At 38.2% G+C, this 144,179-nt stretch overlaps 1 protein-coding gene across 1 annotated transcript; it reads left to right on the top strand.

Moving 5' to 3' along the window:
- Positions 1-309: 309 nt before the first annotated feature.
- Positions 310-51,702, top strand: LOC127452248 (MICAL-like protein 2). Its single transcript, XM_051717596.1, has 19 exons — positions 310-585; positions 2,135-2,183; positions 6,508-6,649; positions 8,167-8,492; positions 9,735-9,865; positions 10,685-11,197; positions 12,361-12,569; positions 13,606-13,678; positions 14,190-14,389; positions 14,515-14,619; positions 14,702-14,803; positions 15,192-15,253; positions 15,361-15,484; positions 17,575-17,677; positions 18,063-18,151; positions 20,882-20,981; positions 21,109-21,155; positions 21,273-21,453; positions 51,212-51,702. Exons 1-18 carry the CDS (start codon positions 443-445, stop codon positions 21,356-21,358), a joined length of 2,604 nt encoding a protein of 867 aa, XP_051573556.1. The 5' UTR covers positions 310-442; the 3' UTR covers positions 21,359-21,453; positions 51,212-51,702.
- Positions 51,703-144,179: the final 92,477 nt, after the last annotated feature.

A 144,179-nucleotide genomic window follows, 5' to 3' on the forward strand; every position in this document is an offset into this window, starting at 1 on the left:
AGAATAACAACAACTTTTATAAGGTTACTGATATGACTGGAGTCTTCATCTCATGTGTGTGACCATGATTTTATACCTATATTTTAAAATTACTATTAATTTCTGTCTTGATGAGGACAAATTTGACTGTATCTTTAATGTTATCACATCATCTTTCTACAAGGCACTTGCTTGTTATTTTAGAGAAAAACCAAAAGAACAAAACACAATCAGCGTTTCATTATTGATAATTTCAGGCTCCTCCTCCGTTATTTCCTCTATTCCGCAGGTGTCGGCTGCTTTGCCGAACAACAGTGAGGACACCAGTTTACACAGCTCAGATCTCTGGCAATTCCCGAAGTTTCTCCACCGTCATTTCTTCCAAGCTCTGTTATTTTGACAAGCTGACGACTTGTTTCTCTTTCTATCCTTCTTAAGAACACTTTGAGTGCAGTGTTAGAGAATGGCCGCTGTCAAAGCGCTGCAGAAGTGGTGTAAGATTCAATGCGATGGATACAGAGATGTGGGCATCAGCAACATGACCACATCTTTCAGAGATGGACTGGCCTTCTGCGCTCTTATCCACAAATTCAGACCGGACCTCATGTAAGAGTCGCTTATGTATAAATTGTCCTTAATTAGAATGCAGCAATTGTTAGCTATTTAATGTTTACGTTAGAGGGTACTATACAGGTCTTATAAGAATGCCATAGTGTAACAAAAAAAAAAAAAAAAAAAAAAAAAAAAAAAAATTTGTCCAATTGCAAAACAAAATATCAAACCAAGGTTTTTAAAGAAAGAACTGTTTTAATTTTAATTTAAACAAAAATGCTATTTATTAAACAACATAATTTGTGAGAAAATAAATAATAACGGAATGTTGTTTTGATTAAAACTCAAATAAATTAAAAAAAAAGTAAAAAAAAAAAAAAAAAATTGGCAAGGGAGCCTTTTACCCCACACTTGGTGTTAACAATTTTCTGTTAATTTCTATCATATTTGGCATTTCTTAACATCTCAAGTATTTTATAAACAAATTAATATGTATTGTGATTGGATATGATCCCAATATGATCATTTTTCCAAACAAATCCATTTGAGGGGGGCACTTAAGAAAAACTATGTGTTTTATGGGGGCCTTTAGCACCTCCAACAGGACTTTTTTCCCCAAATACTATCCTTTCACTTATTGGACAGTTATTAAAAACAACTTTTGATTTAATCACCTTGTACAAAACTGAAAATGGAAAAATATGTATTTTGTCTAAAAATAAATGTGATAATTTAGGGATTTTTATTAGCAACATAAATTTGCAACATTTTCAAAATGCAAATCAAACTTTAGACATTGCACACAATGATCTCATGGATCGGGAATATTTTGCAGTGCATTGTGACAAACAGGTGTTAAGGAGAGTATTATGGTAGTTTTTGTTGCTGTTTGGTGTTTTGGGAGAAAATAAAATCAAAAGTACCTTTCACCCTTTAGCCCCGCTGTATTTGGACATATTCTGGTTTTCAAACTTGGAACATATCCATAATTAATGTGGTCAGCTACACTAGTTACTCTGCTAGGACACCTGTGTGAAAACTGACTTTAGCCCTTGAGACCAGCTGGTTAATAGTCATTGCAAGAAAAAGTGAAATTCTGAGAAAATGTCTAGTGTTATTTGTTTGCAGATGCCACTTGGTTTGATATTTTGTCATATAATGAAATTCATAAATTGAAGTGTGGCTTAAGTGTCCAAATACTTTCTAAGATCACTGTTCATCATTGGAATAAAATTATGATAGATATATATACGCTCAGAGGTGTTAACTGTTATCACTCCTCTTTTGGCACAGAGTTGCAACCTTTCATAACCTTGTGTTATTTACATAAACCTAATACAACAGAATTTGTATAAACCTCAGTCTTATGTTAAATTGGTTTAATTATTGTATTTGCTTGTGACCTTTAAAATGTAGCCCTATATATTATATCCATTTTATTGGCATAGTGCCATATTATCTGCCATATTGATGCAGATAAATGTAGAAACTAGAACTTTATTTCTGTATACTTATGCTCAGCTAATTTAGTATCAGTGTTGTCATTCTTATCTCAAGACTTCTATATGTCTGCCTGGTGACTCATGTCCTTGTTTTCTTTCAGAAACTTTGAGTCTCTCTCCAAAGACAATGTGTATTACAACAACCATTTGGTAAGTCGTGCTGTTTGGCCTTGGTCATAGGAAACTACAAAAAACACTGTCTGATGCAGAGTGACCCATTTTGCGTGTTTTATGGCCAAATTTAGCTGTATCCTGTACAAATGTGTGTTTGGTACAGTACATTGGTGATGCACACACTAGTTGAATGTTCTTTGTTAGATTTACTGTTTTTTTTATTTTTATGTTGGATGTATAATATACAGTATTCCACACAGCCTCCCCTTGTTGTCTTGGGACTGACATTGTTTTGCTCTTTTTCAATTGTAGAGACACTTATTCATTTGCAGCATAGTCTTTAACAATCATTGGTTACATTTTCATTGTGATATTCCCATTTTTAAAAGGTCGCCTTTCTAAGGGACATGTCAGTGTATAAATGCATTGTTTTTCTGTTACTGGCATGAATAAGAGAGCTCGTGAGATCCTTTCACAGAGCTTGAGAGATGTGATCTAATTTTGCAGCATTCTTCAATAAATGGGACTTGTTGCTTAGCAAAATAATCAGTTTATAGTTCATGTGTCACAGCCATAGCTGTTGGCATAGTCAAGATATCTTTAGACATTTAAGTTTGGAAGACATTGTCATGCAGACAAACTTCCTTTGTGAGAAAAAGAAAAAATATTAGAAAACAATAAGAATCTTTTCTAAATAGTCATTTTTTTTTACCTATAATCAGGCCATAGAGACTATTGTATTACTTGGGGACTACAAGCGGTTCAAGGAACGAAAACTGGAAATGAACAAATGCTTGAAAACAGGAATGAAGACCCTTTCAATTGTTCTGGAGTGAAAACGTAATTTTTTAAATGCTGGTAACTGGCTAATTTTGTTCTAAAAAATGTTTCAAATGAAACAAAGGGTTTATCACAGTAAAGTTTCGGAATTACACCACTTCCTGTTGCCTTAAAAAATAGGCTTTTCTTTTTTAGTAGAACATGATAAGCATGTGCTTTAATCCTGAAGGAAACCACTGCATCACACTTTTTGCAAGTTGTGGATGTAGCTTTCCATGACATGCTGAAGACCTTTTACAACAATATATAATTAGTAATTACGGCATATACATACACGGTTAATCCAGATACAAGGAAAAATATTAGAGGTAAAAAGTACATTTCTCAGTCTTCACTTAATTATCGTTTGATATAGTATAATGCATTATTACAGATTTGATGCTGCTGGGTTTTGACTGAGAAGCAAATGTGTTATTAAAATGTAATGATCCATACAGATTTTTATTTAGGCCTTACTTTGTGAAAATGTTTTATTTTTTATGGCTTTTTACAGCTTTAGAGCCAAGAGCAATGAGTGTGTGCTCCCTTCTGTTTTACCCCAGTGTTGGTTATTAAATCAGTTTAAAGTTGATTTAGGATTTTATGAAAGGCCAGATGTATATTTGAAATGTTTTAGGCTACTGTAACCTCCTGAGATCCGAGCATGACTGCTGTGTGCATTTTCCATTTCCCTTTTTGATTTGTAACTAGTAGCACCTTATAAAGATGCAAAAAAAAAAAAAAAAAAAAAGAAAAAAAATTTCTAGAGCAAATAGTTTCCCCTTAATATTGATGTCCACATATGTGGACAGCGGGACTATGTTGTGAAATTCTAAATAATACCAAGCTCAAATATCAAATTGTTTATTATGTTTGCAGGAGTGTTGTTTATTCATATTTTTGAGATGTTACTGACTTCACAGCTGATTTTCTGTAAAGCTGCTTTGGAACAATGTGTATTGGTAAAAGTACAAATAAAAAAACTATAAAAATAAAAATTATTTGACTTGTTTTTTTGTTTGTTTTTTTACTTTGGCAATAAAATCTTAATGTTCTCTCTTTGCACTGTCAAAGAAACAAGTGATAGCCAGTGCTGAAGCATTTTACCAATCAGATATTAGCATAATTAACCACTGCCAACCATGTCAAAATAAATTTATATATTATAAATTCTGAATCTTAAGTACTGACAACCATTGTCCCATGTCTTCCAACCATGTTGAGTGGTCCAAACATCATCTGCAGCCTGAAACTGAACATTTGATAGGAAGTTTGGATTGAATGCACTTTGTTTCATAGGAAAGATATAGGATGCTCCTTTGCTCCCTTGCTCCCCATTAAGTGAATGACTTAACCTCCAGTGTGCTGTCTGTCTGCACTGGTCTCAGAACAGTTCGGAATGCACTGTATTTTCATCCTAACTCCATATAAAGCAATTTTTTATAAAGTAAATAAAGGATTTCTAATGAAAATCTTGTGCTATTGTACACATTGTGATTAGCAGCGTGGCGTTTTGCGATAAATCACTCATTTTAAAAATGCCATATCAGATTAAACTAGAGACTCAAACAGGTTTCAATGTAAAAACTTAATTAGGTTATTACCAGATGTAGTTTTCTTGGCTATTCTCCCGAAGGAAAACTCCACTGTGATCAGCGGCAATTTTTTTGTTACGTGACTCCGTACGTCAAATGTTTAACCCTTTACTGACCTCCCAGAATCTCCTGAACCGAGATCAGTCGGTTTAAATTAAATGATGCGTTGCGTATAGCAAAGCCGAAATACAAAGTCCCACATGTGTATGCGGGGTCGCATGAGAGTATCCTATGCTTGTTATGATTTCTATGATGATAATTCCCCCAAATGGAAAAAAGTTGAATTGCTTATTTTGGTGAGGCAAGTCCATTATTTTGAGCTTGTTTTTCCAGACCAGTTCACTTGTTTCTCTTGCGAGATCTGGCAACACCGCAACTGGTATTTCACCTACCCTTAGCACGGCGTACTGTCATTTTAAAAAGAACATTATTAACTGTTCTGTTATTTCATTCTAATTGGTTACCATTTGGAAATGAGGCTGCAGAACACCTGAATGGAAAAATATGGTTTCTGCTCTGAATGGAAAGAGTATTCGATACTCGACTCGAATTTGATTAAAATTAACTTTATGCTTTATGCTTTGACCATTTAATCTGTCTTAGGCACACATATATAGTGTAAAACTTCTTAAGGTTGACCATCAGAATTAAGAATACTTGCCTATGGTGTATTTCAGTTTAAAATGAGAGAATATATGGTATGCATCTAATGTGTATTTGTTACGCTGTCTGATGATGCCATCCCCTTTTTGTGAGATTTTGGCACTTTTCATTTTTCATTCTAGAGTTACCTAGGAACTGACCATGCATATCAGACATCCTTCAGTTTGATAGTATATGCATTTCAAATGCATAATTTAATTTGCAAAATATGTAGTGGGACACTGCCAGACCAGACTTAGTGACCTGATTAATTGTTTCGGCCCACCAATTCTTGTCAGGAAGTGCTGAGAATGAGGTGGTGAGACATGCCACAATCAGGACTTTTTCATGATGATGAGCTCTTTCTCTTTTCTTCCTCAGAGACCCCAGATTATAGGCCCCACACTCTGAGATCTGTTACAAAACCTTACCACTTCTTTCAATAGCACTCAATTGTAGTTGGAACCCAATCCATACAGCGTCTTTTCAGTCCATGCATTATAAAGAAGGGTGACAGTCATCTACAGGGCACCTGATCCTCTCCATCAAGATTAACTTACCTCTGTTCTACTACTGTCCTTACAAAAACTTGTGTTCATTTAAACACCAAAGAATAACTATTTTGATGCCAGTGTTGGCACCTTTTGTTGTCTAGTGTACTTTGATTAAACCCAGATGATATTTTACATGAAACCTGTTTTTTTTTTTCATAACGTAAAATAGTCAATGCGTAAATGGCAGCTGCTCGGCTGTGTAGGACAAAAGAGAAACAGTAAGTCACAGCTGCGGTTGCAGTGTGGAGGATATGCAGCCTCCTAAGTTGTCCTGTAAAATTTAATGAGTGTGTCCAGGTCAGTCCTAAACAATGTCCTGGTATCCTCCTCTTCTGTCCTCTTTCCCAGGCCCACAGTGCACACAGGAAATGTGCTATTCATTATGCACTCCCTACGCAGAACCTCTTGATGTGGTGCCAGATCTCACTGGATACTGTCCTTTTCTATTTTTGATGACTCCGTTCTTTTTGCCTTGTCTGTATTTACAGTTAATTGGCCAAGTGCCTTTGGCCTAGAAAACCATTGCCACAGCATGATACTGGCACCCGGCAACAATCATAAGAGGTCTTGTTGATTGAGTATTTTCAATAGAACACAGGGTTCCTTGTAATTAGGTTCTGTAATTATGGTGGTCTTATTTCTTATTCTTGTCTAGACAATTTCTTCTGTTTTGGATGCATCCTCTTAAGATGTGGTGGTCTAGTTGTTAGTGATGTAATCTTTGATGTCTGGTTTTGTGATGTGCTTCAGGCATTCCGTGTGGCCGAGGAACATCTGGGAATCCCAGCTCTTCTGGATGCAGAGGACATGGTGGCTTTGCCGGTCCCAGACAGACTCAGCATCCTCACATATGTCTCACAGTACTATAACTACTTCAACGGCCGCTCACCAAGTAAGAGTTTATCCACCATCAGTGTTTTTATGCTTTACTAAGTTAGTAAAGTAAGAAGTACTATTTTGTGAGCTTTCTGATGCAACAGGATATACTGTCTTATCTGAATGTTAGGCTATGTTTGGAATGGAATACTATTTTACTACTTATTGCATACTACGCTGTTCAGTGTTTCCCCTATATGGATTTAGCAGCAGTGCACCGGTAATGGAAGGTCAAGAGTGTATTGCCTTTTGAGGTACAGTGTTTCTCATAATCAGCTCCGGTTGTACAGTATATTTAGAAAAATGTAGGTCATGCTTGTATTCTATGCATATGAAGCTTTCATACAGTGCAAATTTACATACTATATGCTGCAGAAATAGTATTAGTATGCTATACTGAAGGTTGCCACCTGGGATTTCAAAAGGGCCGATTCTTCGTTATCAAGTCTCGATACTAAAATAAGAAATGATACCAGTTCTTCTACTGTACTAGTACTACCAACTAGAGGTGCCCGATATTTCGGTGGTCGATATAATCTTGTCAGATAACTGAGAAGATTATCGTGCTGATAGTATTTTTGCTGATAATTAATTATGGTATATTTGCTTGCTCCGGAGAATCTCATTCTGACTGCTTGTGGCTTCATTCTCTCCTTGTCACAACGTATCAAGCATCAGTGCGCATTGTCAAACTGTCTGTGTGTGACATGGATAGAAAGTTTTTTTGGCCAAGTTAGCATGTCACGTCGCTCTGTGAGGATTATTTCAAAATCTAAGCACCATGCTATGCTGTTTTTTTTTTGTCTCGTTTTGTTCAGTATCATCTGCTGTGAATAGTTTTTAATTTAAGTTTTAAATCTTTATAAAAGTAGCTCCATTTTATAAAGGGTTAAAACTGAAAAGTGTCGGCCACAAGAGCTGTGAATTATCGGTTCTCGGTATCGGCCCAGAAATTCCATATTGGTGTATCCCTAGTACCAGCCAATTCGGTACCCATCTGATACGTATGTTCTATGTGTGCTATTAATGTTCGTGTTCTGTGAAAAGCACTCACTGTAATGCGGATATGCACCTGAATGTTCAAATACACTTCCAATATTTGGTGAAAAATGCTCATCTTTGCGAGCTACACAGTCGATACATTGTCTTAAGTCAATGTAAAGAGGCGGGGAGGAAAAACTGGATATGTCAAAATATCAGTTTTGATGCAGTTTAATAGACCTGCCACTGTTGTCAATATTAATCTAACAACAACATTGACAAGAATAAAGAACCACTCATTGTATTTCCTATTTTAAATGTTATGTTTAATTTTTAATTTTGGAATGTTTTAATACTTGATACTGCTCTTAGATACCTAAAAAATGTAATTTTTCATACTTCACAAAATGTAATACTTTTGCTGTGGTATCAAAATTGCTTCTGAGAATTGTGAAATTTTACTGGTATTGATGTTGATGAATGAAATTTTGTATTCTGACAATCCTTGTTGCCTTTTCAATGGCCTTTCTTCTTAATGGTCTCTTTTCTCAGTAGGGGGAATAGGAGGTATCAAATGCCATGCTGAGATCTCAAAGGGTATGCCATTAGAGAAGAAGAATCAACCTGTGGTTGCCAAAAATCACAATCTCAAAACAAATACAGAGAACTGTCCTCCACACACGGACATGCTAAAAAATATCAGAGACAGCCATCCTCCATCTCTTAATGTCCAGAAAACAATTCCAGAGAAGCATGTTCTAACCACTACACAGCAAACTGGCACAGACTGGCAGAAATCTGCAGGGGCAAAACGAGTGCAAGCACCCGTCACCCCACATAGAGCGAGATCTCCACAGCCACACAGAGATGTTGAGAAGGTATCAAGCCAGATCGTCTTTCCCGATTATCACGTAATGACCAAATTATTGTTCTAATATTAACCATAGTCCAATCTGATAAAAAAAGATAAAGTATAAAACATTATCTCATGTTCGAGCCATGGCACAGTGGTAGCACAGGCTCAAAACATACAGTATAGTGTCGAAGATGTAGTGCTCCTGCGGGAATGCAGGTTGAATCTGGCATGCATTGTCACAATCCCAATTTTTTTCCCAAGTAAAAATCTCAAGAGAATAATTGCATTCATGATTTGGTGAATAGTGAAGAATTTTAAAATGTGTTTTTACGATCTGTTTTCATCTGGGTAGGGTTGCACCAGCTGTGCATAAGGTCTCACTTAAGTTGAGACGTAAAGTTCACACTAAGGGCTTAGTAACTACTAGTTAGTTTGTAACTAAGTCAGTGCTTAATTTGGTTGCACCACCTGCTCATTAGGCAAGACTTAACTAGTAGGTCCTTAGCTCTCCATAAAGTAATGCATAGTCACATAATATGATGTTTACTTGTACTGATCCAGTAAGCAGCTTTCATATTTGTGCACAGAAGTGTTAAAAAGCCATCAATTTCAGTTTGATCTTGTTACGGTTGATGTTCAAACCTTGTTTGCTCACATAACTGTCAGCTGTAATAAATTATATCCCCATTGAAATACTATACATAATAAAACAAGATTTCATTAATGGTATATTTAGCCTGTGTAAATAACAATATTTAATACCTGTATCTAAAATTAATAAGGATAATAAATAAATAAATACTAATACAACAGGCTGGAAAAATAGACATTTATTCATTTTAATATCTTATATATTTCGTATATGTTGAAACTTGACACCGGGCAGAGTACACAGGAAAGTGCACCATTAGATCGGTTTCATGCTGAAGAAGTACGTTTTTTACATAATGTTTTCTCCCGTAAATTTAAATGCATGTTATGCAACATCATCATATATGTCGAAAGGACTGAAGCCTGTTAACCAAAACATGAGCTCATTTATGTCATTAAATGAGTCTGCTTTTTTATTCCATCCAATACTCCTGGTCTGAGACTTCCGTAAATATTTAGTTTATACGTAGGGTTACATTCTACCTAAGTTTAATGGTGCAATGCTCACATATTTTGTAGTGCGTAAATTGTGGCTTAGTGCCCATTTACGCCACAACTTGGCTAAATTGTTACTTACGTATAGCCGGTGCAACCGGCCCCTGGTCTTTTACAGAGAACTGCTTTGGTGGAAAGCTCAAATAAAACAGGTACACTGAACAGTGAATGTGCAGTATGTGGAAATCATGTGCATCTGGTCCAGAGACACCTGGTGGATGGAAAACTCTATCACCGGAGCTGCTTTAAGTGAGTTTTCTACTAATGACCAATAATTATAGCAAGTACCACTAATATTATTGCTCATAATCATTGGTCCAAACATAAATATTAAACTTTATAGTAAAACTTGACCTGTACCATTTGTGCTACAGACATGAATGATACCTGAAATAGAGGTGTATTAGAAATTATTGGGCTTAATATTTTCACCAGGTGGACAATGGACCCTTAACACAGACCGTGATGCCAGTTTCTGCCTTATTTAGCAGCATAAACAAAGTTTTCTAGATTTCAAAATTTTGTTAATTTATAACATTGTTCTTTGTGGTATTATTACCCTGGCATTAATTAAAAATAATTTTAAAAATCAACACGGCTGATGGGCTTTCAAATACAGCTGCTTTTTTCCTCTTTTGGAAAGCTGCAGAAATATAATGGATTTTTTTTTTATTTGCTGTTGGAGCAAAAATTATGTTTGCTGTGGTGTCCCATTGACCCCTATAGAAGCTACCCCACAATAGTTTACTTCCGGAAATGTGGAAAGGGTCCATAAAACTGCCCAAAAATCCCATAGACTTACAGTGAAAGAGAGACCACCTGAGCCATATCTAGGGACCAGAATGTTGTAAAGCCCGTATCGTAAGCACCTTTGCAGCCATATAGCAACGTCCTGGATACCCCCACCTTACCCTAGCATTGTGGTGGCGAGTTTTATATGGGCAAGCGCCACTCACATTTTCTTCTGCGAATGCATAAAGTAATTTTTTTTGCCATGTTGAGTTTGATATTGGAGACTTATATGTAAATAAAGAACTATAACTCTTTGTTATTGTTCTTGTGCAATAGGTGTACTGTATGCTATGGCACTCTGAAACCTGGGACATATAAATTTGGAATGGACACTGGCTCACTGGTCTGCACCATTCACCAACAGACCCAGAGTGGCTTCAAGCCTACTGTTAGGCCATTTAAGAGTAGTGGCTTTACACTTGCTGAACTGGGATCCAAGTCTGACAATGGAGGTCCGCTAACTTCCCAGCGCTACACCTCAGTATTGTCTATGCCCATCAAGGCTTTTGCCAGAACGGTTGACTTGAGTCCAGTCCCACAGTCATGGACTGCCTCTGCTCAGAGGACTCAGGCAGCAAGACATAAGTTCTTCCAGTCCTGTACCCCAGCAGCAGAGCTTCACCCAAGTACAAGGCCACAACCATGCCCCTCAGAGCCCTCCATAAATCAGAATACGAGTCTGAAGATGGAGGAGAAAGATGAGACCAATGTACTGATCAATAGGAAACTACCTGAAGGAAACTGCAATAATAACAACTCACTGAATTCTCACCCAGGAACAGAGAGGCAGTAAGTGATTAAATGTTAAAATTGCATTTTTTTATTCAAGTGACTGAATACGGTCATTTGATCCATTATTAGTGTTGCCTTGTATCTACTGACCAGACGTGGTTCAGTAGGGCTTTGCTGCAAACTTTGTTGCAACACAATATCAGGTTATCATGTTCCATGTTTCACACAGTTCATACACTATTTTGGAATAGTCATTGGGTTAGTCATTAAAACAGGTTTCGATATTTGACACTATATTTGTAAACCCGGGGATAGCGTTCTTATTTTCCTATTTATGAGGTGCATAGCATTGATTTGACAAATACAGCATTCCAGTTAACACATTTGCTGTCACTGTTTGACTTTCACCTTGCTGTCAAATTTCCCTCACATACTGAAACTAAACAGTGTGACTTTCTGCATCTGTAAAAAGCAAATTAATATGAAATAAGGTTATTGCACTTAATCGTGCCCCTTGACCGTACTCTATTTCCGCAATAGGGAATTTTCCTACCAACGGAGCAATTCAAGCTTGAAGTACCGCCTTAGTTTTTTTGCAACTCTCAATCAGTAGGGGCTAGTCAGTGCAGCTCTTGAATTACAGGAATCAAACTAACAGCTGTTCAAAGATGGCTGGATGAAGCAGAGTACATGGGTCTCGAGATGAGTTTTTTCAAGTTTATCAAGTTTCCAGCTAAATTTAACTTGTCACAGCTTCATGTGAACTCAGCATTTATGGCTACAGATGCTGAAAACCAGTAAAACACAACATAACCACAGTGAGACACTCCAAATCATCCGTCTGACATGTGTACAGACGGAACGCAAGAACACGTCTTGTGAGAACAGACCAAGTCTACAGACTGACAAATTCAGTTGCAAAATGAGTTGCTAAGGCCAGTGATAGGCTTATGTTCAATGATATGGAAATAAACCAAGCAATATATTGACTTCTAAAGGCACTTTTTTTTATTGTCTAATAAATGCTTTATTCGTCTGCCACAATAATGTAATGTATTTAAATTATCTGAATTATTATATTAGAGCAAAGAAGCCTTAATAAATGTTTGGGGAGAAACTGAGCTTTAAATGGCTCAAAAGTGATTTAGATCATTCTTAGCCTACTTGACCAAAATGAATGTAATTTTACATCAGTTCTCTAAATATATTTTCTCTTTCAGGCTAAAAATCAAATGCCATTCTGCTGATGTCTCCAGCTGGAGGCAGGAGTTAAATAGCCGTGATGCAGTTGGAAGGAACTCAATTCAGGTCACTCCATTCACCCCTGCTATCAGCAGTAGCAGCTTGAACACCAAGGAATCCCTCTACCTTAGTGCCATCAGCAAGAAGCAATGCAGACCTCCATCCTTGCTGCTTTCTACTGCCAAAGGTTGCAATCACTTGTTGATGACCTTTTGCTTGTGTGGATTGTGGTCTTATTTTAAAATGTTTTTTAAAGGTCACATGGGAAATATTACCATAAACACACGCAATAAGTTGGAGACAAGAATAGAGGCAGGAAAACTGTAAAATTAAGACGCTTGACTCAGGCTGGCATTGATTGTGACAGCCTTAGTAATCACGTTATCCATATAGTCCACTAGAATGACAAAGTCTTAAAGGGGTCATATATGGAGGAATTAAATTTTTCTCGATCTTTTGGGATAAAATAGTTTGATTATATTAAGAAAACATGCTGTAATTGCTGTAAAAAGAGCATTTATTGAACACCATTTTGATGTCACAGATAAATACATCAGCACATTCGCACCATGTAATACTTGGGGGGGGGGGGAGCCCTTACAGTGGCCGCCATCTTAGATTTTTTAATTATTTTTTTGCTGCTACTCTTTCAGACTTTGTCTGATTTGCACAAAAACTGCACACATGATCGTCAGACGGAGCTGCGCAGAAGTGACATTAAAGAATTGATTTTGGCCATTGTTGAAAAGTTACACTTGCGTGAAGTTAATGGTGTAAATCAGGAAGTCTGGCTGTATCTCAGCAATGGTTTCTCCTATCAAAACGAAACTTGGTATGCTTCATTATGGCAATGATCTAAGGGTACATTCAAAGTTCTACAACATAAATTACACACTTCATACCTTGTATTGAATTGCATACTTAAAAAAAAAAAGAAGAAAAAACATGGTGGCTTCAAAATTGACGTTTGAGGTATGGAAGTGTGAAATTTATGTTGTAAAACAAAACCACATCCACATATCGTCAAGTAATGTTAACCTAAGCCCTTATTGTACTCATATGTTGAAAAACCACATTGTAAAAACCCATAGGAAATTAATTGCTGCTTGCAGCTATATTTTTTTTACGTTTTTTGATCAGATGGCCTCAATTAGCTTAATTTGATTATTGTGAATTCTGCTTCTTGTTTGCCATAATTTTGCCCTCTTCTCTTGGCTTCAAAGATTCTCAGAGCAAAGAAGCCTCGGCCGACTGCAGATCAAAGCCAAAGGCAGCTCCAAATGTACCAGGACTAAAGTAAGTTCGATCTGCCTAGTTATCTCTAATGCTTTCTAATCCACATGTGGGGAAGCAGGCAGAGTCACTCGGGTGTGAGCTGCAATGACACTTCAGAGCTGGAGTACTGACAGTGGGGCCTTTCATGTATCCACCCTCTAGCCTGTGGATTCCTCTCACTTCCCCCATAGTGTTTGACTGGCTCAGAGTACATCCACTCACTCTATCCCCAATTCTCAACAGTCCCAAGGAGTGCTGCGCCTAAACAAGCCCCCACTGAAACTCTATGCCCTTACTTTGATTTCCTCTGATCATTCTTTTTGTTTTCTTTGCATCTGCTATACCTTAAGGTGAGACACTGAATTACTAATTGGTTAAGTTTAGTTTTCTTTTAGGTAAAAGGCCATTTTTGTAAATTGTTTAAATTGTCAAAGGTGTTTTTGCATGGTTAAATAGGTTACTATTATTAATACTCATGTTGGCTAAAATATAAGTCTTTATCAATTTACAGCAAGGCTAATTTTTCTTTTAGATCTCAACATTCTGCCAAGGAGATCATGTTAACTCCCGGGAAAAATAAAAGTGACTTTACCTCCAGACATTATGAGTTCACAATCCAAAATGCTTCACAAGCTCCAATCTCACCCATATTAAACAGCCATTGCTCTAACCATATTGCTCAGCAATCTGTAGTTGAGAAAGAGCCAGAGTTGGAAACATGGGTTACCTGGGGTAAGTCTGGAGTGTTTGAAAACCTGAAATGGCAAGCATGCCAATTAAATACCAAATGCTGATGTAACCTGGAAATTGTTTAAAGTTTATTTCCCTTTTTTTTAATTTCTCACATACACCACCAGGTTGTCCTTTAAATGGAGTGTGGTCTATGACCTCTTGCCCCAATCAACAACTCAGTCCTGTTATCTCATGTTTGGGTCAGACCTCTGATGGGTCTGCTGGACAGGGTATGTCCAGTCCACATCATTACATCACTATCAGTTGCAGCATGATGAAATTTGGGTAAATAATCATAACATTTTACCACAGGTTCTAAAAGTGAATGTCTCATGTCCTCATGTGTCTCACCCTCTCATTCTCATCACAAACCTTCATCTCCAAAACAACCTCGCCACAGGTCGGCGAACTCAAGTAAGCATGTTATGAAAATGGAAATATTATCAAAGCTTTTCAGTCTGTCAGTGTCTATTGGGCATAATTTGTATCCTATAAAATCTTTAATTGAAACCTAAAGAAACTTGCCATTTCAAAACACAAGTTGCCAATGTGACCAATGTTAGCCTTACTAAACTCTGTGGAAGCATCCTTTCATGGAAAAGAGCTTAAGTATAGCCCAGCAATTTTGAACATATCAATTATGTACATGGGTAGGTGCCTGCAGTCATTTATGTGCTTTAGTAACCCATCTTTAAGAAGTTAAAGCGTCTTCTGAGAGCCTAAAAGAAATGTTTTTTTTCTTGAAATAAATCAATCTTAAAAAGATAAGTAATTAAAGGCAAAAGCTTTGTTTTATATTTAGGTTATGAAAATGGAAAATTTACAGCTAAAAATGGCTTGAAGGATGAGACAATATCACCCACTGTAAGTTCACAAAACTTCTCTCTCATTCAACCGTTGAATGTTCCTACATGAGCACAGAACTTTCAAAACCGCTGTTTTCAGTTTACACTATATCTGTCTTTGCTCAGATAAAGCCTTGCCAAATCCCAGCAGACCAAATCACAGAAGGATTGCAGGAAATTGAGAACAATCTTAATGTTTTGGAGAATAAGGGAGCAGAATTGGAGAGAAGACTTCGAATATATGAAGAAGGTATGTGATCAGAAGCTGTCCTGTATTTTGTAATAAGAGTGACAACATTTACATGCACTTAAGAAAACGGTTTATTCCAGGGTTTCTGAAGAAAGCGGCATTCTGAAACATGTAAAAGAGAATGCTACTAAAATAAGAGAATTACACTACTTAAGGGACTAAGAAAGCGGTTTAACACAACCGCAGGTTTCTCCCGGAGAATGCGGCTTATGTGGCCATGTAAACACAAGCGCCATTCTGGTGTTTGAAGAGTGTGCATGGACGTGAACAGACTGAAAAACAAAAGTCATAGGATGGAGCCCTATCAACACAGCGGAAATAATTCAACATTTCTGGGAGTACAGTGGGAAAAGCACATACACTATAAACTATACCCATTTATTCACACCAGTGTAAAATATTGACTGTCCCTTACGTTCGCGTACAGTATATGCGCTGGGGCAATTTCAGAGTTTTCCGTAAGAGGAAAACCCCACTATTGCAGTGCAATTCCGCTGCAGGTTGCGACAAAGTTAAGAAAACAAACACCGCAACAACTCTGGAATATCTGAAAATAAAGTGAAGCAAAATAGAATAAAAGTCTTCCTCAGATACCATTTTTGTTATTTACACAAACATCGTGGGGAAATTACGTTGCTGTGTAGAAAGCTACTTACTGAAAATAAAAGCGAGACACAGCACAACAGTCAAAGACATCTGTCTAGCGCGTGCTTGCATAGAAAAAATATGCATTTGGAGGGAGTAGCTTGTGTCTTCAGTATGCTTTGGCTTGCTCTTATGAGCGTCTCACTGCAAAAGCATTAGGTACGTACAAACAGCTGTATTTAAATTAAAAACACTGTTGTACCACAAATATTATGAAGATTATGAAGCCTGTTACAATACTCTGGCACTGGTATAGGCTACTGTTCAACACTAAGTTAACACATATATTGTAGCATTTCTTGTTTTACCTTTTTAAATAAGATTTGAGAATATGGATTGGCTAAATCTTTATCATTTATCAACTTTTGTTAACAGCCAGAGATGTTTTTTTGCAATAAACAATATCTATAACACTGTGCTGATTGGTTAATATTGATTCGTTGTGCCCTCTTGTGTACATTGAAGACATCGTCCGTTTAAAAATCAGATGTCTTGTAGATTTTTTTTTCCCCCTACCTGAAATTATGTCTTTAAAATTAGAATATAATTCCAATTTTGGTAATATTTCAGTGAAAAAAATCAAATTTAGTTTCTCAGCCCTCTGTATAGCCCCAGTACTTTGAAATTATTCTGAAGGGCTTGAGTACTTTCAAGGTTGTTTTGGTCCAAATTAGCTGGTTGGTACAGCAGATGTTCCTTTTTGTGCAATACCAGACTAATCATTCAGTATGCTTTAGACAGCGTGGAGTAGCTCCGTTGGTGTATATGTGTGTGTGTGTGTTTCATGGTGTTTTGAGAGTCGTGCACTCATTCCAAACCTGTTAGCTGAGCCCGTCCACCTGGGAGACGGAATTTCGATGTTGCCTTTAGGGGAAGGCTGTGGCCAATAAAGGGCTCTCGTTTCCAGCAGCCAGGGCCAAATTGGGCGAGGCGGAGGGGAAGCTCCCTCTCCTCCTGTGGGATGACGGGATGGAAATGGAGAAGAGGCGGTAGGCTGCAATGAGAGGCTGGTGACTGAAGGAAAGGGTACCTGATTGGCTCTTTTCAAGGTCACCATGGTCTTGGCACAGTAATATCATCTCCAGACTCACAGCTATAGTCACCTGTCCTGCTGCTAGCAGCCAGTGGGATTTGATAGAGCCCGACTGCCTCACAGTCCCACAAAAGACCACCACTTGATCAAATTACGCAAGTGTGTGTGCTGTATGATTGTACTTGTATGTTTTTGTACCACCTCAAAGCAATGTCAGTGGAAAACTTGCTTTTTAGACAGCATTACAGTGCTCTATTACGAGACCAATAGAAACCATTCATAGCTCAAATAGAAGTTAAAAGTATTTCAAGATGCCCATCTTCTGAGCACTTTAAATTGTGGCTTGAGGTGGAGTGTCTCATATGTGGCTAGATATGGACAGTGTCCTTGGTTACATTAGCCTGTTTTACAGAGGGTCATGGGGACCTTCTGATGGATCCCTTGATGGTGGACTGGTTTAACCTGATTCGGAAAAAACAAAGCTACAAACGGAAGGAGTCGGAGTTAATGTATATGTAAGTGATCCTTTTTAATTTAATCCCCAAAATGTTGAACTCTGGGTAGAAATGGTTCAAAACCTTTCCCTCAGACCAATAAATATTCTGGATGGTCCCAAAAATGAAAACTGTAATCTACTCCCCCTCATTTGTTCCAGTATGTCCCATATGAGTGTCTTCCGTGAAACACAAAAGATGTTAGGCAGAGTGTTCAACTCTGTCACCATTCAATTTCATTATATGGAAAATCAACGCAATAAAAAGTGAATGGTGACTGAGGCTAACATTCTTCCTAACATCTTTTTGTTGTATGGGGAAAAATAAATTTTAACATGTTTGGAACAACATAACAAAAATTGTATTTTTGGGAGAACTAACCTACACACATTAATCTTTTTAAAAGAGCAAGAACACAGGATCTGGAGGAGCAGCAGCCAGGTGTGGAGGGAGAACTCAGGAGACTGATCAATAAACCAAGTAAGTGTGAACCAGGTAACCAGTGTGTAAAGTAGAGATGAGGCCTCACCTTCTCTGTTCTCACACTCACCAGCAAGCACTCAGATGGGCACCATAACATATTTTTTGGAAGATTGAAACCAGTCTGTTTTATTTTTTGCATGAAGTACTTTCATCATGCACTCTTTCATTTGGCTGTTTTATACACTTTAACATTTGAGGGCTCATTGTAAAATATGCACTAATTTACCTTGGCAAATTGTGATCTACTTACAAGCAAAGTGCTGTATTGATACAGTATATTGCCTTGCAATTTTGCCTTATTGGGGCATCATTTCAGCATTTACGGTACATGTTCTAGTTCTAAATTTAGAATTCTTTCTAGCACTAATTATAAATGTGAAGACATGTAAATCTCTTATGACACATGGAGGCACTTCTAAGACACTTCAGTGCTTCAAATCATACCAATAATTGTTTTTATAATTGTTCTGCTTTGGAATAAAATGTGTGGGGAAAACTGCTATGCAAATACATTGAAATTATGTCTAGTATGAAACTATTTCATTAAACTGGTCCCAGAAGTTGGCAGAATCTGACAAAACCTCTCTTTATGTGTAAAAGTGATTAATAACCTGGGCTAGTTGTCACACTTTTTACTTCAGTAAGTATTTCTCAGGGTAGCTTTATTTTTTTAAGTTAATTTCTGCACAGCCACATACTGTAGTACTGTACCTTATAGTCTTTGCTACAGAAAAGCCATTTAACATTTCCATCAATATTAGCCAGCAAAAACCTGTAATATTTTGTCATACTCGATGGGGTAAGTTGGCACAAAACGATTAATGAAACGATAAAAATATAAAAACTTTGTTTGTCCAATAAATATTGTAATTGATAAATTGTATACATTTATGCCATTTAAAACATGTGTGACAACATGCCCCAACCTGAAATTTATTAAAGGGTTAGTTCACCCAAAAGTGAAAAAAATGATCTAATTTACCCACCCTCAAGATGTGTGACTATTTTTCTTCTGTAGAAAGATTTTTAGAAGAATATTTCAGCTCTGTAGGTCCATACAATGTAAGTTAATGGTGGCCAGAACTTTGAAGGTCTGAAAAGCATATAAAGGCAGCAAAAAAGTAATCCATACGACTCCAGTGGTTGAATCCATATCTTAAGAAGTAAGATTACAGGTGTGGGTGAGAAACAGATCAATATTTAAGTTATTTTTTACTAGAAATTCTCCTCCCTGACCAGTAGGTGGCGATACGCACAAAGAATGCACATCACCAAAAAAAAAAAAAAAGAATGTGAAAGTGGAGATTTATAGTAATAAATGGGGGTGAGTGAATGATGAAAGCATTTCCATTTATGGGTGAACTATCCCTTTTAAAAATACATTTTGTCCTAAGAACACATTCAAACCTCTCGGTAAAAATCTGCCTTCATTATATTATTTAACACTTGCCGTAATGTGCTGTATGCCAGTGTGGTTTGATTGTTCACTTGTTTACCCAAGAGCTATAAAAAAAATATAATGATAGTGAACATTTACTATGGATAGAAGGGTTTAATTCACAAAAAAATAATCTTAAAATCTTAATTTAAAAGGGTTTTAATGGTTTGAAAACAACATTCAAAAACTCTGCTAGAGCAAACATACATTTGTGCAATTGGACTTTTGACTTCAAATCTTAATGATAATGAAATATAGCCCCTGTGACAACTGGGTTTGTTTGTAGTAATTATTAGCTTTGTATACAAAAAATAGATGTCTACGACGGTACAACGGGGTAAAAGGCTCCTTTTGATTTTAATTTCTCCCAAAACACTAAATAGCATCAAAAACTACCTCAGTACATTTCTAAACACCTGTTTGTCAGTATGAACTACAAATTTTCCTCTTCCATGAGATCATTGCGTGTCATGTCTAAAGTTTGATTTTGATGCAATATGATTTAATATTTTATATTTTTTAAATTGTTGTAAATTAATGTAGCTGATGAATATCCTGGAAATGATCACATTTGTTTTGAGGCAAATACTTGTTTATCATTTTCAATTTTGTTCAAGGTGATTATATAAAAAACATTTCAATAACTGTACAATAAGGGAAAGGATAGCATTTGGGGTAAAAAGTCCCCCTGTTGCAGGTGCTAAAGGCCCCTATTAAACACATTGTTTTTCTTAAGTGGGCGGAATAGATTTGATATGGAAAATGTTGGGTTCACATTGACTGATCCAATCACAGTGGAGATTAATTTGTTTATAAATTTAGGATGCTTAAGATGTAATACAATGTCAAATGTGATTGAAATGAACAAGAAATTATGCACCCATTTCTGAAGTGGTCATCTTAATATATTGTTAAAAAAAAAGCATCTTGATGTCTCAAAAGTATTTGCATAAGTTGAAAAATTGTGCACTAAAACTTTTGCCCCGGTATGTACACTATATCACTATAACCCCCCTTGGGGCCTTTTACCCCAAGTGAGAGAGCCAGGTGTGGGGTAAAAGGCTCCCTCGCCACCTTTAAAAAAAAAAAAATTGTATTCAAAACAACATTCTGTTGTTATTTCTTTTCACTCAAATTATGTTGCTCTATCAATATTCAATCAAAATAAATGTATTTCTTAAATCTTGAGATACATTGACCTGAAAAAAAAAATAGCAAATTTTCCTTAAGATGTGCCTTTTGCCCCTTTGTACCCTATTCATTTACAGTAGATAACAGATTTATCATGTTTGTGTGTCTGTTAGAACAAGAGAAGAAGAGGGAAACTGAGCTGTTGAACAGACTGATGGAGATTGTGAATGACAGGAATGCCATTGTTGAGGGACTGGAAGAGGACAGGATAAGGTCATTCCTGAAAAACCTAAACTTAAGCTCTCACACTGCAAGTGAAAATACCTTTTGAATGCATGTTGTCCAAACAAGGTTATATATTAACCACTTTGCAAAGTAAATATATTTGTTTAATTTGAAGGGAGGAGGAGGAAGATCAACAGTTGAATGAGATGATGCAAAGACTGGGTGAGCACTTTGCTCTCGTTATAGTGTTTGGTTTTATCTTGAAAAATCCACTTGGAGCTCGCAGCAGAGGAGAACGTTAAATAAAAGTGATTCTTTATTTCCTCTGTTCGGCTGCAGGTGTCCAGAAGTTTAAAAACAAACACAAGTCGTCCTTCTCAATGTTATTTAGATGGAGAAGTAAAAAAGCATCAGTGGGGGAGTGATCTTCAGAGGAACACGTGAAGTTGTCCCGATGCTCAACTTGATTCAGTTGAAGTTCAGACTTTGGACTTCACGTTCCGAGATGGTTTAAAACAAGGTAGGACTAGAATCACGACTCTGTGTTAGGTAACTCAGTGAGTTTGACCAGATATTTCTTGGAGAAAAATGATTGTCTGGTTATCTTTGACACACATTATTTGCTTTCTGGTCATGTTCTCATAGTTTTTCACTTAAGTTTGGTCATTTAGGAAATTCTTGTTCTAATCATCCTTTGTTTTATGCAATTAAAATTCTGGTCCTATATGCTCTTTAGTCTTTTGCTTGAAATGTGTGGGCTAGTTTGAATAATTACAGGGTTCAAAATATTATTTATTTTGTTAGTTTCCTGTTTTTCCACCCCCTCACTCATTCAGACATTATTGGTTACTTAATGTATAAACAGATTAGTTAACATATGCCCAAAAATGGCTCAAACACATTATTTGATTGTGATCTCTAGAATTAAATTGAAGCATCGCACTCCTCCATTCGATTTTATAATAAAGCTGCACTTCCTGCAGTGACCTGAAGGGGGCACTATGAGCTCGCATGCATCTGCATGAGTATTCCAATTTCTAATTTTATATTCTCCAGAATGCTAAATCAAGCTGGAGATTAGGCAGCAGAGAAGCTTGTGTGCTGGAAAGGCTTGGATTATTGGTTTTATTTTATTTTTAAGTCCTTTAACCTAGTTCAATTAAAATAGTACCTAATTTAACTGATTTAAGACATACTCTGTCCAAAGATGTTTCTGTTTAAATACCAGTATAGGTCTTTACTATTTGAAAAACCTACTAAAAAAACTTTTGTAAGACGCGTTTTAAAAAGTTTTAAGAGAGAGATGGATTGTAATTTGGATGTGCTTGTATGTATTTATTAATTGTATATTTAACTTTTAAATGAGTTATCGAATAAATCCCAATGAAGTTTCTTATTGTATTGTACCAAAAACTGATTCTGAGCTTTATTATTGTTCAAAAACTAATGTGTTATACATCAGCAGTTTCACATATCGGCATGCAAATTGCGTGGCCCAAAAATGTTCCATGGAGAAGCCTATCCATGCTAACCATTGGGGAAGTAGCCAATCCATGCAGAAATAGTTGAAGTAGAGTTGCACAGTAACCCAAAATCTTGGTTTATCCCGAATTGCAGTTGTATCCCTTCTCATTCCAAATTCAAATTTACACCATGCTGGCTGCAGCAACTTTAATTGTTGTCCCTATCATTGCTCATGCTTTAAAACGGCCATTTACGCAGCCATCATTTAATATGGATTTTAGTAAAATGCATTATGATAATTTACTCACATTTAATATCACGCTGCTGCTTACAGGCCATCCATCCCCAATTTAAGATGCATGAAATTGTGATCATGAACTTGGAACACCATCTCTGTAGCCGAGAGGAGCTGGGGATGATATCGGTGCAGAACGCCACACGGGTGATGTGGGTGACAGTCGAGACTGAATACGTGTGATATTAGAGTTAATTAAAGCTTTGCGCCCCATCTCCCGCAAATGCTCGCACTCCTGCAATTAAGAATCAAAGGCGAGGGCTTAGTGTCAGGGGGGTGTCTAATACATGGTTTTAACAGAAATGGGACCTGATTTGCCAAGCTCCTAGCGACAAGCATTAACAACAGACTCAAATTAGGTGGACATTAATATTCATAAGTAAAACAATTCATCCTGTGAATGGCTGATGAAATGAAATTCTCAGAGGTGAGCTCTCACGTCCATGCTGCCCGTGTCCATCAAAAGATGCCATTACTGATCAAGTGCTTAATGCGCCTGATGAAATTGAAGGAATAAAGGATGCCGCCTTTGACTTGTTTGTCACAAGCCTGGTATTTCTAAATCAGCCTGCCAGCTCAAATGTACCCTTCCTAACCTCTGGCACATGCGCGCACACTATCTATCTCTGGGTACATAGCTGAATGACATTTACATATTTGCTTGATCCAGGCCAGCTAAGTGCGGGTCAGTAATTAACACCGAATGGATTTGAAAATGGAGTACTGTGTACTTGAGTGTTTTTGTATATTTTCTGAGTTCTGTTTTGATTAAATGAGGAAAGTGCTTTAATGTGGAGAACGAATGTCGGATGTGCTGAATTTCAAGCATTCAGTGTAATGTGATGCTTTTAATTGTTTAATTAAAAGCATACATTATGCACTTATCAAATGTACAGCATATTATATAGGTCAAACTCTGCTTATCCTGTATGTTCTAAGCTGTTTGTTCTTTTCCTGTTAGGTGTGTGTGTGTGTGTGTTTCAGTTATGGTGCGGGTGCTTCTAGCCCCATAATTATGATCCTCAAGGTAATTTTATCAGCCTCATTAGCTCTGATGAGTAAACGAGAAGTGTGCTTCTAATTTATTAGCCATCCAGACTGGAGCCCTGGCTCTCGTCAGACAGATCATAATATTTGTATAGAGCGGCTGATGTATTCAGTGTATCATCAGGCTGGAAGAGCTGGAGGAAAGACTTTGTTCCTGGAATCATTAATTGCATTGCGAACGATGGACTGGAAGAAAACCCACTCTGATAGCTTTGCATGATTACAGTCATTTGGTGTACTGTTTGATCTAGAGCTAAAAACTTAAAACAGATTTTTCATCTCGGTAAATGTACTTTATTAATACTTGCTTAACTGCAAATGCCCCTTTTGAAAATGTGTATACATAAAAAGACGTTCTTATGATCACTCAGTAAACTTCCATTTATCAACCTCTTCGGCTTGTGCGATGAATTATTTTTCTCTGTGAAAATTCATTTAATCTCTGTGTCATTTGGTGTGTTTAAAGAGAGAGGGTAATGTGCTCACAATTTCATAGTGCACACATTTGCATTGACGGAAAACATACACGTTGGCTACTGGGAATGAGATGGAATGTGCATGACTGGGGAGACTTGACAAGTGCAGTTTTTCATCCATTTCAAATGAATAATTTTCCCTTCCCTTAAACATCCCTAATCCAACCATGTTATCAGCGCCAATGCAGGATTCTGCCCGACTCTGCTCAGCAGCAAGGCAACTTTTCCTTCCTTACACTGGCACAGAGACTTCCCACTTTATCCTTTCTGCTGGTTTTGTGGATCAGTGGAATGCCCCCCACAACAGAAGTGATACATATGGAAACTCTTCACAAATGCCAATGTCTCTTTTCACCCAAAATCTGAGCTGGCTCACTTGATGTCCTGCACTGGCACACAACTACTGACAGAGATATCACAGCACTGTGCTTAACAGAATAGTGTCATTTCATCTAGTATCACATGTTCAGAAAATGTTTGTATTCAAAATGTTGAAATGTGGACTGGGGAAGATTATTTTTATTTCCTCTGAATATTTCAAAGGAATATTTTCAGCTTTCTAATAAGCAGCTGGAATCCTGAGGCATGAATCCGTTGAAATGTATTAAGTTTAAATTCTCAGCATGGGAGGTCTTTCCTGTGTCACTTTGCAGTTTTACCACTGTGATGGTGTACAATTGAATTAATAATTGCTGTTTAGATCTCACAGCAAGATCTGTGATGGGTAATGAAAAGGTCAACATTTTCAATAATCACAAAACTCGCTGCACGTTTAGTTTGTGAAATTCTAACCTTGATTTCAGGTAACTTCGAGTGCAACAACATCTTGTATTAAACGTTAGAGGAAGCTTTTAATTTGTCATTTAGTGACATTTTAAGCCTTTTAACTGAACTCAGACAGGGATTTACAGTTCCCTCCCATGAAAAAATATTTTGTCCTCTTCACAGGAAAATCAGAGTAGAGATTAAACATGCTGTGCTAGAAGTAAGAGAAGTTTTACACACACTTTAGTGCTTTAGGTGTATAATTTTGGTAGGCACATTCTAGAAGCCTGTGTGGTGTAGCTTTATGAAGGAAACCATACACAATCCTACCAAATAGAGTAGCTTGTATGAATGTCTATCTTTTCATTGTTATTGCAAAAGTGTTCTGATTTTATATGAAATAAATACCCTTTTCATAAACACATTCATAGAAATCATGAACTTATTTTAATGTAAATAGGTAAATTATCACAGAAAATGACCCCTCAGATTGTAAAAGTCCTTGACCACTACAGATGTTCAAAATGATAAAAGTAAACATCTTTTAAACAATTTAGAGCACCAGTGAAAAGTTCTTTGAAACTGAATCTCTTTATACACACTTAAAAAAATATTTTTGTGCTTGTTCAATTTACTTAATTAAAATGAAATAAAGCAACATAATTTTAGAATATTTAGTCACAACTTGATTTTATTGAGTTCTATCCATTTAAATTTTGGAAGGTAAGCTAATCCATTTGAGTTGGGTCTACATGAATACATTTTGTGGGATTAATGTAGCATTGATGAAACTGGACAGGGTATTTCCATTTCCCAGCATGCTTTGCATGGGACTCGATAGCGAGAGTAAATGTTAATGTTAAGTGTTATTTTATGTGTTTAACAAATATCCCCCTTTATATTCATCTTGCACAGTGTTTAATGTTTTGTTGAGATTTAGAAGAGTTTCTGTTATGTTGGAGTTTTGGGGGTTACCATTATGTGAAGAGTGGAGCTTGAGCTAATGATGAGGATAGGTATTGTGGATGTTGCTCATGATATTGATTGTGTTCTTCGTTGAGGAAATGCTGTGCTAACCGTGCTTCCAACCAGCATGTATTAGCATGCTAACGTTCACTTTCACTATTTAGTACATAAAGAAATAAGAGATTTATTTGAGTTACATTGACATGCCTAATTTAGTTGAGTTTACCCAATTCAACTAGGTTCTTTCTACACAGTGTTTGTGTTGAGATTACATAGTAATTTTAAATTAAGAAAACTCATTTTAAACACGTGGAACCACTGTCCACGATTAAATCAAGTTCAGCCAAAGAGCTATTTCTAGAGCATGTTGGTTTCATGTATTTTTCAGAAACATATTGTTTAAAAAAACATGTTTAATCTAAAAATGCCAAGTGATTTAACACAGTAAAATGGAATATTTTCCTTACAACTTAAATACTTTCACCTTAACACTTTAGTGTTTACTTAGTATATGATCATAATCATTATTTCCAAAAAGTGTTATGATTATTATAGTTTTATTTTAATTACTAACAATTATTTTTCAAGATTATAAATTGATTATCATTAAAGAATCTTTAAAAACTTTTATAATCTTTAATTATTTCTTTAAAAAGAGTTTTATATAATCTAATAAAAATATAAATGTATATATATATATGTATATATATATATATATATATATATATATATATATATATATATATATATATATATATATATATATATATATATAATACTGTGCAAAAGTTTTAGGCACACAAATGTTGCATAGTGAGGATGTCTTCAAAAATAATGACATAAATAGTTTATCTCTTAATGTCATACAAAGTCCAGTAAACATAAAAAAGCTAAATCAATATTTGGTGTGACCACCTTTGCCTTTAAAACAGCCCCAGTTCTCCTAGGTACACCTGGAAAAGTTTTTCTTGGTTGTTGGCGGATAGGATGTTCCAAGCTTCTTGGAGAATTCACCACAGTTCTTCTATCTATTTAGGCTGTCTCAATTACTTCTGTCTCTTTATGTAATCTCAGACTGACACAATGTTCAGTGGGGGGCTTTGTGGGGGCCATGCCATCTGTTGCAGGGCTCCCTGTTCTACTGTTCTATTCTTTTCTTTTTGCAAAAGTAATGTTTGGGAGTCTAACATTTATATTTCCTATTGAAGCTGAAGATATAAATAACCATCTTAAGACAAATGCTTTTGTGAAACATCTTATGTACAGTATATATAAGTTATACAAATAAATGTTTTATCCCTGCTTATTTTTTTTTAAAGCAAAATAATTTTTTTCTGTATTACAATCTCCATAAAGTAAAAACACCTATACATATTCTTGACTTTAATATATGACAATGAGTTTTAATTCAGAAATTGAAAACATGTCAATCATAGAAGACAAGTGTTCAAATCATTGTGTGTATGAATTGTATTTATAAAGACATTGATGGTTATGTGCTTCTAATAGAAGTATATGGGGCAAATAACAGTTACCGCAGACTTAAATTGTTTGTGCATCTCTTTCAAGGCATTTTTGTTATAAATATATAAAAACAGATCAAAACTTAACTTGAAGATGACCTGGAATATTCCTTACATACTTTAATAAATGTGTGAATCAAGACCACAAAGACCTTTTCAGTGCAAAACTAACTATATAGATTCCCTATATTTTTAACACAAAGTGCCTGGTTCTGGTGCTAATACTGACTGTCTCGAGAGAGCACAATTAGTATTTTTCATGGGATACTGTGATTGTGTATGGCCGTGCTTATGTCTGTTTGATGGCTGCTGTGCAGTGGAAACTGTGCTCTCTTGTCTCTGTAGGCTGGCTGCTTTTATGCTCTGCCTCTCTTATCTTGGTCTTGGTAAGGTTAATGAAGTGCTAGCACTCTTGGAGGAAGTAAAAATGAACTGACTTGCGGAGACCAGAGGAAGCTTGGAGATGAGACGCACATCTTGGAGCGGCTCTGAGTGGCAATTTTGGTGAATTACTGAGACAATGAGAGGAGGAATGTCATCATCTTAGACACAACTGCACTGGGTATCAGGAATGGTCGATTGGATCTCTTTAAACCCAGCTCGTGTGGAATTACATTAGCATTTTAGCCTTGCTTGTAATATGATCTGTCACACCTCTCCGCCAGCCAGTGGTGGTTTGGCCAAATGCTGTTTTTTTGTTTTGTTTTGTTTTTTGGTAAAATGGTTTTACGTGGTTTCCAACATGTACCGTGGCAGTTCCAAGGTAACATGTCCTGTGCTAAAAGCGAGTTACATTTTCTCCCAAACAGAACTCGAGTTTTAAATCAACAAAACCTAGGTCTCACTTAACCATAACAGATGTATTAGAAAAGGCAAATGTGACATGAAAAATGCAATTGCCAAAGCAACAATGTCACATTGTGGTGCTTCTATGACACTTTTGACTCATGTGTCAACTCAGGATTCATACCCCAGTCCCTTTGCTTCACAAGTGCATCGCTCTATCAGTTGCACTATCAGGAAGATCTACACATTTGTTGACTTTGCCGCCATGTGTTCCTCAAAGTCAGTTCAGGAATATGGTCATTTACTCTATGACTCCATGCTTGGCTATTGGGTGCTGTTTAAATAAAACCAAAATGGCTCATAATATGAGATTAATAGAAGGAAACATTTTGCTAATAGTTTGTTGCCCACAGATCCCCATCCCTCTCATTTCCAATATTCTAATGTCCCTTTGCATCTATTTGAACTAATAGGTAAACATGAATCTGGAAGGTCTACATTCCAATGAATTAGCATATAAATTACTTCATCTTATACAAATAGAGCTCTTTTGCCCGTAAGTCCCAGCGCTAAGCAAAAGATTGTGTATGTAAAATATGTCAGGGGAAAATGTAAATTAATCTGCCCTACTCATCGTTCAGTCTAATGAGAAAATGGTTTTACCTTTAACCCGACTTTTCTGTTTCCAACAGCTCACTTTCACAGATATGCAGCATAATTGTTTCAACCAAGCGCGGAGCAGCTGTGAATAACAAGCAGTCTCTTACAGTATAACAAAGCCTAAACAAAAACAAATGCTTTACATACTGTTTCATACTTTAGAACCCAATAAGTCATTCCATTCTTCTGCGTATAAATAAATGGATGTTAATAGTCTCAGACACAATAACGTTCATACTGCATTGGCCGTCTCATTTAGGCTTTCACACTCACGGTTGTAATTAAACCCGTACTTTTTACACACATTCAAGCTATTTGTTACATAGCTAGAGTTAATATGTTAGAAGAGGCTTATCGAATTGGGTCAGCTAATTAAGCAATTAGCTTATTTCAGCTCAGTACTGACACTTTGTTAATCTAGGCCATTGTGCTCACTGATATGCCAACACTGTGGCAGTGTTCTTGTCTGCCACAGCAGGGCTCTCTCTCCCTTTTCTCTGGATAGGGTTTTTGAAAGCCTTCCTCCACCATCAACTCACACTTTGAATGACTACACACATCCTTCCACGTTAATACTCCCATTTCTCATGCAAATCCCTGGAATTGAATAGGTTGTTTATTGTGCAGTTAATATATTGAGACATTCATGCGGTGCTGTTGGAGTGTTTGCTTTCTACATTTTTAGCTATGTTAACACACATGGAATCCCAGACAGATTACAGTGTGAAAGTGTTAAAACCCTGATGAACGTCTGCTAGCATTTGTGCCCTTTTGCATGGTGTTCAAGACAACTGTAGGCATCGGTGCTCTCCAAAGTGTTTTGCTTTTAATTATAAAAATCTACATGAGGAAACCCTGCCTAGCTGATTTTACTCTGGTGAATATTTCATGCTGGGTTTCTTTTTTGAAACCAGTTTCCACATAAGCACATAGCTTAAAGGCTTAGCTGCAAAAAAAGCTATTTAACATATACAGCAATATTGCCCAGTAAAACGTATACAGTTAAACACACTTTGACCCTAAAAATATCAAAACATTGTATTGGCCAACTGATATTGTAATTAATAAATTTTTTTAAATTACAACATAAAACTAGGTAAGCAACGATATGAAAATTTTGGGCTGATACCGTTTTTTACAAAAAACTACTGGCCGAAACCAATATTTTGTCACATACCTTATTTTGTCAGCAGATCACTGTTTTGCACAGGAATTATGTTTTAAAAATGTACAAAGAAGTACAACATCTTTCTATTGTTTTAAAAATTAATTTAGGTTTTTCCTCATAAAATGTGAGAACGAGAATTATTAAAAATTAAATATTACATGTTCTTAGGAGTGCCAACTTTTCTATATTCATTGGCTATCATTATTTCTGGATTGTGCATTTGAATTCAGAGTTTTTACAAAGTGTGTTGATAATTATAAATGAACCACCAGTTTTTCATATTGGTGTTTTCATGCTTGAAACCAATTTGCCAGTGGTTTTAATTTAGTCAGTAACTGGCCGATAAATATCGGTGGCTGATACATCTGTGCATCTATTCATTAAAAACATGAGACAACCTACCCCAATTATATGTGTCAACCTGACCTGACAATTTATTAAAAAAAATATCATCTTGATCACAGTTCAAACTTTTGGTTAAAATCTACCGTCATTAAATAGTTGACTCATGGTTGAATGTACAATATCCCAGTGTGGTTTTATTGTGTTCACATGTTTATCAAAAAGCTACTAAAAATAGAAAAAAAAAAAGAACATTTGTTTTGAACTAGTTGTTTGAAACCAACAAAGCCACTGCCAGAGAAAACAAGCATTTGTTTAATTTGACTTTTTCTCAAAATCTTATAACTACTGAGATACTGAGATATAACCCTTCCCAGATAGCGCACGTCAAAGATGTCTGTTTTAGATCTTTTCATCTGGAAAGCATCGCAATCTAATTAACATCTGCTAAACATCTTAAAAAGATCATATTTACAAAAACTCTTAAATCATAAACATCCCAAAGACATCTGATGAATATCCAAGACATACTTATGGCAGGTGAGCAAATAACATAAAAAAATATATCTTCCAGAAGTAAACACATCAGATAGACATCTGGGTGATGAACGTGTGCTATCAGTGTTGTGACAGCTTCCCTGTGAGTCAACTAGCCCCAGTCTCCCTTACATATTTAAGTAGAAAATCATCTTTACAGTCACTTCTCTGAATGGTCTGCTTTGAAAACCTCAGAGTTGTGTGGCTTTTATAAGCATTAGTAGAGCAAACAAACAGTTGGAATATGTGTTAAAAAGATTTGCAACATGCTTCCAAAACTGGCTGTCCAAATAGTTTGATCTAAATCTGATACACAGCACACTGTATTGTCGTACATTAACTTTAATTGGCTATGGCACACTGAGAAATGTTTTCTGTTCAGATGTCTATCAGAAAAAGAATGATGTGAAGCGTGTTTGTTTAATAAATTAAAAGATTTGCAATTAGGGCCTATAGGCTAAGGAATGTGGGTCGAGGCTTGGAAAGCCCATAATTATATCACAATAAGCATCTCCTAGCTGCATTCTTGTGTGAATGTGCAAAATTGCATTTGATATGAGAAATAATTGCACTTTCAAGTTCAAAGCACACTAATACACCTTTATCAATTGGATTTACTTATTGCATGTAATGTTCCTCGTGATGGCTCATGTTTATTTCTTGTGTTTGTTTTTCTTTGTCATTCTATATGTAAACACATAAAGGCAGGTTAATACACTGTGGAATAGTTATTTTAGTATAAAAGTGTATTCCTGAAGAGGTCAACCAGCCTGTCTTGTTCACAAAGGCCATTAAGTTCTAGCATATATAAGAGTATCCACTAATTGCAAAAGAGCTTAGCCTCTTTATGGAGGAGGATAATGTTTGCTTGCAAGAGGAGAATGTATAAGACATGTGTAGTCCATCTGAAGCACCTGTCCTCGCTTAACAGGTCATCTTAAATTTAGAAAAAACATAGGACCCTAAAACATGGCTAGTTGGGCATCTTTGACCATTGCGCCGCATTTCACTTTTTCTTTTCAGCATCTCATGCAGGAACACTGTATTTGTTTTTTTTTAGATGCTGAGACAGGTTAAAAATAATGGCAATTGGTTTGTCATCCCAAAACAAGGAGCTCAAAAATACCTGAAGAAAGCTACCCATTAGCATTCCCATTTATTTCAATGATGTCAGCTCAGCTAGCACAGAGTTCCTCAGAAATAGGCAAAATGGAGGCTGATGTCTTTGCTCATGGGTGCTCAATTCGAGGATGGGCTGTCAAGTGTCTTTGATAAATATATGTCCATTTTACGCTTCTGAGAGCTATTCAAAAACAGTCTGTCACTAGGAAAAGATGTACTTTAATGTAATGAAATAATTGCGATTTAAATATTGCTTGTAAAACATTTTTTTTTTTGTCAGAAAACATCTTATGAAATTTATTTGACAATTGCAACATTTTTGCATCATAGGGTGTAGTTTAAACATCTACCAGCAAGGGCTAATGGGGACCTATTAACCAGCCAATTCCAGATCCCCTGGTTCCAAATGACTCTGAATGTTTCTTCTGTGGAACTCTTAAAAGAGATTCTAAGCAGAATACTCACATGGCACTTTTTCCTACAATGAAAATTAAAAGGGACAGACTGTGAAGCTCCAAAATGACAAAAATCATCATGAAAGCAACATAAATGCAGTCAGCCATATGATAGCTTTGTGTGAGAAACAGACTGAAAGTTAAGTCATTTTTCACTGAAAATGTTTCCCTCCACTGTTGCTCGCATATCTCATGCACACTTCCATCTAATCAAACTAGTACATCGTGATCAGATATGACAAAAAACAATATCCAAAAATTGTTTTGCATCATTGGCGCAATGCATCTTCGCAGGAATTCTGGGCCCCTTGAATGTATATTGGTCACAGCCCCTTTTAATATTAAAAAATACAGTTTAAAATGTGTAGGCCCCTAGAATTGTTACCACCTTTCACCCCATTAGCTTCAGTCCTGCATCTGTGTGCCATATTTGAATATTCACAAACCCAAATGACAACTTAGAGCTTTGGTGCAGATTTGCAGTGCATTACGATTTAAAGGAATAGTTCACCCAAAAATAGAAAATCTCTCATTATTCACTTACCCTGATGCCATCCCAGATGTGTATGACTGTCTTTCTTCAGCAGAACACAAATGAAGATTTTTAGAAGAAGATAGAGCTCTGTCAGGACCTTTTAATGGAAGTACACGGGTGCCAGCGCTTTGACAGTCCAAAAGTCATATTTAGGCAGCATAAAATGAATCCATGTGACTCCAGTCGATCAATGAATGTCTTCTGAAGAAAATCAATCGCTTCCATCCAGGGCTCTGATGCTGTTTGAAAAGGCTGAATTCTCGCATGACGTTCGTTCTTCTGTTGTAAATAAGCGCTGCTTCCAAATTCTCACGTGAACTCACCGATGCGCTTACGTCACGCTTCGCATCAGCTGCTGGCAGGAAATGCTTTTTAAAAGTTAATAACGTTTTAAATACTGATTTATTTTTCACAGAAACGTATCGATTTGCTTCAGAAGACATTCACTGATCGACTGGAGTCGTGTGGATTACTTTATTGCAGCCTAAATGTGACTTTTGGACTGTCAAAGTGCTGGGACCCATATACTTCCATTATAAGGACCTGACAGAGCTCCATCTTCTTCTAAAAATCTTCATTTGTGTTCTGCTGAAGAAAAACAGTCATACACATCTGGGATGGCATCAGGGTAAGTGAATAATGAGAGAATTTTCATTTTTGGATGTCAGGGTATCATGGGTGGTTACTAGGCCGAGCATAGCTAGGGTGTTACTGGGGCATTACAAAATTGTTTCTTATTAACCCAAGTCAAGAGACCATCCCCAAGTCTCGATAATGTCCTGATCCCTAGAAATGTGTGGGGACCTTTTCAATGGAAGTCTATGGGATTTTTAATTTTAAAACAAAAATCTTTTAGAATATAAACCATAATTCTGTATTTGTTTCAAACAGAAACAATGTGTAAGTATTCCAATTATAAGCTTTTTCTTACTCAAAATTAGGATTTACTGTATATCTACTGTAAAAGTATATTCCACCAGTAACATACAGATGATGCAGTTTTCAGATGAAATGCTACTATATAAGTTTGTGTTCAGTGTTAAAAATAAGCCAATTTCAATGTTCATGTTTTTTAATCAAAAGGGAGGTGTGCTGTAAATCTGCTGTACCCTACCGGGTCTTTTTTTTTTTTTTTTGCCGAACAGAATGGTTGTTAAGAACTTACAAACAGTAGGGTTACATTTTTCCTGTTATGTTCAACAGAAGAAAAATATTATAATGAGTGTAAGAAAATTATGCCAGGATTTTCATTTTTGGCTGAACTTTTCCTTTAAATGTCGGCTATTTGGTTGCCAAAAATGTCTAAATTCTGAAAGATAAAAAATACTCCAGTCTTCTTTTATATTTATAATGCATGCACTTTCATTTTTTGAGTGTCAGGGGTTTGATTTTCCATATAGACAGTTGGAGGCACCCTATGTGGGGGGTAAGTAGCCACAGCTGATCACAGAGGTGCAGGAGGATGCCTGCAGCAGGACTAATACATAATGCGGGTCATTGCTCTGAGGTGACATTTATCACATGCTGTGCAATGATCTCCTTTTTGAATATGAGAGAGTTGAGCGCCTCAGTCACACAAGTATGGTAATGCATCCAATATGATCCACTTATTTCCCAAAGCAGAACCGAATCCAACATGGCTGACTCGTGCTTCCCTTGAAAGCATTGATTTGACATGGCAGTGCAGTGCAAACCCTGGTGAATGGATCATGCTTAAATACTCGTCTGGCAGCTCTGTTTGGCTATGCAGAAAAATTAGCGTACAGCATTTTCTTTTGTGGCTGTCTGGGATTGGTTGTTTCTGTACATGCCTGCTACTGTACAATGCCCAGAGCAGCGTCTGTGTTCTCTTTCTTAGCTTACAGCATTTGATTTCTTTAAAGAAGCAACCAGATTTGTCAAAGTTTACAAATTGGTTGTGATGGATTATATTGTTCGAGGCGGAACCGACACCATTTAGCACTTGAAAATGCGTAACGGTCATTTTGATGAACGCAGGAGAATGTGAACTCTGAGAAACCAGAGATATTCTAGCAATGACTTATGACAGATCACACATTTAACACCTATCATTAAAACTCTCCTTTTCCACTCTTGTGGCACCCACTTGTGGTGTATGAGCAACCCGGGCCTGCATTGTTAATATTGTAATGCTAAAACTGATCCATTTTTACTATATATATATGAGGCCACTGTACCCCGAAGTCTAAGTGATAATAAGATTTTACCGACTAACCTGTGCATTGTAGATATGAGATGTTCAATCATCTTGAAGTTGCTCTATTTAATAATCCATCTGCCAATTAAGCCAGTCAGTGGTGTTCAGGCCCACAAAAGGTTAATAAGCCTCAGCTGCAGTGTGGTTATCCTGGGTAAATGTCACTTAGATGAGGGGCACATGGGGTCAAGATCTCCCTCCAGATCTAAATTTAATCACACCGCGTGTCCACTGGCCTCCTCTTCACCCTAATTAGTGGCTGGCCTGAGCCAGAGTGTGATCGGTCCTGCTCGCCCCCCCCACATCTTGCACATGTGACCGGCTAACAAACCAGCGTCCACAAAGCCACTGGTGCCTTAATTGCCTGTTCAGGCCGAAGGTTTCAGTATCATCGTGGAGGTCGTGAGATCATCAGCTGGATTTGGAAGCCATATGAGGTGGTAAATCTTGTAAGTCGTTGTGTTAGTGGTTTGTTTAGTTTGAAATTTGTGGTTGGATTTGCTCGGCTAACTTTAATAAAGACTTTGTCAGAGTAGTTAATGCAGGGAGCAGGGGTTAATGCTGCCATATTGTTTGTTTGTGAAGAGGATAATGTTGCATGTATGGCTCACTGCAAGTACGTGCTTTCTATATGCAATGATGCAATGCGTCCAAAACAGATGGACCGTATTGCAGAGTTATTTAATTCTGAATATTAATATAAATTAGACGCAAAATGGGTAATCATTCTCCTGCCCTACAGAAATTATTAACATAATTTGGATAAATAACAGATGGCAGAATCACAGAATTGAGGTAGATTTATCTTAATTAATATCTTAAATCTACTTGGAGAAAGGTAAATGACTCCACTGGGGTCTGAGATGTGTGTTTATCTATGAAACTCTCTTAAAGCAAACCATATAGCGGCAGCAAGGAGAAACGAACACTCTCTCTAGGTATACATCAAACTAGCTCACTTGTCACACACAGACACAAACGCTCAACGGTTTTCTCTCTCTCGCTCTCTCACTCTCTCTCTCAATCTCCGCCTCCCACCTCAGTTTTATAAGCCACACAACAGTTGAATCATTTCAGCCGAATGGAAAGGAGATTTACTGTAGGAAAAGTACCCTGGAAACTTGCCCAATAATAGCTGGATTGTCCGTACAGGTATATTAAATGGTAAAGCTCTTTTCGGGGCTTAAATTACACAAATGTCTTTATCCTTTCAGATATTCTCTTCTAACTCGTATAAAACAACTTTTTACATTCCCAGGCTAAAGCTATATGGAATTCCTTTACTCTGTCTCAGTGAAGCTCATTATATAAAATGTTAATTATCTTTCATTAAAACTAGACAATAGAGCCTAAATAAACTGACGTATTGGCATTTTTTTATTTTTATTAATTCATTTAGTTTCCTACTGTGTTGCATAATTATGGTTAAGTGCTTAATTACATATTTAAATGGTCCCTTCAATTACTCTGGCTATAAAATATCATTAGCATGTGTCACAAGTTTGAGAGACATATATTAGTCTAGCAGCCTCAAAAATATTCGATTATGGACAGACAGGGCTTTTGGCAATATCCCAGGTCCAATCTACAGTGAATCTCTGTTAACATAGGAGCCGCTGCTCATTGCTCACATCAAAAATTTACATCGGAGTTAACAAACAATGTGAAATTTACATATTAATTAGCACTGGGCACTGTGGGCTGAATTTAAATATCCGCTCTCAGTCTCTGTGTGACATGTCTGTGTGCAATCGCACTGCCGCCCTGTGGAGGTGAGTTCTGGATTTTCTGCCAATACTCCACCTTCACTTACACTATCATTATTCAACGTGTCACAGTCCACTGTATTCAAAATATCCCACCTTTTCAACCACTTCTATGATGTTGTGACTCTCATTAGCTGCAGCTGAGAACACTGCAGGTGATATAATTAGGTGGTCTTTGTAAATAGTCATTGTTTACATCTTTATTTTTTCACTTATAAAATGAAAAATTCCAATATTTCCACAAAAAAACTTTCATTCTCTAGTTCTTGGAAAACCATCTCTACCAAAAAAGTTCCCAGACTAGCTAAAAAGGATATTAATTGATAAAATATTATACAAGTAATCTATTATATATAATATAATAGCTAGTGTAATCTATCTCACTGACAAAAAGGTAATAATGTACTATACCATTTAAACCATTATCATAAAATCACTAAGATACACAATTTTTTTTTAATAAAAAATGTATTAACCTCACCATAGCGAACTTTGCCAGCAACCTACAAACGAGTTACCATGGCATTGGCAAATTGACAATCGTTAGCTGTCACGTACTGAAGCCATTTCACCAACACGGTTGAGCACGGTAAGCTAACCATGGCGAGAAATCTGAGCCGAAAATGGTTTGTAATCGTGCCTTGCCAAACCGTGCTCAAGTTGAAATGCTACTATAGCCATTCCTTACTGTGCTCAGAACCGTTCGAAAAGTGGAAAAGCGGCTTTGGACTTATCATGAAACCTGGTCCATATTGTAGTTTATTCTGGTCAAAAAACTGTCCTCTTGCACAAAAAGATACAGACTGGACGAAATGTAAAATGACCAACTAAAGTGCATTTTGTTGTTACATACAATTTAGGGATGGGTTTATCTGATATTATACTTTTACTAAAAGTATTTTGACATTTTTTATTTTTGAACAGCATATTCATTATACACATTGATTCAGAGTGCATATAGTTTTACAGTGTATCGCACTTTGGGGTCGCGTGCATTGCAGCATTTCTGGTGCATGCAAAATAATGTGCATATGGTGTGGATAGAAATGATAAAAAAATGGCACAGTGAAAGGTTTTACAAATAATAGGGGAAAATATGTTTCGAAGTTGTCCATCCAAAAGTAATTAGAACTGATTATTTCTCAGACATGTCTCAGAAAACATAATGCAACATATACAATAGTTTTGGTCTTGGATGTCTAGTTATATTGCTCCTAAGTGTTCGTGAGGGGCATATTTCTTTGTTGAGCACTTCAAACGTGTTTGACACCCATAGACTCGCACGGTGGCAGTGATGAATGAAAGAGACATAGGGGCGAAAAATACTATGCAAGTTTGTGAAGCAGCAAGTATGTGAAATCGAGCTGTGCTACTTGTGTTGTTGCGTTCTGAAATGTGTTAGACTGCAATTAATAACACAACGCAACTATGCGTTGCATTTTGCTATTGCGAGATATTGTGAACTGTCCACTTCTACTGTGAGTTTTCTATTTAAACTCAACTACTGTCAATGTACCACTCCCACCACTATGCTGAGTGATGACTACTAACGGCAGCCTGTGCCAGCCAGACATCACTTCAATCTACTACGATGGACTTCACAGAGGATGAACTGCTGCCAACCATAAGACATGGGATACTTCACTTGCCACTGCCTGAACCTCTGATTTAAGATGGACTTCACCAGAAAAGAACTGCCACAAGCATCCAGCCGGACTGCAGTGCACCTCACTGACTTCTGCCTGCATCATCTTGGTCAAAGGATGGACTACACTCTTAAATTGGAATACAAAGACAATACACTTCAATTGCCAAATAACAAAGGACAATGCATCTTTGTGCACTTCTGCATTTAATTCAGTATGGACTGAAGAGATATTTAGTCATTTATCTTAAAGTTCATACAAAATCCTTTTGTTTTAACATTGGCCACAAACATCTACTCAGTTTACTAATTTAAACAATGACTTGTTTTATGCATAGTTAACTAATACTGGCATTCTATTCATGCTGTTCAGCCAGAGGGGAACATTTTACAGCTTCAGTTTATGTTACAGCATAATTTTCTGTAAAGCTGCTTTGAAACGATGTGTGTTGTGAAAAGTGCTATACAAATAAAATGACTTAAATTAAACTTTGATTATCTTTCAAATATTTTATGTTATTAACTTGTCAAACTTTAACAAATCCAGTGATTAGTTATTTCTCAAAAACACTCATTGTTTAAACCCAGTACCTTGTAACACGACTTGGTTTCCAGGTTAACGGATAAAATAAAATAAAATAAAATAAAATAAAACTGTTAGCCTTTGCTCCTGAAAATTGTATTAAGCCAGCCAATCAAATTAGAGCTTGCCAAATCAAGAAACTGCTTTCCAGTTTTGTGTAAAATATACATCAGACAGTCAGTGAATGGAATGTAGATTACCGTATATCTCCAATATAGCCACAGAAACATTTAGACAAAGAAAGGTGCTGTAAAGAACCATTGAATAGCCTTTATTTTTTAAAAGTTATTGCTTATTTTATCTCATTGATTAATAGTGTTCAATGGTTGTTACGACCTATATCCAATATAAAATACTCCTGATTTGTTAACTAGTGTTGTAAAGCTATCACTGTACCAACAATTCATCTGTTTCATGCATATAATAGTTGATGATGGGCTCACAAAATTCAGGTAATGTCATTCAGGCTGTATTGTGCATCATTCAATCATGACAGTAACCAGGGAGAAAGACCTTGCCTTCTGCTCGCTTAATATTCACTAATATGTATTTAATTTATCACCCTCAAAGGTGCACAACACTGTTGATTGATTTCCTCCAGTTATGCTGCAGAATGCAAATTAAACTGATAACACACATCTACATGTCTTTTTGTATGTTTAACATCTACTTGTAGAAGACAGTGAGGTTCTAGCAATGGCTTTGAGGCAAATAGTTATAATTAGAATACAGATCAATTGGGAAGCAGGTAATTTACCTTTAGGGGAGGAAGTCTAATTATTGCCTTTGAAAACCTAATTTAGCATCAAACACTTCAGGTGTCTTTTCTCCTCTCTTTGGAAGAGGGGAAAACCTGTCCTGGAGCAATCGTAGAAGCCCTCCTCTCTCCTTTGTCTCTACTCTCTCCTGTTTGATGTTTACATGATCAAGGAAATCTGAGAACCCTACTGGAGAACATGGCTAACTTCAAAGCGACACATGTTCTTGTTCATATCCCTTCGCATCTAGCTGTGAACAGGATCTGAGAGAGGAGCAGAACTCTTCGCCTCTCAGTTAAACGCTCCTAGCAGATAAGGCTGTATCTGACAGATAGCGTTTGTGATGCCTGTTCCCAGTTGATCCCAGGAAATGTTGGAGGAACTGTCTCCACAGAGTGCCCCTTGCAGCCCCATGGTATATGCTCTGCAGTGGCCTACACTTGCTGAAGGATGGCGCTCACACCCACGTCCCTGGGTGGCCCAGCCATGCCGGGGTGTTAATCACAGCTCAGCCCCTCGCTCACACACTCCTCAGACTAGTAAATAAACTGAGTATATTGTGACGGGCGGGGCTGCCACCTGCACTAGGCGTTGGGAAACATCTGTGTGAGGTCTGCTTTTCTCACATTGAACGCAAACGCTTAATTCTTCAGAGTTGTTAAATTCATCAGTCTGCGAATTGGAAGGTCACCAAGATGTTCTCAGCTGAAACAGTGAAGGATGCTCCAACTGTCTGTGGTTAGCCATGTCCAACTGGAAAGCGTTGAGATGACAACACGGAAAGTGGCGATTAGGTCCTGCTTGTCTGAGTCCAAGCCAATTCGGCAGTCTATAAAACCTAAGGCTCAGGAGTGCGATCTGGCACTCAGTCCTAGGCTGATACGTGCTGTTTCCAGCTCCAAACCTTCTCCATCTCAGCAGATCTTGGCCGTCTTCAGTCCCTGTGGGCCACTGGAAATATAATATGTTTTGTCTCTGTGTGTGTGTGTGTGTTTTGTGAATTTCCCAAAGACAAATACAGCCTGCCTTCATGCTATAACAGCCATTACTTAATTGTGCTGGATTCTCCGAGCAGAGAGTTGCTTTAATTAAGCAGCTAATTGCAATGTAGTTCTTGATTAGCTTTGGGGGATGGGAACGTTCAAGCAGGCTGATATGTTGTGCACACTTCAGAATCATTTACAGAAATTGAAGCTAGTTTCGCTCTCTGTGTCTATTGCTGCATTAATTTAATTTGGGTTGCTTTTAGCTCATTAACACTTCTAATTAATACGTTGACATCACCATTAAGATGTCTCTTTGAAATTGGAGTCTCCAGATAATCAGGATGGAGGAGGCTGACGGATAGCATGAGAGCCTGGGTGGAGAAAGCCAGAAGATAGAGGGAAAGGAGATTTGAAGAATCAGGGAAAAGGAGAGGGACTCCCCTATGCTCATTTGGAAATCACCAGCAGAGTATGATCATGGACACTAATAGGGTTTTTGTGGCAGGCTGCTAAATTGGAAATGAAAGGGAAGTTGATTGTTTTAGATTTGACAGAGTGTGTGGAGGTGTGCGTACGCTCGCTTTTGCATTGGAAAAGGCTGGTGCTGGGGTTGCTGGTTCAGGCCAGATGCTGTACACAGCTGAATCTCATGCTTGACTGGCTTTGTGTTTGGGTTTGTCACTTTAATGAGCAGAATTTAGTGACTGTGGGAGAATAATCCTCAGGGTGAGGCTGCTATCCTGTTCATCACACTGTCATCACTCTTGGCTCACTCTGCACGCTACGCTCATTTCCACAGCTTCGGATCAAATAAATTTAGCTATGTATTTGTATTTAATTTTCAATGCTCAAATATCTGTAAATGTTTGCTCTGTAAAGAGGCCCCTTTTAGCTGCAAGGAAAATCCATTCATTTTTCTACTCTCAAGGTGGCCTGGCCTTTTGAGGATTTATATAAATTTTGCAATGACTATTTAATTAAAAAACAGGCAGAGAGTGGGCCTGGGTATGTCAGTGGTAAAAGACGCTGGCTACCACCCCTGGAGTTCGCTAGTTCGAATCCCAGGGTGTGCTGAGTGACTCCAGCCAGGTCTCCTAAGCAACCAAACTGGCCCGGTTGCTAGGGAGGGTAGAGTCACATGGGGTAACCTCCTTGTGGTCGCTATAATGTGATTCGTTCTCGGTGGGGCGCATGGTGAGTTGAGCGTGGATGCCGCGGTGGATGGCATGAAGCCTCCACACATGCTATGTCTCCGTGGCAACGCACTCAACAAGCCACGTGTCTGACGGTCTCAGACGCGGAGGCAGCTGGGATTCGTCCTCTGCCACCCGGACTGAGGCGAATCACTATGTGACCACGAGGACTTAAAAGTGCATTGGGAATTGGGCATTCCAAATTGGGTGAAAAAGGGAAAAAATCCAAAACAAAAACAAACAAAAAACAGGCGGAGATTATAATATAAAAAGTGAACTTGTCACCCTCAAACCTCCTGATGTGAAATTAAATAGCTGTCAGACACAGAGGTCCGTGACTGAGAATGGTAGGCTTTCCTTTTAGAAACAAAGAGTGGTAAAGTTAGTGTTGCTTACAAGTCATGTTTCTGCACAGTCCATATAGAGTATGTTTAATTGTATGTTTTTTTTTTTTTTTTTTTTTTTTTTGTATGTGTTGACAGCTGGAGTGATAATCTTATACTATGGATCATAGGCTTTTAGCTGCTAACAGATGTGCATAAAACATTTCGATTTCAAATATCAGTCAGCCTGAACTGAGTATATGCATTAAATAAAAACAATATATCTTTGTGTATTTACATCACTGAATCTAACTGAATACATTAGGATACACCAACAAAAATAAGTTAAAGATTAGATTGTGTATAAAAAACTCCTTATGGTAACAATTTCAGGTGACCAGGTTATGATTGTCATGTTTTGAGCGTGCTATATGAAGTAGTACTTCAACTAGATAGCGAAAGATAGTGTGTGATTGACTTTCTGTTTCCCCTAGAAACCCCATCAGGAGCTGCAAATCAACAAATGTGGAGGTGTGGTAAAAAAGCTCTTATTTAACACATAAATCAATGGTCATCCAGTTGTTTCCTAAAAAGCTGTTCTTTAACTTTGTTTTGAAGCATTCTCTAAGATACAAACCTACTGTAAAAAGCCTTCTGTCTAACACTTCATTAAAAAGTGCCTTGGAATAAGAGTCACAGGGGAGATGATCCCTGAGTCATGTGTAAAAGCTATCAACAGCTGCATCAATTAACCTTCCGGCCCCATGGGGCCCATTAGCAGGAGAAACACCCTTTAAAATTGCATATGCTTCAGATTACACAGGAGCAACTTAGCCCCATAAATGGCCTTATTTGCTTTTCCTATAGACCTTGGTTTGTAAAACAATTCTGCACCAAGAAGAGATCTTTATTACCAGTTGGTGTATGGGTGTGTGTGTGTATAGGTTGGATGTGTAAATTATCATGTCTTGCTCTTAACTTGTTATGAAGGAAAGGGAACTATTTTACCAAGAGAGAAAAGGAAACCAAAGACCAGAGATGAGCACTGAACTTGTGACTCTTTTGTACTATCACCGCTGTTAAGACAGTTCTTTGCATTTACAGAAGTATGTAAAAGCCACTGTTTTGGTTTTATTGTAATTCTACTTTTACTCACTGCTATTTAGGTTAGTTTTTTGAGGTTTCATAAAAGTCTGAAAATGGTTATTTTATGATTTAGAAGATTTTTGCTCATACTTGAACAAACCCCTATTAAAGTGTCAATGTGCACATGACTGAAACTTTAAAGGAATATTCCGTGATTAATACAAGTTACCGTATAAGCTCACTTGACAGCATTTGTGGCATAATGTTGATGACTACAAAAAATAATTTTGACTCGTCCCTCCTTTTCTTTTAAAAAAGCAGAAATCGAGGTTACAGTGAGACACTTATAATGGAAGTGAATAGTGACATTTTTTGGAGGGTTTAAAGGCAGAAATGTGAAGCTTATCATTTTATAAAAGCACTTACATTAACTCTTCTGTTAAAACTTATGTTTTTGAGCTGTAAAGTTGTTTAAATCGTTTTTAAAGTAATTTAAGGGTTTAAAACATTATACTGTTATGGCAACAAAGTTGTAAAATTGGATATAACTAGACAGAAAAGGTTAGTAAGTGATTTTTATCACACATCATGTTAACACGCATATTGTTTATGTTTTGTGGCTATACTATACTGAACAGTGAGTATTTTAACATTTAAGGATTGGCCCCATTCACTTCCATTGTAAGTGCCTCACTGTAACCCAGATATTTGCTTTTTTAAAGAAAAGGAGAGACATGTCGAAATAAATGTTTGTGGTAATCAACATTATGCCACAAACGCTATTGATTGAGCTTAACTTGTATTTAACCCGGAATATTCCTTTAAATGTATGTCTTATTGCTGAGTTTTTTTTTTTTGTTTTTTTGTTTTTTAACTTTTCTAAGCAATTGAAAAGTACAATTAACGATTTTCACCTAGCGTGCGATAAAATGGGCAAAATTCTTGCAAAATGCTATCACATGGTACCTTACACGCATCATGGCAGCTCCAAGATTAAATGTCCCCTGTGTGGCACTAAATTTGCCCAAACAAATTAGGTTTTTAAGATTAATGCTCTATCAAGTTATAAATCAACAAAACCAACCTCCCTACCCTTAACCTTAAACCTAACCGATAGTGTCCTAAAAAGCAAATATGACATGAAATTGCTGAAGCAACCATGCTATTTTTTGGTGCTTCTTTGAAACTTTCGACAATTCGTGTGCTCTTCTGAACTCGTATCCTGGTCCTATGCATTACAAGTGCAACAGTCTATCAGTTTAGCTACCGCGCAATTTGTTCGCATCCAAACAAGCTTGTAAATGTAGTTTCTTTATGCATATGATGTATTGCCTTACAAGTCATTTACTATATTAAAATATTAAGATGTCATAAGATAGCATTGTGTGAGGAACAGTGCGAAAAATGTTTATGAACTTCTAATATGCCATGTTTTGTTTGAATAAAAGTATTGCTGTTGTCACGCTTCTTGTGTTCATTTCTCTGGGAAAGTACCTCGATATGTACAATGAGTCAGGTAAAAACCATTTTGCAAAAATGTATGTAGAGAAAAGCAATGAGTAAAACTCATGTAAGTAAAACCACCTGGCAACCATTCATAACACCTTAGCAACTGCATAGCAATGCCCTGGCAACCGCCCTAAACACACTAGCATAATGGTGGTGACTTTTGTAAGACTGTGTCTAGAAGGTAACCATCCGGATGTCAAAGTTTTGCAAAAGTCACATTTGCTGTTACTAAGTTTAGGTTTAGGGTTAGATTTAGGGGTAGGGTTGGGGTTAGATTTAGAGGTGATGGTAGATATAAGTGTAAGGCTTCTGTGGGACTCAAATAAACATAATAAACACCATTTATGTTAGATTAGGGTTAGACAAAACTCTTTCTCACTAACAAGCACCACTTACATTTTCTTCATAAAATGTAGAAATCTAGTTCTCTGTGTTCTCTTTGTTGAAAAGACTATATGATACAACTAATAAAAAGAATCTTCTAAAGGAGTGATCGCAATGAGGTAAGTTCATCGCGACCACTGGTAAGACCTAAGAGAGGTTGTGTTGTTAAGAGTTATAACAGGTTTAATCCAGTGATTGGCCGATCTTCTAGAATGTTATTGAAATAGTAAATACCATGGAGCAGTGTGTCAGCTCTGTGGGGAGTTGAGAATTTACTCTACTGTTTGCGTTCCCCTGCCTCTCTGCATTCCACAGCACAATTCAGGGTGGAAAATCTGCAACTTGATTATCTGAATAGTTTTTTTTAAATGCTTGTGGTGTTTTTTGACCTAAAAACGCTGAATAACCTGCTATATAAAAATCCACATTATGAAAACTGGCAGATGTCCCTTTGATCCTTAAGCTTAAATATTCTTGATATTTTGGATGTAATTAATAGTCAGTTATTCTTTGTAATCCAAGGTGAAGCTCATTAATTCAACATTTTTTTATTTTTTTATTTTTGCCTTGTAAAGTGATTTCTAAAGAAGAGATTTTTTTTATGTTAATACTGTGACTTGCTTTAATGCAACAAGACGTTTTGAGGACACCTTGGTGTTTCTAGGGTAGGGTAGAAACTCAAAAACCTTCGACATTTTTAAACGAGGCATTAAAATGACACGCCTCCATCTCAACGTTATAATCCAGAGTATTTTGTTTCTGCTGCATATTTGCGGTATAATTCCGGCAAGTTTTTAATGATTGTGCGTCTAAATCCACGGCTATATCATCCATGCTATTCTCCACCAGCTCTAGTGCTCTGTCAATTAAAGTGTATTTTTAGAGATGAGCAACACATTTGTCTGTTTTGTTTGAATATTTCCTGACTATGACTTCATACCCGAAGAGAAGAAGGGGTGAAAATAAACAACCCACCCCCCTGCAGTCATCTACACAGTGTATCCAATGGCAATGTTTATCCCTCAATTCACAGACCGACGATACTACCAAATGCATTAGCAAACCCCAGACCAAATCAAGAGTAATAAAATCATTCATTTTGGTTAATGAGGATATTAACAGCAGCAGTTGTTTAAGCACAAACAAGAACAACAACATTAATAATTGCAACTCTCTAGCGCTTGGCTGATGTAAGCGTTTAATAATTAACAACTGTGTCTTATCCCCCAAAGGTTTGCCTCTTATTATCCAACTGAGTTATGAACGGGTAATTACTCTGCCACTGTATGGTCAAAACACTCGTCTGAAATGTCTTTAGGTCTGTGCTTTCAAACTCTTCATTCAATCAGTTCTCTGTTCATATAACGTTTATCGTTATAAAGTAGAAAATGTGCCAGTTTGATTTATTTATCTCGTTTTTTTTGTTTTGTTTTTTGCTTTCACTAGAGGATTACTTTTTTTTTTTTTTTACCTCCTGTGTTTACATATTAGTGCTAATCCAATTGAGTTAACAAGGGCATTTAGCATTGACTGAGGAACTGAAGGGCGGAGGAGTGGTTATTAATTTAATACGTATTCCAGATTTTAAGCTTTCGGGGAAATAGTTCTGAAACATCTGTTACGACAATTCCGGTAAATGGTGAGTTTTCTGGGTTAATGACTCAGCCGTGTCAGGGCCGTGTTTCAAGGCGCAATTTCGCAGTCGGCCTGCAGAGGGCGCAAGTGAGTCCACTCACCCCTGGAGAAATAACATCAACTGTTGTTTTGACATTAGCACTGGGGGCATCGGGAATAAAGAACGGACAAACAAGCAGCGATGAAAGAGAAGATCTCTGGGAAAGGCTCTGTGTGTATGACAAACACAGGGGTGTGTGAGACACAGTGGATGTCTGCACACTGTTGCCAGGTTGATTTAAGGGCAAACATATCGCTTTAATGAGGATTGTGATCCCTGAGTTCTGCCAGGACCCTTCTCCCAACCATCATCCCCCTACAGCTGGTCCTGACCTTTGCCCTGAAGGACACACCCTGTCAGCTGAAACTAATTAGAGTTTGATGACGTGTGACCGAAACACTGTCTAATGACAAAATTTGCAGTCTCACAGGACTTGTGAAAGATACAAAGACATAAATGAAAATAAGGAAAGTGTCAAATGCTGTGAAATAATAAAAGGACAACTTAAATAGGTGAATACAGGTTTATACGATTATTAAAAAAATCATAATTGTCGATTATTTCTCTTGATAATGTAATTGCGATTAATTCTGATTAATTGAACTTGCATGAAAATACTTATTTTGACTGGAGCATCTGCATGTCATTCTTTATGTAAGCTACACATTGAAAACAAGCTGAGAACTGTTTCTGAATTACTTCATTGCTATTTTATACATCTGTAAATCAAGACAGTGCCATAAATGGTCAACTTCACATTGTCCCTCTTAGCAGCATGATAAACAAAGCTGTTTTTTAAATTTTGCATGTTGTTAATAGAGATTTATTAATATTTTTTTTTAAAGAATGGAAGAAGATCTGAACTGAATGCTGTAATTGACACTTTTCATGATTAGTTGATTGTGGCAGCTGTTATTGTAATCTCGATTATGTATTCGATTAATTGTGTAGCCCTAGAATAGTTAACCCAGAAATGAAAATTTTTGCTGTTGTTTCAACATTGTTTCAAGCCTGTATGACTTTCATTTTTTGAACACAAAATGAGGTGTTAGGCAGAATGTTAACCTCAGTCACCATTCACTTCCATTGCATCTTTTTCCCCCTCCATACAATGGAAGTGGATGGTGACTGACAGTAACATTCTGCCTAACACTTCATTTTCTGCAGGGGCGGATCTAGAAATTTTTAAAGGAGGGGGCCACAGAGGGGCCACAGTGTGCAGAGAGGGGCCAAATTAATAACGTGTTAACATGAGTCTATGCTCTTGAAATCTGAACACATTACCTAATACACAAGGAATGTAAAAACAAACTTATCAGTACTTGAAACTGCGCTGTGTCCGACCAGTCTGTGAAACATGGCTGTTTAAACGTGTCTCCTGTGATCACATGTTTGCATTTTGAGGGGAGTTTTCATGAGGACATACAGTACATCAATCACTAAGCCAGTGTTTTACTGCATGATAATAAACCATAATAAAGTGTTCAAAGAAAGGATGTGTGCTATTTCTCCAAAATACAGTTGATATTTAATCTAAGCACAAGCGCAACATTTTAGTGCAGTACCTGTTTAACTGTGCTTCAGATGTGTGCTTCTCTTCTGTGTCACTTCATGTTGATGCTTTTGCTTGCGGTGAGAAACTGCAATACACAGAGGTCTCGAGACGTATTTTGAGATGTATAAGTTGAACTTCCTTTAAAGTAGCGCTCCTGGCATGTTTTTTGACAAATGCTTTACCAGGACAGGGGCACTGAAGGGGCCAATCTGTTTTCACCTGAGGCCATTGCCCCTGTGGCCCCTCTCCTAGATCCGCCCCTGATTTTCTGTTCCACATAACTCTTTAAGTTAGGCCAGCTCTAGTTTAGGATGAACTTAATGCTGATTTTAAGTAATGGAAGAGTATACACATTATACACAATATCCCACACTGTTAAAAATTTTCTTGTAAAAAAACAGTAAAGAACTGGCAGCAGGGTTGCCAGCATGTTACTGTAAAATTAACGGTGTCTTGCTGGTGCTGAAATTAACAGCTAGATGCTGTTTTTACAGCTACAGTATACAACTGTAATTAGCAGCATATAGCTGTCAAATTACATACTATCTACTGTTGTTGAAATTAACAGCTATGTTCCCAGCATGCACTGCGGCATGAAGAAATTACTTCGATTTTTTACTATTTGCTGGTTTATTTTGACGTTGTTTTTGTTGTAGTCTAAGTTACTTGTATTTTAATGTTCAGCTTTTACTCTTTTACGTAAAAGTATGTTTGTTAATTGTCACCATTGTTGCGTTTTGTATGCCGAGAGTTGATTTCTGTGTGTCTTGATAACAACTTGAGGTATGCTGCAAGTTCATCAAAAACATCAAACATTCATTTTGCTAATATCATTTTGCTGAAATATCCTTTACTGTTTTTGCTTTTATGTTTTATGTGTAATGCATCACCATTGCCACATATAGTGCCATTTGCAAGGTAGGATCAGATATTCAGTCTGACCTTAGGTTTTGTCTTCCAAGTAGCACAGTGCAACAACTTGTGTTTTATTTAAACATAAATTGACTGGCTGGAAGAACATAGTATAATAATAAAGAAGGTCCAAGGTGCCAACTCAAGAGAACACTAATCACCATAATGATGACTCTAAACAAAACAACTATTGATAACAAAACAACAACACTAATTAAACTAATACCTCTATTAAGTCTGGATAAAAACTTTTGTATGTTTTTTGTTTTTGTTTTTGTTTTTTTACAATTTTTGTAGCCCCAATGCATTGCCAAAGCATACATACTTATTCAAGCGCAAAGGCTTATGGGTATGTCACCATTATAACCCACAATGCAGTGCTATACTGTTAACCTGTTTACTGTGTACAGGTTGTTGTGGTGTTTTTTTTTTTTCTTTTCATAAAAGTACACTGTTCAATCCTGGCAAAACTGTACATTTAATATGTACATTGCTTCAAAGGTTGATTTATTTTTTATTTTTTATTTGACTTCTCATTAGACAGAGAAGTGAAGGCTGATGTGAGATGATAAAGAACAGTGGAGTTGGTCAGAAACATCATGAACACTAACCATGTGGTGTGGTGGGGGGATGGGTGTTAAAATATAAGTTTCAATATGTCACTACAGCTTTCACCAAGATGATATCATGATTTTAAATGTTCATTTTCCCCTAATGCCTTGCATAGAACAGCTATTTACCATAAAACTAGTCACTTCACAGTGAGACTGCTCTTGATCTCCCAGAATGCAACATTTTTAACAGCAAACTACTGTATTTAAGAATCACAGTAGATTGCTGTAGGAATTTGGCTGTAAATTTACAGCAATTTTTTACAGTGCACTTAACCATTTGTCCCACTTATATTAACCTACTGCATGCTGAATCCATCACTGTTACACAAATGCAAGTCTTAACAATCATCATATGCAGAATGTTGATGCATCTTGAATAAATACACTCAATTAAACTGACTAGTAACAAATGGCATTCTCATTTCACACGATGCCATATAAATCTCTCTCATGAAAGGTTCCAGAAAATCAAGTACATTCTCAATGAGAGCATTTAGTTGACTGATAACTTCATTTAATTTAGTTAAGTGCAGTCACTAACAAGTCTTGAAAATGCATATCTGACACCTCTCTATCTATTGCTGAATTTATGCTTCTTGCAGTCTATTGGCTCATCAGTGGACCAATATTTGTGTACTTCAACCATTTATCCTGGCCTAATTAGTCCCAGATCAATAGACCAATTGATTTAGCAATACACTTAGAGCTTTAGAAGAAGTGTCATATACCAGAGTGGTGTGCAGACCCACCATTAGAGGCTTAATGCAGTGAAATAGGACGCAACATTAAAAAGAAGTAATCCTCACTGTACAAGTGTGGACTCTGCTGAGCACCCCATGACATGTAGTGTTGTGTCAGCGGTTGTACTCAAATAGAGTTTTATCATTAATCATTAGTCTTTCTCTCTCTGTCTCTCTCTTTCTCCTACAGGGCTGGGCTGACTCTGGCTAATTAAGCAGTAGCGGGTGTCAGCAAGGCTGTGTGACTTCCTTATCATAGCTGTGAAGCCTCCCCAGCAAACATGGCTATAAACAGAGTGGGCGTTTATCATCTCTTTTTCTCCACAGGGCCGTGCTGGACAACCACAACACATAATGCTGCTTTAACAACAGCAATCAAAGCCACATTTACTCACCCTGAACTACCCCCAATAAAGTTGTTCCATGATAGTGCAAAATAAGTATGGAAAACAGTATTACCCACAAGGGATGTGCACAACTACATATTTCCAAAATCAACTAGTTTGGTTGCCTGAACAACTAGTCGACTAACCAGTCTTAAAAAAGCCCTATAAAATTAGACTGGTTTAAGCTGACCAAGGATCTGCAAAGCTGTCATTGCTGCACGTGGAGGATTTTTTGATGAGAACTCTTTGAAGTAGTATATTTTTCATATAGTAGTATTATTTTTCATGTTATTAATGTCCTGACTATACATTGCAATCAGCTGAATGCCACTTTGGTGAATAAAAGTTTCAAATTCTTTCTGGATGTTTTTTGTTTTTGTCACCATTCTGAGTAAACTAGAGACTACTGTGCATGAAAATCCCAGGAGGTCAGCAGTTACAGAAATACTCAAACCAGCCCGTCTGGCACCAACAATCACTGAGATAAATTTTTTTTCCCCATTCTGATGGTTGATGTGAACATTAACTGAAGCTTCTGACCTGTATCTGCATGATGTTATGCACTGCACTGCTGTCACATGTTTGGCTGATTAGATAATTGCATGAATATGTAGGTTTACAGGTGTTTCTAATAAAGTGATAAGTGAGTTTATTTATAAAAGAAACAATCTCATAATCTAGTTAACCTCACAATTCGACTAGTCAACTGTTGGACTATTTGACTATTCAGCCATTGTGACCTACTTCTATTACCCAAAATCATGAGCAGGACTGTTCTGCACTCAGCTGCATTAGGACGATGAAGTTATAAGAGAATAAAACACTATAAATGTAATCAAAACCTTTTGGGAGAAAATGGGCTGTATCCCACGGAAAGCCCAAATAGGTGATCTTATTCCAGTGAGTATGAACATGACCTTATTTAGCACTTTATTGGAGTGCTTTTGTGATTGCAACCCACAATTACTTACTTGAACAAAATTGTGAGGGTGGTGGTGGTGCATAAAATGCCTTTTGTGTGAGGTAGAACCACACTTGCAGAGTAACACCCATTAAAAGCTCATTTGCACGGGTAGGCAGTTCTTTAATGCAAAGGATAGTGAAATCACACCAATAGAGCCAAGTGTAACCCCAGGGCACTGGCAGAGGCTGAGGTTCAGTGTGCCAGCTCACTCACCATCATACCTCATTTACACTGGGAATCACATCTAGCCAGGGTATTTGTTTTACTGTTTGCTCACATGTGAGCTGCTTCAGTTGGAGACATTAGTCATTATTTTTCACACACAATTTGCATGATAACTTTGTTGACATTCTGACAGTTTTGTGGTGGGTGAGTGAAATCACATGAGATTTTCCACCACTTAGCCTACAGGAATGAACAGAGACCTAGAATAGAGTAGAGAGGGGCTAACATATAAAAAAAAAATACTTTACAGGATGAACAGCATTAATGTGTTTTTTTTATTAAGTAAAATATATAATTAAAAATATCCTTTAAATGTTCATATAATATAATTAAATATATAATGATAACAAAATATTCTTTTAATCGTTGTTATAATAATTATACTGTAATAACAGTGTAATAATAATGAAGTAGTAATGTAATTAATGTTATATAATTAAATGTCACCTTGTTATTGTTAATAATAATAATACATTGTTTTACATATTTAAAAAATAATAAAATATTATTGAAACAGTTTTTTGATGACATAACAGAAGACATGCCTCCCAGATTTCAGGTTGCAGTTCAGTTATCGTCCAGCAGATGCCAGATTCTCTCTCCAAGGCCCTTCTCTCCCTAGCGGACCAGTCTGTCTCTGGTCTCAATGAATTTCCCTTTCTTTTCATCACTCTCTGATGTCCAGCTGCTCCTGTCAACACCTTCTTACAGCAGGCAATTCATCGCTACACACTGGCAGCTGAGACCCCCGTTATGAACTTCAATCTGCTCTCCGCAGAGGGGGCTGCACCCCGAGTTGGGCTAATCAAGGGAAACACCCCTTCAGGGGTGGGTTGGGGGGGGTCACATAGACAGATTGAGCCCAAGTTACCCCCGTAATTATCTTCTCATTGCCCCCGCGCCGCAAGCTGGTGCCTATGAATGTGGTGAGCATTTACCCAACACCCCACACCATTGTTGTGTTTCCATCCCATTCACATGGATTGCAATGCTAGTTTATGTGTTTCAGATTCAGCCTCCTTTGGTAGGAAACGGCCATGCAGCAATTTTATTTATATTTTTAAAGGGCTCTAATATGGTGAGGCATTTACTACGCTCTCTATGATAACGCACAGCAAATGTCTCTTGCCGCGGGCTTTGATTATTTTCAAGTTGGTAGAAAACACCCCCGGGGCCAGTTCTCGGGGCCCTCCGAATTTTATTAAACCCTTTCTACAGCTGATTACTTGCAGCGAGGTGCACAGGTTGCCGCATTTTAGGAGTGGAGTGCAGGCCTGACAGGGTCATGTTTAACATGTCCACAGGCAATCAATTCACCTTAACCCCTTATGGTACTTCAGCCTTCTCCACCTAAGCTGTCCTTAATAACCAAGCAATGGTGAATTTCTGATAAGGCGTAAGGGTCTCTGACCTATATATCTGTCTTTCTATTATTGAAAAAATCCATCCAAGAGAGAAATTTTCCTTTTTAAATGCATATCCTGAAATTAAATAATTTTACACAATGAAAGTGTGTGTGTGTTTGGCATTTATGTCACAGTTTCCTCAGTGTGTTAGTTCAGTGCACAGTTGAATGAAAGCACAAACCAAGTTAATGTGTTAAAATGTTAGCCTTTTTGATGTGTTAAGTCATACTTTCATGTTATTTTAGCTTTGCATTTTATCATATTTTTACATAAAAAAGAAATAACCATATCTGCTTATACTGCTTATATACAGCCAAACAATTGAGAAATTTCTGCAGATACACTGTAAAACTTGTTAATTTGAAATGGTTACTGATCTAACCCTTAACAATAGTTTTGTTGATGTAACCTAATGTATTCAAGTTGACTTAGTTATGTTAAATAACATTTTGGACCTGAATAAAACCAGTTAATTAGATGCTACCACATGAAGCATGTTTTTAGTTAACAATTGTTTTCAGCGTGCACTAAAAAAAAAAAAAAATAGAAAAAAGGTAACCTACAATTGAAGCTATTTTTAACTGATCAATCCCTTATAATTACTTTTGTTGGTGTAACCCAGTTTGACAGATTGATTTAGTCTAATTAACATTTTTGACTTAAATAGAACCAGTTAATTTAGATGTTTCCATATGAATTAAAACATTTTGACAGTATTATATATGCAACATCAATGAATTTAAATACTGTTAGATTATAGCTCACTCATAACAAATACAGAATAAAACAGTTGTGTAAGCGAGAGCTTGTCAGATACCAAAATGTAGACACTCTGAGGTTCTTTGTAGGTAATTGAAAAATCTATATTTCAAAGTGAGCAGAGCTGCATTGCAAGAGGCAGTGACATTTATTTTTGACTGGTGTATTAGTGAAGTGTTTGATTTTCAGAACAGAGATAGAAAATATGTGGAAATAAGTCCTTGTTTTCACCTGTGTGTTCTTAAAGGGTCACGACAGCGAACGATATTAAATGGGAGATTTAGATAATTTGTAAGACACCACTTCATCCCTTTGCCTTTGTACAACAAAGTCAAGAGATAAAGTGATATTTCAAATGTCTCAAACTGCATAATACAATATCTCCTTCAGTTTAAAACACTTATTTGACTGTTAAAGCATATGTGCTATACAATACAAATTTCCTCCTATATATCCTAAGACTAATTATTGCAACACTCCCTTTCTTCCCATGATTCCAGAGGGATATAATCCATAAGACTTCAGAACTAATGTTCATTGGTTTCTCTGTGCTATCTTTCACGAGAACTAGAACATTTTGGCTATAAAAAAGACTGTGTATTGTTCCACCAATGAATCGGTGGGTAACGCTGTATTTTCCTTAGTGTCACTGACCTCTGTGTAGATTTTTACCTAACAAGCATGTAGAGAGTGCTACATTTGCCCCTATTTGACAGTGACTAATTGCTCAAAGAATGCATAGCGCTTGTTAGGCCAGTGGAAGTTTCACAGACTCCACAGCCAAGCTAAATTCATTATCCCCTCTTCGCTATTCACTTCGCCCTGTCAACCTACAACTACCAAACCAGCCTAATTTGAATAAATCTACCAATTCCATTACAGTAAAACCGAGTTACTGATTCAGTTTGGAAAACATCAGATATGTGATGGGTCCTTTTTTGTTATTGTATCGCAATTATGAGAGCCACAATGGCAGTGGCACTTACAGTAAATGGCAGTAACCAACACTGAGTGTAATAAGTTTTCAAGCTGGTCTTGATGGTTTGTTCACTTGCAGCCTGTCCTTTCTAACCTGGTCTCATAGAATCACATTACAACGTTTTTGCAAAATAATTTTTTTAATTCCTCATTGTATGTATTGCAGCAGTTTTACGTGGTAAAATCAACACTTGAGGTGCTACAACAACAATTACTTTTATTCCTTCTCACACAAATCACAAATAAAATGGCAGATTATCAGTTCATAAACACTTACTGTACTTTTTGCCCTGTTTCTCATATAATGCTATCTGATGACATCTAAACACTTTTATAATAGGCAGTATCGGTGTTAACCACCATCATCTCGGAGCAGTTTACAGTGCACTGTGATGACAAGTGCTGCAGGTTCAAACAATTGCACAATTACAAACATTTCAACCCGCTTAAAGTTATTATACAAATCTAAAATGCAACACAATATCACAGAAATGTAGGAGGTGACAGCGTTTCACCAGATCTGTAGTGATAAACATTGTAAACTGTCAAATAGAGTTTGACACTGCAGTGTACCATCAACATTCTTCAAAATAAAAGCTCCAGGTGAAGTAAATACGACATAAATATATATATATGAAACTTAAAATTTCAAGCAATTTGCAGAAGAACAATTTACATCAGTCGTGTTTCGGCACTGCTCATGATTTGAGCTTACCTGGACATCGCGTGTGTGAGTTAATGACTAGGAGTCATATTCATGTTGATATTATGTTACACGATTAAACATGTAAAACTTAAATATTACTTACTTTGATGAAGATAAACAACACTCTTATTTACATATTGTGAATTAATTAATTTGACACTTATAGTGCTTTTTTGACACTGCCCTCGAAGCACTTTTACATAGAGAACAGGGAACTCAATCACCTCAATCACCACCAGTATATTTCAATATGATTATTCAAGTTTTTTATTGTTTGTATTGTACTACACTTATTATTTTAAGAGGTTAAACTCGTGATATGGCTGATACGAGTTCAATGGAAGACTTTATTTTTTAGTTTATAATGCAAGTGAACCATAATACTACAATAGTATGTCTGTGCAATGCACACAATAACACCGTAAACTAATAACATAAAATGAGCATTCAGTAATGATGGGGATAAAATATACTTTATTAAACATTAAAATAATATGGTTAAATGTGCAATATAACAATTACAAGAAGTCAATTTCATGAGTCATAAATATTAGTAAACATGTCACAGCAACTTCCCCCGACAACGTAGATACATTGTGATCGGTTAACACACGAGTAATGTCCTCTTCATGCAAGCATGACAAGCAATATTAGCCTCAATGACCCTACCAGACAACATATCTAAGCATTATAGCAGTTAAACAACTCCAGATGGAACATGAGACAGCTGGTACTTCTTTTCTATGTTTACGGACATGACGTAATGACATAAGGATGAATGACAGAAGCCAGCGATTTCGCGCCAAATCCGACACGACAGATCAAAATACAAATAATTTTTATAGGCTTACCGTAGTGAATCGGGGTAAGGTAAGAACACTGTTTTGAACAGTGATTGTTTACATACTCCATCGATAATGGCAATTTGTTATTTTTAACACAAAAATCTTAGTGCAGCTTTAAATACAATTTCTCCTTGTGTTAATTTTATTGGAAAAAAACAGTGGAAAACATTCATTCATTATCTTTATCTAGATTTTTTATTTCATTAAATATTTTGAATGTACTTGGCTACAATGGAGGTTGGAAATTATATTAAAATTAAGATGTTTTTTAAGGTTAACTCGCTTTTAGAGCCACACAGAGAACATTTCACCTCGGAAGTGCCGCGATATGTGTAAGGTACCACGTAATATCCTTTGCAAAAATGCTGCCATAGTGACATAATTTTCATGAAATCAAGTTGGTTTTTTCAGTTGTCTTGGTATTTTCTAAATGAAAGATTCTTTTTTAAACTGAATTACCTGTGCAGCTGTCAAAGTTAGGCCCATTTTGCCAGTATGGGGCAAGCAAGACAGGTCAGAGAGGATGCTCCCCTCATCAATCTATTCTTTTGTCCCACCCTCTTATTACCTGCCTGCTGTTTGCTTATTTATGTCCTCTGTTTAGCCAAAACACACATAGGGGGTACACCAATTAAATCAGGGTGGGATCCAAGCTGTGGATCATTGCTAGTGAGTTTAGCAGTGATGCTACGCTTTTTGACCCAGAAGAGTCAATGAGGTGACGTAGCAGACAGATGGTAGTCTAAGAGAGGGTGGGAATGGAGTCTCTGCCAGACTGTACCTGACAGGAGTGTCATAATGCATGATGGGTGCCAACATACACCCTCCAAAAAACAAAAGCCTTCTCTCTTCTCATTTCTGTCTGTTTACTCGCTCACTTAGCTCTCAACGGCGTGTCCCCCCCCCCCAAACCTGCAGCCCTAGTGCATCCCTGGACAGATTTCAGCGTTTAAATTTGAAAATGATTTGTCCTGCCCCCTTAATAATAGATGAGGGCACAGAGTTGGGGTCCCTTCAATAAACTCCCTCCTCGCTTTAATTAGTGAACAAAAAGCCCAGCCTGCTGAGGACTTGGGCTCGGGCGCTGTGTTGGTAATTAAAACTGAAATCACCAAAAGGAGTGGAGGGGAAAGGCTCTATTTTTATCGCGCAGGCTGTTTGGTGCTGAGTGCCCATGGAAGGTTCTGCAATAAAGAGTGATAATGAAGGTGTGAGACCTCTGGGGGCCAGCCGGGCGCTCGCTACAATGGTTGCTCTCACACCAGACTGAAATACAGGGAGCAATTAGTGAAGGCAGCACACAGACTAGTCACTGGAGATTAGTTAACACCTCAGGAGCCACGCTTTAGGACAGGCACATGCTTGTTTTCCCTGCACTTATTTTGCTTTTTAAGAATAAACTAACAGAGTGTAATTTTCGCTTTGAAACAGTATTTTGTGAGAAAAACTCACCGGGGTCAATGAGGTAACATTGCTCTGTGATGCTGTTGTCAGTAGCTATATAGCCATGTTGTAATGGCATTGGGTTCGGAGATTGCTATCTCGAGTGTTCAAGTTTGCAATCAATCTTTTAGGATTACAGTACTGATTTTTAAAGGCCTTGTGCCCCTAAAATCTAAGATGGGCTATACAGCTCAGTGCAAGGAACATTCAACCCAGTCGCTAATCCAAAGGACATTGTTAATAGAGGCCACATACGAGCTGCTAAGCCTGTATGTTCATAATGTTATATAATTGAAGTCATAAAAAGCCAATTAACTTCACCCCCAGTCGCACACATGCTCACACACTTACAAACACATTCAAATGAGGGGCACAAAGCTAGCGCACATTTAGCCATTGAAATTCGCTTGTTCCGCCCCACTGAACATTATCGTTCAAATACTGTCTTGGTTTGATGGACATAGAGGACTCTTCATTTCCACTACAAACCGGGCAAAAAAAAAAAAAATGGTGTTGCCCAGATGCCTGTGGTGGAAAATGAATAAATAGACAAAAATGTACACAAAAAGACACATGCTTTCTCTCTCCCTGTCATCGTGCTGTTTGCCCCACCACCTCGTAATTTTCTCACAAGAAAGGAATTTTGCCAGAATATTTGCTTTAAGCAAAATAACAACAGTCAAACGCAGTATTGGATCAGTCAAATTTGAGCCATTTAAATTTGAATGCGAGTAAAGTGGAGGAGGCAGACGCTGTTAAATATGATGCTTGAATGAAAATCTAAACATTCCAATACCTCTACGCAATGCACCTCAATGAGATGAATTAACTGTAAATGGCTCCCTCTCTGTATGAGTGTCTTCCAATTTAAAATCTCATTATTCGCAGAAGATCCAGAACAAGGTGACTCTTAGGACAGATCGAATAAGTGAAGATAATCTTACCGGCCAGTTTTATGCAAATAGGAGATGTATTGAATCAACTAAAAGAAGAATGGCCAATCAAATAAGCTAATAAAGCAAGGCTAGGTTAAAAACTCAGCATGAATTGCAGTTCTGATGGCGAGCACCTCGGCTCTTGGCTTTGTGCCATTGTGTGCGAAGTTGCAAAGTGTATTACGCCTGTCGCCAAAGTTAGACTTCCTGTAGTCCTGCATTTAAAGTATTAAGGAAATCTCTGCCAGGAGCCATGGGTGGATTTGAGTGAGTTTCGGTGCTAGAATCAGGTTGCATTGGGTTGTTCAAACATTCATTGAACATGTTTGGGATGGAAGGGTACATAATGTCCAATGCAATATACTGATGATGGGTCGTTCATGAACGATTCGTTCATTTTGACTCAGAGGAGCGAATAGTCTCAAAGAGTGATTCATTCATTTTGTGTTGGCTACGCATGCACATTGCACAACCTCCGTTTGTTTGTTACGTGAAAACTGCATAGGCGCTGAACAGGAAAGAGTAATGATTAGTTCACCTTTCAACTCTTTTGGTCTGAGTCATTCATTCTTTTGTCACGTGACAGCGGTATACACTATGCATTGCACACACAGGAAACAGAAATTATTAGTTCACGTCTCGAGTCATCTGGTCCGAGTCGTTTGTTCTTTTGTCACGTAACAGCATCCGTATACGCTATGCACTGCATAAATTAATTTTCATTTAATTCTGCTCATATGAATGAAATTACTTGAATAAAGATTCATTCATTTTGCTGAACGAGACTCAAAGATCCAAGTCAGTGAACTGATCCGATCTTCCCATCATTACACTATACCATCCAATGACTATATTAATGAACATGCAGGTAGAGATGTGCACCAACTTGGAAAGATGTGGAGGGGCTCAGATAGCCTACACATATGAGGGTTGAAGTATTTTCACCATTCATGCCATTAATAATGCAAGATTAATTACACAGAAATGTGAATTCGCTCAGCCTGAATATAAAGCTAAAATATCAAATTAATCAATTTGTTCTTGACCCAAAGCATGAACTGAAATGACAAATACAATCTTACACCATAACCTTCCCATATGCACAGCATATACCCCGCAGACAAGGGAAATCATACAAAGCCACACATGTTATGATGAAGTAAGGACATTTTTGTATTTATTAACCTGTGGAATTAACCTTGTCTGGTAAGCACACCACATGCTGGGTATTTAATTTGATTATTCATAGTTTTTTTTCAGTTTATTTACTGCTCACTTGAATCTTGTGGGTATAGCTTTTGTCTGTTAGGTCATTTGGATTTTCAGTTTTGGCAGTCCGTTGACCGCAACTGTAAGTGGCCAATTTACATAGCCCTACTTCATACTAATTATCAATTTACTTCCGCAGAGATTAACCAAAGAGGAAAGTATGAGTCGTACAGCATTTTTAAGTTTCAGCTAGGTGTTCAGAGCTTTGGTAATAACACACAAAAAAGCCTGTTTTTTTACTTTGTCTTTTTTGTACTGTGGATTTACAAGATTTATTGCAAAGACAGCTGTGTGTCAACCACTCTGAGCTCCGGCATGCCCCCCATCATTCCATATTACAACTCCTTTGAACATCAGTGTACTTCACTCTGAGCTGCTGACATGCCGTGTGAATCTGACAATGTAAAATTATTCACATTTAAGCACAACTGCTCAGCATTAGGGCGAGATGAGAGGCTGCAAAGGTGCATTGTGGAGTTTGCTGAATATCAAGAGCTGTGTGATTCACCACGGTGTTGAATGTGCTATGCCAGTACGTCCTCTTCATTGATATGCCAGAAACTTTTGATCTCTTACCAAGCAAACTCATGTCAAAGCACTGACTAAGAGAAGAATGACATGATTTGTTAAAGTGATCTTTGGTGAATTAATTAACACTTCAGCATTACACTCTCATATCAGAGATCTCATATCATATCAAACAGGTCCCAAAATTAGTGTGAGGGAACTTTAAAATAACATTTCCAAAAAGGGTTTTACAGCAAGATGCTATACATTCTCTAAAATGACAACATGTTACGTTAAGAAGGCATTTCTGTCTGATCTGACTCTTTAAAATTACTTTCGTTGGTGTAGCCAAATCTAGTCAGGTTGATTCAGTCATTAAATAATATTTTTAATAAAAAAAATAAAATAAAAAAAAAATAAAATAAAAAAAACAGTTAATTTAGATGTTACCACATGTAAGCCTATTTTTAGGGTTACCTGATGAAAAACCCAGGACAGCTTTCCTTTTTACTCTCTATTAGGCCACCTCCACACTAATATGTTTTCATTTGAAAACGCATCTTTTTCTCTACGTTTTTTCCTTCCGTCCACAATGAGATGTGTTTTTGACAGCAAAAATTGAGCTGTTTGAAAATGCTCTCCCAAGTGGATACATTTGAAAATGGCATATTCACATGTGGACAGAGGAAATGGAGATTTCTGAAAATTCAAGGACTTTTCAAGCACATTTTTATTTGTTTTGAAGGACTATGCTTGAAAAAAACAAATCTTTATTTGTTAATTTTAAATACAAATGTTTTATTTATCCAGTTAATTTAGTTTTTAAAAGTACAACATATCTCAATGTGCATCTTTAACTACACATTCTCACAGTAACAATTCTTGGTTCATTCATGACAAAATTGATGTGCAATTGTTGTGTGCTCCCTTAAAACACACTTCAACAAAAGTGAATAACTAGGTCCGTAAACAGTAGTCCATATGACTCATGTGCTGTGTCCCATGATTTCTAAAGTCACACAACAGATTTATGTGAGGAACTGACCAAAATTGCAAATGGGTCATTCTCAAAAAATTTTGACTTTCCACCTTACAAAATATATAAACGCTGAGGGTAAACATTTTGTAACATGTTGACATTTATTTTTATTCACAAAGGAAACTTGGCTGTTGTTCTTTCTTTTATTATTTAATTTTGTTCCATGAATGTAGCAAGTTAACACTAAGTTAACACTAATGAATGTTAAATTGATTACAACACCACATTTTGAGGGTTAAATGGGGTACAACAAGGTATTTTTGTGTGAAAATATTAGTTAAAATGTGAATTAATAATTTTTTTTAACATGCTGGGAAAAATCACTACATGCATATTTAAGCAGCCTCTGACCTTTGACCTTAAAAGTTATTTTTCACAACTTTTGTATTACATTTTTTTTTTTTAAACATAAACAAAAAAAGTTTGTAACATTGATAACATCAATGCCATGAAATCAAGGGACAAACATTTTTTACAATTATTTGAATTATTAATAATACATTTGTTTTGCTTTTGTGTACACTTTTTTGGCCTTGCACTAATGCTTTTATTAAATATAAGTACAAAATAAATACACAAATAATTTTACATGTCATAGAAGTGGTGTACCAGATGAAGGGGACAAGTTGTTTTTTTTTTTTTTTTTTTCTTCTTCAGGCAATTGACCATTTAAAATATATTTTCAATACAGTTTGCAAAACAGAGTCAAACCATTTCATATCATTAAACGTTAGGTTATAGAATGATACCTTTTATTTATATATTTTTCGCTATTTGAAAGCTTTTTCATGACTAAAAATTCAAGGGACATGTTTGTCAACATATTTTGATATTGACCCAAATGTTGTCAGAAATAACCTATTTCGTGAGTGTCAAAGCTTTCTTTACACAAAAGTAACAGGTGCCATGTGACAGCGGCGTCTATGTGCTGCCTGCTTCAGCAGTGGTCTAGTGGTCTGTCGTCGTGTTTTTCCGAAAATAAATAAATACATTTCATTGATTAAATGATTTAAGCAACGTTTTTCTATAATTCAAGCACTTTTTAAGCAACTCTTGGAACAAATGGCTATTTTCAACCTTGTACGAACCCTGAATCAAGATGGCGGCCCATGTTGTAGTGTCGTTGTTGTGCCTGCTATTCACTTTGACAGCACTGTTAAAGATAAATGTTACTTTGTACAACCTTCACATTGCATTCCTTCAAAGGCAGCTGAAAGTTTACTCGGAATTGCTGTCCGGCAACGGAACACGAGGACAATTGCATTTCAGACCGTACATGGACCGGTGATTTTTCACATGCATACTAAGGGGATTTAAGAGGGTTTTTTTTTATATGTTTAAGTGTGGATGAGCAGCTTTTGGAAAACACTTGAAAAGCAGTGTGGACGGAGAGCTGTTGTTGTTGATTTTGAGGAGAGCGTGTCTGATTTTGTATGGACATACATCAATCACTATATCAGTGTGTTACTGAATGATAATAAACTGCAAAAAAGTCATAAAGACAAAGAAAGTGCTGTTTCTCCCAGATGCAGTTGAGATTTAATCCAAGCACAAACGCAACATTTCGAGCAAAATTATTGGTTGTTCTGTTGAGTACCTGTGTTAGTTCAGCTTCAGATGTGTGTGTTTGTCATCTTGTCATCCTGCATGTTCAAATCATACAGACACACTGAGGAAGAGCTGGGAAGTTCTCATACTTGGGGATGTTATTGCTTTGTCAAGTTTTCCGATTGGACAGTTATATCCTTTTAAATCTGCATGTAAGTTTAAACTTTTGTTCGGCAGGTGATTGACAGTTGAGAGGTAGTGCTTTGCTGCTGTCCAGGATGCATCAGGATGCCGTTTTAAACCTCAAATGTGATGTAGTTTTTGACTACATCTCTATGTGTTTTTTGTGACCCAATAACAAAACATTTTGCACACCATTTACAACTATACTTGTTGCTAACCATCTGCAAAAGGATAATCAGAAATGCGTCTTATAACCAACTGTAAACAGGGTCTAAAATGACTGCAGCCATAGCTAGGGAATACTATAGAATGACTTCTGGCGGAAGTTCCAACCACATTCAATTCCCCAGTAAGACCCCCAGGAAAAGGTTGATAATGTAGCCAGTTATTTGTTTGTTTATATTGCACCTACAGTTAGAGCTGTAGGTATAAAGTGATGCCATGTTATATAGACACTGTGGCCACAGTTTTGGATTATACTTTTTCATTTTCGGATTAGCTTGTTGTTTTGGAAATTATGGAATGCAAGCCACAGAAAAAAAGTATGAAAAAGACATTGAAAGCACATTGTGATTGGACATTTGGACATCGGTCGACGCATTGTTCTTAATGAGACGAGAGTTCTTTGCTCAACCAACACTGTGTAAATTGATAATCTGAAATTGTTACCTTAAAAGTGCTGAAAGTGATTTTAGCTGTTCTACTTCCACAAGCTGAGCTGTTGAATTAGCCACACCCCCTCTTTCCAAAACCCAGCGCTCCAAAGATACCAAATGAGCTTTATTGAGACCGACACCGAGCAGAAGCGGTTGTCAAAAACAACAGCAGCAAAATAGTACCCTCAACTGACAACTGTTATGAACAGGATGCCACAAAAATGTAGTTAAGCCTCAATAATTCGCTACAACTACAATACTATGAGAATGTGCAAAATGATTAACAGGCAGAAAGTGTCAGAGACCGCGGTCTGTGGATACATTTTGTTTAGAGAGTCTGTTGGTGTAACCTAATATAAGTTGATTCTGTTATGTTAAAGGCCAAGTGTATTATTTCTGCAACATAGTATCACCAAATGGAATTTAGAAAATAATCACTGTTTTCAAACACATTCCAGAAAACTCCCACTCTCTTCCAGTGATTGCGCAAACTAATAGTCCCACCCCAAACTCGTACCATTGGTCGAGCAAATGTTGTTTTTCAAACAAACAGTGGAATGTTTGATAGCACCACAAAGCCACAGTGTTACACTTTTAGATGAAACCAACATCAACATATGGTTTAGCTAACTCTGCAAATTTAGATGGGATATGAAATATTTTAACACTGAAAAAAATAAAATAAAATAAAAAATACACACATGAGCTTTAGAAGATATCTTAGGCTTAAATAAAACAAGTTAATTTAGATGCCACCACATGACTGACACCAATTTTTTTTTTTTTTTTTTTCAGTATAAAGTGCTGCAAAGATCCATTGAGGAACCTTTTTTTTTTATTTTTATTTTTTTTTTTTTTAAGAGTACAGAGTATACTGGAGCAGAGAGAGGAAGAGGAGAAGAACCAGCAATAAGATTGATTCTTCAAGCCTGTCAGCATATCAGTGAGGATGAAAACAAATCCAGGGTCAGAGTTGCATGGTGGGCCGTGAAGAATCTTCTCTTCCTCTTCCTACTGCGGTTCCTGCCATGGAGGGGATCAAAGCTGGAGCTGCAGCTCCATGACTGCGCCGTCCTCCATCAGCCGAGAAGATGTGTCAGCCGTGATGAAAAGTCATGATTTTATGGGTGAAAATGAGATTTATGTATCTGTTCAGTGCGAAATACATTCCAGTGCATTTGTGAGTTACAGTAGCTGTGTATTTGATAGGATGGTGTGCAATCTGTGAGTAGATGCCAAAAAACAATGATATTTATATGGAAGGAATTGGATTAGGGTAATCCTTTATGTTTATGTTTTATTTTTTTATCTGGCTGTTGGGTTCTTAAAAACTGAAACAGATTATGAAATGTTCTGTGTGTGAGCACAACACTCTGCCCTTCTGCCTGGCTACTCTGTTTGATTTGGCAGGATATTAATCATTTGTGTCAATAAAAACCGTAGTGAATGCAAATATCCTTGCTAGCCGTCAATAAGTAACCATGAAACCAGTGCAAATTAACCTCTAAATGTCATGGGAAAACCCAATACCAAATCCATTATCCACTGATAGGTAGAAAATGCTCATATTACTGTTGCTTCACAGACTGAGGGGGAAAACAAGACCTTAGAGACTTGTTCAGATTCCTATCTCTGATGCTCCTCCACTCACTGCAGTCTTATAAACGTAACCAAAACTTGCTGTTTTAATTATTTACATGATGAAACCGTAAGCAAGTGTAAAAACCAGCAACCCAATATCACTTTGGTTCATCACCAACCATTTTGCTTTATATGAGCTTAAAACTTTAACACATTCAGAGGACTTCCTGTCATGGACATGTACAATTCCTGTAGAGTTATTCTGCATAAAATGTGTGCGAACTTTGCTGTTATCCTCTACTTTTAGCCTGTTACTCAGGCAGACGCCTCTCTAGTGTGGTGTCTATTTACGAGCGCACACCTCTAATCCATTAAAAGGGATTCATGTGCAAACTAATGTTTCTCTGCATAATTTTAATGGCACAAAGCTCTTCAGTGTTAACCTCACTACCCAAGCTTTGTTAAAAAGCAGGTTAGAGCTTTATCCCATCAAGTACATTTTATGGAAATTGCATAATTTAGAAATCCAGCTAATGTTAAAAGTAATGTCACACACCAAGGTCCTAATATTCATAAGCGCTCGTTTCATGTGTCTCATTAAGTGTTTATATTGTGTACTGTTGCTGAACTGAATGATTTCAAAGACTTTGATAAGGTCACTGCGTTTTAACAGTGTTTGCACTGTTACAGTTGTTCTGTTGAGTCAAAAAAGAGCTCTGAAATTTTTTTGAAAGCTGAAATAAGTCAGACAATGATAGGGCATCTTAAAAAAGCCATTAAAATGTTGATGATAAGCCTTGGAAGGAAAGCACAAATCCATGTCACTCCAATTCCCTTCCATGATAATATTAACACAAATGTCAACAGTGTGGGGTTAGCATGAGCCTGGGTGGGCCAGAATACATCTGAGCAGTGAGGTGCGGTATGAAGGAGTAAAATGTGACATGGGCAGGCTGTCATTGGCACTTGGTTTTATTATAATTCAGCTGTTTTTTTTTTTAGAGACCACTCTATCGACTATTTAGACTATAGAGGTTTCATGTACACATACACTTTGTTTGGATGTGTAGCCCAGACCAAAATGTAATTAATTTGTATATAATTTAAGAATATGATATCAAATGTTACAGACCACAAAGGGTTAAAACATTTGGCTGCAGTGTACTTGGGTTTACATGTGCTCATCACAAACTAACTTACTGACACAAAAGTTTTGCTCTCTTTAGTTTAATGTGTGTTAATTGGTCATCTATCCATCAATTAGCCTTTTTTTACATGAACCGAAAACTACGTCACCACAGGGTAAGGCTACTTCTGCTACGGCTTTGTGGCTATTACTTTAGTAAACATAAGGAACTGTGCAATAAACAATGTATTTTATACTGATTATAACAACATTAACATGTGCAAAGTGGAGTTAGCACTACATCGGATATTACAGTGTGGATTTACATAGTAAGAACATTAGCTACATACATTTCTAAAACATTATTAAAAACAGTCTCACGAAAGGGATATTTTTCTGAACATTTCACAGCCATGACTCCAATCTTTTATTTATAGGGTAATAAAATGACTATGAAAAAAAAATCTTATTTTAAACTTTTGTGTAAAAGGCAGATGAATATCTGAGTTGGTTTGGCTTCATTGTGTAAAATACACAGAGTTTAATGAATATTATCCTGAATGACAAACATTAACTTTACTACACTCAGTTTATAATGATGTCAGGAGCATGTGAATGAGATGAAACATCAGATAGAGAGATGACAGAAGTGTCTCCAAACAGACATGTATATATGTGTATAATGATAAGAGTTTATTATCTTATTTATCTTATTATAGTTATTTATTACGGGTGTAGTCTATGACCAGTAGCAGCTTGAATATCTCAGTGAATATGCTGGATTCTATCGCATTATGCCTTTCTTAAATTTGTCAGAATGTTAATTAGAGCTCTGTAGAGTTGGCAACAAAACATAAAGTCAGATCAAACATTCTTGCTCACATTTCAATGGCCATTGTTGATACCTTCTGGGATGTTTTTTGAACCCTAAAAAGCTATTATATTTCTGTTTCCTTGTGTAATGTTGTAAAATCGCCTTGTTAAATCAATATGGTGTAAAAACAGAGATTATCACATTAGCATATCTACACCCTCTATATATATGAAATGCTATCATATTTCATGTAATCTGTATTTACAATGTGAAATTGGTGTTATATTTTGGGTGTAAGTAGTAATTATAACCTCTTACACAGGAAAACGGACAGTTGTTTCTTGGTTGAGAGATTAAATACCAGGATACTCTCCTTGCCTAGTGAGGAAAGATATTTCTCCTGTCTTCTCTTGGTATGTGAGTTTCTTTGTGGTGTGAGGCCTTCTGATTTGTCTTGTGATCAAACTGTTAGCAATTTGCTTGCTTTATCTTCATCTTATAAGTGCATTTACCATCCCATCTCAATACTTCAAACATCTCAAGTTATGAGTACACTAAATGCAGGTGCACATCAGTTTATTTTGTTTGCTTTATAAGTGAAGAGGCCAGTTTACCATTTTTCCAGCCACGCCGCACTCAAGCAATGACACAGGCCTGCAACGTTGGGTTTTATAAAAAACTGTGTATGTGTGAGAGAGAAAGAGTGTGTGTCTGGGCTCAGTTTACTTATGATTTATATTGATTTAATTCAAGTATTGGTCATGAAGGTGTAAATGCAGGTGTTATTGGAGTTGAAACTGATTTTAACCAGAGCCCAAAAAGTTAAGCCAAATTGTTTAATTGGAAATACTTTATTTTATTCTTGCTGAACAAATTCCATTGAAGTAGTGGATTGTTATTTGACTTTATTCTTATTCATTTTTGTTGTTATTGTTATCTTCATATATATATATATATATATATATATATATATATATATATATATATATATATATATATATATATATATATATATATATATATAAATTTTATCTCACATTTAAATACAAAAACCTTTTTGGTTAAAGACATTTGACTTTGCCTACGTTATTATTAAGTAAACAAGTTATTTCTTTACATGTACTATATACAGTGAATATATTAAGTTATAATAGTTATAATTATATTAAATCTAAATATTCTTAGTAGGGGAAATCAACATAGTTTATACTACTAAGTGGAGGCACCGCCAATAAATGGAAGCAATTCATACAGCACAATTAATACAAAAAGTCTATTTTACATAACGAAACATCTAATACCTGAGTTGGTGCCAAAGTAACTTTATTTATACCAGGAACCCCCTCCCTTGTTACATAAGTCTGATTCTCTGTGGCACACATAATATTGGGACAGGGGTTACAGATGCATACTCAATATTCACCACTGTTTTTGCAACTGTGCTTATATGCGTAGCTTTGCGCTGCAGGGCTGCTTCAAACTTCCAAATTTAATTCTCGGTGACATTTCAAGATTGATTCCTTGTTTCGTCTCAGTATGTCTCTTCCAGAGTTATTAAAGACATATGAGTCTCTATTTAAAATGAAGAGGCTGTGTTATGCTCTTTGGAATTATATTTCATTATAGTCCATATGAGAAATTTAGTGTTTGTTTGCAGAGATGGTGAAGCTCTTGAGCAATACAGAATCCTTTTGCATATATTACACAAGGGTATTACCCACCACGCCAAAATATACTTTCTCACCATTCAAACTGGCTTACTCTCACTCAGCCACTTAAAGGAATTATGACAGATGAGCTTTTCCAGAACAACATAATTTGTGTGTTCATACGTCTAATGTCTTGGCAAATTGTTTGCTTTTCATGGGTGGAAAAAAGCCTTCCAATGCTTGTGTTTTAAATGCCTTGCCTGGATTGTGTCGTAACCATGATCTCTTTGGCTAATGCTCATACATTTTGCTTGTATAGATAATATTGACAAACTTGTTTGCCTTCTCATTATAAGATTTTATTTTAGAGTATTTGACAAATACTCATAAATGTATATTTGAAGTTTTCCAACAAGCTCAACCAAGCAAAATGTAGCTCAGCATCTCAGTGGCAAGCTTTTCATATTACTTGCTAAAGCTTAAGTAAAGAGTATATTATTAGAGCAGATCCATTAATTTCTGCATGTAGACACAGGGCTTGTGTAGAAAACATTGCTGGGCTCATTTGTGCCATCTCTCTTATTTTACATTCAGGTCTCTCTGCAAAATTGTCTTTGGTACTGCAGTGAAATACATCCTGACATTTCACAAATATATTTGATATGGGAGGTTATTTAGTTTCCTTTTTATGCTGCTCATTGAACCACACAGGGGCCACATGCTCAAACCAGACGAGTGTTGTCTAACCAGCTCACAAGCTTTTCATATTCCTATTGGTTACATTGAGATGGCTGGTTGATACAGTATGTACAAAAACACTGGCCATTGTATTGTACTCTAGAAATAAAAACTCTGTCATAACTACTTACCCTCATGTCATTCCTGTTCTTATACAGAACACAAAAAGAGAAATATTAATGAATATTCATGTCTTTCTTTTCAAAACAATGGCAGTTGATAGTGCCTCACTTATAAGCTTAAAAAAGCACCAAAATGTATCATAAAATTAGCCTATGCAACTCGTGCATCATATTCCAAGTCATCTGAAGACATTCTGTTGGTTTTGATGAGAAACATCTCACAAATTAAGTACATTTTCTTTGAAAATCTTGATGTCTGTTGCATGTTCATGAGTGCATGTGAGAAGCTGGTACACAGTGGCACGCGTGTTCACATGAGAAGTTGCATTATTATTAGCTCTGAACAATGCAAGTTCTCGCTTGAACACACGAGTCACTGTGAACAAGCTTTTCTCATAGCGCTTATAGACTAGCTCATCCGAGTCCAAGTCCAGGCCGAGACCAAAATAGGGTCAAATCCAAGTCAAGACCAAGACTGGAGATGGCTGAATCCAAGTCGAGACCGAGACCAGAAAAGGCAGAGTCTAAGACAAGACAGTTTATGAATGTATTAAATGTATAGTTTAAAGACTATTGACTCTAGACTCATATATCAAATATACCTAATTAATTATTTATCCCTGGGCCTGGTATGCCATAGCGTAGGTCTTCCGCATCCCGTCCAAGGGTCCCATCACGTGGAGGTTACAGAGGTCTGGGCGTGGGTGCCAGATGGTGCCCCATCCCTGAGAAAGAAGGTCCTTCCTCAGGGGAATTCGCCAGGGAGGGGCTGTCACGAGGAGCGTGAGGTCTGAGAATCAAGTCTGGGTGGGCCAATACGGGGCCACAAGTGTGACCTGCTCCTTGTCCTCCCTGACCTTGCACAGGGTATGTGCAAGTAGGCTCACTGGGGGGAACGCATACTTGTGCAGCCCCTTGGGCCAGCTGTGTGCCAGCGCGTCTGGGCTGAGGGGAGCCCCCGTCGGAGAATACCAGAGCGGGCAGTGGGAGGTTTCTCGGGAGGCAAATAGGTCTACTTGTGCTTTGCTGAACCGACTCCAAATCAGCTGGACCACCTGGGGGTGGAGTCTCCACTCTCCCCTAAGTGTCACCTGCCGCGCGAGGTTGCCCGGGATGTGAGTGGCACAAGTGGCGACATGCAACGTGAGCGTAAGCCACCTTGCTGATTTATATACACTACTGTAGCTGTGTTGTCTGTCCGGACCAACACATGCTTGCCCTGGATCAACGGCAAAAGCCTCTGCAGGGCGAGCAATACTGCCAGCAATTCGTGGCATTTGATGTGCCAACAAAGTTGCGGTCCTGTCCAGGAGCCAGTGGCTGCATGCCCGTTGCACATGGTGCCCCAGCCTTGCTTGGAGGCATCTGTCATAATGATGACATGCTTGGACACTTGCTGTAGGGGAACTCCTGCCCATAGAAATGCAAGGTCTGTCCAAGGGCTAAACAAGTGGAGGCAGATCGGCGTGATGGCCACGCAATGTGTGCCGCGGCGCCATGCCCATCTCGGGCCTCGAGTCTGAAGCCAGTGCTGAAGTGGTCTCATATGCATCAACCCTAGTGGTGTGACCGGCTCCGAGGATGCCATATGCCCCAGGAGCCTCTGAAAGCGTTTCAGTTTAACCGCTGTTCTCTGCTTGAATGTGCGCGCTCACTCGTGAGGCACGCTATCATCGAGACTGAGTCTAACTCCATGCCGAGAAAAGAGATGCTCTGAACTGGGGAGAGCTTGCTCTTTTCCCAGTTGACCCGAAGCCCTAGCCAGCTGAGGTGCCTGAGCACGAGGTCTCTGTGTGCACACAGCTACTCTCGAGAGTGAGCTAGAATCAGCCAGTCGTCGAGGTAGTTGAGTATGTGGAAGCCCACTTCCCTTAACAAGGCAAGAGCTGCCTCTGTGACTTTTGTGAAGACGCAAGGGGACAGGGACAGGCTGAATGGGAGGACATTGTAATGATACGCCCGGCCGTCGAAAGCAAACCGTAGGAAGGGTCTGTGTCGAGGTAGAACTGAGACGTGAAATTACGCGTCCTTCAGGTCTACCGCCACAAACCAATCTTGATGCCGGACACACGCCAAAATGTGCTTTGGCATCAGCATCTTGAATGGGAGTCTGTGCAAGGCCCGGTTCAGAACTAGCAGGTCCAAGATTGGCCGCAACCCACCACCTTTCTTCGGTACGATGAAGTAAGGGCTGTAAAACCCTTTCTTCATCTCGGCTGGAGGGACAGGCTCTATCACGCCCTTGCGCAGAAGGTTCGTGATCTCCGCACGCAAGGTGGCGGCATTCTCGCCCTTCACCGAAGTGAAGCAGAGACCGCTGAACCGGGGCGGGCACCTGGCGAACTGAATTGTGTAGCCGAGTCGGATGGTCCTGGCCAACCACCGCGACGGGTTGGAAAGCGCTAGCCATGCTTCCAAGCTCCGGGCGAGGGGCACTAAGGGGACGATTGTTAACGTACCTGTGGGTGGGGCCTCGCGGCAGGAGGGAGCAGGGGATGCCACGTCGAGGAGCCTCGCTTCGTCTCGAACTCGTGGCTGCGCTAAGGGGTCCCTCGAAGCACTTAACTTGCTCCCGGCATCAGGGGGGTCGGCGACGGGGAAGAGGGACTTTTTGACCATCCTCCTAGTCCGTCACAACCACCTGGCTGTGGGTGTGAGTGTGGTGCGACCGGAGGCGCGAAGGAGGGGGCCCGCATTCACGGCGTCTAAGTCGCAGGTGCTCAGTGCCCGGTTGTCATGATAACGGTGGTCGTAAACACTGGCTATGTGACCCAGGGAGTGAGGAAACTGCTCTTTTATTGAGAATGTGGGTACCGCAGCCCGTTCGGGGTGCAACGAACATAAAAGAAAAGGAAACCAAGGATTTACCTCCCGGCCCTCCACCGGGGGATGGAGTGGTCTGGATACCACAGTGAGTGACAGAAAGGGAACTACAATTAAAGGTCCCTATGTGGCTTAGCATGGCAAAACAAGCTACCAGCTTCTGTGTACTATTATATTCCATCCAAGTAAACATTTCTGCTATACAAAATACAGTATTACTGTACTATAACTAAAATGGGCCTTAAAACCTAACGCAAAGTATTAAATATGACAATGTTTACGCAGAAAGGAAATATCAAGCTTTACATTCAATTTGTTTACAATTTCCTCAATTGCACTTCTTTATTCCATTCACTGTAAGTCAAGAATTTCTGCCGACCTCCACCTGCAGGATTTCATGTCGGCGTATGCACAGAAACCTCTTTTCATTTTTTCTTTTTGTTGAAAAAGTAGTTCTGATACTACACAGCCGACTGAAATACGGGACACACATCAAGATTGCTAATATTGTCAGTCAAAACATGTTTATCAGATAAGTCAAAGATTTCATGGTGTATTTTGGAGAAGGGACTGGTCACGAGGATAAGTCAGAGTCCACACTTGTTCAAGTCAGAGTCAAGACCAAGTTCAAATGCTCATGAGTCCATGACAAGACCAAGACCATGAAAACATGGTCTCGGGTACTACAACACTGTTCAAAAGACTTGGAATATGAAGCACAAGTCTCATGGACTTTAAAACATTTGGGTTCTTTTTTATGCTTTAAAGTAAGGCACTTTCAGCTACGACTGGATTTGTTACCTTAAGGAACTATTTCTGCCTAAACTAACCCACAAAAATTGTTTTGTTGATGTAACCTTATGTATTCAGGTTGATTCAGTGATGTTAGTTGTATTTTTTTTACTTTAATCAAACCAGTAAATTTAGATTTTACCACATAAAGCACATTTTTAGGTTAACATTTTAGACTAACATTTTACATTCAGTGCATTGTATTGAACTAGAATATTAATTAAAATATCTCCTCACATGGTTTTGGAACAACATGAGGATTATTAAATTATGACAGAATTAAAAATTTTGGGTTAACGTTTCCTTTAACTCATCTGATTGCAAAGTTTCTAATATTACTGCAAAATAAGTTTTTTATTTCTGGATATGTTATCATGGAGCCCCTGAAGTGGAAATGGTCAAAGGTGGGAATATTTAACACAGGGAGGGATTTCTCCCTTTGAGAGTGCTAATTACTAACTGAGGACAACTCTGTCCCCATCACTCACTCTGTCACTCAATATTAATACGGTCACTCATTGATGTCTGGCGAGCTGTCTAGACATCACTTGAGCCATTAATCAGAGTTGTGTTAAAGCAGAGGCACATCTACTGTAGCTACAGCAATGGATAACAGCTACCTATAGATAACTAGAATGAGTCTCCATAGCACAACCAGTGACTGACTAATACTGCCCTGATCAGCCCGCTTAAAGTCCTGTGTTAACATTTAAAATCTACGGGCTCATATAAGGTGAGAGCAAGGAAACGTTGCACTAGCATTTGTCCCCAAATCACACACTTCTTGATTTGCAATTCCAAAAATCGGGAACATAAATAAAGCTTCACAGAAATCAACTAAAAAACCTTGAATAGATTGTGAATTTTAAAGTCAAGATCAAATGAAAATCATACAAAGGAGGCAGCAAGTGGAACTGAACATGTGATACAGAAGAGGGGTGTGTGGATAAATACAGGATTAGACCCCACAGGCCTGGTTTCCACAGATTGCCTCAAACGTGTGTTACAGATTTAAAGCAGGTACCAGATGTTGACAGGTTCAGTTGCGCAAAGGCATTCCCCCCCATTTTCTGCATGTCTTACATATTAAAGCAGACCCATGTCAAAACCTGTTTACATGTAATCAAAAGGACTGTAACATGTTCTAGTCTGGTATGCCATACATAGGGGAACTTGGATGATGTGACAGTTCGACTCTTTGTTTCTGGGTTGACTGACAATGCTGACAGAGCTTATTTTGTTCTCATTTTATCAAACCCATCTATACAAATCCAGGCTTTTGTTTTTAGTTTACACTTTGCTCCTTTTTTACTCCTTTTTTACTTTTGCCTTAAATTCTTTACATACAAACAGGTAATGGGTTGCTTTCCTGTGTGTCAGCAGTTTAGCAGCTCCATGTTTAATGGGATAAGGAGGGACATGTGGCTCACTTCAATCCCAGACCAATTGAGTGTTTTTAATGCAATTTGGGGACTCCCTCTGCTAGTGGGATTTGTTCCATACTGTTAGATGTGGAGTCAGTTACACAGTATATCTGGAGTAAAGTTGGAGGAATTGCTCACCTAGCTATAAAGATACTTATGATTAGTATTGAATATGTGAGCTTAGCATGTCAGTTTGAAGTCCCCACTTCAGACTATATGTACTACTATGGGGTGTTTCTTCAACTATGGGCACTTTTTGCCCTGTGGACTAAGACTAATTTCATAGCTAAAATTTTATGTTTCCAGCATACAAACAATTAAGTAATATTTGTACACTTTTTGCATCATATGACAAAATTACAGCTTAATTGTTTTCTGAAACACATCTTTTATTTCATCTCAAGCTGTAATTTTACTGTAATCAAATTACTTTTTATTAAAAAAAGTAGTGTAACGCATTACATTTCACTTCTTGTAAACAGTTGCTGACTTTCAATTATTTACTTTTAAGTATTTTACTTGGGGTACACATAATAATTTTATTTATGTAGAATACATTTAAATCATGAATTATGTTCTACAGTAAGTCTGTTTGCATTTCAGTCATGACAACTATCAGAAAGATTTAGCATGCTGATGTGGGTATGACATATAGGATATTTGTCTTGGAGGACTAGATCTGCTAAGCTGCTCCTTCTGCTGCTTTTGCATAGCAAGTACGGAGACTTGCTACAGCTACAACATAAACAGACATACTGAGTAAAGCATGTGGACACGTGGCTGTTACACTATTAGAAAAACACAAGAAATGGAGCATCAAGCATGTATGACATGCTTACTTGCTGGCTTACTTGCAACCGAGCTAAATGAAATGTTAGGCAAAGAGAGATTATGCAAGTTGATTGGCTACCCGATTACACGTCAAAGGACCTATTATCTTACACCATATGAGCCGATTGGCTTGACAATATCATATGTGAGCGAGCTGACTGGCTAACAGATGACGTTCAAAGAGCCTTTCAGCTTGCGCCATTCAGAGTTTCCTGCCTGAACTTAGTCCTTTCAGTTATGTCAATTCTCTGAAAGATTTAGCATGTTAATGTGTGTATGACATATTGATAGGATACTGGTCTTGGTGGACTAGTTCTGCTATGCTGCTGCAGAGACTTGTTACTGCTCGCATACATCGAAATACTGAGTCAAGTATGTGGACATACTGCTGCAACAATTAGAAAAACACAAGACATGCTGCATCAAGCATAAGCATAGACATAAATACAATCCCCCAAACAAGCAGATCTACCACCAAGACTTGTGTACTGCTGCTGCTCTGAAGAGCCATGTGAGCCGAATGTTTGCTAGCTAAGTATGCCTTGACCTGCTTAGCCGAATGACATAACGAAAATTATCTAAACCTCTATGTGTGGCTGGGCCAGCTTGGCTGAGAGGCTTGAACGTCTAGTGACCTGATTCATAATGTGAATCTGGACCAGAAAAGCCCAGAGCTTATTTAACTATTGACTTTACCTAGCTATGTATGGATTTATTTAAACTAATGACCTAAGATAGTGATGTGTGCCAGTGCCTGATTTTGCTAAAGATTACCTTGATAAACATGTGCCCCTATGTGTTATGGCCAAAAGCAGACCTTACTGTTCAAGCTGATAGAAGAAAAAGCCCCAGCAACTAATTGAGCAAATAGCATTTTCAGTGAAACTCTCGCTGCAGGCTGCAGTGACACTGGCTTACTTGCAAACCAAGCAAATTTCATTGTTAGGCAAAGAGAGAGTATGCAAGTTGATTGACTACCCGATTACACGTCAAAGGACCTAACAGCTTACACCATGTGAGCCGATTGGCTTGACATATCACATGTGAGTGAGCTGATTGTCTTATAGAAAACAAGTTCAAAGAACCTATATATCAGCTTGACCTATTCAGGGTTCCCTATCTGTCACTCACTCGATGTTGTGTCGATGTAGTGACACTAGGGGTCACTCTTGGGAGCCCGAAACACCTCTGGTCTTTGATAAAAGGCCAATGAAAATTGGCGAGTGGTATTTGCATACCACTCCCCCAAACATACGGGTATAAAAGGAGCTGGTATGCAACCACTCATTCAGATTTTCTCTTCAGAGCAGAACGGTCGATGCTCACTGAGCTGAATTCCCACGGCTGTTCATTCACCTCTGCTAGATCCGACGGCGCATTTCAGCAGATTCTCCCCCCTCTGCACTGGTGCACTGCAGAGAACGCCCATGGGTGCTTCGAGTATATTCTAAAAAAGAGAATATTTCTCTAAAGGAGCGGCACACTCAGAACGTCTTTTTAAAGATGTGTCTTTTTAAAGATGACTTTCCATTTGTGTGTTATTACTAGTTGTGCTCGTTATCTCTCGCCTTCTGATGGTCACAATCACTGTCTTTCGTGTCTGGGCGTTGCCCACATGGAGACAGCTTTCGTGGATGGGTCATGTACTCATTGCGAGAACATGTCCATGGCAATGATGCGGTCGCGGCTTACCTTTGTAAGAAAGCAAGCCACCCCAGCGGCTCCCCGCCCTGGTCCTTCTACCCACGGGTATGAGGCCAGCGCGGCTAGCGCTGGGGGTGATTTGGGGACCCCAATGGGACCACCTCCACCGGGTATCCTCCCACGGACCTCCCATTCCCCAGCACGCTCGTCTGCCCCCATCGGGCTTCCTGATGTGTCCGCCGGCTCGTCTCACGGCAAAATTGACCTCTTATTCGGAGCCAGCGTAGGAGATGAGCTCTCGAGCGCAGCATCGGAGAGCGGGCTCGTCCAGTCGGACGCGGATGCCTCAGCTGGGCTCCTCCCCTCACGAGGAGTTGACAAGGTCATGGGAGGCACCTTTTACTGCCCGCTCCCGATCTTTCAGCTCCCCCGCCCTCACTACCCTCGATGGTGGGGCAGCCAAGGGCTATTCGGCGATTCCCCCCAGTGGATAAGGTGCTCGCGGTGCACCTATGCCCGCAGAGCGCCGCCACCTTGTGTGGGCATCCAAAGCTCCCGTCCAAGGCCTGTAGGTTTACGTCGTCCCTGACAGCCAAAGCCTATGGTGCCACTGGACAAGCCGCCTCCGCCCTGCACGCCATGGCTCTCCTGCAAGTCCACCAAGCCAAGGCACTAAAGGAACTGCACGAGGATAGTTCCGCCCCGGGATTGATGCAGGAGCTGCGCTCGGCGACCGACCTTGCTCTCCGGGCGATGAAGGTCATCTCTCGGGCGGGCGATGTCCACCTTGGTGGTCCAGGAGCGCCACCTTTGGCTCAACCTGGTCGGGATGGGAGATGCCGACAATGCACAGATCCTTGGCGCCCCCATTTCTCAGGTTGGCCTGTTCGGCGACACCGTCGAGGAATTTGTCCAGCAGTTCTCGGCAGTGAAGCAGCAGACGGAGGCTATCCGGCACTTCCTGCGCCGGTGCAGCTCAAGATCCCGCACCCTGTCTGCTCATCGCCAAGGGCGCCCCTGCGGCTCGGCCCTGACGTGGAGCCCACCGCAGGAAGCAGACGCCACCCGTCTCACAGCCGGCTGCCAGGAACCCACGAAAGGCTTCAAAGCACCCCTGAGACGGGTGACCCATGGACGATGAAACCCGCTGCTCTGGAGCTGGTAAGCAGACCACTCCATCCCCCGGTGGAGGGCCGGGAGGAGAATCTTTTGTTACCTTTTCATTTAATTTCACCGCATGCCCAAGTGGCTGCGGTACCCAAGAGTTCAGAAAGAGCAGTTTCCTTGTTCCCTGGGTCACATACCCGGTGCGCGATGGCTGGTCCGGACCGTCCAACACGGCTATGCGATTCAGTTCGTCAGGTGTCCGCCCAGGTTCAGCGGCATCAACTTCACCTCGGTGAAGGGCAAGAACGCCGCTACCTTGCACGCGGAAATCGCTATCCTCCTACGGAAGGGTGCGATAGAGCCTGTCCCTCCGGCCGAGATGAAGAAGGGGTTTTACAGCCCCTACTTCATTGTACCGAAGAAATGCGGTGGGATTAGGCCAATCTTGGACTTGCGAGTACTGAACCGGGACTCCCATTCAAGATGCTGATGCAAAAACGTATTCTAGCGAGCGTCCGGCATCAAGATTGGTTCGTGGTGGTAGATCTGAAGGACGCGTACTTCCATGTCTTGATTCTACCTCGACACAGACCCTTCCTGCAGTTTGCATTTGAGGGTCGGGCATATCAGTACAAGGTTCTTCCTTTCGGCCTATCCTTGTCCCCTCGCGTCTTCACGAAGGTCACAGAGGCAGCCCTTGCCCCGTTAAGGGAAGTGGGCATTCGCATCCTCAACTATCTCGACGATTGGCTAATCCTAGCTCACTCTCGGGATATGTTGTGTGCACACAGGGACCTGGTGCTCTCGCACCTCAGCCGACTAGGGCTTCGGGTTGACTGGGGAAAGAGCAAGCTCCTCCCGGTTCAGAGCATCTCTTTTCTCGGCTTGAAGTTGGACTCAGTCTCGATGACAGCGCGCCTCACGAACGAGCGCGCACAGTGGGTGCTGACCTGTTTGAAGGCGTTCAGACAGAAGACAGCGGTTCCACTGAAACTGTTTCAGAGGCTCCTGGGGCATATGGCATCCTCAGCGGTGGCCACTCCGCTTGGGTTGATGCATATAAAACTGCTTCAGCACTGGCTCCAGACTCGAGTCCCGAGATGGGCATGATGCCGCAGGACACATCGCGTGGCCATCATGCCGGTCTGTCACCGCCTCTTCAGCCCTTGGACCGACCTCACATTTCTACGGGCTGGCGTTCCCCTAGAGCAGGTCTCCAGGCACGTCGTGGTTACGACAGACGCTTTCAAAATGGGCTTAGGTGCTGTATGCAATGGGCACACAGCCGCCGGCTCCTGGACAGGCCTGCGGCTGTGTTGGCACATCAACAGCCTCGAATTGTTGGCAATTCTGCTCACCCTGTGGAAGTTTCGGCCGTTGATCCAGGGCAAGCATGTGTTAGTTCGGACAGGCAACACAGCAACGGTGGCATACATCAACCGTCAAGGCAGTTTACGCTCCCGTTGTATGTCACAACTCACCTGCCATCTCCTCCTCTGGAGTCAGCAGCACCTCAAGTCGCTGCAAGTCACTCACATCCCAGGTGACCTCAACACTGCAGCGGACGTGCTGTCATGACAGGTTACCCTCAGGGGAGAGTGGAGACTCCACCCTCAGGTGGTCCAGCTGATTTGGAGTCGATTCGGGCAGGCACAGATAGACCTGTTCGCTTCCCAAGAATCCTCCCACTGCCCGCTCTGGTGCGCCCTGACCGAGGCACCTCTTGGTATAGACGTGCTGGCACACAGCTGGCCCCCTGGACTATGCAAATATGTGTTTCCCCCAGTGAGCCTACTTGCACAGACCCTGTGCAAGGTCAGGGAGGACGAGGAGCAGGTCATCCTGGTAGCACCCTACTGGCCCACCCAGACGTGGTTCTCAGACCTCACGATCCTTGTGACAGCCGCCCTCCCGGCGAATTCCCCTGAAGAAGGACCTTCTTTCTCAGGGATGGGGCACCATCTGGCACCCGCGTCCAGACCTCTGGAATCTCCATGTCTGGCCCCTGGATGGGACGCGGAAGACTTAAGTGGCCTACCACCCACGGTGGTAGACACAATCACTCAGTCTAGGGCCCCCTCTATGAGGCGCCTGTATGCCTTGAAGTGGCGTCTGTTCGCTAAGTGATGTTCTTCCCAACGCAAAGGAGGACCTGTCTCCTGCAGGAGAGGTTGGAAGGGTGGCTGTCCCCCTCCACCTTGAAGGTGTATGTAGCCGCTATAATGGCACACCACGACACAGTGGAAGGTAAGTCCTTAGGGAAGCACGACCTGATCATCAGGTTCCTGAGAGGCACCAGGAGGCTGAATCCCTTCAGACCGTGCCTCATTCCCTCATGGGACCTTTCTGTAGTTCTTCAGGGTCTACAGAGAGCCACCTTTGAGCCCCTGCAGTCAGCTGAACTTTAGGCACTCTCTTTGAAGACTAACCTCCTGACTGCGCTCACTTCCGTCAAGAGGGTAGGAGACCTGCAAGCGTTCTCTGTCAGCAAAATGTGCCTGGAGTTCGGTCCGGGCTTCTCTCACGTGATCCTGAGACCCCGACTGGGCTGTGTGCCCAAGGTTCCCACAACCCCTTTTAGGGATCAGGTGGTGAACCTGCAAGCGCTGCCCCAGGAGGCTGTGTCCGGTGCGCGCTTTACGCATCTATTTGGATCGCACGCAAAGCTTTAGAGTCTCTGAGCAGCTCTTTGTCTGCTTTGGTGGACAGTGGAAAGGAAGCGCTGTCTCCAAGCAAAGGATCGCCCACTGGGTCATTGATGCAATAACAATGGCATATCACGCCCAGGACGTGCCTCCTCCAGTAGGGCTACGAGCCCATTCTACCAGGAGTATGGCGGCCTCCTGGGCCTTGACCAGTGGCACCTCTCTAAGAGATATTTGCAGAGTAGTGGGCTGGGCAACACCCAACACCTTTGCGATGTTCTACAATCTCCGGGTGGAACCAGTTTCTTCCCGTTTAGTGGCAGTCACAAGCAGGTAAGTCCGGGACAGCTGGCCGTGTGTATCGCTTGCGCATAGCGCCTTTCACCTCCCCTGAGCTGAAGACGTGCTCTGTTGACTCCCAGTAGTGTTCACAAACTGTGTTCCTGGATGATTTCCTCTGAGCCCTGTGGCATATGAGTTTGCGGAGAAACTTGCTGCCGGCTCAGTACATGTGCTAACTAAGCCCTGTACTGGGGTAGGTGCTCCGCATGTGTTGGTTCCCCATAGGTAACCCTGTGCGACGTATATCTTACACTAATTAGTTTCCCTGTTGGTAAACTGCATCTTCCTTGGGCAGAGGCCCCTCTGCCCCAGTCACCATGTTTGTAGAAACTCCTCACCCATAGGGCAGGACCTACCGTGGGACTTCTCCACATGACATACTTCCGACAAAGCTCAGCAAGACCATGTGATGTATTTCCACTCAAATAACCCCCCCCCTCTCTCTGGGGCAGGATGTGGTCTCCGTGGTGTCTTCCCCTTGGGAGGGACACCCCCCTGACGTAGACCTGGTGGCCCCAGTCGGTTAACTCTTTTTTGGGGGAGAGGAAAAAAAGAGGATAAGAGACCACGACTGGGCTAGCCCGTCTCTATCTTTTGGGCAGTGACTTGTCCCCGAAGGGCCATTCAACACTCATAACAGCACTGGGGGAGGTTACTTGTCGGCCTGGTGCGCTGGCTACGAGGCACACAGTGGTCTGCCTGTCACACACCGCCAGTTCACGTAACACAGTTCAGCCAGTTGTGGCATTTCATATAGGGACCCCTAGTGTCACTACATCGACACAACGTCGAGTGAGTGACAGATAGGGAACGTCCTGGTTACTTGCGTAACCTCCGTTTTGTCCCTCCTGTCAGACATTGTGTCCCTCCTGTCACAACGCTGGAATACCCACTGAAATGGCCGGGACCTTGTCTCGGCTCTTCAGCACAAAACCTGAATGAGTGGTTGCATACCAGCTCCTTTTATACCCGTATGTTCGGGGGAGTGGTATGCAAATACCACTTGCCAATTTTCATTGGCCTTTTATCAAAGACCAGAGGTGTTTCGGGCTCCCAAGAGTGATCCCTAGTGTCACTACATCGACACAATGTCTTGTTCCCTCCATCAGGGAATGGAGGTTACGCAAGTAAACAGGACGTTTCCTGCCTAAACTTTCTGAGACAGCTGAAGGGTGTGCACTAACTAATGAGTCATTGTAAGGGAGAAATGTGTGATACTGATTGTATGACTTGCACGTGACAATAAACAAGGAAATAAACACATTATTTTGAATTTGTTGAGCGGAAAACAAAACCTTTATTGTAAAAAGCAACTTTAAAGTAATAAGTAAAGTGATTACTTTTTGTTTGTAATCATTAAGTAATCAGCAAGGTAATCGTATTTCAATTTTAAAGAAGTAATTTGTCATTTGTATTGGATTACTTTTTGAGTAACTTACCCAACACTGCTCATTGTAACCAAGTACACCAACTTTGGGGAATAAAATAAAGAAACTTTATTAGTGGAAAATTGTGTTGGAAGTGGAAATGACTTAATTATAATAAAATATATAAATGATATATTATGTATTTATTATATAAACCATTTAAGGTCTTTGATATAAATTTGAAAAAAGTTTGTTTATTTCACCCTTTGTTAAGATTATCACAGCTTTAAAAATGTAATAATATTTAATGTTAGATTGTCATATTTTAAGATTGAAGGTCTGGGATAAAGGTAAAACATTAAAATCTAAAAATCTTCAAGTAGCAAAAATAAATGATGATGGCATGGTTAAAAGTTTCCAAGACAGTTTGAATGTGACCTTCAAATACCAAACAGAAAAAAAAGTTTACAGCTTTTCAACCTGGCAACGCAAGTGCACGTATTTGAAGAAACACTCTAAAATGTGTTCATCATCCTTTAGTGTTTAGGTTACACATATTTCACACAAATATGATTAATTACAGTAGCAATAACAACAACAATGCATACTTGCAAGCTGTTCCACAACGTAATTACATATTAGATATATGTTGTTCATTAATATTACTCAGTACATATTTAATTACACTTTAAAATAAACTGTAAACTGTGATTATTTTTTCTTTCTTTCTATCTTTTTTCTTTCTTTTTTTTTCTTTTTTTTTTTTTTTTGCCTTTTGATTGTGCTCTTTATCTTCTCAGCAAGTGCATGGCCTGTAAAATGTTCTGCCTGTGTGTTTGTGTTCTTGAGAAGAGGTTCCCCAGTGCCCTAAATGTTATATCACACACATTTCACAAACCCAGCTGGAGCTCCATACATTAATGTATAAATTTCTTGTGCAGACTCAGCTATTGTTTGTAAGCTGGAGGCCATATCAGTGGGGAGCACTATAAGCATGCAGGCCCATGTTCAGTCGGAGGTGTATACCATGCATTTTGTGATATTATACCATCCTTGTTGTGTCCATATTTTCACTACAAATAGTGTGTATTGTTGTTCCATGCATCATGCTTTATGCAGCATTCTAGCTGTATCTTGATTGTTCAAAATATAAATGTAAATGTATGTTTTGAATTTTACAGATTATTAGATTTCTGCAAACCAAGCAGGGAAAGATCCGTGAAAACCTACCATTTGAGTTCAGTCCAGAGAGATAATGAGCCTGAGGAATGTGCATGAAGCACCATCAGAATCAAGGCACTTATTCAATGCTTGATGGTCTACTTTGTTTAGACCGAGCAGTAAATAGAAAGCCTTCGCTCCATAATATCGTTATTATTGAAAATGTTCTATATGATTAATCATAGATTTGAAGCTCCCCCAATGACTTACTGGATAATGTTAACAAATAATTCTCCCTCGAGGGCTTCTATTAATAATTTTCATATTCTTTCCAAATATTATTCCACCCACCTGCTGGGCGAGATTAATTTTTTTCTTTCGTTTTGTGATCATACATTATTTAGTCCCGTGCCACATCTAATAAATGATGTTGACATATGCTCTAGGAGGGAGCAGAGCCTGGAAATGTTGGATGATAAGCTTCTTTGCATTCACACTGGATCCAATTTTGTCCTATCAGTGAGTGTGTGTAGGGCTGCAAGCATAGTCCACTAGGCCCCAAGATGTCCTGGGGCTTGTGATTATTGAAAGCAAAGCAGAAAAAAATAATAAAAAAAATAACATGAGACGAAATCGGCAAGGGAGCCAACAAAACTGTCACAACTGCTATCAGCTGTCACAGTAATGGTCCACCATTGCTGTCGAGTGCTTGATTTCCAGTTTCATTTCAATATCTGTGTATATTTTTATATTTCATCATGCTGTCTCCTATGTTGTGTTTCTGTTTTTACCCATGGGAGGTTATTGCATTGATCTGCTATTTCTGCTGTTTGTGTTCGATTGATTCAAACATGCTAAGAAATAATCATTATTTTTGTATGTAATTACTGTCTTGTTTTTTTTTTTTTTTTAAATAAAGGTTATACTCCATTGTTTAAATTGTAATATAAATACTAGCTTGAAGTATGCTGAATTGTGGTGTCCTTATTGAATGCATAGAAATGAATGGAACAGAGCAGGTTTAACAATTTGTTGGTTTAAAAATTTAACCCTTCTGTATGGAGTAAATTCCTGTTCGGGTCAAGAAAGACCCGATAGAGTATATACAGCACACCTCCCTTTTCATTATTTACATGAACATTGACAAAGGCTTTTTTTTTTAGCATTTCATCTGGGACAAGCAAAATAAATCCTTTATTTTGAATGCAAAAAGCTTAAAATTGGAATATTTACACATTGTATCTGTCTAAAACAAATACAGAATTATGAGGTTTATAATCAAAAATGTTTTTATTTCTGAATTTAAATGTCCACCCGGCAGATTAAAATGAGTGAAAAATTCCATAGACTTCCATCCCCAGACATATCTCGTGATCAGGATGTCACAGAGACTTGGGAATGGTCTCTTTTGACTTGGGCCAGTAAGTAACCATCTTGTAACCATTTAGTAGTGCCCTAGCAAACACCTAGCAACTATCCTAAAACATACCCTGACATTACATAAATATAAACAAGTCATAGAAATGTAATATATTTTTAAATTATTTATTTATTTAATGTTGTGGAGAATCCAAAGGCATTTTGAACAAATATTAAGATTAGTTTTTTCATTGTTTCTAACTCTAAGCTCGGATGAAAAATTAATAAATAAATAAATAAATAAATAAGAAAACAAATAGTCAAAATATTAATAACTACAGTCTTGACCAACACGAAAAAGGTATTGTTTGAAAACTTAGAAGCTCTGCTTTCCAAAGCATGTAGGCATTATGACCAAAACTGAACAAGTGCTTTGAAATTTGCAGACAAATCAGAAGTGTTCAGTTTTGATCATTCATAAACAAATGTGCATTGTACATATAATTGCAATCAGTAATATGTTGTTGGAAAGCTCTCAAAGAGTAGAATACATCCAGCCAATTTGTTTTACTCAGACAAAAATATAGCGAGTAATAGCTAAGTACTTGTCTTTGACAATTATGTTAGTGTTGCTTGTATGCCGCATTTTCGCTTATAACTTCACAGAAAATAAATGGAACATAAAATATCAAATACCATTACTTAAATGAGGTGATTATCTTTCAAAAGAGCCCAAACACAAGGTAATAGGATTCACAGATCATTAGATAATCCACATAAAGCACAATGATACATATGGCCACCAGGAGATGGCGCCATGTAAATGACACAGACTCAATGATGCAGCCTGACTGAGACAAATGGCTCTCATTCTGTGAAATCTCATTATTAAAATCATGTCTGATTGCTATGCATACCTTTACTTATTGTTGTGTTTGTATGTGTAATTAGGTCTTATGTACAGTTATTATGTTTTATTTGTTTGGAGAGGCTTCTGGACACTTGGGGACGTTTTTGTACACTAGGATAAATTATTTTTGATTGCTTTGTTGTATCAACTCAAATTTTTTACTCAGATACAGTTGACTTGTTTGGAAACCACTTCGATTCAGAGCAACCTTCTATACACCCAGAGATATATAATGTCAAATAAAAAAAAAAAAGAAAATTTGGCTCAATTATTTTTTTGATTTTTCAGCAGTTTCTTAGGTTGAGAGTCTCAGAATGTATCATAATATATATCATTAAAAAAATGAAAAGTTTTCTTTACAATTATACCAAACACTTGACCCTTCTTGTTTTTTTTTTTTTTTTTTTGTTTTTGTTTTTTTTGTCCAGTTATAAGCCTTTAATTTTGTGTATGCCACAGGAAATCTTTAAAAACACCCTCAGAGCTTAAAGGGTTTAAACTGGTCAAAAATGACCCGAACATAACAGGAGTGCAAAAAAGGCATATACCCCCAAGTTAATAAATAATAATACACAGAATAGGGTCTTAAATCTTGTTTGTCACTCTGTCTTATTTCATTCACAGAGCTTCCATACTTTCAGGTATACAGTACTTTCATAATGTAAAATAATGTAACAGGCTAATAGGTTCTATAAGACTGTGATCAGAAATTCTTTCTATCCGGAAATGCGTAACAGTTTTTTTTTTCTTTCTTTTTTTTCTTTCTTTGTAGTCTTAAGAAACCCGATAAATGGGTGTTAACTTATTTTTATGTCTCAATTTAATGAACCTTTGTTGATTTCAGTTTAAAGTTGTTCAAAAGAATCTTGCTGCGTTTCCCTTGAATGTGCAAATGTTTTCAAAGATGTTCAGGGAATTTGGTTTCAAAAGCCTCGCTGGCAAATCAATTCAATCAATTCCTCTCTACCAATTGTTTGTTATTTTTCTGCTGACCACACTGCAAGGATTAATATTTGATTAGCCTTTAGGAGAAGTGGAAAGTACTTATTAACCTTATTTGTCAATCTGTCAGTGCCACTCTGTGTATTGGCCCTTGCTGCAGGCAGAGGGGAAGGGAACGGGGGAGGAGCGTTTTAATTTTCTTAGATGCCTCACAGGGTAGCTTGCAAGAATCTCACAAGGCAGCGGTCTCGTAATTAGCCACTTGGGCTCGAACATGCATGCATTTGCTATCAGTTTCCCATGACTAATCTGATCTTTTAAAGCAGCTTGCCTGCTGTGGTGTTTCAGATCAACAACTTAGATGTACACATAATTATGTAGCACTAACAGACTTGAGCGTACACATGGCGATTGATGTAACGCTATAGGGGTTTTTGGACATAACTAATGAAGACAACTGACATATAATATTATAAAGCAAATATATGAAGACAACAGAATTTGGTTTTTGTATATTGATGGTATAGTAACAGTCAGTTTTACAACAAATGAGCTCTGTCTAGGGACTTGATCCCTAACAGTTTTTCAGAGTTGTTGTGTGGTGTACACACCATTTCTTCCACACTGGATCAAAGTGATGTGGAGTGAATACACATTGATCCTCACTAATGAAGAAATCCTCAGCCCACACATGGATCTAACAGCCTGTGAGACCCGAGCACTCCACTGTCTCAAAGAGTAGTAATATTCCACTACAACTTTATTCCAGTATCTTATCATACATTAAACAGTATTGAGCTTGTACTGGGTATTATAAAATGGTGCAGAGTGTCATATCACTGTAAAATTGAGAGGTAAAGAAAGACTAGGAAAAATCACTGAATATTGTTAAGGTTAGAGCTCTATAAAAACCTCTTACAGTATGAGGGAATTTGTGTAGCATAATGAATAATAGCTATTATTTTCATCCATTATACATTTCTGATATATTAAAATTGGGCTTCTGGGTTCTATAATGAATAATACCTTTAATGTTCCCATTTATTTGTAAATAAATCATGCTTTATTGCAAGTAAGGTCAGTTTCATTACCTTGCTAAAGTAGGAAAGCAAAACATTTCAATTCCCTTATTTGAAAATTGATAAGTGTGGCTCCATGCAAAGACTCGCTCATTTTTCATTACTAATTTTAATTAAGTCGTCTGCACAACATTGAAATTGGCTGTTTGTATAATTGTTCATTATGGGTCTTGTTTTCCCTCAATGGATACTGTAGATTAAAATTTTCCTAAATAGAAGAATTTAAGGAATGATTAGTCTTTTCATCCCAGTTATATAATTGCCTGCTCCAAGAGCAAAGGCATTGTGAAAGAGTAAATTAAAGATATTGATAGCTGTGGCTAGACAAAACTAAAAATGAAATCTGATATAGCAAAATATGAATTCTGCAAATTGCTTCTCCACACTTAAAATGAGACAATGTTCCCTATTAGTGACAAAGACATTTCACCAATAAGTATTCAGCACTACAGAGAGTTTTGCGATTTAACTCTCTAATTATACCTTTGTAAAGGTATATTTCAATTTAAAAAAATAAAGGTTAGAGATCAAAATACTTTTACGGTGTCCACTCATTGCCAGTCTATGATACACAATGTCCCATGTGCTTTTATTTATCTGAATCCTGGAATATGCACTTCTTCACATCATGATTAGCTTTTCTCACTTCCCCTGATCTCACTGGAGGCCTCATCTGCTCAGCCGAGTTTTATCAGGAATCATCCACCCCCATGCCATAGCGTCAGGCTAAAGACCGTCCCACAGTTAGCTGTCTTAATTACAGATCCTTTGATGTGATAGAGCGCAGCCCTGTTGAAATTGATTACTGTTTGAGCAAAGTTGTCTACCATTTACTAAGACAATTAGCCAACTAATTAAAATACTTACTGAGTGCATTTGAAAAGGAAGAGGAGTGACACTATGAGAAGCACCCCTGACAGATGAGCTGCCTGCGATTCTCAGTAAGTCAAAAGAGGGCTAAGAAGAGTTTACACGTGCTACTCACCACATGGCAGCTAGCACTAGCAAGTTAGCAAGAAAGATACAGTCATAGACCTGTCAAATGCTGCACCTCATCTGAAATAAGACCTTCTGTGGTTGACAGTTTGTCAAACATTATTGTGCTGAGATTTTTGTTGAAGTTGGGGAACATGTGTACAGGTTAAATAACACTGATCATTTGAGGACAGTAAGACCACTGTGTTCCAACACACATATTGGGGTGCATCCGCTAACATTGTCCACATAATCCTCATGTTTGAATATTCATGGTTGATTTTTTTAAATTATTATTATTATTGCCATTTTTGCCATGTTTATTTATAGGTAGCGGAGACCGGTGACAACATGTTCCCCATGTTGTCACATGGGGAACATGTCACAAGGGCTATATCTCAGTGACTATGAAGTTTTTAGTCCAATTAAACAAATGTGTTTTCACTAGCAGTGGTTTTGTATGTTGATTTCAAACACCTAGTTCAAAACCCTCTGAAATTGAAATATTTTTATGAATTATATCATCCAAAAATTTCTATAACATCAATCAAACAATATTTTTGTAGTAGCTGTTCATGTAAAAAAAGTGAACACAATAAAACCGCACTGGTATACATCAAGTTAACTATAACAGTCAACTTACAATTAAGGAAGATTTTAAACAAAAGTTTGAAGTTTGAACTATGTTCTCAGGACAAGGTTATTTTTCATAAATGTCAGGTCAGTTGTCAAGTTTTTATTGGGGCAGATTGTCACATGTGTTTCAAATGTCATAAATTACAATATTTTTTAGGCTGAAACAATGGTTTGATATTTTTGTATGTAACCTCTTCTATTTTTGCTGTTAATGCTGGCCATATAGTGTGAGCATTGGGGCATGTTGTCACAAAATGTCAATGTGTAAAAACAAATCCTGAGCAATAATGCCGGACATGTTAAAATATGTTTTATTAGGGGTCAAGCTCCGAAGGGGCAAAGACCCCTATTGTTTTCGTTAGTTTACTTCTTCTTATTATCCTTCCGCTCTTGATTCTACGGCAGCCCATAGAACCGCTTGGGGAAAAGTTATGAAATTTGGCTCACAGATAGAGGACAGTCTGATCTGTTACCACAGCAAATTTGGTGTCTCTACCTCAAACCCTCTTGTGCCAGCAACTGCCCAAATTTGCACTCACGTTTATGTTAATAACTTTTGAACCGTGAGCCCTAGAAACAAAATAATTTTTTCCTCTAATTCCTTGGCTCAAGATGATTGCACACTATGACGTCATTTTCCATCATGCAACTTTTTCCGCCATTTTGAATTTTCTGAAAAACCTACATTTTCGAACTCGTCCTAGGTCGTTTGTCCGATTTACACGAAAATTGGCCTGCATCATCTAGAGGCACTCACGACAAAAAGTTATTCACGGAATTTTGAATCCACACGTACTACGTCTACGCGGTAACGCGCTCAACAAGCCATGTGATAAGATTCGCAGATTGATGGTCTCAGACGCGGAGGCAACTGAAATTCATCCTCCGCCACCCAGATTGAGGCGAGTCACTACGCCGCCACAAGGACTTAGGGCGCACTGGGAATTGGGCATTCCAAACTGGGAAGAAAAGAAAAAAATGTGATAAGCTCTGGTCTCCCCTGTATTATTGAGAGAAAATAAAAAAATATGTGGGGAAGTAGGGGATGAAAATGGAGGTTGTGTGTGAACATCAAAAACAAATAAGGGCAGGCGCACGATCAATAAAAGATTACAATTCATAGTAAAAAAGGAACCATCAACATGTTATTTAATAGATTAAACAGCAACGTTTTGATTGCTAATGTTTTAAAGTGTTGAAAAAGTTATTAATGAACAGTAAATACTCACACCTGACTATGAGTGTGGGCACGAAACAAGCCAACCAATGAATGGGCAACAAACAAGCAAAATAATATCCAAAAGGAGACACCAAAATATAAGTCAATTATCCTATCATGAAAATCACAAAAATGTACAGTGTATATAAGACAAAAACAACAACAATAATTTTTACACGCACACACACACACACACACATATATACAGTATATATATATATATATATATATATATATATATATATATGCTAAACATTCAACATTTACGTGGGTGTATGCAGTTTCAACATTAGCGCCCCCTTGACGTTTCCCCTTAGGGTTGATTCGGTATGTGTTGTGCGCATCAAAACATGTCTAACCTGGTCTCGTAATGAAAACCTGACTCTATATACACTTTTGCAAAACTTGTTATAAATGTCTCCAGGTACAATTAATTCCTTGCAGTTTCCAGGTGCTCCATCCATGGTTGATTATGACTTTATAAACACTTATTTTTCTCTCTATTACTCAAACCCTGCTATGTTATGATATTAAGACACTTTTACTCTAACGCATTTTTTGAAAAATTATACATTTTAACGCTTGTATTACAGACCCACCTACATATATACACTTATTCCAATATGATAAGCTTGCGCGGTAGCGCACCTCATAGAGATTTGGACTATGGACTCGGAGGACCAGAGAACTCAAGCTGACACGTGACACGACAGAGACAAAGAGGCGACACGAATTGATATAGTTGCTTCAGAAAATGTGCTTTTACATTTTGCTTCTGCATTTTAAAACATTATTGGTAAGGTTAAGTGTAAGGATGCCTGTTTTGTAAAACTCTCATTTCTCTTTTCAGACACTATTGGTTAAGTTTTGGGTAAAGGTTTAGGTTAGGGAGGTACGTTTTATGAAAACCTTCATCAAAAATTCACCTTAAAAACCTTGTCTGAATACAACCTCATTTCGCTCGGTTTTGGTGCTCCCTGCTGGACATTTAACTTGAAAAGTGCAGCCAAATGTCTTCTGAAGCACGTCATTTCAGTTTTGCAAAACCTTTTTTTCTCTTTTCTCCACAATTTGGAATGCCCAATTCCCAATGAGCTCTAGGTCCTCGTGGTGGCATAGTGACTCGCCTCATTCTGGGTGGTGGAAGACGTATCTCAGTTGCCTCCGTGTCTGAGACTGTCAATCCGCGCATCTTATCACGTGACTTGTTGAGCACATTACCGCGGAGAGTAGCACGTATGGAGGCCCATGCTATTCTCCACGGCATCCATGCACAACTCTCCACACGCCCCACTGAGAGCAAGAACCACACATTATAGTGACCACGAGGAAGCTACCCCATGTGACTCTACCCTCCCTAGCATCCGGGCCAATTTGGTTGCTTAGGAGACCTGGCTGGAGTCACTCAGCACAACCTGGATTCGAGATCGCGACTCCAGGGGTGGTAGTCAGTGTCAATATTCGCTGAGCTACACAGGCCCCACTAACTGTTAATTTTTATAAGGTTCATATGATTTTATGGTTAGGTTTGATGAGGCCCACGTTTATTAACCTGGAATGCTTCCAGTCTTGTTTTGTGGAATATTCTGCTGTTTGAAATCTCTTTAAAATATTCCTAAAATATTTGATCTTCTTGATAACAAAAGCAACAAAAACTCTTCCTCAAGTATACAAGATCCAAGTCAGTTCTTCATCAATGGCAATTTTGTTCAGTGAATCTATAATATAGCATACATATGCACAAGGATGGATTAACCACCAGGCCGATTGGGCCGTTGCTGAGCTCTAAATCAGTTATTTATTTATTTATTTTGAGATTTCTATTATAAATCCATGTAAATGTCAGCCTTATGTGAAATACCATTTTTTCATTTTCGTTTTCATTGTTGATGGGTTTTCGAGTGGGGGGATCACCGAACTGGATTCGCAACCTTAAGGCCAGCCCCCCCCACTCCGGGCAGTCAAGGGCCCCTGGGCACTGGCCCCATTGGCCCGGTTGGTAATTCATCCCTGCTCACAGGTGCAGCGCGTTTATTTGAAGGACTACAGTGGACAGCGTCTAATTTACAAAATGCTTCCAAAAACAAAGATAAGGTGCAGTTTACCCTGGCTGTGTACAGAGCTGATGGTTTAAATTCATATAAGCGACAGCATTCATGCAACAGTATAGAGGTCTTTAAAATGAATGGTTATTGTGTTATTTGTTGGGACTCTGGAATAAAGAACGTATATTGCCATGGATGCGTCAAACACAATCTCAGATAGCAGGGAATAATGTGCACAGTGAGCTATGAGTATAATAGCACAATAGGCCTGCATAGATCTTCAAAAGATAAAATCACATTAAAGTCAAACAAAATTAATCTCTGTCACTGTCTGCAACATAGTAGGCCTATTCTTAATCAATGGAAAATGCGTAATTCTGCCCGGGCAATTTCGCTTTCCATTATGCAGCGAACCCAACAGATTATAGGAATTCTTCAGGATGCTTTGATTTGAAATTATTTAGCAAAACTTGTGTAATTAGGCTATTGTCTGCAGGGGAAAAAACATTGGCTCACCGTTTATCAAGTGCTTAAACTTTGTCAGGTGAAAAACAGTCACATTAAGTCCTCTTTGCAACCTGAACTTCATCAGAATGTCGATGTGTGACCATCACTGAAAAAGCCTGATGCAGCGCAACAAATGGTGAAACAGAACATAGGTGTCTCGAAATGCATTTATAAATATTAAAGTTCTTTTAAACTCAATGCAGTGTCTAAAAAATGTGACGGCCCTGAGTTGTGGAACGATCAAAGACGAGAAATGGTTTAAAAACAGAGCAGATGCATGTGTGAACAGTCCGTAACTCTGACCCGAACCTGGCCTAAAACCTGATGGTTTGTCGGGTACGATTGGACTCAGATTGGGTTGAAGACCTCTAAACACATGCAGAATAACCGAATAGTGATTTTGGTATTTGAATACCATGAACATCCCTAAAAATGCATGATTTTGGATCGGTTCATAATTAAAAAGTACAAATAATTGGCCTTGTCAGACATTGCTACAAATTTTTCCATCTATATGAAAAATCCAACCAAATCTGCCAAGCGTCCTGTAGCGCATAAAGGTGAACATAGTTATGTGACATGTCATGGGCCTCTCAGTTCTTAATCCGTCCTTGAATATGCATGATACAAGCATATCCCCCAAAGGTTTAGCTCAGCCATGTCTAACAGTTTGCTGTCTGAGCTGTAATGGTTTCTTCCAACATTATAAGAGTGTCATTCCAGCTGCAATAAATACATTACTGCTATTTGTTTTGTACAAAATGATAGTCAACACTAAATGTTCATTCATCCATTTCTCTTCCTTCGTTGTTGTTGTTATTTTTTTATTTATTTTTTATTTCTATTCCTGAATGGGCTGTCAGGCTCAGGGAAATGACTCAGGCATGTCTGATTGAAGTTGCCAGGGCAGGTTGGATCGAAAGGCCCCCACTGATTAGAAAGGGTGTGAACTCTTAGCGATCAAACTCTTCAGCTTCATCCTCTAATCACAGGCAATATAAAACAATCTAAGCACCACTTAACCTGAGCAGAAGCCCTGTTATGACTTTGCAAGCCCTGTCTCCATTAATCAATCTGACTCCTTGTCTGGAGAGCAGAGATGCAAATGCATGGTAATGCCCCCTCCTCCCTCCAGGATCATTCCTCTCTCTTTTTCTTTCACTGTCTTTCTCTATTCTTACATGTTCTTCTTGATTCTCTGTGTTGTCATGATAGAAGTATCATGCTGTGGGATTTCCTGGCTTGGAGAGCACAGTGTGGACAGATCTTGGCATTGCTATGTGAACAGTGCTGCTGAATGTGTCTCGCTGTTAGCTGAAGTGTTCATAGGTGATAAAGTGGCTATACTGCTTTGATTTTGTTTTCTTCATGGTTACATTCATGGAGTGAGCGTTTGGCAATGACAACCTTATGTACTAACATCGCATTGAGAACAGGGCTATTATAATATAGATTGTTTTTGTCCTTTCAATTTAGTTTAGTTTACGTAAATTTTTCTATGAGTCTTGAAACATGAGCAGATTGAACTTTTGTGTAAATTTTTCATGAAGCGATTCTTAAGTAAACAGTCCCATTTAATTTAAATTACACAGAAATTCATTCTGCTCCTGTTTCATGAATAATGCCTCCAACTGTTAGTTTTAATTTAGTTTTCATTTTTTTTAGAAGCTATATTTGGTCTTTATTTTAGCTTAAGTATTTTATGTCTGTCAACATCAATGCATCTACTGATGTCATTTAAATATGTTTGAAGGAATAGTTAGTAAAAATTTAAATCTGTCATTATTTACTTGTTCTTATGTCATTTCAAACCCATGTGATTTTCTTACTTCTGCAGAACACAAAAGGAGATATTAAAGGATGCTGCAATTTAAAGCTTAAAAAAAAGTAGTTTATGTGACATGTGCGTCATATTCCATGTCTTCAGGAAATCAGAATCACAGCATTCTTAAAAAATATATAATTTTGTGCTCTGCAGAAAAACAAAAAAGTTATATGGGTTTAGCATGACTTGAGAGTAGGGCCGTAGCTAGTGGGGTGAAAGGCAGTAACAATTCTAGGGGCCCAAATGTCCAGGGGGGCCCACGACAAATTCAAAACTTTATTATTTTAATAGGTAAGAGGCCCAGGGCAATATATAATCAGGGGGCCCTGAATTAGTTGCTACAGCCCTGCATGAGAGTGAGTAAATAATGACATATTTATGAAATAATGAATAATGAAATAATTTTTTTATTGGGCGAACTATTCCTTTAATGAGTTAAATTTCTCCAGGCCATCTTGTGAAAGTGCTATTATTCATGTTTGATTTATGTGGGTTGTAAAGATTTCAAAATTGATAAAATAGGCCTACTGTGTATTAAACTACAACTAAGCTAAGCTCAATAGACAGCATTTGTTGCGCAATGTTTATTAAAAAAATTTACTTGTCCCTTGTTTTCTTAAAAAAAAAAAAAAAAATCAGCCTACTGTATAATGTAAATAAATGGTGCCAGGCATTTGAGGGGTTTAAGGCTGAAATATTTTGCTAATATTTTTGTTCAATAACAATTATTTCATAAATATATGTATTATTTGACCTGTGAAGTTCTCTAAATCATTTTTGTATTTTTTATTTATTTAAGTATTTAGTTTTGCAGTGGAACTTCTGTTCTAGGTGAATAAAAGGTCAGGTTATAGACCGTATTCACGGTAGCGCCATCTTTGATTTTTAATGGGAATGACAATGATACTTTGAGGAATAGACTTACCATCTCTTCAGTGGCACGCACAGTATAAACCTGTCACAACCTCCGATATCACTTCTGATTTTCCACAACTCATGTTGTCTGGAGTTTTTTGTCTACTGAATGTTCTTGGAAAGATGTTTTTTCAATATTTTGTCCGCGGAATGATCCAAAAACACTTTAAACTGCAGTACAGCCCATTGAAGAGACTGTACGTCTATCCCTTCCAGCCTCGTTGTCATTCCAGTCAAAAATCAAATATGGCGCTGCTGTGAATAAGGTCTGTTGGTTTATAGTCCTGTGGGTGGTGCCAGTACATCAACAAACCCTGTCGTCATGCACCTGTCATTAGGTTAATATGTAGCAGACAGCTCTTATTTAGACTTTTTGACTGTTTTTCTATTGTCGGACATCAGAAACGTATGCAGACAACAGGAATGAGACAAGTTTATGTTCTTATGGTAATTTAAGACAACGGTCCGGCAAACTACCCAATCTGCTCCTTGTAAACAAAGAAGTTACCTCACCCCTTCTTGGTAGCTTTAAGCGACATCGTGCCAAAAGTTACCAGGATTACATGGTTTATCTACATTACAATATCATGACAGCGGTAGGAAATATAGAAGATAAAAACACATACATGTTTACATTTATGTATTTGGCTTTTATCCAAAGAGACTTATGGTGCACTTATTACAGGGACAATACCCCCGGAGCAACATGGAGTTAAGTGCCTTGCTCAAGGACACAATGGTGGTGGCTGTGGGGATCATACCAGCAACCTTCTGCTTAACAGTTCTGTGCTTTAGCCCACTATGCCACCACCACTCAGACATACATTAGGTTAATAATGTACAGTATGTCTGTGTTATAATGTATTGCAGGGACTAAAAATGGTTCAAAGAACGAAAACAAAAATGAACGAAACGTTTTTGCAGAACCTAACCAAAAACGGGAACTAAGTCATTTTCAATTGTTCAGGAGTGAAAACTTTATTTTTAAATGTCGGTAACTGGTTATAACCAGTTAATTTCATTTCAATCATTTTTTTTTTTTTTAATGAAACCAAAGGCCAAAGGGTTTATCACAGTAAATGTTTGGAATTACACCACTTCGTGTTGCCCAAAAAAACGTGCATTGATACTGAAGGAAACTGCTGAATCACACATTTCTTTGCCTAATTGTGTATTGTGCATTCTGTAAATGAAGACCTTGAAGAGATTTTGGGCTTGTTTTTACAGACCATATTGCTTGTTTCTCTTGCGAGATCTGGCAAACTTTTTAAAAAGAACATTATTAACTGTTCTTTTATTTTGTTCTAACCGGTTACCTTTTGGAACTTCCGAACTGGAACGAAAATGAGGAATGAGGAATGAGTTTTTGGTAGTCAACATTATGCCACAAGTGCTTTTGGTTTCGTTTGAAACAAATATTCTTTTAATTTTATCTTAGTTTATATGTTATTTTAATTAGTCTTGGAGTCTAGTTTTATGTGAGTTTTTTCAGTTATGCAAGTTTTTATTTTTATTTCAGTCAACAAATTTGTTTTCATTTAGTTTTCATTAATGATAATAACACTGACCCAGACCACACAACTGATGGAAGCAGCTCAAGTGGAAGACAGTGTGGACAGATATTTACTGCTGCTTACTGAAGTGCTCGAGTGGTGAAACGAGGCTACCAGACTATCCCTTCTGCTCTCTTCGTTCAGCCTGATCCGGCCTGGGCAGCAGGCTCCCCGCTGGTCAAGGGAGGCAGGGACCTTGTCCAAATGGCTGGCACCCAGGCCTCTCACCATGTTGATGGGAGCCCACATAAACAAAAGCAAAAAACAGGCTGTCCTCTCAAATCAGCATCTCTGTGAGTTTTCCAGGTGCTTAGGTGCGCTGTTGCTCATGATGGCAGGAGTTATTTAGTCCTTACGAGAGGGCAGGATGCCTCTGGTGTCGGCGGCGGGTGATTAATGAGAAGGAAGGGCTGCCTCCTGCTGCCGTGGACCACACGGTCTAGACTGAGATTACTAAAGCAGCCCCCCGTCCGCCATGGGAAAGGGTTCAGCTGAACTCACACAGTGTTGGCCTTTGGCCTATGGAATAACTTAGACATTTAGACTTTTTGAACAGAGCTGTAATTGATTTGTCAATGTGGAATCAGCGTGCTAAAATCTAAGTCAAACTCACTAATAAAGGACTTCCATTCACAATTTTGATACAGCGACTTCTATTTTGCCTCATCGCTGGACTCTAAAGGAGCTCAGTTCATTCCGAAATTGCTTAGACAATCTCTGTACTCCTCTTTGCTGTAGACAAAATAATGAATACACTTTTAATGGGAATTTGTCTGAATATTTTAAATGGCACAGGCGGGTCATAAAACCAGGCGCTTGGCCTCTCACCACTCGTAATAATAATCCTGTTCTTCCTCTCTGGCATGGACTCATTTTCAGCAGTTGTCTTACACCGAAGCTATTTATCATTTAGCCACTGAGAGCTTTAGGACAGTGAAATATCAACACTTTGATTTATTGAGTTTAGAAAAATACATCTGAGAGCTTGTCAGTGATGTCTCACAATTGTTCCTCAAATCTTCACTTGCAAGCCAGAAGCACACAGGCCTCTCTCTTGAGAAATAAAAACTGGGTCCTGTGATATACAATGCATTATTAACAACAACATTACAATGGGCACACTGGGTAAGAGATTGTTTCTGTGGGATTTTATGGTGAGATGTTTCGATGAGGAGGCCATGCTGGGAGCTACTGTCTCACATGACCTTTACCATCAAAGCCTATTCTTATTTCCAATTCCCACTGAGCAACTCCAACAACCACGCTCTACTGGGGACTATAGGACTTACATTATATCATTTGTCCAATTTGCTATTGTTTCATCCCTGTCAAGGTAATTTGCTTTGGGTTGCTTTGTTATACCTTGTGTTTTAGGCTTCCCCTAGAGAGGCGTCTTCTGAAGTATGTGCCCCAGATAGCGTCTGTTTATCAGGCACTCTTTGCTCTGTCACGTTCACTTCCTCAACTAAGATGCGCAGATCAAATGCACGTTTCCATCTTCCATGTAGTCTCCTGTGAACTAACCCACTGATCTCCGAATGGCTTAGCTTGTGCGGTGTGTTTGTTTTGTGTAAGTGCAGGGAAAATATAGGTAGCACTGAATGAGAGGTCATTTTCCCCATAGCTGCTGAATGATGGTCTCATAGTCTGACATTTCTTGCTCATTTCTAATATTAGCACAAGGTGATTGTTGGATCATTGGTTTTTATTGCAGGCCTATTGGCAAATTAATCCATTTAATGTGTCGTTACATTTTCCCTTTGGTAGACCCTCCTTTGAATATCCATTCCATGCACTACTGTACATCACATATCTCCTTCCCTGCAAAGACTCTCTATGCTATGGATTCCATTGAGCTTCTTTTGCCACCCTATACATGCATCTCACTGTGCTCCTTCTGGACTATACAGTGCCAACAACTGAAATTCTGGCAATACCTCCTCTGGCTAGAAGTTCTTACGGATGAAAAACAATTACACATCTTGCCTGTGGGACCGAGGCAAACTACCCAGTTTAAACAATGTCACTGTGTTAATGAATAAAGACACTGCTATTCCCGTTTTGAGGGAAACACCAAATTGATTTTCAATGAAAGCATGTTATAGGGCCTGTCCTGGGAGAGGGCTGGCAGCATAACAATCGACGTCATATTTTGACGTGCGGCGGTCGAGAGCTCATTAATCACCTCGTGAACCCAGTCATTTTCTGCCTGGTGGGTTCACCAGCCACATGAGTAAAAGACAGCAGCCACAGTACCCGGACGGGCCTCTGACAGCTCCGTCTGGCTTCCAAACCATACGGCAGCTTCTCCATCTCTCCACATCAGCAGGCACCCAGAGACGGTCGGATCGCAGGCATCTTTGTCATTAATAATGATGAAGTGCTGAGAGCTGCTCTGCTCCTTCATCTTTAGCAGCTCTGTGTCATGCATCCTTCATTAATTGCTTGTGTTCCAAAGTATCTCACCACATTATCTTGTTCTATCTTTTGATTGTGCAAGCTTAATCCTTATCGTAAATGACTCAGTTGCATGCCGCCACTGGGCCAGTCATGTCTCATACCAAATTAGGCTTAAAATTGTTTGGCTGTGCTTTTTGCTTTTGATGCAGCCTCTTTAGCTATGAGTTTAATGTCATCACAGACCCAATTCCATACTTTCACACTGGATAATCCCAAGGAAGAGGAGGAACGGAGCCAACATGGTAACACCTTGGTGTTATTTTGGTATCACTTCAAATGCATGTCGCTCTGCTCGTGCCCTACATCATCATAAAGAATCTCTACATCCTGTATGATTCTGGTGGTTATATATGGCACCATAAGTCAGAAAGATTGCACAGGAGCCAAAGCAGGAAGACGAGTAATGGTGCACATCATTAGCATGAATTGAAGCGGGGTAATGGAGCACTAGCTCTGTTATTGTTCTGCTTGTTCAGGCATTGCTCTTACAATAATGGGTGGGTTGGTTGGGGGGAAACTCTGTGTACATTATGGAATGCATTTACAAAGCACACAAGGCATTTTCAAGCACATGACAACACCACAGAGTTTAACTATCCAATTTATCCCAGCCTTGAATGGCTCTCAAGAATGTTACAAAGGCAAAAACAGCTTAAAAAGTCACACTGTAGTTCAAAAATGATTGCTTGTATCTTGTTTGTATCTCAGCAAAACTTTGGCTTTCCTGCTAAAATCAACTTTATCACATGGGAAGTTGAAAGTTTATGTACCCTGAAATCTAACCCATACTGTTAAATAACCCCCATCAGACATATTTACATCAATTCAATCTTGATCACCTTTCCCTCTAGTGCTACTGATAGTGTGTTGAGCATGCGACACGGGTTCTGGTCCCATGGAAATCAGGAAATAATCACATTCACTAGGGATGTACCTGAAGCCGAATATTCGGAAAGGCACGAATAATGATTTCAAAACAATTAACGAATTCACAAGGATAGCAATATTTTAAATAAACAGATCTAAAATTACAACAAAACTGTAAACTTATTAACTTATGTCTGTGAACTGAAGCAAATATTACTAAAGTGTTAACCTTATGAATAAAATTGCGTATGTTGTGATTTTAAATTGGATGGCCACGGTCTCATCTGCGCTTGCAGTCTCCAGTTATTGTTATATGTTATATGTATATGTCTCAGAAATCTGAGCTTGTCAAGAGTAACATTAACTCAGATATTATACACAATTTCCACTTCTTGAAATTTCTATTTTAATGTTCCACACGATTCACAAGTAAGAATTCCTATGCATTAATAAACCTACCTGAGCGCAATGTTGAATTCCTGACCTGAAGTGATGATTTTACAGCGGAGCTCATCTGTCCGTGATCTGGTTTTTCATTATTCCAAAAACAAATCCTTGTGCCTCCAGAATAACGCTGTTATACATGCACAGATGAAAACCAAAAACGATCATAAACAAAATTTCTGTTTGAAATACAAGGAGAAACCACAGTTTACAAAATATTCATTTAATGTAGCCTACATATTCAGCTTCATCTGTAATAATAGCCTATTCATAACAATAATAACAATAACTAATTATAATAATACTTATCATTATTATTATTATTATTATTATTATTACTATTTTTTATGACTAGGCATATACAAGGCATATTTTATTTATAGAAACTATAAATGTAATAGAGTTACATTTAAAATGGGCGTTTTATTGAGTTGTGACGCACTTCCGGTTTAAGCCCCGCCCACATCTGGTTCTATCCGAATACAGAGACAGATCATTTTGCCATAACAGCTGATACAGATACAGATAATGGCTTCACTGCACACTTAAAACAATGGTGAGCATGATCTGGAGGTCGCATTTTTGCTCTAAAATTAAATTTTTACTTCACTGAAGGATTTGGATTAGAGTTAAATGAATATTCCAGGTTCAAAACAAGTTAAGCTCAATCAGCAGCATTTGTGGCAAAATTTTGATTACCATTAATTTTGATAATAAAAATGTATTTCAACTTGTCAGTTCTTGAGAATGCACACCTCTCCAAACTTTACAGCTCTAATAATACACAAGTTTAAACAGAAGAATTAATGTAAGTGCATTTATAAAATTATAAACTTCACATTTTTGCCTTTAAACCCTCAAAAAATGTGCCCTATTCACTTCCAGTGCTTCAAGTGCCCCACTGTAACTTTGATTTTTGATTTTCTTTAAAGGAAAGGAGGGATGAATGGATTTGCTTAACTTGTTGAATCCGTAATATTCTTTAAATAAAATCTACATTCTGTTGACTGTATTACATAATTTATAGCTAAAAATACAACTTGCTTTTGGTTCCACTCTGCGGACTTTTCACCCAGAAACTCAAAGATTGTCTATTGATGCTGAGCCAGAAGTTGTACTTATCCAAGACACATGGATAAGTTGAGTGTGCAAGCCTGAGCATCTACTGCCCACTGATTTCTATTTTGTTCCCATTCTGTCCACATGATCTCAGCCAACACAGTTCTGTAATCAGCCTCCCAAGGCTAAATGACTAACACCCATCCCTAGGGCAGCTACACAGAGCTACAGACAGTCCTTATGAATGACAGCCGTCTGATGCTTGCTTTGTTTTCCCCTTTTTTTGCCCATCATGCCATGTGCTGCCAAATCTGTGCCCTCCCTTTCTGTTTGAACACTTTAGAGTGGGCTACAAAGAGATTTAAATGGCTTTATGATGCAAAGGCCAAAGTGTCCCACCCTCTTTTTATGTGGCTGAGGACCAAGAGCATATTGTCAACTCAGCTGGAATCTGCAGTCAAAACTCAACACATTTTTTTTTTTTTTTTTCATGAGCGAATGGACGGCTGACTGCTGCGATGGGTCTGGAGCAATTATTGTGGCGAGTTTATTTTCTTATTGGCCCTGGCGTTAGAAAAACGTGCTGTTCCGAAGCTGCACATACTGAAACAGCGGTTTAATACCACCTGTGTTTGTGTGTGGATGTGTGTGTTTTTTTTAAGGTCGCCTGTCATACTGTTACAATGCCGGTTTGGGCTGTTGCTGCTATCTGCTGGAGTCTCAGCAGAGGCATTGTCACAGATAATGTTTGCCTTGTTAATTAAATTTCTTCTCAGCAAATGAGGTCATGGGCTGCCATGGGTGTAATGTCTCTCTCATGTACAACAAAGGGAATGCGGGGAGCCCAGGAATCTTAACTGAAACAATCACAGATAAATCTCTTTATTTGTCCGTGGATCTATATTTTTTCTTGAGCATCACTGCTGAGATATTTGATGTACTGCTAGTGGTTTTTATTGCTTCAATTTTACAGACAGTTGGGATTAATGACAGGCTCTATAGCTTCCAGGAAGAGTTGGCAATAATGCAAGGGCTTTTCCCATTATTCTCACCTGATACAGAATGAACACATTTGCTCAGATGTCACTCAGTGATAATGACCAGATTGTAACTGTATGTTTTTTAAGATGTCTCTCATATTGATAAATGCCATATTGCAGTTCTTACATGTGGTCTCTCACAGCATGTTCCTCATAATGTTTCTGGGGTCAGCTCCGTGATAAGGATTATTTGATCTTTTTCAACTTTTATCTGTTCGATGGAGCGCTCACGGCTGCGTGTAATAACTTAACACTAAATAAGAAGCTTGTATGCAGATACATATGAGCATGCTAAGGCGCAAATGAACAAGTTTCCTGGCAGAGAGCCTTTTGAACTGAATTAGAAATAGTTATTTTTTTTTCTCTCTCTCTCTGTGGAACAACTCACTTAACTTATCTCTTAAAGGCTCTCTCCACAGTGTCAAATGAAAGCACTTGTCCAATTAAAAATAATGGGAATGTATTTTTCTTCATTTCTTTATCTCCCACTTCTCTGCTTTTGTTAAGGAACATTTCAAGTTAAAATGAAATCAAAGGTTTGTATAGAACTCCTGTTCACTGCCCATACTTTCACAAATCCCCCTTCCTGCCTCGCACAGATATGATAATGTAACTTTGAGAATACTGCTGCCCTGCACATATGTTTAATTACTTCAAAATGAAGTGAGACTGATAGTATTACAGTCCCATCACAATAGAATCCAAATTTGAGCAAATTAAACTTGCTTGCAGTTATCATAATAAAAACAGACAACATAAACAAGTGCTGCTTTTGCACAACCACCGGACTGTTATTACTATGATAAATAACCTGGAAACTTGGCTTGTCTTCAAGCAAACCATTTTGGAGTTTCAAATGTTTTATATGCTGTAGACAAACAAAGAACAGCAACATGCACTCTCTTGAATTGGTTATCTTAATTTTCTTTCTTTTTTGTCAGCGCTATCATGACCGGACTACAATGTAGATTTATATTATGAGACTTAAAACAGTTTGGGTCAACACCACATGTATACAAGTGTGACATAATTTGAATTTGAGCGACGAGTTGTGGGGTCTGGGAAGCGAATCTGCTTTATTGCAAAAGCATATGTGAATGCTGAGCCCATTATTCAGATCAAGCTTATTGTTGTGTTTAATGTTTTATTCATCCCAAAAGAAATGAGCTCATGTGCTTGAAGTAAGGGTACTGACATGTCCAGAGCCCTGTTGTGATCTGAGTATGTGTGTGTGTTCGCACACATGCATGAGTAGGTGTGTGTGTGTGCTCGCATGTGTGTTCTGTCAGTGTCCTCTGTTAGCTCCTTAGCCCAAGTCTGCCGAAAACACAAAGCAGATTAAAGCGGCCAATAGGAACTCTCTAATAAATTTGCTTTAACACATTGTGTAAAGCTGCTGCTGATTGCCTCCTTGAGACCCCAGGGTTCGGCATGCCATCCCCGACTCCTGTATGCTGGCCAGATGGTCACTTCAGAATGAGATTGACACACCGTTTCAAACTGATTTTATGCAAGCCCTCTGGAGAGAGAGAGAGAGACCATCAGCTCCACTGGGAATTAAGATTACAAAATAGCCAATTAAAAAGGAAAGTGTTGAAATCTTGGCCTGATATGGTGGAGATTAAATCGGTTATAGTTTATTAGGCAAAATTAGATATTAGAATGCACACCTCTCCAAACAGATTTCCATTACCAGCTTTTCTGCTGTTATCTGGCTCTCTGTATCTGATGGCGCTGTAATTATAGAACTTAAGAGCAACATAAAGGGGTTCATTCAAAAAGCCCTTGCGTATGTAACGGGGACCGGTTACACTTATGACGGCACTGAAACAATGAAGCCTACGCAGCTGAAGTCGATGTTGTAAAAAATGTTTGTTTTTGTTTTTAAATGGCATGTTTGTGCCATTATACATTATTACATAAAATATATTTTTGATTTATGTTGTGCTAACCGATATGACAGTCTTACTTTTATACTGTGACCTAGTGGTGTAGACGCAGTATCATGCAAAAGCAAAATTTTGGTTACCAATGCCATAGAAATATGCTATGTACAGTCAGCGACACATAGCTTATTCCATGAGTGAAAGTGTTCATTAACAGTAGAGCTACATTAAAGTGGTAAAGTGAGTAGTATACATGTGCCGGTATTTGGTACTAAAGTATACCGCAAAAAATTGTACGTCACACCTCAAAATATAGTGAAATAAATCTAGATAACCTGTTAATCAAATTGTTTTGATATTTCTGAAAGCACCGTTGCTTCAAAAAATGAGTCAAGATTCACAACAGCTACGTCTGTGGAAAATGTATGATCAGAAGTTTATCTAGGATGACTAAAGTTTTCTCCAGAACTCCATGTGGTGACATATAATGTGTGGAATATTTCTTGCATTAAGATTCCAAACATAAAGATCACAACGTGTCTTCAGGTTTTTGTGTCAAGTGCATTTTCACACAGAGACAGAGACTGGCTCATCTCAAGAACAGAACTGTTGTTTAATAAAAAATAATGCAAAATACATCTTCATGGCCTGCAAGAATAATTAATAGATGGTAAATTTTATTATAATTTATACATATTTTATAATATTTATGGAGATTTAGAATGTAAACAAAACAAAGTTTGTGAATGAAAAGCATGGCTGACAGAGGAAAGCGTGTGGAAATATTTTAAGTAGGGCTGTCGATTTAACGTGTTAATTCAGTGCGATTAATTCTATAAAAAATAACGTGTTAAAAAAATTAACACAATTAATCATGTCCCCAGACCATAATAAGGAAGATTTCTGAGCAATTCAAGCTTGCCACCTCTACCTCCTGTTTTGTCCAGGGGGCAGTAAGCGAGACTTCAGCTGTATAGGCAACGTGCAGCTTATAAAGAGAACAAACCAACCCTTCAGCAGACAGCACAACACCAGGATGCATTCTTACCTTCAAAAACAGCTTGATGGAGTGCAAATCCAAACTTAGGGATCTCAAGACGTGTTTTTCTGAATATTAAAATACGTTTAACTTGACACAGTGCCCAAAAAATGTATGTTTATGATGCGACACAACAAAAGTGAGACATTCCAACAGCATCCATCTGATAAGGCCAATCATTGGCTTATGTTCAATTATATGCAAATAAACTTACATTAGATTCTAAAGCCACTTTTTGTATTGCCTTATCAATTCTTAACTCCTCTGCCACAATAATGTAATGCATTTTAATTATCTGAATATAATTGTTTTATAATATATATATATATATTTGTGTGTGTGTGTGTATGTGTGTGTATTACTTGTAATTATTTAAATATAAATATTTACAATTATTTCATCATTATATATTGAACTATTATTATTTGTGGGGCTTTCTCAAATATATGTGATTAATTGTGAATAATTCGATTAATTAATCAGCACACCGTGTAATTAAATTGATTAAATATTTTAATCAATTGACAGCCCTAATATTAAGACATATAAGTTACTACTTGATTTTGTATTTATTTTAAAATATTTATTTATTTAATTGTTTTTATTATTTTTATTATTTGTGTTTTTATCAAACTGTTCATTTAGTTTCTAAAATGTTCAAGGTTCTTTTCAAAGTTACTTTATTTGTGATTTTTTTTATTTAAAGCACAAATGTGGTACTTACAAAAGCAATAAAACATCATTAAGAACAACACTAAAGTTTATCTTTTTTAAACGTGTTTTGTGATGTAATACAATATCGCAATAATACAGTATATCTCGATAAACACTTAATTTTCACAATATACAAATTTTATACTGACACATGCCTAGGGAGTAGTATTCAGCTGGTCATTTGATCTCAACATGGTTACCCCCTATGAGGCAACCCACTCAATCTAGAATAAAAACTTTTTCCTACCTACTGATATGACTTAATCTAATGTGAGTGTACATCATTTTCAACATATTTTTCAAATACCTTTTTCAAAAAACTTTTCTTAAATTAAAAACTACACAATGCATCATTAAGATAATTTAAAAACAGTACATTAAAAAAGTGCTATTTGCATATTCGTTTTCACAGTTAAATCCCACCCTGTTCAGAGCTAATGCTTGCTTGAAGATGAGCTGGGGTGTGACTGGTGTGGAGCGAGTCATCTGCTCAGTGGGTGTGAGAGGTAATTACTGTAGGAGAATAGTGAAGCAGATGTGAGGGTCTCGCTTAAAGGAGGGAGCCCGAGAGCCTCCAGCAGTCTGCTGCTGCTGTTGGTTTTGTGTCCCAAAGCCTCTAATGCAAACCTGCTATGCTTTAGAGGCATCTGTGCTGCGCCTGTGGGCCCATATCCACCCTGCCTTTTCCCTCAAAGTCAGCATTGGCTGTGCCACAGAAAGTGAGCCCCAGGTCAGCCAGGATCATGAGAAAAGACTGCTGTAGACCTTTTCACCTTCTTCAACTCTGTTGCCTCCCTCAAATTAAAGGCTTCCTCAGCTGGAATGAGAATGACGCACTGCCTGGACGTCCCGCGACCCAGGGCCAACCTGACCGCAACCACGACCCCTTGTCAATCTCACACGCAACCCGAACCCCAAAAGAGGTGCTTTGGCCTGGCAGTGAAAACATGCTATTCCCTCCAAAGAAATCCCTTAACCTGACTTTTGGTGTCCTTTCATTGACTCTCAGTCTTGCTTTTAAATTCCACCAGTCACAAAAGCAGCAAGACCCTTCGTGATTTTGTTCCATTCTGAGATTTTGTAGCTGGTAAATCTTCCGCTGAGGTCAAAGTTGTCAGAAAACACACAACAGTCTTTAATTAGTCGCCTCTATTTGTTTTTCTGTGATTTGATATTATATCAGTGAGTGTCACATTGCCTTACATCTATTATGTTACAATTCCTAAATAAGTTACTGGCCAGTAACTTTGTTTTATATTGGCTACTCAGTGATAGAGATGGGAATCGTATGGAATTTAACGATTCCGGTTCATATTCGATTCCTTTTTACGTTAACTCAGCCTTTATTTAAATAGTATATTTTTTTAATTTATTTTTTTAATTTATTTTTTTATAAAATTCCACTAATTACAACAAAACTCTTAATTTGTAGGCCTATCTTTAACCACACATTATCATGAACAACTAGTCAGTAACTTCACTGCCTGATTTAAGTGTCAGGAGTCGTAGTACAACAATGCATTAAATAGTAACAGTTCTAGGTTCATTTCAATCTAAACAAGAAGCCAGATTCACTAAAAAACGGCTAATAAGAGTAATTCATTCGGGGATAGCACTAGACTAGTTACGCTGTAGATTCAAAAGAACTGGCTCATAAGAGTAATTTTGTTGTTGTTAATACAGCATTTGTTTTTTTTGTTTTTTTGTTTTTTTTTTACTGCATTTTTACTTTGATTGTTTACTATATTTCTTTTTATTTATTTACTTTTTTAATTTTGGAGCCTGCTCTTAGTAGACAACAATTTTCTATTATTGGTTCTCAGTGCACATACTGCATCTTTTAAAATTAAGACATTAAGTTTTTATTACTGCTGCATCTGCAGCAATGTTTGCTTTTGCAAAATTACAGATCATGGTTTCTAATAATACTTCTCAGAAATGCTGCACTGAAAAAAATGACTAGTAACATTTATTTAATTTTTATTTAGCAAGTTTTTGTACACAGTTTTATTAAGTAATTTTTATTAGTATGAATTTAAATAAAATCTACTTAATGACTTAATAATGATTAAGTGAGTGAGTACATTTAACTTAAACATTTCAGTTAACCCTTAAATGCAGGGTAATTTTCCCATACACCCATTTTCGGGTCTTTAGAGACCCGGCACTTATATCTATCAAAAATGGATGTACAAAATGCCCAGATAGTGTACACATTTAAAACTATTTTCAAGACAATTAGAAAACAATAAAAGAAAATATATTTTGATGTTTTATTTTTCATAAATTAAAAAGATAATGCAACAAATCAGGACAAATCAAGAACAGGATTCATTACTTTCACACTGAAATTTCATGAGATGTAACTGGCTGTCAAACACATACTGAGCTACACATAATCTACACATGTGTAATGTATGTGTAACTTATGTGTAGCTTATGTGTAGCTTATGTGTATTTTCTCATGGCATTTGAGTCTAAATAGATGCACAACTTATACATTATAAAACTTATACATTACAATATTATTTTAGTATCTTTCCAAAGGGAAGCTTAATGTATGCCATGTACAGTAGACTATTAGACAACATCACCTTGCAATACAGGCAATAGAAAACATTTTTAAAAAAAGACACTGGGCTGCACATGCATACCTCAACACTTGGTGCCAAAAAACAAACAAAAAAACAATGATGGTAACAATCGAAAGGCAATGTTTTTTTTATCATGAACAGGTAATTTTGAGTAGAAAATGAACTTCAGACCTCACAAAACAATAAGTAACCAAACGTAACCGCAAAATCAACAATAAAAACTTTGTAAATAAACTTGCAAACAGACAAGCCATGCAAGCTTTTTAATTATTCAAGCCATGTACATGCTGTGAACACCAGCTTAGAAAAGTTAAGTACAATTTACTTATTTATTTTATTACCTGTGAAATGTACTCAAATTAGCAAATAAATAAGACAAAATTTTCTACGTTAAGTTGGATACATGATAATGCATTGTAAAGATAACCAACATTCATGAATAATATTTACTTATAAGCTAGATCATTCATTTCTACGTTTCAGTTTAAGTGCAAATGTAGAATTTACTTAATATTTCCAAGTTCACACTTAAACAAAGATATTCAAACTAGAAAATATTTAATCTTTCCTGCTATATTACTTCACCACAAAAAATAAATATATATATATATATATATATATATATATATATATATATATATATATATATATATATATATATATATATATATTTTTTTTTTTTTTTTTTTTTTTTCAGACTGAAAGTATGAGACACCCAACAGTCATCACTGTTAGTGGTGTGTTTGAGCGTGGATGGACACATGCTACTCCTGTCTGTGTCCTGGCAACTCTTTACACAAATGTTTTATTAACCTCAAATATTAACCTCTTTCCTCGTCCATACTGTGTTTGCTGGTGTTGGATGCCTTGGTCCTCCCTGGGTCTTTGTCTGTTATGGGTCTGGTTAATGAAGTCCGAGTCTCCCCCTTCATAATTTTACAACATATGTGATACTGTAGCCACTCACAGCATTGGCACATCCTAATGTGTTGCTAACAAAAATGGTGGCATTAGGCACAACAATCTGGTTACAAAACTCATTGAATGCAAAAGATAATAGGATTCCATGCACAAAGAAAATGGATTGCAGGAATTGCATTTTATTTTATTAGATGGCAAAATGAGAGTCCTGATCTCAGAGGACATCCAGTAACACCTTTGGCAAATTGACAGGCATAATGCAGTTTGATTTGTTTCCGATTCAGACAGCTGACCAGACTAAATCTTTCTCTCAGGTAGTGATGGGCTTGTGATATTGAAAGACAGATGATGGCCCCACCCCATGATTATGATCAAATGGATAAATAAAATGCCTGGAGTATGTAATACCCCCAGATGACATATAAAAATGCCTTTTGTTGACTGCTAAAATGTCTGTTTGTTTCTTTTCCATGATGTATTTATGGCACTTTTCATATTCTAATGAATTCTTGCTGTTTTAATGCATTTATTTTGACAATAGCACTCAAAACTGCCAGTTACTGTGTCAAAGAAAGAAAGAAAGAAAAAACAAACGCAAAATAGGCCCACCTAATCAAACTGAATGAAGTGTTTCAGAAAAAAATACATTTTAAAATGTTTTGAAATCTACTTCTTTTAATAAATTATCATTCATTCATTTAAAATAGTTTAACACTGAAATAATAAACCTCTTTTTTTATTATTTTATGGATGTTGCATGCTGCTGACTTTGAAGTTCTTATTGACTTTAAAGGTCTACTGTATATAAAATAGTCTTTGATAAAGTATCAAATATATTATGTATCTCAGCGTTGCTCAAGCCCTTGATATTTGTTCAGGATTCCATTCTTCGCCCACATAACATAATTGTGTTTCCAGTACTGTTTGTACACGATGCATTTTGTACCCAGTATTTCTGTTATTTCCATGGTTACACATAATTTATAGTTCTCAGAGGAGATGATTATCTAAAATAGTGGTGAACATGGCTGCTTTGCTAACTGTCCTTGGATATAAAAATGGATCTTGCTGCATAATTTATAGAATTCTAAATCTGTAGTGATCATTAAACACAGAGACCCCCATATGTATATATGCTGTGGTGTACATCAAACCATAACCATTATACATTATATATATATATATATATATATATATAAATAAATAAGCATTTTTATCTTGTCTGAGCATTGCAACACTTTAAAAGAATCCATGAGCATCTCTCCAGATGGCCAAAGCAGTATTTCTGACTAATAATCCATAGGCTACCGTGCACATTTGGCTAGTGTGCTTCCCTTGCCAATTACAGATCACATTTACAAGCAGTCGCCCTGTGTGCAAATTTGTTTTGCAACGGGTGTTTCACTCTGAGTGGCTGTCAGGCTTTCTGTCGCCATCCTTGGCTGACAATCATACTTTATTGGGAATGGAAAAGTGACGGCTAATTGATTTTACAGTGATACCGATGGAGAGACAATGAATGTGCCATCAATTCAATCCGCTATTTAATGGTTCCAATTTAGCCTCTGTAAACGCTCACTAAACTAATTTCTCTGGGTGCAGCAATCTGAAAAGCTATCATATCTCTAATCTCCTTCTATATATTCATCAGGAAAAGGGAATTTAGCCAATTCCAAGGTCTGGAGATGATCTGTTAGAGCGGTGTAAATGTTTAGAACGCCGCAATCGAGTTCATTTATTGGGATATGAAAAGTTTTATTGGCAGGGTCAGTGGAGTGGAACTGTTGGATAATAGGCAGTTACCCGTGATTCTTTGGGAGCTGTGAAGCATAGAGATGTAGGGAATAAAATGCCGGGACATACCTTAATCGGAAGCTAAACTGAAATTCGGAAACAGCACTGCTGTTAGATTCCCACTGATAAAAGGTGCAGGGGTGCAGGCGATTTCTATTCAACTGTCTATTTATTTTCCTCTGTGTAAGCTCTTCAATTTTGGCCAAAACTAGGGTTCACTGAGCCGCATATGCCAATGCGATGTGAGATGGAGATGGGGATGCGATGGGCTCTACCTTTCCGCCAGGACATTCCACCAAGCCAATCATCATCAGAAATGACTCTGACTTCAAAACCATAGAGCAGCTATATGATAATATGGCTTTTCTCTCCAATATGAATTCACAATAGCCTTTTAAAGACCAGATCATTCCATTCATACCTCAGTACACCTCTGACCAATATAACCCACCCCTCCTTTTCACACACACTCTCACATCCTCTTTGTTTTTTTTTTTTTGTTTTTTTTTGTTTTTTTGTCAGATTAAAATCTTTATTTTCTCAGTAGAGGGTTACAGATTAATCACTTGCTGGGATAAAAACTATCCTTAGTTGAAGATAAAGTGCCTTTGAGGTTGTCTTTTTTCATTCATTGATGTCATATTTGTAACTGTGAACAGCTGCATAATACCTAGATGTCACAACAACTCTCCCCCCTAAAAGAGGAAAGGTCACAATCAAAGGCATCTACATAGCTTAGTGTTTGCCATTGCTTTATTTTTAAAGTTTAGAAGGTGAGTAAATTCAACTATTACTAATGTAGATGAAAGGGCACCCATCTAGTCAGATCAAGCAACGCAATTAGCTGTGATTTAGAGGCTTTTATCATGTGAGATATTTTTTTTGTTTTTTTGACTGGATTCACCATCTAAAGGTTAGTCTCTGTGAATGGTTTATTTTTTGATGTCACTATATTGAAAGTATCCCTTGTGCTGTATAGATGGCCATGTGTGTCCCTGTGGTAGTGTTCAGTTTGGTAACTATAGAGTGTTCTCCTCTGAGAGCCCCTGAAGAGTGCCACTGATGGGCCTGGCTCAGTCTATTCCCACCCTGCTGCTATTTGTTTTCCTCTCATTTGACTGTTTGGGTGAACATAGACTCACTAATTCAGACTATTTAAGTTAATAATGTGCTTCAATTCAAGATGGATGGATTACAGACAAATTATTGGTTGTTCTAAAAAGCTTTTTAAAGGGATGGCAATGAGTCCGTTCAGCTATCATCAAGACTTGTTTTTCCTCACTGCTGTGAATGTGGGTATTTTAATTGCATGTTTGATGGTAGGAAGCGTGTAGTGGAGATTAGAGCATGCATTTCTTTGGTTTTGCGTTCGGGGAGTCAGTCTTACATTAATGCCCCTCTCAAGAGAGGAGGTTGTAAATAAACTTGGTAAACTTGTAGCGTTGCCATAGAAACTATTCTCACCAGACTTTTAACCTTATTGCATCCCCCAATGTGCTTTTCCATTTCTGGGCTAGGTTAATAAATCATTTCAAGATACATTTGCCATCTTAAATCTTGTTAGATTGTAATGCCTGACATTTTATTTAGGTGCAACAATGAATGACACAAAAAATTGCCTCTGAAACATTACTTTCTTTTTCCTTTCCTTTTTTTTTTTTTTTTTTGCAAAACTGCAGTTTTGTTTAATATGTTGATGCCATAAATATTATTCAGAATGCATGTATTTAAAGCACCAATATAATCCACTAAAAAGTCTTGTGGGATGCCTTGGTAATTTCAAAAAGGTGCAAATTCATTTCTTTATTTATAAATTGAAATTGGAAGTTAATAGGCTCCACATTTTTTGAAGGGACATGATTAAAATATCCATTATGAGATCATCTCTTGAGTTTCTGTATTGTGGATTACTTTAATCTCGACAGCCCGATAAATTATAGAGCTCTGCTCTCAATCTAATGAGGTAATTGTCTAAAAGATTCATTGTTCCTTTCATTTCCAGAGCCATCCTAGCAACAGAACTCTCAAGGCTATCGTTTCTTCCTATCAATTTATTTTTTTCTCTTTTCCCTCTCCCATGGCATACGTTTGCATAAAAACATGCGATTTGACCTCAAACGTATTTTCCTAGTCCTCTCTGTTGTTACCCACATGGCCACATTCCCTGGTTTGCACAGGTGTGTGTGTGCTAATATGCTTTGCCGTTTGGCTCTGTTGATTATGCTGATTGAAATGGGCTACATTTTTACAACAATGGCATCATGTAGTTGGTGCAACAGAAGCAAAAAAAGACCATAAATCCCTTGCAAACATGCATCTTTGGCTGGAAGCTGATGGATGTTTGGTGGCGTGGTGAAGTGAGGGCCACAGTTAAACACAGACTGTGAGTGACTGAGAGAGCTCAGCTTAGATAAGGGCGATCATGCTGAAAATGACTCCCAGGTAAGACCTCTATCTCTGGATACCCAGCTAGAACAAGCCTTATCTGGTCTGGTCCTGATCAGAATCTTAAAGAGGAAACTGCATGAGTTCCCTCTGTAGAGCAATAAGACTGTGGAGATGGTTGACAGTTATTGTATTTGTTGGCTTACTTCATGCCCTACTAAACTTTCGAACAAATCTTTCTGTAATCAACACATGAAAACAGTCAAAGACAAGAAATCCTAAAATAAAAATAAAGAAAATATTTCTATTAAATCCAAATTGGATTCATTTTGATGGTAATAATACTGTAATAATATTGTTATAATCTAATCACACGCCTCACAAAAAAAGAATTAATCTGTTTGTTGTTGTTTTTTTGTTTTTTTTATTAAAAATCTTATTTAGACATGTTGATCTAACAGGATTGATTACTAATCTACATGAGTTTTAAACCAATTCTTTAAAATAAAGCAAATGAAAAAAATTAAAATAGCTTGTGAATTCCAAGCTCCATTGACAGCCTCATGGGAATGACCAACCCAGTCTCATGATATGTCATAATAAGTATGAAATGGTAAAATTGTAAGAATTCATACAACTTGGCTTGTACAAATACGAAAAACTTTTACTCCCATAGAAAAAAACAAACAAACCAACAAATTATGTTATGACTTTTCTTAAATTTAACCCCAAACCCAAACCTAAACCTAATCATGAATTTTATAGGAAAGTCACTAGCCGCTTTTCCACCATCGGGCCAGTGTGAGCCAGGGCTATCAACTGGTCAGCCAGGGCCAACAACCTAGGACAAATTGGATCTGCATTCCCACCATCGGGCCAATAGCCCCGCAGCATTGCCCTAAATCCCGCCCTTAATTCGCTGCCCTAGTGCTAACGTCACACACCCCGCCCATTTCACTAACAAGAGGGAAGCTCAAGCTGAGGTATCATGTTATCTAGTTATCTAGAATATCGAGTATATATTGTGTGTAAATATTAGCTTGCTAGCAAGATAAGTTATCATTGAGAACTCACTAACTTTTACTGTCTCTCCACTAACAGCGGGATGACGTCCCAGTGTAACCGGCCCTGGTTGCCCCACTACAAATGGGACTCGAACTGGCGTGTGAGGCGGGTGCGCTAACAAGGAGGCTAAAGGCTACAGCCCCTAGCGTCAGTCACTAGTGCACCTCTTGAGGTCAGGAGAGTGAGGTTTACCACTGCACAGCTATCTACCAGCTGGCTCTTGTTACACTCACCTCCCTAAACCTCACTCCCATCTGGGTCACAGCACCATTGTAAACGGCCCTGGTTGCCCCGCTCCGAATGGGACTCGAACCGGCATCTCCAGCGTGGGAGGTAGGTGCGCTAACAAGGAGGCTAAAGGCTAAAGCTCTTAGTGCAGTCGCTAGTGCACCTCTTGAGGTCAGGAGAGTGAGGTTTACACACTGCACAGATATCTACCAGCTGGCTCCCATTACACCAGCACACCATCTCAAACCACGGAAATGTCTTCCTTTGGGCACCGCTTTGTCCATTGTACGTCTTAACAGATTTGTACTGTGCCCGCAACTTTTTCATTTTTCCCAAGCCTGTACCGTTGTGTGCTGGATACACAACCTGGCAAGTTCGGTGACAATATACTTAATCACATCATCGCTTAGTATCTTGTTACTGACCCTCTGACCTAAACTACGCCTTTGACATTGACCCCGCCTCAATCCCCAGTTGGCCTTGTTTGGCCCAAGGGTAATCGGAAGTCCCAAGGAGGCACAATGAAGCCCTGGAAGTGACAGTGGGAATGCAACTAGCCCTGGCATGCGCTAGCACGCCCTCATTTGGCCCAATAGTGGAAACGCAGTTACTGTTTTGCACAATGGAAGAAAAAAACATCCAGGTTTGTAATGCAACAAGGGAAGCATATTGCAGGTTGTTGAAATACATAATTTGTAATGCAAATAAATATGAAATGAGTAACAAAGTTTGTTCACTGACATTTCCTGTCTGAAAAAATAAAGTGTTGGATAGAAAGCTAGTTAAAATTTGATGCCTGTATTGTATCGATTTGAAATTTTGTTTATTGATTAGTTGGTCTCTATTTGGAATAAAAAGTCATACCTCTTTTCACGAGCCAAATCATACGATATGTTACGATTATGCCATCTAGTAGGAATTATTACGAATTGTCATGAGACTATGTTGGGTTTGAATAGCGCTTTTCCATTCTTCCATACCAAAAGGTACCAAGCTAAAAGATCTAATTGTGGTGGTTTTTAGTGCATAAACCTCAAGTTGTATTTTAGAGGCAAATGAGAGATAAGAATGTGTCTGTGGATCAGGAGTAGTGGCTTTCAAAATCACTCACCCAGGTCCCTGCGCAGAAGACTCTGGATTAAAAGAACCAGATTAAAAAGCTCAATTTAATTAGGATGAATGGATGGATCCTTCACATGAAAGAGTAATAACTACAGTCTCACTAGCAAAAGATAGCTTGGGCCCCACTGAGTTCTCCACACCACAGGTGAAATTGAAGATAAAATCGGACTGAACAAGACAAAAAAGAAGAGACTCCCAGGCTGTCATGCTCATATCATCTCTTTCCTCTTTGCATTTCCTATCTTTCTCAGCATCTTCTAAATGCAGATCAATTACAAGACAGAGAAGCCTGGGTGTCACATGTGATTCACAATGTCAATTTCATGCTTTCAAAAACTATTTGGCAAGTGCTCCCTCACTTTACATCTGGTAACCAATCAGAAGGGCAGCATGTCAGAGAAAGACACAATTTAATGGTGTGACAGTTAACCAGAGAGTGCAATGTCGTGAGATAGTGCCAGGAAGCCTCTGTCTGTCATGGAGTGATATTTATTTATTTACTGAACAGCACAGCACAAATAAAATGTCACATCTCATTTACACTCTTGCCCTTTGGAGATGCACAGAATCTCTTTAAATCAGAAGTGTGGAGTTGCTCTGTCTGATTAAAGCGTACTGAAAGGGGCCCTGATGACACACTGCTGCGGTTTAGGACTGGGACAATTGAAAATAAGAAGGATAACATGCTCGCACACACACCAAATAAATGAGTTTAAGTAACCAATCTATGGTGATCCATTTGGTTTTCTGCTATGGTGTGACGTTTTTGTTAAAGCACATTTTTATGAAGTCATTTTAGAGGATTATATTTGATAAATTAGTGTTGTCACAATATCAAGGGCTCCTTCCACTTGGAGTTTTTAGCTGTACAGCCATGTAAGCTGATGGGAAGGTCTTGAGTGTATGTTAGAGCTCATTTTGATAGCTGTGGTCATGGTCATGGAGTTACCCTCCTGTTTTTGTCAAACTCCTGTTTCTGCTTTCTCAAACATAGAGAGACTGAACTCCACCCTGTTCAGAGAGGTCCAATGGAAGCTCTTCTGAAGAAAAAGACAAGAGGCTTGCTCTGGCCAGGGGGGTTTAGCTTTGGAAATAAACATGCTGCAGTGCCAGGGCTATTTCACATGCTGAAAAGAGGCAGGCCTCTAATCTATGAATGGAAAAGCCAGGGCACCCCTGTGACAAATGTTATCTCGGCATGACATAGAGGTTTGAAACCTATTCAGCCCCCCACTCTCGAGCCATTGCTAAGATTATGTCACTATAATCCCTAATGCAGACGTTTTGTGGCTTAGATGGGCAGGTGATTCCAAGTGTAAGGAAAACAGCAGTGCAAGGCCAGCAGAGATGTAATTGTTCTTTTTTCTTCCTATGCCAATAGAAGTGTACACTACTGAGGTGTTGTCATATTGCACTCATATATTTTTATGAGGCTCAGGAGATCCCGGATTGAAAGCCTAACCAGAAGAGATAATACAACATTGATACAAATAAATTCCAAAGAATATGCTCAGGATTTTGGGTCTCATCACCTGTGTAAACCACGTCAGGAAAGTATACTGCCTTGCAAAGGCAAAGCGAAATTGAGTTATGACTGAAATTGGGTCTCTTATGTCTCTCATATGTCTTGTGACAGATGGGTTTGGCTCAGCTATGCTCAGATTCAGAGAAAATGGAGCGAGACTATTTTACAACTATTTTACTATTTTTACAATGGCTTTTACTGTCTGTTTAAATGAATAACCGAAGTCAATCCCATATTTAAAATTGATTTTTTTCTTTTTTAACCAAGTGTAGAGTGCAGCTTTTGAGTCATGCAGTTTGCATTCAGACCAAACAACTGATGAGCTCCGATGGAAGACAGGGTCTGGATCTATGGATGACACACTACAGCTCATTTCTCTGTCTCCGTGAGTAGCCGAAACCCCACATAATAAAAAGCAACACATACATGACACATCGCATTGTATAACATGACAGACAAAAAGTTGTCCAGTGCGGTTCTGTTCACACAGCACTGGTTTGCCAAAAATGCGGTTGAGTCCTGAAATTGTATGGGTGTCAGTTAGGGATGGGCATTTTCAAGTAATTTTGTAGTCGAGTACTCTAACCCACAAAACACGAGTACTCGATTACTCGTAAATTGAAATGTACATTTAAAATAACACGTTTGACATCTACATAAATTCACAAACATTACCAAGCATGGATTAAAAATGAGATAAATATACTTTCCTTTTGGGAAAATAATTAAATGAACAATATGCATTTATTTAAAAAAACAAAAATAAAATAATGATTTAAAAAATAGCCTTAAAAAATATTTGCACTCACCCGGAGCTTACATAGAAACCAATACTGCCAGCATGAGGGTACTGCACAGATATAAACTCTGAGTCTACATAAAGGCTATCACATTTTTATCATTTCATGTTATTATTCAGAAAAACAAGTGGTGAAAGTTTGCTTTTTATAAAATGCGCTCTGCCGGTGTTCAGAGATTTAATGCACATACATACTAGGCTTCTGTGTTCGCTTCACATTTTCTTTCCACCACTAAAAGCAGATCTTCATATGTTGTTTGAATTACTCCAACAAGAACTGAATACAAATAGAGTTACAAGTATTGCTAGTGCTACACTAGGTTTTGCTTTCAAAAGCACAGATGACATTTTATCTTCTTCTCTCAACCAACACCTCGATGACACACATCCACAGCACCCCCCAGTGGATTCAATTGTAATTGTGAGATTTGGTGAGAGATTCAGAGGGAAAACTGTGCAATTGAGCACTGCTCACAGCAGGCAAATGCATAAAGGAAAAGGAATTAGCAATATTTGAGTAGGGTTTTTAATACTCAAGTAGCTGATGCAGAATAAGTACTCAATTACTCGATTACTCAAACTGTCAGTTTGATTATAGAATGCAGTTGTCACTCTTGTAAACAACCGATCTGTGCGTGAACGAAACTGTATTAAGCACTCAAGTACAGGACTGGCAACTGTATTCTGCTGCTGTGTCAACTTGGCTTTAGACTATGATCTATCCTGTGGCAGATGGGTTTGACTCAACCACACTCAGACTCACAGATAACAGAGTGAGACTATTTTAAAATCCATATTTGGCTTCAGAATTAAAAAACTTTGAAGCCAATTTTCTCAGTTTCAGTGTTGCCGTAGTTATTGCGTTTTGACTTTGTAGTGCAGTATAATGGCCACACAAGTGGTAGAAGACAACGCATTTTTCCCAGATTTACCTCTCTCTCAGCATGCTACAGTGTTTCTGAACAAATAAAAGCAGCAACTGAACGAGTGCACGGTAGGAGAAGGGAGGTCAGAGCACTCATTACTTCTCCCAGCCCAGTGGAAGCTGAACTTTCTGTGAGTGGGCTGTTTAATTGATTCTTATGGAACTGTGGTATTGATTACTTAAGAGCTTCTGGTCTAAATGCCTAGCTTGCCTTCTTCCTCATACCTTCATGTGGCAGAGTCCTCACGCTGCAGGCTTTTATTGTGCCAGTAAAACTGTAGCTCCTGTAATAAGGCAGGAAGGCATAGAGGCATGAGCAGTATCTCTGGTGACCCATTGGTTGTGGGTGATTGTGCCACCTTGATTTTATTTAATTGAGTTTGCATTGGCTTTAATTTAAATGTTGATGTAGCCTCAGATGAGGTCATTTACAGGGCTGCTATTCAATGCGCCGTAATTGAAGTTCTTTCCTTTTTGTGAAGGTTTGGGGAATTCAGCACTGGATGCTCAAGGACATGTAGGCAAGAAGTCCAGAAATTAGACAGGATTAATTGAAAATCTTAATTACTTTCTGAGGGCATAAACATCTCAATATTAATTCAAATGTATTTCCACTGCACTTGGAGGATATTAGGAGCAGCAGTAATTAGATACTGAGAGTGTCAAGACAACTCGATGGGTTTGCATGTAAGCCCTCTGATTGAGCAGCGAGAATTAATGATGAATAAATTATGAATGTGCCAGCATTGCCGAAACCTTCCTACCTGTTATGTACAAGTGCCAAGAGTGGCCTTCCCGAAGTTGAGCAAAGTCGAGACTCTGGAAAATATGGCAAAGCATATTCTGGTTATTATTGAAGTGTCTTAAATTATAAACTGCATATTAAGCAGAGTCATATGACTTGGGCCAACAGGGAAATAATATCCTCCAGCTTCTGCAGAGTGGTGCGCTTGAGTGGGCAGATAAAAGCTGGTGTAAAAATGGGTAGTGGATGAAGACATTTTTTTGAGGTGTAAAGTGATTGTTATTCAGAGGACATTCCTCTGTCACTGCCGGCCGTGTGGCCTTGAGCCCTGCTCGTCATCCCCTTGAATTTCATATACATCTGTTTCTTCCATATTTCTTCCATTTTTTTTTTCCTTTTAGTTTGTTTTCCATTTTAATTTCTGTTCTATCTGTGGGAATTTGAGCAAAGACCTTGTGTTTTAGAGTCTATCTTTACCTTATAACTCTCTCAGTAACATCGACTGTCTCCCTTGGCGGAAGAAAAAAGGGTCTCGGCAGTCATGTACCATTTAGCCAGAGGAAACCAAAGGGCTGCTCCTTTAAACTGGGATTTTTGGACCAATCTGTGCAATGTATTCGAATTGCAGAGTAACAAATGGACAGTGGAAGCGGTTTGTAATGGTGATTAGAGTCTGAAATTGGTTCAGATTTACAGTGTCAGTCAGAGATGGAAGGGAAGGAATAAGCAGTCTAAGCGCTCTAATGGATCCATCAGTTCGCTTCGGCTGCTCAGTGGGCCGAGTGAGGTCACCAGCCATCCGCAGGCGGCACAAAAGCACTTCAATTTTGTTAGGAAATGTATCAATTTAACAGACTCGAGCGGCACACTGGAAACCTAATGAATCTGGACTCAATTTTCCACCACACTGCCTCTGTGAACTGGAGGAAACAATGCTGGTGGTGAAGGGTTGAGGGAAGTCCATCGTGATTGGCTGGTGGGGAACGTGCTGCCACTGCGTCGGCCAGTTGGGAAGTCAAGGACCATCCTTCGTTTATCTAGCGATAGCCGCGACCCGGACCGCTGTCACTCATCTAACAATGATGTCATTAAAGGTAAATTGGCCTCTATTTCAGCTGGATGATAATGCTAATTGAGTGGCAAAACATAATACCGAGAGCTGTTGTGTGCCGTTAAGGGGAGGAGGGGGACAGATTAAATGGCCATACAATAGTGGGTGTCAGTCGCAGCAGATGTTGCTTTGTGCTGAAGACTGCATTGACATATCTCTTGCTTGTCAGGCCTGGGCTTTAGGAGAGTCTTACAGGACCGGGGACCAGATGGTCTCACACAGAGTCTAACTAAAGCAGTTAAACAGAGGCTGGTTATTAAAAAAAGACAACTCCACCACAAGGAAATGTGTTGCTTGGTAAATAAGAGAGTGGGCCTGCCTTATCGATCTGAATGCCACGCGCCAGGCTGACTGCAGGCTAATGAAAGGCCTCTGGACGGCAGGCGTCATGTTTATTTAGGGGCAGGCCTCAGATCAGTAATACTCTCACCTTCAGTGAAGCTGTCCACCGCACTAAGCACAGGAAAAAGAGGAGACGGGGGGCAGTTCGTGACATACAGGTTTGCAAATTAAATTTTCCCAGTGTGGCGCTTTTCATTTCAATATTTACATGTTGGAATCTATTTGGAATCTCTGTGTTTTGCTCAAGAGCTGACGGTGACAAAGCAGAATGGAATATGAAGAGAGTGATTAGCTCATAACAATAATTATAGCAATTGTTCCTTTCCTTTTTGAATATTAACTGATACACATGATTACCCATGATATTTCTTATTACCACAGTGTTAATTCTGTAACAGTTTTGATTTGATATTGTTTGTTAATTTGTCAGTAAACATCAATGTGTTGTGATTTCTGTAAACATAATACTTCATAATTACTGTACAGTTGAACCTGCAAAGAATGATTCCCCACCTGAATTTCATTGAATATATCGGTTAGCTTGTGTGTTAATCAGACTGTATATCCAGCAGGTATATTTTAATATTCACTGGCTATGTGGATTAGAATTGAAAAGTGGCCCTTCCACTTGACCCCCCTGTTATTACGAACACTGATCTCATTTGGCAAGGCAGACACCAGCAGCCTCCAATGTATGCCTTCAAAGCAAATTCTGCTAAAAGCAGAGTGATGAAGAGAACAAAACACTATATCTGATATGAAGACTTGATTTTAACGCTATACTTTCAGATTGTGGATCAAGATTTTCTTTTTAGTTTGTTGAAAGTTTCTTAAGAGATCAGTTTATTAATCCTTTTTATGATCCTACTGGTGAAAGATTTTAATTTGATTGTTTTATATTTATTTAAAAAGTCTGTATTTATGTATTTGTTGTTTGTTTAATGCACATTTTTGTTTTATGATCAAAGCCTAATTAACAGTGTTAATTGTCATTAATTAACACAGTGGATTGATACAATATAGGTTGCATCATTTATCACTACAATGATAACAATCAGTTCTCGTAGTCAGCGTGTTGAATGCAGGAGAAATATGCAGGAGTAAAGACCTGAGCGACTTTGACAAGGGCCAAATTGTTATGGGTCACAGCATCTCTGAAACGGCAAGGCTTGTGGGGTGCTCTCGGTCAGCCGTGGTAAGTACCTACCAACAGTGGTCCGAGGAGGGACAAATCACAAACCGGCGACAGGGTGTTAGGCACCCAAGGCTCATCGATGCACGAGGGCAACGAAGGCTATCCTGTCTGGTCTGAACCGACAGAAGGTCTACTGTGGCACAAGTCACAGAAAATGTTAATGATGGTTACAGGAGGAATGTGTCACAATACACAGTACATCGCACCCTGCTGCGTATGCGGCTGCGTAGCCGCAGACTGGTCAAGGTGCCCATGATGACTCCTGTCCACCTCCAAAAGTGCCTACAATGGGCACACGAGTGTCAGAACTGGACCTTGGACAGTGGAAAAAGGTCATCTGGTCTGATGAATCCCATTTGTTTTTTTTTTTACATTACGTGGATGGCTGTGTACATGTGTGCCATTTACCTGGAGAAGTGATGGCACCAGGATGCAATGTGGGAAGACGATAAGCCGGTGGAGGGAGTGTGATGCTCTGGTCAATGTTCTGCTGGGAAACCTTGGGTCCGGCCATTCATGTAGACATCAATTTCACAGGTGCCACCTACCTAAACATCATTGCAGACCAGGTACACCCCTTCATGGCAATGGTATTCCCTGATGGCAGTGGCCACTTTCAGCAGGATAATGCGCTCTTAGTGTTGCCCTGGTCTCCAAGTTCCCCAGATCTCAATCCGATTGAGCATCTGTGGGATGTGTTGGACGAACAAGTCCAATCCACGGCGGCTCCACCTTGAAACTTACAGGACTTGAAGGACCTGCTGCTAATGTCTTGGTGCCAGATACCACAGGACACCTTCAGGGGTCTTGTTGAGTCCATGCATCTGCGGGTCGACACTGTTTTGGCGGCACGCGGAGGAACGAGAGCATATAAGGCATGTGGTCATAATGTTTTGGCTCATCAGTGTAAATCATATATAAATTCTGTCATCATTTACTCACCCTCATGTTGTTCCAAACCAACCCAGACTAACGACAAGTCGTAATAATTAGTACGAGTTGGCTTATACAAAAACATACAACTTCTAGTCCCATGGAGAAAAATAAACAAACCAATGAATGATGTTATTATGATTTTTCGGAAGTTTAAACCCTAACTCAAACCTATTCATGAACTCTAACCCCTTACCCAAACCCTAAACCTGACCATGATTTTAATAGGAAAATACAGCCTGATCATATGAAATTTAAGTTTCAACATTTCTGCAAACCAAAATCACGTGCTGTATTACACGTTTGACTGCAGTTTCCCTGTGAAATGTCCAGCCAAAAGCTAATGAAATTATGTTGTAATCAGACAATGTTTTTAAGGAGAATTTTATATTTAGGTTTTAATGAGTAAAACACACTTCCCTAACCTAAAACTTTAACTTAAACCTAACCAAGCACCTCTAGTGCCCATTGAACCATAGAACGCTGCACGTAAAACTCAAATGTATCTATAGTAAAGTTCTTTCTGTGATTAGGTTTGGAAAATAACTTTTGAACACACGAAAGAAAGAAAACATCAGGGTTTGTAATGAGACATTGGAACCATGTCACAGGTTATTGACATACATCAGTACAACTGTATTGCATAATTAAAAATGGAAGAAGAAACCAGATTTGTTCACAGACATTTCCTTCCTTAAAATAAATGGTTGGATTGGGGGCTACAGCTCAAATTTGATGCCTGTATCGATTTGAAATTCTGTTTTTGATTGTGGCGCCTTGTTGTACCAACACAAAGAGGAACCAAATCACTTTCCACTTTCACTGTACCTCATTGGTGGAATGACATTCCCAACTCCATCCGTGAAGCAGACTCACTCTTTGTCTTCAAAAAATGGCTAGACACATCTTTCCCATCGGCACTTGTCCATGCACTCATAAATATATATATAATGTTATGAAACTTTGTAATGCAGCACTTTTTGTGTAATGTAAAACTTTGTAATGCAGCACTTTTCATACTGCTGTCTCCTTAAGATGAATCGCTTATGATATTATTCCTCTTTTGTAAGTCGCTTTGGATAAAAGCATCTGCCAAAAGAGTAAATGTAAATGTAAAATGATTGGTTGGGAATAACAGTCGTACCTTTTCGTATGAGCCATGTCGATCAGTATGATATATTATGATTTCACCATCTCGTACAAATTATTATGAGTTGTCATGAGACTATGTTGTTCCAAACCCATATGACTTTCTTTCTTTTGTGGAACACAAAAGGAGATGTTAGGCAGAATGTAAGGGACTGACAGCCTCAGTCACCATTCACTTTTGCTGTTTGGAAAAATGAGCAACATGGTACGTGTCAACATGGTGTCAACGTGTCAACAGTCTTCAGAATTTATTCTCTTGTGTTCCACAGAAGAAAGAAAGTCATACAGGTTTGGGGGGAGTAAATTATGATAGAATTTTCATTTTTGGATGAACTAACATTTTGTAAATGTAAAACAGCTAAACTCTGAGTCAAATAATACATGTTTCTGCCAAAGAGTTATCCACAAATTTGGTTAGTGTAATATTATTGATTTAAAATCGTTTAAGTGTAAAACAATTGAACTGTCAGTCCAATAATATATGTTTCTGCCAAACAGTCTCCAACATGTTTCCTCTTTCCATCCAAGGTTAAAAAAGCAGTTCAAGCACTGCCTAAATTGTTCTCATCCCACTTCACTTACCACTAGGATCACACTCGTGAATTACCCAATCAGAGTTAGTTTAGGAGCAGGACAAAGCGCTAAGAGAGGCTGATGATGTTTTCAGAGCTCAGACTGATGTGTGATTCCCTGACATTTCAAGTGTGCTTGCTCGGCTCCCCTTCAATCAGTCTGTGCTCTTAGCTTTGTCATTTCAACTGGAACAAACACAAATAAGCAGGTAGATTTGCGCCCGAGCCCTCAGGACAGGAAAAGTTTTGAAATGCTATTTGACAGGTTCACGGTGACTGTTTTATTTTGTCTCTCCTCTCCGTCCCCTAGGTGTTTGACTGTGAGACATTTAATCGTGGGACTAGCGCTTCCATATCAGTAACAAAAATCAAATAATGCAGGATGATTTACTTCCCCTAGCAACCGGGGAGCGCACTCATAGCAACCAGCCGAGCCTCGGGCCTTGGTGTAATAAGCTTGAAAATATTTCAATTATTGTGTTGATTTTAGTGGATTTGAGAGGCGGTCGGTGAGCGCCTCAGTACATTCAGCCCATGACCTGCAGAGGAAGACATTGATTTAAACAGGTGTCAGAGAGGGAAAGAAGAGGCAATTTAAATGTGAATGGGATGGCAAAGTCATTGAGCACTGTTCAGCACATGTGTGACATCCGCCTGCTGCAGCCGAATCAATGCAGCTTAACTGAACAAAAAAAATCTCACCTTGAGGAATCATCCGTCTTCTTTGGCCCAGTGGAGCAGGAGGATGGCGGTTTCAGCACGCTTCTCCCCAGCCTACCTAAAGCCTGATCGGGGTCTTTAGCAGTGCATGTGGGTCCACAGGTAACTCTGTTGAATGAAAACAAACTTGGAACTTCTGACAGCAATAAATAATAGAAATACACTCACTGAAAACGTTATTAGGAACACTATGGTTCTAATAAAGTTCCCAACGTGGTCTTCTGCTGTATAGATGCTATTCTGCTCACTACAATTGTACAGAGTGGTTATCTGAGTTACTGTAGCCTTTCTGTCAGCTTGAACCAGTCTGGCCATTCTCCATTGACACCTCTCATCAACAAGGTGTTTCCGTCCGCAGAACTGCCACTCACTGGATGTTTTTTGTTTTTGGCACCATTCTGAGTAAACTCTAGAGACTGTTGTGCATGAAAATCCAAGGAGATCAGCAGTTACAGAAATACTCAAACCAGCCCATCTGGCACCAACAATCATGTCACGGTCAAAATCACTGAGATCACATTTTTTCCCCTTTCTGATGGTTGATGTGAACAGTAACTGAAGCTCCTGACCCGTATCTGAATGATTTTATGCATTGCACTGATGCAACACGATTGGCTGATTAGATAATCGCATTAATAAGTAGGTGCAGAGATGTACCTAAAAGTGCTCAGTGAGTGTAAATAGGATGCTGTTTTATGCTTGATCTCTGATAAATGAACTATGGTGTACTGAAGTAGTTTAACAACAATGGCTTTGTTCATGTCAACAGTAATGTAGTATCGACTGTCTGGAACTTTTTGTTTTGTTTAAACCTGAATTTATAATTGGAACTATGCATTTTGCCATTGTCTGCATTAGCAAGTTGTTCTTTGTTCCCCCAAACCACGGGACAACAATTGATTCATTTAGATAAATGAAGACTGTATAATTCAAAACATAAGAAGCAGTGGTAATGTATAATTGTACTTTTCACACTATTTTGCTGGCAAAGCTAAAGCAGAATAGTGTATTGTAATCGTTATGCCTAAAAATGTCATTTCTCTATAAAGGATTCATTAGGACTAAATTTAGCTCTGGTGCCCACCATTATCTTAACCAGTGAAAATATTAACATTGGCCTTTTATTGAATTTGCAGGGTTATATTTAGCATGCAAATTGATTACTTTCACTTTTCCACAAATACAGATAATTTCAGCACAGCTAATTTTGAGGCCGAGAGAAGAGACGTAACTGTATAATTAAAAGTGCAGACTTCTCGTCTACAACTCCAAGTGTCCAAAACTCAATTCCCCTCCTCCCAACCCCTCCATACCAGTCCTGTTTTGTCTTTTGTGGTGATTGTATCATCATCCCGGGCTTATCTTCTATTACCACTAATGTTCACTGGTATATATAGCATTACCACGCTGGATTTAACATTTGTATTGATGAAGATTTTAGACATAAAAATGGCTGTTTCTATGCTTCTGTATTGCCTTTGCTCATGGCAATGTCCAAACCATACAGAGTATGTGGTCCTTTTGTATGAGAACAATTGAAGACAATGCCCTTCTAAAGCTCTTTAACCATTGCCTGGATACTCAATCAAGGAAATGTGCAACAAATCTATTTCTATGGACCAGATCTTCTGTTTTACTGTTCATGGATGAAATGCCTGGTGGACCTGGCAGCACGGCTATTAGAACAAAATGTTGTCCCAGATATGTTGACAGAAAATAATGTAAATGTGTCTTTGTACTTTTGTGTAATCATTTCCTGATATCAAATGCCCACGGTCAGTCTGTGAGATGTGGGCATGTGTGGGTGTTGATTGTGTTACGTGTTATGAGTGGGTGAGTTAAGTTGACTGTCAAACACACACTTTACTCATAGGTAATGGATTTTAATATTTTATATATATATATATTTTTTTTTTTTGGCCAAATGTAGCTTATATTTTAGTGTGCTATATACATAGATTATTAAACCACATCATAAATTGTACTGGAAAATCATGGCATGCCACCAATTCCAAAATTAAAGTGATACAATTTAAATTTTTTAATTTATTTATTCATATTTTTCCTTACCTGGAGTAATTTGTACACACAGACCTCATCTAAATTGGCTCACATTTACATGCTATTAGACAAATTTTACTTATATCATCTCCAGGCATTAAGTGTAGTAAATAACCCTCACACCATTTGAGGAACTTGCCATCAGTGGCATACTTATTTAAAACTTGTGAAAGATATTTGAGATTGTCTGTGTTAATGTCCTCATTTGAAGCAGAAAAAAAGCACCACTGGAGGATTTTTTAATATGAGCAGTGCTAATGCATGTGATCACACATTAATCGTCTGACAGCATCTCACTCTCACAGCCAGTCTATTAGGATTTTACACAGATGTAGGGTCTAAGTGTCAGGTGTCATAATTTAATTGTGTTGTTTTCTATGTCTCCCCTTCACTTTTGGGATGGGTTTGCAGGCTAATCTATGTAGTGTTCTGTCACTACCCTCCTTTCTATCTTTTTCTTTGTTTTAAACTAGGGACACAAGTAATTCACCTTTATACATTCATTTTAAAATGAGCTCTGCATGACAACTGGATCATTATCTCAAAGTAATTGCACTGGATTGGAATAGATTAAATGTTAATCTTGTATTTTACAAAAGGAACAAGTGACCAGTTAGCTCAGGAGGTTTTCTCAGGACTTGACAGAATAAGGTGAAATCAAGTGCATGGTTGGACAATGCTGTCCAGTGGAGCAGGACTTGTATTTTATAGGAATATTCTGGGTTCAATACAAGTCAAGCTCAATCAACAGCATTTGTCACATAATGTTGATTATCACAAAAATGTATTTATTAAAATATATGTGAGACACTTACAATGGAAGTGAATGGGTGCCAATCTGTAAACTTTAAAATACTCACTGTTTCAAAAATATAGCCACAAGATGTAAACAATATGTGTGTTAACATGATTTTAGTATGATAAAATCACATACTAACCTTTTCTGTGTAAAGTTTAAAGTTCCAACTTTTAACAGAAGAATTCATATAAAAGCTTTTTTTTTAAATTATAAACTTCACATTTCAGCCTTTAAACCCACCAAAAACTGGCCCCATTCACTTCCATTGTAATTACCTCACTGTAACCTTGATTTTTGCATCTTTTTTTTTTTTTTTTTTTTTTTTTTTTTTTTTGTAAAGAAAGGAGGAACAAGTCAAAACAATTTTTTTTTTGTGTGGGGGCCTGGGTAGCTCAGTGGTAAAATACGCTGGCTACCACCCCTGGAGTTCTCTAGTTCAAATCCCAGGTTGTGCTGAGTGACTCCAGCCAGGTCTCCTAAGCAACCAAATTGGCCTGGTTGCTAGGGAGGGTAGAGTCACATGGGGTAACCTCCTCGTGGTCGCTATAATGTGGTTGGTTCTCGGTGGGGCGCGTGGTGAATTGAGCGCGGATGCCGCGGTGGACGGTGTGAAGCCTCCACACGCGCTATGTCTCCGTGGCAACGTGCTCAACAAGCCACGTGATAAGATGCGCGGGTTGACTGTCTCAGACGCGGAGGCAACTGAGATTCGTCCTCTGCCACCCAGACTGAGGCGAATCACTATGCAACCACCAGGACTTAGAGCACATTGGGAATTGGGCATTCCAAATTGGGAGAAAAAGGAGAAAAAGGGGAAAAATTATTGGTGCAATAATTAATTAACTAAAACAATGACATTAATCCTAATGCATGATTTCTGAGCCCTAATATTATCAGAGATTTTGTCATATATACATTTTTAGTAACTTACCCAACACTGCATATACACTACCGGTCAAAAGTTTTGAAACACTTGACTGAAATGTTTCTCATGATCTTAAAAATCTTTTGATCTGAAGGCGTATGCTTAAATTTTTGAAATTAGTTTTGTAGACAAAAATATAATTGTGCCACCATATTAATTTATTTCATTATAAAACTACAATTTTATTTAAAAAAAAGTTTTTGAAATGGATGACTTGGACCAAATAATAAAGAAAAGCAGCCAATAAGTGCCCAACACAGATGGGAACTCTTTCAATACTGTTTAAAAAGCATCCCAGGGTGATACCTCAAGAAGTTGGTTGAGAAAATATCAAGAGTACATGTCTGCAAATTCTAGGCAAAGGGTGACTACTTTGAAGTTGCTAAAATATTTTTATTTATTTTGGAATTTGTTTAGTCACAACATAATTCCCAAGGTTCCATTTATGTTATTCCATAGTTTTGATGACTTTACTATTATTCTAAAATGTGAAAACAAATTATAATAAAGATAAGTGCTTCAAAACTTTTGACCGGTAGTGTATATAAGTAAAAGAAGGTGCTTTCTGTTGTTAACAAAAATCTGTTGTTTCTGTTCTTGATCACTGGCAAAAGATACTAACACATGCCTTGCATGAGAGCAGCTCCAATTTGGCAAATGCAAGGAATTAGTCTGTTGAATGACAGAATGAGAGAAACAAAATCCTTCCTAATAGCCTAAATATTTGGAAATTCCTTGCATGTGTTTAGCCATGCACACTAGCTCATACATGTATTTTATTCCAAACAAATGAACCAGGTTTTGATAAGCTACTTTGAAGGACAATTGTTTGGCGAAGTTAATTACTGAGTCAGTTTATCTACAATGAATCTGCCGTCACACTATTGTCCAATGTGGCGCTTCCATTCCTACATTATTATGTTGAAATTCAAGTTACACTAATGCATGTGCATTTCCTTGTGTTATCCCAAATGAGAATTTAAATTATTCCTGACGTTTACTTTACATGCATTATGTTTAATTGAATTTCTATTTGGTAGCAAGACTGCTGGAGGGAATCTTGATTTGTTTGCAGAAAAATAATGTCCTATTGCAAGCCCATGAATCTGTCTTAAAAGGTGTTGCCTGTGCTTTAATTATTTCTTGCTTTCCTTAATCATTTATTTTATATGGATGAGCAGCCTATCGATAGCACCGAAATGAGTGTTATGTCTTAAAAGTTCCCTTCCTCAGGTTCTCCCCTGGTCGCCAATACAGTGCTGGATGAAAGCAATCCACAGTCAACCGGAGCCACTGATAGATATTGTCACACTTTAGAGAGGTAAACAGTATTGATTCTGTTCCACTATCGTCTCTAATTTTCTTCCAACCATTGAGCAATACAATCCTTTATAACTAATCACACTCATATGTAAGCTTGAAACAAGACATGTGTGTGTGTGTGTGTGTTTTCTTGTGTGAATTGAAGTGTTTCTGCATAGGCACATCTCAACACTTTGCTCTAATGTGACTGATTGGGCCATAGCATGCTCTTCAATAAGACACTTTTAAAAGTGGCAATTTAGACTTAGTAAAAAGTAAACCCTGAGTGCGATCAAGTTTTTGGGGCCTGTCCTTGAGCCTTTCTGAGTCCTAATAGGATAGTGAATGTCTGTACAACCAGGGAGGATTAAACCTTCAGTAATGCATGTGTACAGTAATTGTAAAGTCTAAGTTATTGGCCCTGTTGTGTTAAAAGTATTTGCAATTTTGGTTTAATGACATAGCTGGGAGTAAATGATTTGCTTTCTACAGGACATTTATACCTTTTGATATAATTGCAACTAAGGGAGATTAATATTCACAAGAACCCACTATGTCTAAAGTATAAGGTAAGGGTTAGGGGTAGGTTCTGCTAATAGTAAATAGTATACCCCACTTTCATTGAACACCAGAAACTGAAAGTTTATTTTTTGTGCTCAAGCTTCCATGAAAGATATTTCCAATTTAGTCTCATGACAAGATGTAATAATAGTACGAGATCATACGTTCAAAATGACAACATTTACTTCCACTGAGAAAAATAAATGAACTGACTAACAACATTATTAACATTTTGACAACTTTAACCCCTAACCCAAACTTAAACTTTAGCATAAAGTCTAACCCCTTACCCAAACCCTTAACATAACCATGATTTTAACAGGAAAAATAACTTGTGTGTACCATGGAAGAAAGAAAACATAGGTGTTTGGTACAAGACGAGGGAAGCGTCATTTTTACTGCAAAAATATGGAAAGAGTAACAAAATGTATTTCCTTTCTTAACCTCGTGAGACCAGTGTGTGACAGCTGTGTGCATTTTCCATTCCTCTTTTTGATTTGTAACTAGTAGCCCCTAAGAAATTTTTTTTTTTAAAACCAAATAGTTTTCCTAAAAATTGTTGTCTATATATGTGGACATAGAGACTAAGTTGAGAAATTGTAAATAATACCAAGCTTTAGAAAGTTTAATTTTTTTTTTTAGAGTTCGCACCATATTGCTTTGTCACATCACTCGGTGCGTTGAAAGTTTAACCCTTTACTGACACCCCAGAGTCTCCTGAACTGAGATCAGTCGGCTTAAATTAATTAAATTATGTATAGCCTATAGCGAATCTAAAGTGTAATGTCCACGCATGTGGACACGGGGTCTCAGTAGGTTAAAATAAAGTGTTCAATAGGACATTTGTTACCTGTATTGTATCGATTTTAAATTCTGTTAGTTGAATGGTCCTGTTCCGGTTGCTGTCGGCACGCTGCACGAGTGTTTGTAGCTTGCTAGCCTGCTTAGCATTGCATATTCTGGGGGCTTGGCTAACTCAGCGAGTATTGACGCTGACTACCACCCCTGGAGTTGTGAGTTTGAATCCAGGGTGTGCTGAGTGAGTCCAGCCAGTTACATGGGGTAACCTCCTCATGGTCGCTATAGTGACGTGTGAAGCCTCCACACACGCTACGTCTCCAGGGTAACGTGCTCAACAAGCCACGTGATAAGATGCACGGATTGACGGTCTCAGATGTGGAGGCAAATGAGATTCGTCCTCTGCCACCCAGATTGAGGTGAGTCACTATGCCACCACGAGGATTTAGAGCGCATTGGAAATTGGGCATTCCAAATTGGAGATAAAAGGGAAGAAAAGAAACAATTTATCCTTTGCCATTTTACCACATGCTTCTTGTTTTTCTGCTTTTCTACTGTTTCTACGGCGTGTATTTTACCGCGCACACCTATTTTCTCTCCTTTTTTTTCTATCCGCTTGTCTACATCTCGCGTCTTGACTGCGTGCCTTCATTTTCCCCAGTGTTTTACATGGATTATTGCATCAATCTCAAACACTTGCTGATTAGGAACCTCATCGAACCACATCGACCTCAAACCCTTGACGCTCAAGAACAACCATAACAAAAACAACAAACAATTGTGGTAAGTCATGGCATCCGCTCATGTTATTTCTTCCTGCATTGCATGCCACATGTTTACTATAGCTTCTTCCATCAGCAATGAGGGATTCACATGTGATAAATATAAGGAATTAGTCAGGCTGATGGAGAAGGTTAATGAGTTAGAGGCATGCATCCGAACGCTAGTGGAGGTCAGTGAGAAAGAGAAGCCAGAAGATACTGTTTCATACGTGGGTAATACAGCGAGCAACACACACACACTTTGGTTCCCAATGTAGAGCCCCCGCAGCAGGGCATTTGGGTGACGTCTCGGCAACATACTCACTCAGCAAAGCAACACCACTCTCCCGTTCCTGTTAGGATTTCCAATCGATTCTCCCCACTCAGTGATACACCCACTGAGAATCATGTTGAAAGAGCCTTTATAATTGGTGATTCTATTGTAAGGAACATGGAAATAGAGACTCCAGCCACCATTGTTAAATGCATTTCCGGGGCTCGATCATCTGACATCAGCTCAAATTTACAAGTGCTGGCTTATGCTAAATGTAGATTTTCTTAAATTGTTATTCATGTTGGCACTAATGATGTCCAGCTTTGCCAGTTGGAGATCACTAAAGATAATGTTAAAGAAGTGTGTGAACTTGCAAAAAGGATGTCAGACACTGTAATATGCTCTGGCCCCCTCCTGTATCACCTACATATCAAATAGAGACTGTGTCTGAGTCCTGAACTACCAAACACAAAACTCTCACTAAATCATTTAGAAAAAAATTTATTGAGGTCAAACTTAAAAAACAAAAAACAATTGAAGATAAACATCATATAAAGGTAGGGCTATTAAACATTAGATCTCTTTCTACCAAAACACTAATAGTAAATGAAATTATTACAGATAATAGTTTGGATGTGCTCTGTTTGACTGAAACCTGGCTTAAACCAGATGAATATATTAGTTTAAATGAATCTACTCCCCCAGGTTATTGTTATAAACATGAGCCTCGTGTGAAGGGTCGAGGAGGAGGTGTTGCTACAATGTACAGTGAAGTTTTTGGTGTTACTCAGAGGACAGGATATAAGTTTAAGTCTTTTGAACTAATAATGCTTAATGTGACACCATCAGATATAAATAAAAAATCTGTGTCGTCTTTTGCTTTTGCTACAGTGTATAGACCACCCGGGCTGTATTCTGGTTTCCTTGGTGAATTTGCATATTTTCTATCAGAACTAGCAGTTAATGTAGATAGAGCTTTAATTGTTGGTGACTTCAACATTCACATAAATAATGAAAATGACACATTGGGATTAGCATTTATCAATATTCTCAACTCGCTTGGAGTCAGACAAAATGTGACAGGACCAACTCATCGCCATAATCATACGCTAGATTTAATTCTGTCATATGGAGTTGATGTTCATACTATAGAAATTCTACCACAGAGCGATGACATCTCTATTATAATGTCACTCTGTCTACACCGCGCCATCGTTCAGGTAGAACTATTCTTTCGACCACTAAAGATAGCTTCACTAATAATCTTCCAGAATTGTCTCACATACTCAGTAAGCCAAAAACTCTAGAATAACTTGATGTAATAACAGAAATTCATTCGCAGCACAATAGTAATGACTTCATGAATTTCTTTACTGATAAAATTGAAATAATCAGATATAAAATTGGAACTATGCAATCAACTGTCACAGCACCTCAGAAAACAGTGTCTCATAATTTTCCTCATGAGCAACTTCAATCAACCGATGTCAAAGATCATGAAGAGCTAACAAAAAAAGCCACAGCATGAATGTTAGATCAAATACCAACTAAGCTCTTAAAAGAGGTATTCCCTGTAATCTCAGAACCTCTTCTTAATATTATTAACTCCTCGCTATTCTTAGGACATGTCCCAAGAAACTTTAAAATGGCAGTTATCAAACCGCTTTTTAAGAAGCCACAGCTTGATAGTGGAGAATTGGCTAACTACAGACCGATTTCAAATCCAACATTTATGTCGAAAATACTAGAAAAGGTAGTGTCCTCACAACTATGTTCATTTCTCAAGAGAAATTGTATATATGAACAATTTCAGTCAGGATTTAGGCCCCATCACCGTACAGAGACTGCACTTATCAGAGTTACAAATGACTTACTCTTATCACCTGATCGCGGCTGCATTTCTCCACTAGTTCTTTTAGATCTTAGTGCTACCTTCGACATGACAGATCACGACATTCTCTTGAACAGGCTGGAGAATATGTTTGCATTAGTGGACATTCATTAGCATGATTTAGGTCCTATTTATCAGACCACTACCACTTTGTATGTGTAAACGAGGAATTGTCAAATCTAACAAAAGTTAAGTATGGAGTGCCACAGGGATCAGTTTTAGGGCCTCTGTTTTTCTCCTTATACATGCTTCCCCTGGGAGATATTATCAGGAATCATGGAATAAGTTTCCACTGTTATGCCGACGATACCCAACTTTATATTTCTTCTAAACCCAACGAAATTTCACAATTCTGCAAATTAACAGAGTGTATCGATGAAATCAAAGATTGGATGGCCAGAAATTTCTTCTACTCAATTAAGATAAAACAGAGGTACTAATTATTGGACCACAAACCTCTAAAAATAAGCCGCTAAAATATAATTTGACTGGATTTGAATGGATGTACTGTTACGTCATCTTTTACAGTGAAGAACTTGGGTGTTATATCTGATACCAATCTGTCCTTTGAAAATCAAATTTCCAATGTTTGTAGAACAGCTTTCTTCCACCTCAGAAATATTGCTAAGTTACGACACATGCTCTCTGTTGCTGATGCCGAAAAACGAATTCATATGTTCATGATCTCAAGACTAGATTATTGTAATGCACTACTGCGAGGATGTCCAGCAAGTTCAATAAATAAACTTCAATTGGTTCAAAATGCAGCTGTCAGAGTGCTGACTAGAACCAAGAAATATGATCATATTAGCCTCATTTTATCATCATTACATTGGCTACCTGTTAAATTTTATATTAATTAAAGCATTCTGTTAACTACATACAAAGCTTTGAATGGTCTAGCTCCACAGTACTTAAGTGACCTTCTGACACGCTATATTCCATCATGTTCATTACAATCACAAAATTCTGGCTTGTTGATAATTCCTAGAATACAGTGGCGGGCCGTGCATTTAAAGTCTAGGCCTTCAATGTGATTCATGCCATTAGGAAAACACAGTTTCACAATGAATAAGACACCCTATGCCTTTGGGCATCATACATTATGTTGCAGCTAACTTATAATACCAATTGACATTTTAAAAACTCGTACACGCATGAAAGCCAGAACTTGAAACAACACTTAATGCTCAAGCAAGCCTAATTTTAACTGCAGCATGACTGTTTGTGAAATGAACATCTCCCGAACAGACATTCAAAATCATAATTTTTATTTTTCATATGAATCTACCAAGGAGGTCTATAATAACTAGAAAAATCTATCTAATAATATCTGCGATTTAAATGTTGCTTGCAATAAATTTTGTTTTGTCAGTGTACATGGTTATGCTGCATTCCATTCAAGTTGGATGAGGGATATTCCTACTTGATATCTCTGACCATAAATGCATTCCATTCCCCGATATTCGGAAGATGACGTTTAAGGAAACAAAACTGCAATGCTCCCGTTTTAGCAGGGGTTTGACTCTCATTAGAGATGTCTCCTAGCAACCCAACTGATAAACAATGCTGCAGCGCAAGCATTTGTGCTTCAGGGGTAGGATTATCAGAGATTATAATGTTTTATACACCTGTTTCTGCAGGCATTTGTTAAACAAGCTTTAATATCATGTAATGTGGAAACGAACTCATTTATCGATATTACTTAATAAAGTGAATGTTTATCACTTACTTTGTATATCTCCCTGAGTGTCGACATGTTTGTGTGATATCATGCCCCTGCATCTCGGCGAAATCGGAGTTGAGAATTTCTGCACGAGCCTACAAGTTGTAATTCTGACTTCAAGATGCATTCCATTGCACTTTTCCTAGTAGGAAGATGTAATCCGACTTTCCGAGTTGAATGGAACGCAGCACTACTTTTCAAAACTTGATCCGACTCTGAATGCTCAAGCAGCCTAATTTACACTTAGAAAACTCCTGATGTTGCTATAACAATGCAAAAAGCACTTACCAATTTGCTTGTAGTGAAAATCAGTCCTCCTTTCCTGTTTAATAAATTAAGCAATCACACAGTCATGCAGAACATCTCGTGTTTTTAAACCCATTAGGATCTCTTTATCAACGGCAATACCAGCAGTGATGACAGTCGACTCGTCAGCAAGATCTCGCGCTCTTCGCTTTCAAATTACATATATCACTTAAAGCGTGATTACGTCACTCAAGGCCAGCTAGAAGGCCTCGACCGGGACATATCCTAAAGATCACACCCACCAAGAACAAATAAATCAATCTGATTGGCTGATGAAACTGACAATCTGACATTAGATGTGCATTCATTTGCACTGTTGAGGGATTCTGTGGAAATTCTGAAGGCCTGAGGGGGTGGAGCTCAGACTCATGCGCTGCTTTGGCTAAGGAGCATGGCTTCGGGCATGCGATTATTGAAACAGTATTGTCACACTTTGCTTGTAAGCATCAAGGAAAAAATTCTGACTGGATAAACTTTTCATTTTTCTCTGTTTGGTTGTAGATTAATTAAGAGTGGAAAGTGATCAAAAATACCTTGGCAAAAAGGTGATTGAGAATGAAAGGATGAAAAATATTTATTTATTTGACATGTTAGGGCAGCAGAGAAGGCTTTGCTGCCCTGAGAATTCGCCACTGCTAGAATATCCAAATCCACAAAAGGAGGTAGATCCTTTTCCTATTTGGCTTCTAAAGTATGGAATTGTTTCCCTAACACTGTTCAGGACGCAGACACACTCACTCAGTTTAAGTCTAGACTAAAGACTCATTTATTTAGCCAGGCATACACCTAATTTATCCATCAACTCACAATTAGGCTGCTTTGAATGGCATCTACACTAATATTATTCTATTTGTTTCCATGTCTCAACCTCGAGATTCATATCCCAAGGTTACCAGAGAAGGCCAGATACAGCGCCGTTCCTGCTTGGTGTCGGACTCCACTGCTACGTGTCACTGAGTGACGATGACAAACTGCAGCCGGTGCTAGCCAGACATCACTTCAGTCTTTTACGATGGACTTCAGAGGATGAACTGATGCCAATTACAAATGTAAGACAGCGGATACTTCATATGCCACTGCCTGAACCTTGGATTTAGGATGGACCCCACCGAACCTCACCGAAATGACCTGCAGGTTGAACTGCGATGCACCTCATTGATCTCTGCCTGCATCACCTTTGTCTATTGATGGACTGCTCTCTTGAAATGGAATACACAGACAATCATTTAATTGCCAACAAAAGCTTTCATCAGCCAACTAACAAAGGACAATGCATCTATGTGAACTTCTGCAGGTAATCCAGGATGGACTTCAAAGACATTAGTCATTAATCTTAAAGTTAATTTTAAAAAAATTAAACAGTGGACCTTAACATTTACTTAGTTTACAAATTTTAAACCATGACTTGCACTGCACACACATAACGAATATTGGCATTATATTCATGCTGTTTAGCCAGAGGGGAACTGGCCCCCACAGTGAGCCTGGATGATCCCAAGGTTATTTTTTTCCATTAACGAACATCTAATGGAGTTTTGTGTTCCTTGCCACAGTCGCCTTCAGCTTGCTCACAGAGGTTCTAAATACAATTATTATTTAATTATTTAAATGTATACACAATTTACAATCATATTTAATCAAACTACGCAATGATCACTCTAAGACTTTATAGATATTATAGTTTCATTTTTTTGTTAATGCATGATTTTCTGTAAAGCTGCTTTGAAACGATGTGTGTTGTGAAAAGCGCTATACAAATAAAAATGACTTGACTTGACTTGGTTGGTATCTATGGGAATAAAAGTCGTGTACCTTTTTGTGTGACCCAAGTCGTAAGATATCTTACCATTTTGCCATCTCATATGAATTATTCTCATGAGTTATCAAGAGACTATGTTTGATATCCCTGCTAAACAAAGCTTAATGTCTGTGACTGGTATTGTACCTGCAAAATGTAATGAAATTGTATATATTCAAATATATTCAGTCTTGTTATTAGACAATGGCTGAATGCATCAGGAATGGAAATGTATGGAACAAATAATGATCATGACTTATTTAATAACCTCTGTGGGCTTCTGTAAGTGTGGAAATAAAAAAGAAATATCAGTTCCTTTTGGTGCTGCTAGTGGCACAGAAATTATATTCTTCACCTTTAATTTCATTCAGCAAACCTTATAACAGCGCTTCATGTGTAAACTGGGCACGACACATGAAATGTTTTGAACCTTTTGTTTTCATTATGAAGAAACAGCTCCTCTTCAAGCCTCTCTAGAGTAGTTTGATAATGGATTGAGAAATAGCTTTGACACAATATTTTTCAAAGTTCACCTGAAAGGAATCGTTTGCTTTTTTCAAGGAGGTTCTCTTTATTATGCTGTTTATTCCAAGTCAGGCTGAACGGGTGTTTTATGAATCAGACTAACTGTGTCCTCTCCGTATGAAATGGAGAAGGTTAATGTGGTTTAAGATATAAAATAATTACTAATTATCCCAGGGTTAACTACACCCTTTGGCAATTTCTTTCATGTCCCGCTATGTTGGGCTTGACCCAATCAATGACAAAAGTTACCTTATAAATCCCCATAAAAAGTTTGACCTTCCATAGCAGAGTTAAGGTGAGGGATTTTAATATGGGAATGTGAAACAAACTGTATTTGAATTCAGAAGAGCTGTGAGTGATTTAGGGAGAAGAAAAAATACCCCACTATAATGAAACGCATAGTTAATGCTCAATTCAAAATGACTGCATGTGGCATGAGCCTCCAGGAACAGAAATCTTTATTCTGAAATTCAGCACCAGTTGCAGATTTTTACAACGGCCCTTCAAACTGCCATTTCACTATTATATTAAATCATTTTGACGTTAACAAGTTCTTTACTAAGAACATCAATGCTTTTACACCTTCTACTGAGCTGTGATGGGTTACAATGGCGTCTCCAAGTCCATTTTAATGCTGCTCTCTTACCCTGTATATTTTTTAACAAATGCCTGGATCAAAAAGCCAGTAGTTTGGTAGTTGGTAAATGGTCAGAGGGGAGTATATTTATCTTTCACATAACTAGAGTTATTTGTGACCCGTAAAGGGCCAACACTTACAAATAGATTTGGACAGTGCTGCCTTAACATCTGGAAATACTATTTAACTCATCCCATCTCAGGAAGTTTTCACACTTCACACTTCATTAACCTCTAGGGTCTGGAGTCCCTGGGAAGACTGGGGCGTAAAACGCCTGTTTACACAGCACCTTCTAAATCATCACCGAGAGCTTGAGCCATCACTGTGGCACATCAGCACAGGTGAGGAACATTCAGGTGCCAGGCTCTGGAGGATCCTTCCCACCCATCTCCATTTTCACTTATAATTGATAATGAATTAGCTTTCAAGTGAGAATGAACTGCTAGTGTCAGTTCACAGTGAAGCATATCCTGCCTAGATTTGATTTGTATCCTGTAACTGCCAGGTTCTGCATTTTATTTTCTGATTCATATTGCTGTGACACCTCACATTGTGCCAAATGTTAACCAAGTATTATGGGGTTTGCCATATTCACAGAAATGCACTATTATTTTTATTATATTTGTTTTTGCCATAAATATAAAAATTGTGCTAACCAATATACAAAATGCTGTCATTAGCCTCATTGGATTTTAAGGTTGGCCTTCTGCAACTTAGATGCTGAATAAGACATTTTAGATTTTGAATGAATGAAGATTATTTTGGGTCACTGTTACAACATCATGCAGTATTGGTTGATGAAGGGATAAACCTGTTTAACTGTGCAAAATGTGTATCAGCAATGGACTTGATAAGGTAATACTAATTGCTATTTTTAGTTGTTGTGACATTCAGTCTGCATTTTGAAAAGAGAACATGTTTTTGCCAATATCAATTTTGCTTTAAAGCTAAGCTTTTGAGGAGGTCCACTAACATTAAATGATTTACAATGTTTTAAATTATCGTTACATCTACATCAAAATGAGACATATTGAATTACTTTTCATTCATTTTGTTATGTTTTTGTCATCGTGCATTTACATATTTTCATTATTAATACATATTGTTAAACAAATAATAAACCTCAGGGTCATTAAGATCCAGAAAGATGCACCAGATCCATATATTCATTAAACTGTTG

Source organism: Myxocyprinus asiaticus, chromosome 14, assembly GCF_019703515.2.
Source record: "Myxocyprinus asiaticus isolate MX2 ecotype Aquarium Trade chromosome 14, UBuf_Myxa_2, whole genome shotgun sequence".
NCBI classification, from domain to species: domain Eukaryota; kingdom Metazoa; phylum Chordata; class Actinopteri; order Cypriniformes; family Catostomidae; genus Myxocyprinus; species Myxocyprinus asiaticus.

Excerpts from the sequence above, each read along its gene's own strand:
- LOC127452248 (XM_051717596.1), top strand. The coding sequence starts at position 443 with ATGGCCGCTGTCAAAGCGCTGCAGAAGTGGTGTAAGATTCAATGCGAT. Across the intron at positions 8,493-9,734 it reads CACACAGAGATGTTGAGAAG|AGAACTGCTTTGGTGGAAAG; the intron begins GTATCAAGCCAG and ends GGTCTTTTACAG. Across the intron at positions 14,620-14,701 it reads TGATGGGTCTGCTGGACAGG|GTTCTAAAAGTGAATGTCTC; the intron begins GTATGTCCAGTC and ends ATTTTACCACAG.